The sequence below is a fragment of the Oryx dammah genome, unplaced genomic scaffold (genome assembly GCF_014754425.2).
Source record: "Oryx dammah isolate SB20612 unplaced genomic scaffold, SCBI_Odam_1.1 HiC_scaffold_6, whole genome shotgun sequence".
Lineage (NCBI taxonomy): Eukaryota > Metazoa > Chordata > Mammalia > Artiodactyla > Bovidae > Oryx > Oryx dammah.
This window is the reverse complement of record NW_024070190.1, coordinates 18,277,247-18,420,021: the sequence shown is the minus strand read 5'-3', so window position 1 is coordinate 18,420,021 and position 142,775 is coordinate 18,277,247. Positions and strand designations below refer to the sequence as shown.

The 142,775-nt window shown below is 47.5% G+C and overlaps 3 protein-coding genes, 1 long non-coding RNA gene and 1 other non-coding gene across 7 annotated transcripts; 2 read left to right on the top strand and 3 right to left on the bottom strand.

Annotated features, from left to right (window-relative positions):
- The first annotated feature begins 25,435 nt into the window (after positions 1-25,435).
- NPY4R2 (neuropeptide Y receptor Y4-2) lies at positions 25,436-31,127 on the top strand. Of its 3 annotated transcripts, none has more exons than XM_040242149.1 (2): positions 25,436-25,510; positions 29,473-31,127. In XM_040242149.1, exon 2 carries the CDS (start codon positions 29,513-29,515, stop codon positions 30,644-30,646), a length of 1,134 nt encoding a protein of 377 aa, XP_040098083.1. In that variant the 5' UTR covers positions 25,436-25,510; positions 29,473-29,512; the 3' UTR covers positions 30,647-31,127. The 3 variants fall into 3 exon arrangements, 1 of the variants encoding a protein (XP_040098083.1); XR_005721324.1 differs by lacking the exon at positions 29,473-31,127 and adding an exon at positions 27,720-27,993 and having other exon boundaries at positions 25,437-25,510; XR_005721325.1 differs by lacking the exons at positions 25,436-25,510; positions 29,473-31,127 and adding exons at positions 25,660-25,740; positions 27,720-27,993.
- A 14,952-nt stretch (positions 31,128-46,079) lies between these two features.
- On the top strand, positions 46,080-46,151 carry TRNAA-AGC. Its single transcript has one exon. It is a non-coding gene; the product is annotated as a tRNA-Ala (tRNA).
- Positions 46,152-68,044: 21,893 nt separating this feature from the next.
- LOC120865152 (annexin A8) lies at positions 68,045-84,489 on the bottom strand. The gene is made up of 12 exons (XM_040242148.1): positions 84,292-84,489; positions 79,183-79,273; positions 77,986-78,080; positions 76,574-76,687; positions 75,082-75,172; positions 74,222-74,301; positions 73,714-73,773; positions 73,199-73,292; positions 72,856-72,951; positions 71,142-71,200; positions 69,881-70,003; positions 68,045-68,956 (listed from the first exon to the last, which is right to left on the bottom strand). The coding sequence occupies exons 1-12, from the start codon at positions 84,310-84,312 to the stop codon at positions 68,897-68,899; spliced, it is 984 nt and encodes a 327-aa protein (XP_040098082.1). The 5' UTR covers positions 84,313-84,489; the 3' UTR covers positions 68,045-68,896.
- Positions 84,490-95,686: 11,197 nt separating this feature from the next.
- On the bottom strand, positions 95,687-105,625 carry LOC120865128 (anthrax toxin receptor-like). Its single transcript, XM_040242134.1, has 6 exons — positions 105,611-105,625; positions 105,147-105,359; positions 103,655-103,693; positions 102,442-102,525; positions 101,953-102,030; positions 95,687-96,504 (listed from the first exon to the last, which is right to left on the bottom strand). Exons 1-6 carry the CDS (start codon positions 105,623-105,625, stop codon positions 96,277-96,279), a joined length of 657 nt encoding a protein of 218 aa, XP_040098068.1. The 3' UTR covers positions 95,687-96,276.
- A 654-nt stretch (positions 105,626-106,279) lies between these two features.
- LOC120865151 lies at positions 106,280-117,442 on the bottom strand. The gene is made up of 4 exons (XR_005721323.1): positions 117,313-117,442; positions 109,943-110,038; positions 106,918-106,987; positions 106,280-106,365 (listed from the first exon to the last, which is right to left on the bottom strand). It is a non-coding gene; the product is annotated as an uncharacterized LOC120865151 (long non-coding RNA).
- Positions 117,443-142,775: the final 25,333 nt, after the last annotated feature.

Genomic DNA, 142,775 nt, shown 5'->3' with positions numbered 1-142,775 from the left:
CCCCCAAACAGGCCTGCTCTGTCCCTCCTTCTGCCCAGAAGGACTCGCTCTTCCTAAAGCTGAGCCATGGAGCAGTTCTGCAAAACCTTGTAAAGTAAGAAAGCAAAATGCTTGCTCCCTCCATGGCACCAGGTCCCCAGCATGGGGAACTGCTTCCAGGAAAGGCTGGATGCTAAAGATGAGTATCCTTCCTTGGACATTTTTACAGCTTCTTACCCGAAAAGAACCCATGCCTCATACCCTTTATCTGCCTGACAAACGGGTCATTTGCGAATCTCCTGGAAGTTTTCCGAGGAAAGCTTCTGTGAACCCATCTCTGGTTAGCTGCCCAATCTCTCTGCCATCAACCTTGTGATATTACCTGCTCTAGGGCAGCTTTTATTTTAAAGATTTGCATACAGTTTGGACCTATACAACGAGCCTTGTAGGTAGAGATACTGTTTAGTTTGGACTGTTTCTTAAATAATAGGTCTGATCCTAGTGCTTTCCTCTTTCTTCAAAACTCCATAGTGAGCAAAGAAAATAGAACCCTAGGCAAGGTGGGAAATACCCTGGAGGGCACCTGGTTTATTTCCTGAGAAGGGCAAAGCATTCTCCTCAGCCCAGGACTCATCCTTATTTCTCAGAAATCTATACCAGAGTCCATCAGTGTTTAATTTTGGATATAAAATCAGAATTTAAAGCTTACACTGAGACATAGTAAGGGGATAGGATGACCTAAATGTGTTAGGTCAGAGAAGATTATGTAAGAGGGACTTCCCTGGTGGCCGACTGGTTAAGACTTCGCCTTCCAATGCAGGGGGTTTGGGTTCGATCCCTGGTCTGGGAGCTAAGATCCCACATGCCTCCTGGCCAAAAACTCAAAACATAAAATAGAAGCAATATTGCAATAAATTCAATAAAGACTTTAAAAATATTAAAACCACCTTTAAAAACAAGATTACAAAAAAAAAAAAACACAAGATTACATGAGAGAATCTTTCATATTTTGGGGGCTTGAAGGTAAATCTGGGAGAAGTCACATTCAACATGTTATATCACATTATATTATTGAAATATAACCTGTAAAGTCAGAGATAAAAGAAAGCAATACTATCTTTAATTTTAAAAAATTACAAATAATAAAAAGGAAATTTAAATATAATATAAAAAAATGACTCAGGAGTCCACTAGTCTGCTTAGTTGTGTGTGCATATGTGTGTGTGTATATATATACACATATAAACATTTCTATCTATAATAAAATACTTAAAATGTTTACATAAAATACAGTGATATATAATATATATATATAAACATTTAACATATGCAATCATAGGGTAACTTCTTTAAATTCTTTTGTCTTCACTTAACACTACATCATAAACATCCTAATGTGATTACCAATTATAATTATCACTTAAAATGGCTTTATCATAGTCCACTTAAATGAGTGAACTGTAATTTACACAGCCATTACCTTAGTCTTGGACATTTATGTTACTTAAAACCTGTCTTTGGGAAAAGGCACTTCACAACTAACATTTTTTTTTGTATCTGGAAAGAAACACTTAATTCTACCATTTTCTTTCCAAATGTCTCATTAAGCCTGTCTCATCTATGCTGTCTATAGTTGCGAATGTTGTATGTGACAATTCTAGTATCTGGTTTTCTTTTAAGCCTCTGTGCCTGCCATGTGTCAAACACAGGAAACCCAGTCTCTCTCCCTTGAAGTCTCTGCTTCACCTCTGCCCAGCTCCTCCAAGACACAATGGGATGCTGCCCCAGAGTCCTTACAACTCAAGGATTCAAGTGAGGAGCAAGGGCTGCCCTCAGGGGTGCCCTGACCTCCTGGAACTGTGTGCGCAATTGGCTGTGTGCACTTTTCAGGGAGAGGGTATGGATCTTATATCAGATTTCAAGTGGGCCATGTGACCAGAAAAGGGGAAGAATCCCTGACAGGGGCGCTTTTTAGCATTCTTTATCTCCTTCCGTCCCCTGGCCCTTCTCTGCTTATCAGATAGCCTAAAATTTCCCTCTTCTCATCGCCGGTTGCCACGTACTTCCCACTGCTTGCCTTCCCTTCACTACTGGCCTTCTTGGATGAGTAGTTTTACACCCCCACTCCTGGGTCTCCCATCTTATTTTGCGGACATTGCTTTTCTGAAGATGATTTGTGCCTACTCATTTTCACTCTTCACCTTGTCTTCTCTTTAGCCTAAGGGATCATTCCCCTTGGCCTTATAATATTTCTCCCTGACCATTTAAGTCCCTGCCTCCCCCAGGAACTTTCCTTCTGGGCTCTCTTCTCTTCCGATTTGCCCTTCTTTCCTCTGCTGCCAAACGGAGATTTTCTTCAATTTTCTGTCACCAGGCCCACTGTCCTTCTATATTCTTTTCTTTGGCCATCTCATCCAGACCCATGTATGTGCGGCTGCCACATCTCTTGGAACTAAGATCCGTGTTTATAGACGCTGTCTCCACTGGGGGGCCTGACGGTGCCTGCCCCATGTCCGTGAGGAAGCTCATCCTGTTGTCTGGTAGCGCCTCCTTTTTTTTTTTTTAAATTTTAAACATTACAAAATGTAATGGGGTATAGCCAGTTAACAAACAATGTTGTGATAGTTTCTGCGGAACAGCAAAGGGCCGCAGCCATACATATTCCGCCCCCGCCCCCAGCGCCTCTTAATTTCCCTATTTCTGTGGATGAGACTGCCAATGCTTTATCTTCAGGCACAAAAGCTCTGAGTTACCCTGGGCTCCTCACTCTCCCTTGCTTTCTGTCTCCTCCTGTATCACAAGTGAAGGTTAACTGACTCTCTTTCCACAATGTCTCTGCATACTGCTGCCCCCACTGTTACCTCCTATTACCTGACACCAAGATCGTTGCAGTGGGCTTTAATCTCTTCTTTTGGAGGCCCTTCACCACCACGGATGCCTTTCACCAAACCCTGCCAGATTTACTTCCCTAAGCATGAGTCTGATCACTCCAGAGTGCTGCTCAAGGTTCTTCTGAGTGTTCCTGTATCCACCAAGTTACCTCAAAATTCAAAGCCCTTCAAGTCCTCCAACCCAAACCATTTCCCCAACAATCCCCTAAATATATCCTGCATAGGCACATTAAGCCAAGTCTGGTTTTAGTATATAGCATTAAAGTATATGGATGTATAAATATTTAAGTTCATATGGGTGCTTTTTAAAGCAAAAACCTATTAATAGTATCACATTTATTTATCCAATTTCTTCTTTTCTCTTTTCTTTCCCTTTCTTCTTTTATATTTTCTTGAAGATTTAGGCTTCAGTCCATCATCATTTAATAGAAGTGTTTTGAGCCCCTTATATACTTCAGCCTGATACCTGAAGGAAAATCTGCTCCACCCTCGATATCCTTAAGGTTGAGCCAGGAGCCCCTGGCATCTATGAATGAGGCAAAAGCCTCTTCTTCACCCCTATTTGTAAGCCATGTTGGTCACAGTCTTGACAGGAATCAAATGGTCAACACAAAAGGAAAGACTGAGGATAATTTAATAAAAGGACAATTTGCAAACATGTCAAGGAGGCTGATAAGAAAAGGTCCAGCGGGGTAGCTAGTAGAACTTCGTGAGAGTAGTGTCTGCAGGGCAGGACGCCTGGAATCTGTCCTTCTGTAGAAGAATGTGGTCACTGCCAAACCTACCTGGCAGGCAGAGAGCAGGGAGGAAGCCACCCAACTTCATTCTTCTCCCAGTTTGACCTTTAGCTGCTACCTTTAAAGAGGAAGGTGTCCTGGGGCAGAAGGAAGGGGCTGAAAAGGGTATGGAAATATGAACTGAATTCCACTGCTGGCTCCTGAAGGTCTGTCTCCAGGGAGACAGAGGCTCACCCTGTCGAAACTCCTGGGCTTGCTCAGAAATCTTGGGTCATTCACTGTGTCAAAGGGAGATTTCGACTCTGGAGGGCTCAGGGGTGGGGTGACTGAGACATAACCTCATTCCTTCCTAGGCTCTGCCTGTCTCCACACCAGGAAGCCCTCGTTTCTCATCCCTTTGCCACTTTCTCTTCATTTTGCCAGATGGCTTCAATAAAATTATTGGACAGATAATAAATACTTAGAGGACAAGTTAAATAAGACATGCTGTCCTTAATAGCAGAGAAGGCAATGGCAACCCACTCCAGTACTCTTGCCTGGAAAATCCCATGGACAGAGGAGCCTGGTAGGCTGCAGTCCATGGGGTCTCTAAGAGTCGGGTACGACTGAGCGACTTCACTTTCACTTTTCACTTTCATGCACTGGGGAAGGAAATGGCACCCCACTCCAGTGTTGTTGCCTGGAGAATCCCAGGGACGGGGGAGCCTGGTGGGCTGCCGTCTATGGGGTCGCACAGAGTTGGACACGACTGAAGCGACTTAGCAGCAGCAGCAGCAGTCCTTAATAGCTTGTGTTACAGCTTATCATTTAGAGTAGATGGCATTGCTTGAGTAATAAGAAATTAATAATGAGAAAGTTGACTTTAGAGGGAAATGACAATGAAGTGGCTGGTATGTTTTCTTTACTAGAAAACTCAGAAAGAATACCTAGCGACCTTCTCCTGTGTCCCTGGCCTGAAGCCCTCCAGGAGGAAGGGCTTTGTTGCAGACGCTGCTGATGATCTGGCCCCTTCTCCTCAGTATTTATCTGCCTGTGCTCTCCTTCTCGTGGCCTGCTCTAGACTCACTCCAGACATCCCACATCCCACAGGTTCATCACTGGACCCTGAAGGGCTGGGAAGAACCACTGAGGTGGTCCCTCCCAGTTGGGCTTTGAGCTGTTAATATGATCAGCCTCTTCACAAAGCCCTCATCAGTCAGCTCACCCTCTGCTGATCCCAGCATCCTGCCTAGATCATTTGTTCCTGGGGAGTAGGCAAGTGGAGCTCAGATCTTCCTCTCACGACTCAGACAGTAGGGATTATGATGACCTTGACATCCACGGAATCCAGTCCCATCACTTCATGGCAAATAGATGGGGAAACAATGCAAACAGTGACAGACTGTTTAGTTTTGGGGGCTCCAAAATCATGCAGATAGTGACTGCAGCCATGAAATTAAAAGACGCTTGCTCCTTGGAAGAAAAGCTATGACCAACCTAGACAGCATATAAAAGGCAGGCACATTACTTTGCCAACAAAGGTCTGTCTAGTTAAAGCTATGGTTTTTCCAGCAGTCATGTATGGATGTGAGAGTTGGACTATAAAGAAAGCTGAGCACTGAAGAATTGATGCTTTTGACCTGTGGTGTTAGAGAAGACTCTTGAGAGTCCCTTGGGCTGCAAGGAGATCCAACCAGTCCATCCTAAAGGAGATCAGTCCTGAATATTCATTGGAAGGACTGATGCTGAAGCTGAAACTCCAATACTTTGGCTACCTGATGCGAAGAACTGACTCCTTGGAAAAGACCCTGATGCTGGAAAAGATTGAAGGCAGGAAGAGAAGGGGACGACAGAGGATGAGATGGTTGCATGGCATCACTGACTCGATAGATATGAGTTTGAGCAAGCTCCGGGAGTTGGTGAAGGACAGGGAGGCCTGGCATGCTGCAGTCCGTGGGGTCGCAAAGAGTCGGACACAAGTGAGTGACTGAACTGAACTTGACATCCATGGGCTCCCTTTCCTACTGTCAAACCATCCTCACCTCCTGCCTCCAGATAGCAGGCCTTCTGCCTACCCTGAGTGTACCATACAGGGGTGATGAGTCAGTAGGAATCAGATCCTAGCAAGCATGTTATTCTGGCCTTGTTCAAACCATCCTAATGCCGTCTTTTGAGCACATTTACAGAGAAGTAAATGAAAAAATTGAAATTCAACTAATGTCACTCTTCTCCATTCAAATTTACTGGAATCTGGGAAAGTAAAATTTACCTGAGTAAAGAGAACCATATAGGTCTTGATTAAAAACACAAGGCTCCTGACCGCTAGGGACCTGGCCGCTGAGATGCTGAAGCTCACCAGCCCTTTAACTGCAAGATGAAATTTATCAGAAGATACCAAATCAACTATCCAGGAAGAGAAGAAGGGGACAGCGATGCAGGAACTGGCTGACCCTAATTAAACTGGTGGAAATGATGGTCCCTCATCTCTGAATGGCATCTCTTTTCCACCCTGTTCTCTGTACCCTTTGTCAATATTGTCTCCAAGTTCTAAATGACTTCAAAAAGGGAACAGAGCAACAGAATAATCTATAATGAGCACCATTTAATTCTATTCTGTGAGACAGAATTACAGGAAATACATAAGCACTTTAAAATATTCTATATTTATATCATATATAACTTGTATTTTCTCTGATTATAACATATCTAAGCAAAACAAATGGTTAATTTTTTAAAAAGATATTTTGGCACAACAATTTTAGTACAAATCAAGTAAGTATAGACAAGAAAATAAAAGTAACTATTAGGCTCAGAGAATATAGCTGTCAATATTTTGATGTATTAATTTGCAATATGGTGTGTGTGTGTGTTGAAGAAAGTGACATAGGCAATTATTAGAGACAAAAAATTTGGAATCATAATATACATAGTTTTATATTTTGTAAGGTTTACTTAGCATTGTTCTGTGAAGGATTTTAACAATCTGTTGGAAAATATTTTTACCCTGATGTCAAAAAAAAACAAAAACCAAAAACTAAGGACTCCAGTTAAGCCATCCTTTGAGACAGTATTAAGAAAATAGAACAGGGGGCTTCCCTGGTGGTCCACTGGTTAAGAATCTACCTTACAATTCAGGGGAAACGAGTTTGATCCATGGAGAGGGAACTAAGATACCACATGCCTCAGGGCAACTAAGCCCGAGCACCAACTACTGAGTTTGGGCACTTTGGAGCCTACGCGCCACAACTAGAGAATCCCGTGTGCCGCAAAGAAAAATCCCACGTGCTGCCACTAAGGCCCACTGCAGCTGAATGCTTGGAGTGTACGGGTTCCTTGTGGATACTTCATACACAGCTGATGGTCCAGAGAAGCTCAACATTTTCGAAAGAGTGAGGAGGCTTTGGTAGCTGAAAAAATGGGAACCTCAGTTCAGAGTCAGTACTTACAAATATAAAGTCAAACCCCAAAGGACGCTTTTGTTTGGAGACTATAACCAGCCATCATGGCAGAGCCGTGGGAGCACAGGGGATGGGCTCAGAGAACCCGCTGCGTTCCCCATCACTGCGTCACGTGACCCCTGTGATGAGAAAAACACGCCCTATGATTGGGGCAACTGCCGCTGGAGTTGAGTCTGTTACTTCCTTCAGCCTGGGCACCAGCAAGAGCCTGTCTCAAAGCACTTCAGCCACTACCTGGTCTCCTTGGCCCTACAGGCGACATTCTTATCTCACCCTTTCTTGTCCTGACTTCCCCTGCCTGCAGAGAAATCGTGATCTCTGCCTCCCTATGAGGCCCTGGGAGGACACCCTCTCTACCCTTTAGGTCGAGGATCAGCAGACTTTTCTTATAACGACCTGGGTAGGGCATATTCTAAATTCTGTGGGGGATGTGACCTCTCACAACTGCTACTCAACTCTGCCAGCACAGCAAAAAAGCAGTTGCAGGCAAGCATGTCAGTTCATGGGTCAGTTCATAGAAATAAAGCTTTATTTATAAAGATTGGTGGCAGGCCAGATGGGGCTCCTTGGCCACAGTTTGCTGACCTCTGCTTGAGGTCGTGCTGGGCATGAAGTGGGCAGAACCTGAACCTCAGCTCACTGACATGAGCCCTGAAAGCCACCGAAAGGTGATGCTTCTGGACAAACAGAAGTTAGCAGCCAAGATGGCAATGGTGTGAAATCCCTCCTCCCATCCTACCCTTGACTGTTGAGTTGGGAAGAGGATTAAACTGAGAGGACTGGCCTCACACAATAAGAGAAGGGACTCACTCGGAGCATGGAAGCTTCATTCTACGAGATGCATCTGTCTGGGCATTATGAGCTTGATAAACTCACGTAAGATTCCACAAATCAGATTGGCCTCTCTTCTGCATTTTCCCAGGCTGCATTTCCAAAGGGACACAACCAAAGAGGTGGCCTCAAGAACAGTAACATATTTAAGAATTCATGTCGATTCTATTTCTTCAGGCAATTACACCTAGTTATGCCTGTGTAACCAGGAGCTTTTTTTTTTTTTAAAAGAGTGACTGAAACTCAGGATATCTCAGAGGTGTAAGATCTGGAAGAAACTGACTAGAAGGCTTAGCTCTTCTTGGGGAACAAGAAGCCTGTGTTCTATCCACGCTGGATGCTAGATGCACAGAATCACAAGACCAACTTCTTTCTTCATGACTGAAACGTGTTCAGCTTCCCAGATGACAGCACTACCCACCCAGGGCAGGGATGGTGCTGTGATGCCCTTGCCCAGAGTCCCTACAGGTTAAAGTAACAATTGTCACTGACATCTGAGGAGCAGATATTCCATGCCAGGCACTATCAGAGGGCTTTAAGGCCCTTCTCATTTAACAACCTCAAAACTCGTGCCTTGAGACCCATTATTATCATTACTCCATATTGACAGATAATGTAATGTAACAGGGGCACAAACAGGTCTGAGTAACCTGCCCCAAATCATGCAGCTTCAAGTGTGGAGTTCAGGTGTGGACCCAGGGCTCTCAGCTCCAGAGTCAGTGCCCTTAACTTCTATTTATACTGCTTCTAATGATGCAACCGACACAGGTGGTCAGTAGCTGTCCGGGGTGGGTGACATAGTGCCTTGGAGAGGTGGGGAGCGAAGGAGGAGGCCTGGGTTGAAGCTAAGCCAAACTGTGCTTGACTGCAGGTGAGCTAGCTCACTGCACGGTCTCCTGAGTGGGGAACGCAGGGCTGTCTTGAGGGCTGTGTACCAGAGTCCAGCTCTAAGAGGGTGGTTGCTTCTGGAGGAGCTTCAAGAAGGCATGTCTGCAGCTCATAAAGAAGGCCTTTCTTCAGCCGCCTGAGCCGTAGCGCTGGAAATGTGCCCACAGCTGGCAGCACCATTCTCTCTGACCATCCCAGAGCCTCCCTTCAGGGGACAAGGCAGAGAAAAACAGCCCCAGGGCAGCCCCTCCCCCCACACCTCCTCAAGATCCTGACTCTGGGATTGCAGGGCTCTGACGTTCCAAATTCCTCAGTGACTGTGGTGAAGATGAGGGGCAGCTGAGGAGGACGGGGATGAGGCACTGCCAGGCCGGGGCTAGAGCTGATAGCTTTGGTCATCAGACCACTTGGTTTTCCCTCCCTCAGTACCCAAATTATTTTGATTTTTCTTTTTTCTTGAAATGTTTTTGATTCAGAAACTATTTTAATCTCTATTTTCTTGTATAATATTGGGATTCGGGAATAGGAAGTATAGCCCAGCTACAGTACTGATTGCATCCCATGCAGATGGGGAAGACCACGTGTCTATTGTCTTTTAATACACTCTGTGCTTGGCTTCTGTCTTTCATAAAACAGCTATTGAATAGTTTTTGAGCAACTGGATAACTTTTAATTAGCTTAGCATTTTATACCTCCAAAACCCTTATATCATGTTATGAGAATGTCAAGGGCAATGACATCTGATAGCTTTTTTATAAGAATATTTTTCAAACAGACCCTATATGTCTTTGTAAAAGATCTCTATATTCTTGAAATATATTTTACCCTCCATTAAAAATTTTTTTTCTTGAAAATTCTGTTAAATCACTCCTAATGAAGTGTAGAACAGAGCTGTTTCATTTATGCTGCTGATCAAACATTTAATTTACTGATCACTGCTTTCTTTGTCTAACACATTTTGATAATAGTGTGCAAAGATTCTGTATGTGTCTTTATTTCCCAGAGTCAGAGAACTTGTTCTCAGATCCTGGTTTATCTTTAATCTGCTGCATCACTTTGCCCAAATCACTTGATATCTCTAGACCTACGTTTCCCTTTTTTATAACACATGGAGTTAAAACTTTCAAAACTGTCTTTTGACAATATCATTAGATATTAGACAGCCATCAGTGAGGCTTTACCACCAGGGCCATCTTCCCCTTTCCTTTTTGTTCCAAGGAAACACTTTTAACCGGATTTCACCTGATGTAGGAAAGGAAGGAAAGATCATAAAGATTCTGAGAATCACTACACTGTCTTTGGAAGGAAAAGAAATTCCTTGTTCTGCCTAGACACACACACACACACACACACACACGCACACACACGATATGTACCTGAATATGAACTTTTCAATAATTAATTGTAATGTACCAATGAGAAAATTTTTATTCTGAGCAACCAGCAAGTATTGGTAAAGGGATTTTTTCTTTTACTTAATGACCAATATCAAAAGGTTACAAGCCTAGAGGGACCCCTGCCACCTATATCTCCCTAGTCTTGGAAAAGATACAATGGAACAATCACAGAGAAATGCCAGCCTCAGAGCGAATAAACTTATAATTTTCAACTTCCACAGCCTGGCTATCACTGCAGTATACTGATCAGATTTCACTCAAGTGAAAGACCAGGAAAGACCCAAATACCTGCTAGGATCAAGGTTCATCAGACATTTGAAAATCAACTACTCCTTCATGGATTAAGTATGTCAGAACCAAATAACATGGAATGGCTTCAGCAAATAACACACCTCTACTAGGAAAACATCCAAGAACAATTGCTAAATGTACATACAATGTGCAAGAAAAATGAGAGCACTCCCTGGATTGGGAGTGCTGGGCCAGCCACACCAGGAATTCCAACTGAAATCTTTGACTTCAGGCCCTCTGAGGTCACCAGCATGTCAGAGCATGAGCCTTGAAAGCGGTGCTCTGGCCCATCCAGAGCCAACAAAACTACAGTTGGCATTTCAACCACTAAGCTGGGAACAACAGTTCAACACTCTCTCTTCAGTTTAGAGGGCCTCTCCAAAGAGTTCTTTACGTGCAGCCAAAAGTGACCAGTCTGTTGGTCAGGGCAGGGGCGGGGAGAAACTGGGTGCTTCCCCTGAGCCCACCAACAGCTGAATTTAAAATGTGGCGAGAGATACAAAGCTGAAGAGGAAGTGGTGCCAAAGGGCCCTGGGAGATGGTGAAGGTTTCCTGGGTTGGAACTTTCCCCTGGAAAACATACGTGACAAACAACAACAAAAGACCCACTGCTGAGCCTTTACCCAGGTCATTTCCCTTTCCTGGACTGAAATGTTCTCTTTTCCAAATAGGAAAATCCTGTTTGAAACACATGTTCCTTCTCTATAACACCTTGCCGTCCAACCCACAAAAACCGCTCCATTCTCTAAACTCAGCCGCTGTCTTGTTTCCCTCTAATGATGCTCTTGCTGTCTTCTGGCATCTCACATCCTTGTTCTGTGACATCATGGAATTATTCTGTTGCAGAAACCAGTAATGCAGAAACCAAGCACCACGCTTGAAGAGTTGGAGAACTACGGTTTATGACGCCAGCCGGCCCAGAGGAGTTAACACTCCAAGCTCTGAGCCCCGAACAAAGGGGTTACAGAGTTGTTATAGGCAGACTACAGTGGGCAACACTACCTGCTAATAGGCTGGTTTAAACTAAGCGGTTTCATGATGGGGAGGGGGATGCCTGACCTTTACACGGACAGGCATGATTAAGCAGGTTTGCAGGGGCTGGGCAATTGCAAAGAGCAGGACAAGGGTGAGTGAGATAAGCTCCAGTTCCTAGTATCGTAAATACCCACTTTCTGAGACTACGTGACCTACGTGATCCAGACTTTGCAAGGAGCAAGCTGAGTTACAGAGGCAGAATGAGCAGGAGGTTATGTAAAATTCTAACTTTTTCTCTTCAATTTCACTATTATTCAGCTTTTCACATAATATACTTCAATCTCTAAATTTGATTTTAACCTTCCTTCTTGAAAGTGAAGTCCATAATCATATTAGCTTTTTTTCTCTAAGGCAACTGTTGGATATATGCTAACTGATAAAGGAAGAAAGGAGCAGGGGTAGGTGACACAGTGCAAAAACGTTTGCTAGTACTTGTCATGACAGAAAGGGCACCAAAGTTTCCCGCAAACTATGAACAGCACCCGGCAGACCCCAGAACACATCTGTTCAATGGAAGGAAGGAAGGGAAGAAAAAAATGAGAGGAAATGATAAAGGGAAGAGAGAAAGGGAGGGAAAGAAAAAGAGGAAAGGGTGGAGGGAGCAAGGAGGGAAGGGGGAGAGAAGAATGGAAGAAAGGCTGGAAAGATGGACAAAGGGGTAGAAGGAAGGAGGAAGGGTGGAAGGAAAAGGGGAAAGAAAGGGATGGAGAATGTCTTATCCTTGACCTTCTGGGTCTTTCATGTCTACACTTGTTCCCTTTCTATTTACAAAATATCTCTTGGGGCCTTATGATACTGAGCAGGACCCTGTGGGATTCCTGGGCAAAAAAGCCTTTCTGGGGCCTCCGTTTTTTGATTACAGAAAATAGGCTTCATTCAACCTTTAAGACCCTCCCTGAGTTCCAAGAAACAGGTTCAAACCTTTGCTAACTGGGGAAGGGAGGGGGATGCAGAGATAGAGCTAAGGCAGGGACAGAAGCAACAGTGTAGCCTTGGGGAAGTGCTGTGTTCCCCTCAAAGGAGGCACAAGACAGTAGCTTTGAGCTTTTGCCCCACCAGTGGGAGAAATTAACATCACAGAGAGCTCAGACCAGTGGGAACCTCAGGTTGATAATGCTGACTCCCACCTCAGTTCAGTTCAGTTGCTCAGTCGTATCCGGCTCTTTGCGACCCCATGGACTGGAGCATGCCAGGCTTCCCTGTCCATCACCAACTCCCGGAGCTTACTCAAACTCATCTCCTACCTACCAACCAATTAGAATGATGTCTATCAGTTGATCACACCAGCTTTCAACCATTACAACTCTTCACTACCGCTCCAGGACACACAGTTTTGAGGGCATGTTGTGACCTCCTCTCCCTGGCAAAGCAATAAAGCTATCTTTTTTACTTCACCCAAAACACCATCTCCAAAATTTAATTTGGTGTCGGGGTACAGAGGGCAGATTCAGCTTCACTTACAGGGCACCCAGCAGCTAGTTCCAGTTTGCCTGATGTACCCGCATAAAGATCTGCATGAACCGCTTCCAAAGCCAAGATGATTCATCGGTCAGTACCCACCATCTCATTCAAGTGCCCCTGGCCCAGAGTCACTGGCCCCTGCAAAGCTATGCCTCATGGCCTGGACTTGGACCTCTGGAGGACGTCTGGGCATAACTGACCCTCCAGCAGGAGTGCAGCTGGAGGGCATATCCTCTTACTGGCATCATATGGCACATTCTGCCCACTGGCTTCCAGCGCCACCCATTAGGGAATCAGGGCACCCGGGCTCTGAGGAGCGAGGGATGGAGTGCCTGAGGTCACTCACTGGTGTGAATGCAACGCCTCCCTCACAGCCAATCACCTGGCTCCAGGGCCCTCCTGCACCTCCTCCTCCTCCATACAGTACCACAGCCCTGGTGGGTGGGAGCCAGGAGGGGGATTAGAGCCTTAAAGCCTATGAGCAGCCTTCAAGGGGAGGGAGGAATGGCATCTTTCTAACAGTACTTCTTAGGGATCAGCTTGAAACCAAGTAGGAACCTGTGGGCCCCCCTGGGACACAAAGCTTGTGTCCCTGTTTCTTGTTTCTAGAAAATAAGACTTCATTCAGCCTACATGACCTTTCTGGAGTTCCAAAGGCCAGGTTTAAACATTGCTGATAAGGGAACGGGGAGCTTCACAAACAAGATAGGGGAGGTCAAGAAACAATGGAGCAATCTTGGGGCAGGGTCTTGGTTCCTCCTTAGGGAATATACAAATCTTTGAGTATATACAGTATCTTTGAGCTCTTCAAGGGACCATTGAGCCTATGAATGAGTTTTGAACCCATGGGTCAGTTTTATTCATTTATTTTATTTTATTTTTATTTTTAATAGTTTTCCTCCTGTAATTAAGATCTAATCTTAATGCATTATGGTCAGAAAAGATGCTTGGAATGATTTCGATTTTTTTGAATTTATCAAGGTTATATTTATGGCCCAGGATGTGATCTATCCTGGAGACGTGGGTCAGTTTTAAGCTGGAGAGCCCAGTCAGTTCAGTTCGGTTCAGCAGTTCTGTCACATCCGACCCTGCAACCCCAAGAACCGCAGCACGCCAGGCCTCCCTGTCCATCACCAACTCCCTCCCAGAGTTTACTCAAACTCGTGCTGATGCCATCCAACCATCATCCTCTGCCGTCCCCTTCTCCTCCTGCCTTCAATCTTTTCCAGCATCAGGATCTTTTCCAAGGAGTCAGTTCTTCACATCAGGTGGCCAAAGTATAGGAGTTTCAGCTTCAGCAGCAGTCCTTCCAATGAATATTCAGGACTGATTTCCTCTAGGATGGACTGGTTGGATCTCCTTGCAGTCCAAGAGACTCTCAAGAGTCTTCTCCAACATCACAGTTTAAAAGCATCAATTTTTCAGTGCTCAGCTTTCTTTATAGTCCAACTCTCACATCCATACATGACTTACTGGAAAAACCATAGCTTTGACTAGATGGACGTTTGTTGGCAAAGTAATGTGTCTGCCTTTTAATATGCTGTCTAGGTTGGTCATAGCTTTTCTTCCAAGGAGCAAGCATCTTTTAATTTCATGGCAGCAGTCACCATCTGCAGTGGTTTTGGAGCCCAAAAATAAACAGTCTGTCACTGTTTGCATTGTTTCCCCATCTATTTGCCATGAAGTGAGTAAGATCATGGCATCTGGTCCCATCACTTCATGGCAAATAGATGGGGAAACAGTGGAAACAGTGGCTGACTTTATTTTTCTGGGCTCCAAAATCACTGTAGATGGTGATTGCAGCCATGAAATGAAAAGATGCTTACTCCTTGGAAGACAAGTTATGACCAACCTAGACAGCATATTGAAAAGCAGAGACATTACTTTGTCAACAAAGATCCGTCTAGTCAAGGCTATGGTTTTTCCAGTGGTCAAGTATGGATGTGAGAGTTGGTCTATAAAGAAAGCTACGCACAGAACAATTGATGCTTTTGAACTGTGGTGTTGGAGAAGACTCTTGCGAGTCCCTTGGAATGCAAGGCGATCCAACCAGCCCATTCTAAAGGAGATCAGTCCTGAATATTCATTGGAAGGACAGATGCTGAAACTGAAACTCCAATACTTTAGCCACCTGATGCGAAGAGCTGACTTATTTGAAAAGACCCTGATGCTGGGGAAGATTGAGGGCAGGAGGAGAAGGGGATGACAGAGGATGAGATGGTTGGATGGCATCACCGACTCAATGGACATGGGTTTGGGTGAACTCTGGGAGTTGGTGATGGACAGGGAGGCCTGGTATGCTGCAGTTCATGGGGTTGCAAAGAGTCAGACACGACTGAGCGACTGACCTGAACTGATGGGACCAGATGCCATGATCTTAGTTTTCTGAATGTTGAGTTTTAAGACCCCCTTTTCACTCTCCTCTTTCACTTTCATCAAGAGGCTCTTTAGTTTTTCTTCGCTTTCTGCCATAAAAGGAGAAGTTCTTGGAGAGCCCAAGATGCAATTAAACACTACTGGAACCTACCCTAAGGATGGGCGGGGGGATGGTGAGGAGGCCGAGTCCCACTTCGGCGGGCCCTGCCCGGGGCACCGCGTCACCTCCGCCCACCCCCACTTCTCCTCCCTCCGGAGGTGGGTCCTGAGACTCCAGCAGGGATCCTGTGCCGCCTGCTCCCCGTTCCCAGCAGGAGGCACAGCTTGGCTCTCTCGCGACTCCCGCCAGCCCCAGCGAGCCAGGTGGAGGGCAGGAGCTAGAGGACTGACCAAAGTTCCGCTGCCCCCAGCTCTTCCTAAACAGCGAGAGCGGCTCCAACCGAACGCGAACCCGTGGTGTGGGATTCAAAAGTTGATTTCCCGCGGGAGCCGGAGGACGCAGGGCTGGGTCCGCTCCCACGTAACCTGGCCGCCCTGAGGGCTGACCCGGCTTGCCCGGCGAGGTCCGGCCCGAATGCAGCTACGGTGCGGCCCGTGGGCGAAGTCGAGGGTCCCGCTGCCCTCCCCTCGGGCTCCGGGGCAACTCAGTGGAGACACCGAGCCTCGAGTTCATCCACTCCTGGCGGTGGGGGCGTCTGCTCCGCCCTAAGTCATTAGGGGAGGGAGCCGGCAGCTGCGCAACGCGGCTCAGCCCAGAGCTTCCTCCCAATAAAACCTGTGGGCCGCGCCGCCCACGTGCTGTGAGCTCCTGCGCTTGGTCGTGGGGGCTCGGAGGAGGGCGGGACCCGGAGCGGAGTGAGCCGTCTGGTCCAGGCCGGCCCCGCTGAGGGTCGCAGCTCGGGTCCCCGCCCGGTTGGCGCTCTACTTGGGCTCCTGGGGTCATGCCACCCTGGGGAGCTCCTCTCCACTTCGGGGTAAAGCAGGCATAACCGGAAGAGGTAGGAGTAGTGCTTCTTTTCTCAAACATTCCAGGAGACTTTCTGGATAGATGCTCAACTGCCACCCACAACGGTGAGAATGGCGCTCGCTTCTGCATCCCGAACCTGCGAGAGCTCCTGGCGCATGATAGGAGTCTGGTAATGACTGCTCGCTGAATGAGCGCATGGATAAACGAATGGACGACGAGGCTGGTTTTCCATCCCACGATGTCTTCCGAAATACATCCGCTTCACAAATAAGCAGAAAATAAATGTTTGCCAAGCACTAGCGTTTAAACATCGGTATAAACAGGCTATCTTATGTAAGGTGTAACCACTGCCATATATTATGAAGCACTTAAGAAAGGAAGTGTGGCTTTCCTGTTCCAGACTGGTTAGAAGTCGAATTCTGACAAATGAGCACTGGAGGTGTATGCTGTGCACTGCGTCTGATTGTTTCTGTAACAGTAGATAAATTAGACAGCTACAATAATCCAAGAGCATTATCCCACATCTGGGAACGGAGCCAGCTGCCAAGCGCAGGAACACACAGAACTGAAGGAGGCCTGCTGGAGTTTTTAAAAGTCTCTGCTTCCAGCATAAGAGTCACTTTATTTATTTATTTACATTTTATCTTTAAAAATTTATTAATTTTATTTTTAATCATTTATTTATGAAATCGTTCTCTTTCGTCAAATATATATTGGTATGGAAAACATATAATAGTTATCTACCAAAAACATCATTTCTGACTGTTGTATTCCCTCAATACTATATACATTGACACAGGTTCAAGGATGTTATATTCCCCAAATGTTTTATATTCAGAATTAAATTTTAAAGGACCGTGTTTTCCATAGTTTTAGCCTGGTGAGCAGGTTAATAAAAATATCCATTAAAATGGCACAAGTCAGAATAAGTACCAGCTATCAGAATAGTGCCAACTGTAGGAAAAAGGCAACAACTATCAGAATGATTGCCATACTGTTTATTTTAAAACAGCTTGCCCAGCAAAGCAGACCTTGCTTGTCCTCCTGATGCCCAAGGGTTTGCTTCTGACTCCTCTGCCCAAGTCCTCTTTTTATGAATGATTGTATATAACTATCCCCAACCCTTGGCTTCCCAAGCTTCTCTGCATTCAAGCTGGCATTGTGAGCTGGGCTAGGTTTCTCAGACTTTGTGGCTATAATCAACAGTAAGAAATATAAATTACTGTGTGGCTCAGGGCACACGCACGCGTGCGTGCACACACAAACACACACACACTGGTATATTTTCTTCTATTATATTTATTTTCATTAAAAACATGCTGACCCCTGGATATTTCCTGGTGGTCCCTGGTGGTTAGGACTCTGTGCTTTCACTGCCGAGGGCTCAGATTCAATCCCTGGGCGGGGAACTAAGATCTTGCAAGCCATGCAGCACAGTCAAAACAAACAAACAAAAAGGAAAGAAAGAAAAAAACCCATGTTTATCCCTGATGGATTTCACACGCAGGGCAGGAGCAGAAGGGGGTGAAAGAGGATAAGATGGTTGGATGGCATCACCAGCTCAATGGACATGAGTTTGAGCAAACTCCGAGAGACAGTAAAGGACAAGGAAGGCTGGCGTGCTGCAATCCATGGGGTCACAAAGAGTCAGACACCACTTAGCAACTGAACAAGTGGGTTGCAACCTGCAGAGCTGGGATATTGGCAGAAAGTTTTAAAGAAACTAACTGTGCTGGGCCCTTACCTGCTGCCGGCCTGGCTGCCCAGGCATTATAGTGGGAGCCACCCCTTGGGTGCTACCTTCTCTGAGCAGCAATGTGGTCACCAAGACATGAAGACCTCTGCTTTTGGCCAGCTTGCACCTTCCAGATACCACCTCCCTGACTGATCATCACAGGCCACACACAGACCAGATGCTGTGTGTAGAATGGACATTATGAAAGGCATTAGCAGAATAAGGAGGACCTGAGAGAGATGGGGAGGGAAAGATGGAGACACAGACAGACTGAAGAAGATGAAAGATGGAGGATGACCAAGTTGTCCCGGTTTTCCTGCTTTTAGCCTCAATATCCATATCCTGGAGAACCCCGCAGGCTCAGGAAAAGCAGAGATGTTGGTCACCCTACAAAAGAGGGACAAGGAGAGAGGAGCAGAAAGCACAGACCCTGAGAGATGATGCGTTCATTTCCTGGGGCTGCTGCAACCAAGCACCGCAGACTTAAACAACAGACATGCGTTGTCTTTTGGTTGTGCAGGTCAGGGTCCAAGACTAAGGTATTGGCTGGGTTGGTTCATTCTGGGAAAGATCTGTTCCAGGCTTCTCTACCTGGCTAGTAATAGATGGCTGTCTCTTTCCTGTGTCCTCACGTCATCTTCCCTCTGTGCACGTCTGTCTCTGTGTCCAAATTTCCCCTTTTTGTAAGGACACGAGTCACATTGGATTAGGGTCCATCCTAATGACCTCGCTTTAACTTGACTTTCTCCGTAAAGACCCCATCTTCAAATAAAGTCACATCCTGAGGTCCTGAGGGTTAAAACTTCACAGATGAGTTTGAGGGGAACACAGTTCAGCTTGTAACAGATGGGAAGTCAGAGAGAGACACCCAGGGGCCAGGGACAGTGTCCCAGGTCTGACCTTTTGGTCTTTCTGACCACTACCTGACCTGCTCCTGGCTGACCAGGAACTCTGCCCCAGCCTTCCCTGGGCAACTTCTCCCGCCATAAATCGAGCCTTCTGCTCCCAGTGTAGCCCTCCTCACTTGCCTGGGCTTTTATACCTGTTAGCTCACCAGCCTGTACATCTGGCTGGCACAGTTGGTAAAGAATCCGCCTGCCAGAGCAGGAGATGCAAGAGACTTGGTTTCGATTCCTGAGTCGGGAAGATACCCTGGAGTAGGATATGGCAACCCACTCCAGTAATCTTGCCTGGAAAATTCCATAGATACAAAGGAATCTGATGGGCTACAGACCATGGGGTCGCCGAGTTGTTCGCCACTGAGCACACATGTATATATAAGGCTAATGACTGGCACATCCAGACCATGCTCCTCTCTTCACCCTCCCAGCCTTCACTACCTCCAGGTAACAAAAAAGATGCTCCATGCCAGCTCAGCAAGAACCCTAAATCCAAGATGGGCTTTCAAACAAGACCCAGCACACATTTGTGGAAAAAAAAAAATTACAATTGAATAAAGACATCCAGGAAACAGAGAATCCTCCCAGACAATGGAGTGAACCTGTTCTAGTGGAAGGGAAATTTTGAGCTTTTTTTTTTTTTCATTAGAAAATGCAATGGGTTTTTTCATAGATGGAAGATCTAAAATTATTTGTAGGAAAAAAGAATTGGACTGGATAATGAAGATTGGGGGGAGATTTTGTATTTTGATTTAATGTGATAGAAGCAAATGTTGGTTCCTTTAGTATTTCTAAAACTATATTATTATCCATGATTGGCTGTTGTTCAAACTTATTTTACTCCCCCCAACCCCAGTTTGGATTAGTTTCTGGACCTATTATGTGGGGTGTGGCCTTGTGACTTGATTTTGCCTTAGGGTGGTTGCAGGATGATTCCTTGCCCCTTGACTTTGTGCTCAGCCATGTAGCTTGCTTTGGCCAATAGACGTTAGCAGTTGTGACTCAAGTAGGACTGGAAATTAGCCTCTATAGCTGGATTTGTCCTCTTGTATCTGTGCCATCTTAATGAGTAGGACTTCTTTTGAACTGCCCTTTCAGCCTGGGCCCACAATGAGTGCAGGTGGAGGAATTTAAACCTTGGTGAGGAGCTAGTCCAGTTGAGCCCATAGCTCAAAGAAGAGCTGCCCCCTCGAGCACAGCCTAGCTCAGCTAACTACCAGTTGACCTGAAATTATGTTTGTTTGTCACTGAGACTTTGAGTTGTTTGTTACTCTGTGATAGCTGACCCATACATTATTGTATCAGGTGAGCTTGGAAGGACAGCACAGCTGAGCACAATCTGAGATGGGGAGTAGCCTGGAGTAAATTCTTCATCCCCAGAGAGATGTTGTGGGGAGGGGGGAGGGAGGGGGGCTCATGTTTGGGAACGCATGTACACCTGTGGTGGATTCATGTCAATCTATGCCAAAACCAATACAGAATTGTAAAGTAAAAATTAAAAATAAATAAATAAATTTAATTAAAAAAAAAGAAAGAAAAAAAAATAAAACAAACATGAATAAAACAAAACAAAACAAAACATGCTGTAATCTGGTGGGTATTTTACTTAATATTTCATTTGCATCCATTTTGGAATTCCTGGATCAAAACTTCTTTTAGAACATGTCTTGAGGAACTGAACTCCATCCACTGTCTAACACATAGCACATACAGATGATTTAAAATTTTGTTAAATGACTGTGGACATTTTGAATGGATCCAGGAAGGTCCCAGGAGGCAGGAACAGGAGTTAGGGACGTGAATACAAAACATACAGGCTGAACTACTTTGCTATTTCTCCCTGTCCCCCACAAAGGGATAGCTGATGCACTGGGGGCTAGTGACTCCACTGGGTTAGCAGAGGATTAACCTGGAGACTGTGGGCTTTTGGGGAAATGATATCTCTCTGTCCTTGTCTTTCTCTTATTCTCTATTTAGTAGGAAAAATGCTATTTTGAGATGATCAGCTTCATCTGATCATCTGCGCCCTCTTCCTCCATTCTTTCTGGTGGCAGACATGTTCTGCACTGTCCTTCCTTAAAATGGAATAGAGAAGGAGGGAAACACCAGTAAGGAGGGGCTGGGAAAAGGCAATGGGAAGTCCAGCTTTACCCTGGAGAAAGGCAGGGTGGGGAGCCAGGGCCATGCCACCTGTCTGGAGTCAGGCAGGAAAAGGGTAGGTCACTTAGCTGAAATCCCTTACCTTTTTCGCCTGTGATCAGAGTAAGTTATTTAACAGCCCAGCCTCTTTATGGCTTCAACAGGAAGAAAAGGCAAACAAAGAGCATGTGATCTCCCTGCATCTGGGAGCCACCTTCCCCAGCAGGTGCATCCTCTTCAGCAGACCTGCCTACCACTTAGAGGCTCTGTTTCCTGGAAGACCAGACCCATGTCTGCTGCCTGATCCTGAAGTCCTGGCGTCCCTTCCTCATGTCTCCCTTCCAGGTGTCTTTGAAAGACTTTGAAGTTTTCAAAGGATTATTCTTTAATCCTTTGCATCCTCACCTTGTCATGAACCTAAACCAGTCTTGGCTCCATTTTACAGATGATGAAACTGAGGCTAGAATGATTGTTATTAAGCTTTATACTCTGCGCTATGAGATATCATTTAATTTCTTTTATTATTTTTATTTTTTATTTTTTAAATATAAATTTATTTATTTTAATTGGAGGTTAATTACTTTACAATATTGTATTGGTTTTGCCATACATCAACATGAATCTGCCAGAGGTATACACGTGGTCCCCATCCTGAACCCCCCTCCCTCTTTTATTCTTTCTAAAAATAAAATTATAATTATGAATTTTTCTTTAACAGAGAGAAGGAAACAAATGGTCTATATTCCTATTACTCACATAACTGATGTTAACATTCTTTCTGGCCCAACAATTCTATTTTTAGATGTTACTGCTTTCAGTTTCTATTTCTGTTTTATTCCATGAAGGTTAAAAAAACTTGATATTTAAAAATATATATATATATTTAAAAATATCAAAGGTTTCAGTTCAGTTCAGTTCAGTCACTCAGTTGTGTCCGACCCCATGAATTGCAGCACGCCAGGCCTCCCTGTCCATCACCAACTCCCGGAGTTCACTCAGACTCACGTCCATCGAGGCAGTGATGCCATCCAGCCATCTCATCCTCAGTCATCCCCTTCTCCTCCTGCCCCCAATCCCTCCCAGCATCAGAGTCTTTTCCAGTGAGTCAACTCTTCGCAGGAGGTGGCCAAAGTACTGGAGTTTAAGCTTTAGCATCATTCCCTCCAAAGAAATCCCAGGGCTGATCTCCTTTAGAATGGACTGGTTGGATCTCCTTTCAGTCCAAGGGACTCTCAAGAGTCTTCTCCAACACCACAGCTCAAAAGCATCAATTCTTTGGCGCTCAGCCTTCTTCAAAAGTTTACATATATATAAATGCAAACAATTTTGGGCTTATGAAAAACTACAAGTGGGGATAAACAGTATTTTTTCTGAGCCATTTGAGTAAGCTGCCAACAAGAAGCCCCTCTTTTCCAAATACTAATTTTATTGTCTATTTCTTACAGAAAAGGACCTTCTCCTGCTCTTCCAAAACACAACCATCATGATTCAGGCAGTTAGCATTGAGACATAACTACCCTCTCAACCCCAGGTTCCATTCAAGTTTCATCACTTGTTCCAAGATGCTTGTCCCCCAGATACTGTGGAATGCAGTCTGCCCCTTGGTAGGATCTCCCAGACTGGGGTCCTGGCCTCCTATAACAGCGAGTAGGGAAGTACAGCTCCAGATTTCTTGCTCATGGGCTGTTTTCTCAGGGAGCTTTAGATATTCTTGCTCCGCTCTCTTCAGGGCTCGGCTGCCACCAGGGGTTGCTGTCTCCTTCCTGTCAGCAAAAGCTCTGACAGCCAGCTCTTGCTATGTTGCTTAACTAAGAACCGTCTACTTATCCCCTCTCAGGGGTATTTGGACGCTGGAGACAGAGCTTGGATTCTGGGTTCAAACCCCAACCCCGCTATCTACAATTTGGATTGAAGGGGACAAGACAGTCCAGTTCCCCCAACCTCAGCTTTCTCACCCGTGATATGGGATGATCATACCCTATGAGGTGGGCGTAAGAGAAAGTACTTTTGTCTGGCACAGGATCTGGTCACTATTTTCACTGCCCCATCAGCTGCTCTCTGTTCTACATGGGCTTGAGCTAAGGCCTAGGAGCTCTGGGAAGTTGTTTAAAAGGCTCACCAGTAAGACCTCAACCCATGGCCCCACATAGCTGCCCCATGAGGAGGAGATGTCAGTGTCTGAGTTCTTGCCCACACAGAGAGCTGTTGTCTATAAGTGAGTGGTTTCTAAACAGGAAAGACTCTTCACTTTAGACTTCTGGAAGCCATCATTATGATTGTTGTTGTTCAGTTGCCAAGTTGTGTCCAGCTCTTCATGATCCCGTGGACTGCAGCACGCCAGGCTTAACCTGTCCCTCACCAACTCTCAGAGTTTGCCCGTTTGTGTCCTTTGCATCAGTGATGCCATCCAACCATCTCATTCTCTCGCCCTCTTCTCCTTCTGCCTTCAATCTGTCCCAGCATCAGGGTCTTTTCCAATGAGTCATTATAATTAAGTTCTGCTAAGTGCATTCTTTCCTTCCTTTGTCACATGCTGTCACTGTGTGTGGACCCGTAATGGGCTCTTAGGGCAGAGGCAGGAGCCGTGCCCTGGACACGGGAGTATGTTGTATGAACATACACACAGGCTGTGCCACCTGCTTCTGCAGCAAGCACACATCATGGCACGGGGACACTGGAGCTGGGCTGAGAAGGAGGAGCAGCAGTTTCCCAGGGAGTCAAGGTAGGGAGGAGAGTGATCCTGAAAGGAGATATGGCAGGTGCAAACCTGGGCAGCCAGCCGGCAGAGGCTTGGGTGTTTGATGGGCAGGATCTGACCATTCAGTTTCTTAGCTGAGTGATTTTGGGGAAGTTGCTCAATCTTTGAGTCTCACTTGGTTTCATCAGTAAAACAGAAATAAAAATGCTCACCCTCAGAGCTGTTCTGATGATCCAATAGGGTATTGTCTGCAGAGCCCGCTTGCACCGTAAATGACAGCTGTACTTCTAGAAGGGGCCACTGCCCACCACTCTGGAACCATTTCCATAGTCAGCACTATGGATGGTACATCTGGGGTTACTTGGTGTGTGTGGGGGGGTGGCTGGGAGATCTGGGCCGTGTCCTGTGGGTCATGGGGAGCCGTGGAAGTTTGTTTTTCCCCCAGATTTATTGAGATATAATTGACATATAACATTATGTACACTCAAGGTTTACAATGAGTTGATCTGATACACTTACATATGGCAAAACAATAACCACCAAAGCATTAGATAATATCTCCACCCTTTCACATAATTACCATTTCTTTTTTTATGATAAGAGAATTTAAGATGTACTCTCTTGGCAACTTTTGAGTATATAATACAGTGTTATAAGCTATACTCACCCTTCTGTACATTAGATCCCCAGAACTTGTTAATCTTATAACTGGAAGTTTGGACCCTTTGACCAGTATCTCCTCCCCATTTCCCCAAACCCGTGGCCCCTGGTAACCACTGCTTTACTTGATTTCTGTGAGTGGGAGCGATGGAAGGTTTTATAGATGAGTTGTGCATGTCTGACGCTCAGGAAGTGTCCCAGAAGCAGAGTCTACTCTGAAGAGGTCTTCCAGGTACAAACGGTGATTGTACCATGTGGCCTCCTGGAGGAAATGATAAGGCAGTATATTCAGAATTGGAGCTCCTTTGTAATACACACTGTGCCATTTCAGGCAAGTCCTAAGTCACCTGGGCTCCACTGGAGAAGAGCTTTCTTACTTGACTCTTGTTGCAGCAACCTTGGAGGCCTTTCCAGAATCTCTGAGGGCCTCTCTGACTCTTCCCGAATGCCCCTCTGAAAGCCCCGACGTTCTCCAGCCACACTGCTCTCCCGTGATCTCCAGTGACCAGATACCTCCAGCCTCAGCGCCTTTGCCTTTACTGTGCCCGCTCCCTGGACCATCTGTCTATAGCTGACCATTTCCCCACAGCATCTCATTCTCTGCAGTAACTGATTTACTTGCCCCTGGCCTGCCTTCCCCCCTGGGCTGGGAACTCCAGTATGACCCGAGGACGGGACACCTGTTTTGTCCAGCTCTGTGTCTGTCGGGAGAGTCAGGCTCACAGCGGCCTGCAATTCATGTCTGTGCATGAGTTTATGAAAGGCAGGTCTTCTTATGCCCGTTTCATGGATGAGGGCACTGAAGCTCAGAGAGAACAGTTCCAGCCCGCTGGCCTGGGCGGGGGTGGGCGTGGAGAAGGCAGGTTTGTCTGGCTGCAGCTGCGGGCAGATGGGAAGGCTCGCGGGCGCGGCCCCGGGGCAGGCGCCCGGGTCCCCCGCGGCGGCTGGAGCGTCCTCGTGGGCGGCGCGGGGCGGCAGACTGGGCGGGGGCTGGCGGCGGCGGCGGCGCGGGAGGGAGCCGGGCGTGCGGGTGAACTGGCAGGGCGGCTCCGCTCCGCAAGCAGAGAGAGCGCCGGGTTGCCGGAGCAGGTGAGGCCGGCACGGGCCCGTGGATGCGCTCCGTGGGTTCCGAGGGAGGAAGGGGCCGGGGTCGGAGGGGCCCCCGGGAAGCCGCGCGCTGCCTCCGCCAGGCGCCCGGTGGGCTTTACAGAGCCCGAGGCTCGGAGCGCAGCAGTCGGCGCTGGTGCGGGAACCCTGCCTCTGGCGCGGATTTGGGCTCCCACAGCCTCGGTGTTCTCTGCGCGCTGCAGGCAAAGGAGGTAAGGGGTGCGTGGCAAGTGTGGGCGCCGCGGGCTTCAGGAGACAGGAGCTGTTTGCTGAAATTTCAGGAAACAAAGCAGACATCCTTGTCTCCATTCTTACCTCCTGAGAAGATTATATTATTTGTCTTTTCCATTAGTTTTCATCTGACGGCTGGGAAGGCAGGCTGCATTCTGGGAGGGCTCCCCTGGGGGTTGCAGGTGGTCCCCCCTTATCATGAGAGCTGCCTGGGAACTAAGTCTGGAGACACTATTCCACTGATTTTGCGTTATAGTCCACCCCACCCCTCCCAGAATCACCACCCTCTGGGCACCTGGAAGACCTGAGGCCTCCTGGTCCTCACTGGGCATCTCCGAGGAATGCATTGGGAAGTGAGAGACAGTCTTGGTGTGCGGTCCTTTGGGGGAATTCTAAACCACCCAGGAAGTCTTGAAGTGGTCAATGTGGTCGCAACTCAGCAGCCCTGGTGATTACTGGGTGTGATTACCTCATGGTGATCCAGGTGAAAAGCCGCATTGAGGGCCACTCGCTTGGTGATAGCCCTGCAAGCCCACTTCTCGCCCCTGGAAGCTTCTGCTCCTGTGTTTGCCCTCAGGAGGGGCCTCTGAGGTTCCAAACTGCATTGGGAAGGAGACAGCTGTATCTGAGAGTGTCATTCCACTAGGAACTCCAAGCCTGGGTCTGTTTGGGAAGGATGAGGGGCTGGAGAGGCTGGGATAGCCTTGGAGCGGCTGGGGAGGTGGAGGGGTCTGAGCCAATGTGCTGGGGCCCAAGGCCAGGGGACCCTGGGCAATGCCACCCCAGCTGGGGCATCTTGTCGGTTTGCTGAGCCATACCTTGGCACTGCGGGGTGCTCACCTGGTCAGGCTTTGCTGGGGACCTTGGATGTCTGTCTCCAACTCTGCCTCTGCCATTTCTCCTGCCCCACATCAGCTCACCTCCTACTTTAGCACAGACTTCCCTTCCTCCTTTCTAAAAAATCTGTCTGGCATGGCCTGGTGCCAAGCCTTCAGAATCAGACTAGCCAAGGCTCTAGTTCAGCTTTGTCACTCACACACTCTGGGGACCTCGGGCAGCTTCCTTGCATCTAACTGGGCCTCAGTGTCCTCTTTAAAATGGAGCTGTATAAAATCCAGCCATATGGTTTTGCTGTCTTTGCAGGTTGAAAATAGTTGGATACTGGCGATTTCATATGGTTCAGCCTAATAGAGCCTTTCTCCCATGGCTAGGGTTTGGATTAATGCTCAGGGAGATGTCTTGAGCCCAAAGCTGAGTGAAGGTTAATGTCTGTCCCTTCTGCCCTGTCTCCCAGCAATGGGTGTGCCCTCCACAGTAAGGCAAGACCACCCACTGCTCTTTGGGCTCTTTCCAAGATTGGTTCCTGCCTTCTCTCTCCTGCTTGTCTTTCCAAATTCCCCTTTCTGCTCCTCTGGGCGTGGCAGGTTCAGTTTCCCATTCTCTCCCCAGGTCCCATCCAGGTACCACCCTTGAGGCTACTTGGGTCTTCCAGGTGTCTGCAGGACCAAACTTAGACCAGAATTGCCTCTGCATGCCCACTGCCTTCTCCCTACTGCCTCTGTGCACTTTCTGCAGAAGGAATCTAACTTGCGTGCTGACCTGGGGCTCAGGGTTTGAATGATTGCTGCCCCGCCCCTGGAGTCCGCTTCTGGAAATCCTCGGTTCCTGTGCACAGAGGGCCTTTCTAGGGTGGGCTCTTATGGAGTAGTTTCCTTCCAGTGTCTGCAGCTCTGGAGAAAGATGCAAGGGCCATCTGGTAATTCTGCTCCTTTCTTGGTTCCCCAAAGGTCTCCTTCCCATGTTGTTGCTTTCCCAGCCCTAGCACTTCCCTCCTCTGCCCCAGTCCTAGTTGTTGTGCAGAAGGGTTGATTTAGGTCCAGGCATCCACGTGGTCTAGTCAGCAGGGACTGGTGTGGAGTTTCCTGGCTCACTGGTGACCATCCCTTGTGTTACTCTTTAGAGATTCTTCGAGAAGGGGGCTGCAAGCCAAGCGGATCTTCACTGCTGCCTTCAGTGCCCCCATTCTAGATCCCACAGCTGCAATGAAGATCAAAGATCCCATGTGCCACAGCTAAGACCTAGCACAGCCAAATGAGTAAATATTAAAAAACAGTTTAAAAGAACCAGAAGAAAAATTCTCTTGTCTCTGGGATTGGGTAACTGAAATAACTAAACTATAAACTGTCTTTGAATTCATGACAATCTTTCCATGGCCAAATGTGATTCATCTTTCTAAGTCAAATTAAATTTATAGTAAGTGACATTTATGACAGCTGACAGATATTATAGGTATTACTGACCTTTGGTTAATTTTGGTTATACCCTGTAAAAACTGCCTCTAACTTAGCACTTGATCATGAAGAACATTTATATGTAAACAGTTCATAGATAGACACAATCATTATAAAGGCCCTAAAGAATATCTGAATAGAGCCCTTTCTAAACAGTGATTATTGAAATGGGGTCCAAGGACCATGTGATCAGAATCATATGGTTCACTTGTTAAAGTACACATTCTTTTGCCCCATCCTGAACTCACTTAACTGCATTTCCTGGTGAGGGACTCTGGAATCTGTGCTTTTGATCTGCTCCTGGAGTGATTCTGATCTCCTTAAGGCTGAGAACTGCTTGTGGAATTAGTGATGACTAGAGAAGTCATGAGGAAGGGAACTCTGATGGCGTGTGGTGATACGATGGCACACCATATCGAAATATCTGTTGTTGGCTTTACCACTTGGAGGTTCTGGGGTCCAAATTCCAATTAGATCTTGGCAGAGAGTCCTTTGTGTTGAGGCACCAGAGGAAAAGGACCAGGCCGACATGGAAATGTGGACCAGGCCAGTTTCTGGGAGCTACAAGCTGTGGCTTAAGCGTAGGCATGGAGGGGACCCATAGGGTAGTTAGTGGGCAGCCCTTGACCTCGGCCTGATGTGTATGTACTGGGTCAGGAGGAGCGAGCTGGTGTACTGAAGACCTAGTCTTCGGCATACCTGGCGGTCTTCAGTATTGCCATATGTCACTGAGAAACAAGGCTGGCAGAGTAGGTAGGGGCTGAGACCAGGAAGGCACACTTCATGTCAAGTCCTGAGGTTCTGGATCTGTCCTAAAGGGAATGTGGGGACGTCCCTGGTGGTCGGATGCCTAAGACTCCATGCTCTCAATACAGGAGGCTTGAATTTGATCCCTGGTCAGTGAACTAGATCCCACATGCCTCAGCTAAGCGTTCACATGCCACGGCGAATATCAAAGATCCCTTGTGCTGCAACTGTGACCCAGCACAGCCTTTTTTTAAAGGGCATAGGGTGCCATGGAAGGACCTGAGCACATGGAAGAATGTATTGCTATTTCTGTTTGCGTACAGTGTGATAAGGGGATTTCTACCCGTGCTCCCTAAATAATTCTGTCCCCGAATTCTGCATACTAAATTTCAATTTCTTCGTCATCAAAACAGCCTCGAACCCTGAGGTCAGAGGGAGTCTGTGGAACAGGTTCTGATGTCAGACAGACCTGGGTTTGTATCTGGGCCCCATTGCTTATTAGCTGTGTGGGCTAATTAACTTTGGGCAAGTTGCTTTACGTCTCTGAATCTCAGGTTCTCCAGGTCTCAGCCTTGGAAAGGAAGCAGCCATGAAGCTCTCTACCTAGCCCCCACTCTCCCCTGGATCCCACACAGGGGGCGGTATCCCTAAGTGCCATTTGTCTTTGCTTTGCAGGCATCATCCTTGAATCTCCTGAAATCTTCTCCTGTCCACCATGAACACCTCTCACTTCTTGGCCTTGCTGTTCCTAGGATCCCCACAGGGTCAAAACAAGAGCAAGCCAGCTTCACTGTACACTCCATACAACTTCTCTGACCACTGCCAGGATTCCGTAGACCCCATGGTCTTCATTGTCACCTCCTACAGCATCGAGACCATTGTGGGGGTCCTGGGCAACCTCTGCCTGGTATGTGTGACTATTAGGCAGAAGGAGAAGGCCAATGTGACCAACCTGCTCATTGCCAACCTGGCCTTCTCCGACTTCCTCATGTGCCTCATCTGCCAGCCACTCACGGCTATCTACACCATCATGGACTACTGGGTCTTTGGCGAGGTCCTTTGCAAGATATCCACCTTTATCCAGTGTATGTCAGTGACAGTTTCCATCCTCTCCCTTGTCCTTGTGGCTCTGGAGAGGCATCAGCTCATCATCAATCCAACAGGCTGGAAACCCAGTGTCACCCAGGCCTACCTGGGGATTGTGGTCATCTGGCTCATTGCTTGCTTCCTCTCCCTGCCATTCCTGGCCAACAGCATCTTAGAGAATGTCTTGCATAAGAACCACTCCAAGGCTGTGGAGTTTCTGGCAGATAAAGTGGTCTGTACTGAGTCTTGGCCCCTGGACCGCCACCGCCTCATCTACACCACCTTCCTGCTGCTCTTCCAGTACTGCATCCCACTGGCCTTCATCCTGGTCTGCTATGTCCGCATCTACCAGCGCCTGCGGAATCAGGGGCGGGTATTCCGCAAGGGCACCTATAGCTCGCGGGCTTGGCAGGTGAAGCGGATCAATGGGACCCTTGTGGCGATGGTGGCTGCCTTTGCTGTGCTTTGGCTGCCCCTGCATGTGTTCAATAGCCTGGAAGACTGGTACCATGAGGCCATCCCCATTTGTCATGGCAACCTCATCTTTTTGGTGTGCCACCTGCTTGCCATGGCCTCCACCTGTGTCAACCCTTTTATCTATGGCTTTCTCAACACCAACTTCAAGAAGGAGATCAAGGCCCTGGTGCTGACTTGCCAGCAGAGTGTCCCTGTGGAAGAGTCTGAGCATCTGCCTCTATCCACAGTGCACACGGAAGTCTCCAAAGGGTCTCTGAGGCTTAGTGGCAGGTCCAAGCCAATCTAGCCAGGTCTAGGGCTTCTTCTTGCTATGTTCATTGCCAGGCTCTTTCACCTAGCTAAGTGGGCACATTTCAACCTGGGGGTGGCCTTCTATCATTACTGGCTTTGTGGGGCCTAGATAGGGTTAGCAAGGGCCCGTTTCTGTATCCAGTTGCCTTGTGAAGCCTGGCATTCATATGGTTCAGCTATTGTTCCTGGAAGAATTCTGAGTCTGGATTCTGCAGGTCCTGTACAGTATGTCTTGCAGCCTGAGCAGATGCCAGAGCTGGAGATGGTCTGATTATTGCAGGCAGAGTTCATCCTGGTCACTCAGCAAAGTGTGCCCCGCCCGGAAACCCAGGGGTTTTATCTCCAGCAGTGAGACTGTGAAGACGCAAGTGAAAAGCTTGTGGAGTCTGAGTTCTGGACCTTGGTCAACTCCTAACATTTTGCGGAGACAATATTTGTGGATGGGCTTTGTACACAGTAAAGAGTTCTATGTTAGCAGACAGTGGGATTACTCTGTATCATTAGCACACCCAGCTGCAGAGAAGGGACCTTGGCAGCCTGCACACACTCCTTTGTGGTAGGCAAATTAGCCCTGAGCAGCAGGAATTCCGGGGTTCACATTTTTCTCCATCATTTTTCTCTTTCTTTGCATCTGCCACCTTGAATGAAAGCGCTGAGCCCTAACAACTGGGCTGCCAGGGAAGGAACATGTCTTTCTCTCTATTAGAACTCTGGAGAGGATTTGTTTGTTTGTTTGTTTGTTTTTTAAAGTTCTGCACTGCCTTGGTTATACCACATGTCATGTAGTTCTCCGACCAGGGATTGAACACAGGCCCACTGCACTGAAAGTGCAGAATCTTAGCCGCTGAATCTCCAGGGAGGTCCTCTGGGGAGGACTCTGATAGCTCAGTCCTTAACCACTGACAGTGGCCAAGTAGCTGGAATACTTTCTGTGCCCAGGCCTGTGTCCCTTGACCACTGCTAGATCAGAATGGTGGGGTCAACCTTATTAGAATCACATGGATAAGCAGGATTATTATATCAGGGGATAGAGGTAGTCCCCCAAAGCAGAAGTAGTTTTGAAGAGGAGAGAATGAATTGGAAAGATTTTTGGGTGTCAGATAAGATGACTTGGATGTGGAAGAGAGAAGGAAGAGTCCCAGGTTCCAGACTTGGGAAAGTTGATATATGTCTGGTCCGTTTAGTGCAATGGAGAGGGGTTTTGGTTTTTTGGTTTATCTGTGTGCATTCTGTGTTTGAGGCCCTGTTGGGTGTGCAGATGGATAGTCAGATGCTTGAGTCTGGAGCCCTAGAGAGAGCTTTGGCCAAGGCCTGACCAAGCCATGCTGAGGGGTGGGGCTGAGATGTGACTAGATGGGATGTGGACTGATCTGGAGCTGGATGTGGGCCAAAGGAATTCCAGGTTCCCAGAGCTGAATCTGGCGATGGGACAGTGAGGTCAGCAAACAAGGTGGGGTCCTGGGATACGGGGTGGGGTGGTGCTCAGCAGGAGGCTCTGCTGGACAGGGCGGAGATGCTATTTTCCCAGAGACGATACCAGGTAAGTTGCCCTTCATCTCTTTTCTGTGGTCTTTCTTCTTTAGAGAATCAAGGACTGCTTCAAGGTCAAGCTTCTTGACTAGAAGATGGGAGTTGTTGCTGTGATTTACTGCTTTGTAGGGATGCCTGAGAAAATCCTGAAAAGCCTGCAAGTTCTTCAGAGAAGAAATTTTTGCTTCCTACACTCTGTTGAGAGATGGTCTGGTGATGGAGTGAGCACAGCTGTCATTTCTGTCTTAAAGTGGGTCATGCTAACTTAGATAGACATCCTTTAGTGACAAGTTCCTTGCCCTGGCCTGGACTGGTGATAAGACTTCCCCAGAGTGTCTCTTTAAGGTTCTGATACACCTTACAATGGCTGCAAATATATGGACATAGACAAGACTGGGGCTTCTGGGTCCTGAGAATACACTGGGAAAGGATTTGCAGAGCATATTCAGATGCCTGCTTAGCTGAGAACAGCCAGGAACTTCCTACTTCGGGCAGCTGAGAAGGCTTCTGCAGGGTGAACTTGCCAACGAACCATCAAACAGGAGGGTGCTTATGAATTGGGCTGTGTAATCATGGCCCTTGAGGTTTCCAGTTGTTTAAATGTCACCCTTTATTTGAAACTGATTCTTGTCAGATTTTTAAAACAGTTTGTCGGTGCAATTGTGTACCAGTATGGAGCTCCCTTAAAGTACATTTCCTTTCATTCTTGAAGCTATTAATGGGCATTCAATTAGTCGCTCAATCAACTGCCAAGGAAACCACACTGAAAATAGGGTATGTATTCAGAACAAAGAACTTCAACGCATTGCAATAGTCATATCTCCTTAAAGGGTAGAGTGCTTTGCGATGGCCAGCAACCTGTTGCCACCTTGTAAATGTAATTTGCAGCCCCTGACTTTAAGGTGTGGGGGTGGATCTACAAAGGATTTCTTAAAGAGGGACCTCCTTTTAAAGGCCCACATGCCTGAAGCAAGTGGGAGACGTGTGCAGTATCTGGGCAGGTGTGAGCATCAACCTTTTTCCTGAGCCCCAGGGCACTGTCAGGGTGTGCTGCCAATTGGCAGTGGGGCCTCAGTCACATCGAGGTGGAGGGAATACTGAGGTTCTCATCAGAATATTTAACTCTTCAGAGGAGATGGCAGGTGTCACCTTTCATCCAGTATTTAGCTTTGAAACAGGTAAAGATCACTTGATTTATATAAGATAGAGAGTGTTTCAGCATCTGTGAGATCTGGAATCTATGGCTATGGGCAGGGCAGAAGGGCCTGGAGCCTGATCTCTGGGTTGGACGCAGCTGCTGACCTTCATCCCGATTCACTGACACCTTCTCTGCAGATGGCATGACTGAGAGCTCTCCAGGTTGGGCAGGTATGAAAACAACTACCTAGTGTAATGACAGAAGTGATCATGGAGTTCAGGAGGAGGAGCCAGACATTCTCCACGAGGGCGTCTGGGGTGATGCGTCTGCGAGTTTACAGGGCCAGCAGGATGGGACAAGGCTCGCGTCACTGGAGCCACGGAGGCGGCAGATCCAGTGCATTTGGAGATGGGGGTGCTGAGGGTGAGCCTGGACAGAAAGGTGAGATCTGGGGTAGGAAGCCTCATGTGCCAGGCTGAGCAGTTTGACTCTATCGTGCTGGTGAGGGCAGATGCTAAGTGGCCTTAGCAGAGGGTGCTGTGGTTAAGTTTAAGATTAGGAAAGCTGCCTTTGACAGGAAGAAGGAATTGGGGAAGTGAGAACTAATGTATTCAGCTGGTTCCTAGTTTAGCTATTCTCGGTAGGCTGGCTTCAGAGATGCTGGTCTCCTGCAGAGCTCCAAGAAGCTGGCTCCATTTGAATGCTGAAGACGTTCAATCTTAGCAGATCACTGCCATGTCATAGGCTGGAACCCCAACCCTGGGCTGTCCCCAACTCTGAATGCTAAGCTGGAAGAGTAGGGCAGACGACCAGAGTTCTGCCAAGCCAGGAGAGGTGTTGGTGTTTCTTTAATCATAAAAGCCCAAGGCTGGGGTCCCTCTGCTGGAGTCCAACCACAGCCCAGCTAGATCCCCATGCTCAGCCCTGGAACAGGTCCACCCGCTGTCCTGGAGCTTATCTCTATGGGTTTACTTCACTGACCCCTGCTCCAGTAGGCAGCGTGTAGACCGCCAGGTACGTTTTCCTTGTTTGCTCAGGAGCTTGGGGCCCTAATGCCATGTCCGCAGCCTTTTGATTCAGCTGGTTAAGGAGAGGCCCCTCTCAGTCACAAGCACAGAGTCCTGATGACTGAGGGCACTTTGTGCAGGGCACCTTGATGATGGGGCCTTTACTGCTGTGCCCACCCATGTCCTCCTCAGCCTCCCCTCCACTGTCCAGGCTTCTTCCCTGGACATTACGTGGGCCCACCCTCCAGCCCAGAAGTTAGAGGGCTCTGTGTTCAGTTACATCCAAACCCGCCAGGGTCTGGGTTGTTGTCCAAAAGGCGTGACCGAATGTCCTAGAAGCCTTGTCATGCCATGGTAGCCGCCTTTGCATTGGTCAATGGATTCCGTGTCACTCGCTCATTGAGAAAGTTTTGGAAATTGTTAACTCTGAGCCTTATTTCCGTATTAGTCAAATGGAGGTGGGAATTGGATTAGAATATGTTCAGGATTCTGTGCTCTTTTAGGAGAGTTCATGATTTCTTTATCCTTGTAGGAAGCAGAGTAATTTTATTTTATAGCCCTCCCATCTTCCCATCGGAGAAGGCAATGGCACCCCACTCCAATACTCTTGCCTGGAAACTCCCATGGGCAGAGGAGCCTGGTGGGCTGCAGTCCATGGGGTCGCACAGAGTCGGACACGACTGAAGAGACTCAGCAGCAGCAACAGCATCTTCCCGTCGAATGAAGTAGAGGTATAGTCGCTATGGAGAACAGAATGGAGGCTCCTTAAAAACTAAGACGAGAATGGCCATATGATTCAGTAATTCCATCCCTGGGCATATATCTGGGGAAGATGAAAACTCTAATTAAAAAAGATACATGTACCTCAATTCTCCAAGCAGCGCTGTTTATAAGAGCCAAGACATGGAAGCAAATGGTATATCGGCTGATAGATGAGTGGACAAAGAAGATGTAGCTGATATATACAATGGAATACTGCTCAGCCATCAAAAGAACGGAATGATGCCATTAGTAGTAACATGGGTGGACCTAAGTAAAGTAAGCCAGACAAAGGCAGATATCATGATACAGACTATATGTGTGATCCAAAAAACAGCACAGATGAATTTATTTGCAAAACAGAAATAGACTCACAGAAATAGAAAACAAACTTATGGTTACCAAAGGGGAAGGGGTGGAAGGGATAAATTATGAGTTGGATTAACAGATACTCACTAATACATATATATAATAGATAAATATCAAGGACTTACTGTACAGTACAGGGAACTATATTCACTATCTTGCAATAACCTGTAATGGAAAAGAATCTGAAAAAGAATATATATAAATATATGTACATTAATATAATAATTTAAAATTCACTGTCCAAAACCACAATTAGGTTGCACCGACCTAATAATAATAACTGGGCTTCCCTGATAGCTCAGTTGGTAAAGAATCCACCTGAAGTGCAGGAGATCCTGGTTCGATTCCTGGGTCGGGAAGATCTGCTGGAGAAGGGATAGGCTACCCGCTGCAGTTTTCTTGGGCTTCCTTTGTGGCTCAGCTGGTAAAGAATCTGCCCTCCATGCAGGAGACCTGGGTTCCATCCCTGGGTTGGGTAGATCCCTTGGAGAAGGGAAAGGCTACCCACTCCAGTATTCTGGCCTGGAGAATTCACAGAGTCAGATATGACTGAGTGACTTTCACTTCACTTCAACCTAATAATATATATCAATATTTTAAATATATATATATATATATATATCTTACTTTGCTATATACTTAAAACTAACACAACATTGTAAATCAGCTATACTTCAATTAAAAAGAAGGGGAATGGAGCAGAGGCCCTTGCTGGCAGAGCGAGTTATCTGGACCAGTGGGAAGAATTCCCGGTACATGGCGGGAGTCGCTTGACTCTTGTTAAATTCATAGTCTAATTTTCATGAGGGTTGTGCTGATTTTTCTGGCCTGGCATACTCAGGCCAGAGCTTGATTCTGTGGCTGGGTTAGTTAATTTAGTCATTTAGTTAACTTTAGCCATGTCAGAGCAGTGCAATTGGCTATTTAAAGACAGCCAACAGCCTCATCAGTCTGAATTATAACTGCACCAGCAGGACACATGGTGCTAGATTACGCACCATAAATGTCCAAAATGTTGAGAAAAAATGTGAGATGAGTGGGGTCAGAGGCTCACAGCATACAGTTGCCAGCTTGCCACGCAGCTTCAGAACTCGGGCCTGTGTCCAGCACTGCATTCCCGACACGGCTTGACTCAGGATGTCAGCGTTTGAGCCTCAACAGGCAGCTTCTCCATGGGGCCCTGAGCCTCTTCCTCCCTTTTGCCTCGCCTACACTAGCCTGCAGCTCAGAACTGGGGAATGTCAAAGTATCTGAGCCTGTGCTTGGGCGCTCAGTCATGTCCGACTCTTTGCGACCCCGTGGACTGTAACCCTCCACGCTTCTCTGTCCATGGGATTTTCCAGGCAAGAGTACTGGAGTGGGTTGCCATTTCCTACTCAAGGGTATTTTCCTGAGCCAGTGATGTCTTGCCTCTCGTGTATTGGCAGGCGGATTCTTTACCACTACTGCCACTTTAGGAAGCCGATCTGAGCCTGTGGAAGGTGACTCCTTTTGGGAGTGTTCATACCATAATTAATGACATCACAATTTTCTCCTCTCCCAGTTTGGCACTGTCAAAGTCACCTTATGACAAACTCATTGACTCTTTACCTCTACAGGCTCCGGCATCACAACCTACAAACTTAGTGAAACTCCACCTTGGAGAAACACATCCCATGACTTTGCCAGCCCCTCTTTTGAGCCTTCTCTTTCAGAAAGCCACCACCTTTTCTCCTTCTCTTTGCTTCTTGGTTGAGGGTGTTTTGATAGCCCCCACTGCTGAGGTTGCTGTCTGTAAAGTCACAGATGGCATGCTCATTGCCACGAGGTTTGGGTCTGCACCTTACCTGATCATTGCAGAATTCCATTTTGACATTCTTGTCCCCGAATTCCCCTCCTCTGTTGGCTTCCATGACATGACTCCAGTTTGATTCTTTTAATACTGGCTGCTCCTTCCCAGCTCCTCTGTCCCTCACATGCCAGGCTTTTCTGCTTTGATGTTTGTGTTCCACCCATCACACTTCCCATGAGCAATTTTACTCTGCTCCTGTGGCTTCAGCTGTCACTTACAAGTTGATAGTTCCCAAATGGACACCACCTCAAAGTTCATCTACTTGCTGCTGGACACTGCCACATGAGTATCCCACACACAACTGAAGTGCGAGTCCAAAGCAAAATGGGAGCCCTTCCCTTGGATTCTCACTGGACTTTTCACCATAGTTACTCCTATTAGTAACCATTTGATTGCCTAATTCAGAGCGTCTGATTCATTCCTGTCTCTTTGGACTGTTGCAAGAATATCCTCATTCTTATTTCTGCTTCCAGTCTTGCTGTCCTGTGATTCCTTTTCTACTGCAGTCATAGATTTGACCTTGAGCCTCCCATTTGGCTGTTCCTAGCATCTACAAGGGGCTTCCCTGATAGATCAAATGGTAACGAGTCTGCCTGCAGTGCAGGAGACCTGAGTTCGATCCCTGGGCTGGGAAGATCCCCTGGAGAAGGGAATGGCTACCCACTCCAGTTTTCTTGCCTGGAGAATTCCATGGACAGAGGAAACTGGTAGGTTGTAGACCATGAAGTCCCAAAGAGTCAGACACGACTGAGCGACTCACACACACACACACACACACACACACACACACACACACATGCCATCTGCATGGTGTGGTCCTAGTGCTGTTATATGGCTTCCAGGCCATTTCTAGTCCACCTGTGGTTGGCCCTCCCATCATCTATTCTAACCCCATCTGCATCCCCCATCCTGCTCCAGTCGCCAGACTCATTTTCTGTTCCTCAAACAAACCATGTTTTGCCCATATTGATGTCTATTGACTTCCTGTGCACTTTCCAGGTTTACCTCCTCTGAAATCTTTCCCTGGCTCCCTTGTCTCTTTGTCTGCACATCCAGAGCTCTTTGCAATGTCCCCGTTGGGCACTTAGGGTGTCTTAGACCTGGGAAAAAAGAAAGGGCGTCTCTCTCTTTCCTCGTGTCTGTAGCTCTTCACGGGAAAGAACTGAGCCTTCATCTCCTGAGCTGCCAGCACAACACCTGGCCTGAGTAAGTGCCCCATGAAAGGATGGTTTGCTGGGGGCCACCGAGAAGAACAGAAAATGAATTTGAAAGCTTAGAGGTGAGCAGCAACGAGACCAGGAGAAGTTCTGGTCTGAAACACAGACCAGGTCTGAAACACAGAGCTAGGCTCTGAAACACAGACCAGGAAGAGTTGAGCCAGCAGCCTCTTCTTCCTACAGTGCAGCTAATTGAAGTTTTAGCATCTCCAGCAACAGCATACACAGAGCAACTCTTCCTGTGGAGCCTTTAAGCCCTGGGGCCTAAGAGAATGTAACCTGTTTTTTTTTTTTTTTTTTTTGTATTTAAGAAATCAGGGCAATATAATATAGATTAAGAGAGACTAAGAGGGAGAAACCAAGGCAGGGTACTGTCCTCTGTAAGTTCCATGGCCTGATGGAGACAAGCTCTCTATTTCGACCTCAGTACTTTATTACCTAGTCATACTTCCTCCACTTTTCCCCAGGCAGGACTATTGACACAGAAAACTACATTTGTATATATCAATGCAGAAACCGTGAACAAACTCTGTGTTCCTGTGCAAATATGCAGACAGGGGTTGGCAGATATTTGGCTCTGAAATATTTAATGGATGGAGGTCCAGACAAGGAGCTGGCCGCTGCACCCTCTTCCGGGCAGCCCATGCCTGGACCCACCTGTTTTCATCTGTCTACCTGCTGTGCTCTGAGCATTCCTGTGGTCACTGTCCTTAGCTTCCCGGAAGTTAACATGTTCTTTAGCAAGTACGTGTCAGATCTAGGTACTCTCTCTCTTAACAACGTGAGGGGGTAGGTTATATGCCAGTCATCAGTGAATGAGGGTAATTCAGTCAACATCATCAGATGCCTAGGCATATGCTAGGCTCTGAAACACAGAAGGCAGGACTATAGGTGTGCGTGAGGCAACGTGGAGCAGCTCAGTGATTATAAGTGAGACCTGTATTTGATGCTAAGATTTAAGTACAAAAAGGCCTTTCTCTGTGTTGTATTATATAGTGAAATACAGGAAACAAGCAAATGTCCTATAATCAGAGAAAGCTAAATAGCATGGTGCGACAGACTCTGTGTGTGTGTGCGTGTGTGCACACGTGTGTGCACATGCATTGATGCTCAGTCATATCTGATTCTTTGCGACCCCACGGACTGTATGTAGCCCGCCAGGCACCTAAGTCCATCGATTTTCCAGGCAAGTATACTGGAGTGGGTTGCTATTTCTTCCTTCAGGGGATCTTCTGGACCCAGGGATAGAACCCTGGTTTCTTGCCTTTTCTGCTTTGGCAGGTGGATTCTTTACCATTGCACCACCTGAGAAGCCCGTATGACAGGCTGCTGGGCTGCTATTTTAGCAGTATTGGGATTGCTTGTGATCTGCTAAATATTTTTAAATCAAGATGTTAACCCATGGAGTATATGCTCCACTATTTGTAAGTACACTTCTACAAATAGAAAACCATACCAATACCCCTGGAGGAAATGCACAAGTGACTGTGGGACTGGAGTGGTATTTATTTGTTTGTTCTCTTTATTTTTTCACATTTCCCAAGTTTTCTACAATAAGCAGACGTTGCACTTATAATCAGAAAAAAGATATTAGAAAAAAAACTCTTCATGCCTAGGTGGAAAAGAGTGTCCATGGAGGTCTTTAGGGTTCCCTGGGTTCTGCTCTGCTGTCAGAGAAACTTGGCTCTAAGAATTCCTATAAGAGAGCTACCTAAGAGCAAAATTAAAGGGAAACAGGATGTACACGTTTCCAAGCTTCTGATACATCTTGCAAAGCCACTTTGAGTGGGGTTGTGCTGATTGACTTCCTCTTCCAACGTGCCATGTGAGAGGAGCGGACACCTAAGTCCTAAGGGGACAGGCATTCTGGTGACATTCAGTGGCAGAGTCACTTTCCTCCCGCAGAACACTTGCTGATCTAGTCACCAAAGCTCCTACTTATGTCCCGTCTTATCTCTAAACACCCAGGCCTGGTTAAGAGTTCAGAAGTACATGGATTTTGACAGATGACCTCCAAGTGCTGTCTCCAGGCAAATGAGTCCTGTTGTTGCTATGGACCTTTCTCTGTCCTGGTCGGGAGCCTTGGAGTCTGTCTGAATGAGCTGTTATCTCCAAAGCACTGACATGACGTTTGCTGGAGGCTGACTCTGTCAAACTTAGTGTTACCAAAGGAGAAAGCAGAAGGCAGTCGGGGAGGAGGTAACAAATTGAGAGTTTGGGATTAACAGGTACACAGTAGTATATATAAAATAAATAAACAACAAGGACCTATTGTATAGCACAGGAAACTATATTCAATATCTTATAATAACCTATAAAGGAAAATAATCTGAAAAAGGATATGTATAACATATAAGCATATAATATATATATGGCTTAATCACTCTGCTATTTACTTGAAACATTGTAAATCAACTGTATTTCAATAAAAAAAACAAAGACACTCTTTCCAAATAAGGTCACATTTGCAGGTTAGGATGTGAGCACATCTTTTGCAAGGGGAGGGCAAGGCATAATCCAACCCACTACAGAATTTTATGAATAATTATACCAGGACAAAAGATGTGGCACCGGGACTGTCCCCAGCAAAGTAGGGCATATGGTCACCCAGACTGAAAACCCTGGATTTAACCTTATATAGAGGGACTACTCTTTTCTTCCGTAACATGGGGCAGAAGCACCCTCCTTATACCATGCTTCCCTGTACTAGGCCAGACTCTGGTACACCTGGCCTTCCAGTCCTGAAGATTCCTCTTATAGAGGCAGAACCTCAGTCATTTGCTCTGCATGCTACTGAGAGGCAAGGAGAGAAAGAATTGTGATCCCTTTTGTGCCTCTCACCAAAAGCTTCCCATGCTCTTACAACAAGCCCGCCATGTGCTTCAAGAATCTGTGTGCTTCCTGACCTGTGCGAGAGGTGTTACCTTGATTTTCCATAGAAAATGGATGTGGGTGGATCCGGTCCTCCTGAGGTTTGCTTCTCTTCCCAGAACTCAAGGGAGGGGTAGGAGTGGGGGAGGGCTGGGAAATAAGTCCATCTGAAGGTAGAACAGGGCGTACAGTTTTCAGAGGGAAAACAGAGAGAGGTTCTAAGGTTTTTTTTAAAAAAATTAATTTATTTTTTAATTGAAGGATATTTGCTTTACAGAATTTTGTTGTTTTCTGCCAAGCCTCAACAGGAGTCAGTCATAGGAATACATATATCCCCTCCCTTTTGAACCTCCGTCCCATCTCCCTCCCCATCCACCCCTCTCGGTTGATACAGAGCCCCTGTTTGAGTTTCCTGAGACATACAACAAATTCCCATTGGCTATCTCTTTTATACTACCAGAGAAAGGTTCTAGGTTTGGTCTTTCGTAGGAGACAGGGAAGCCTGGGTGGGCAGCTGGCCTAGGAGACCTGGGAGGAAGGGGACAGGGTAGAGGGCTGGAGTGAAATCTGGGCATCTGGGGGCAGGGGCTGCAAAAGGGGACCTTGTAAACTCCAGAGGCACATTTCTCTCTCGCCTGGATGCTGGTTATGTGGCCCCTTGCATGGCATTGCAGGGACTTCTAGTACGGTTTTACCTCTATGGGATCCGGCTTTAAGAAAGACTCCTTCTTACAATGTTCTATGATTCTGTGAGGGTGATAATAGAGGGATTCCTCTTCTCAGCCATAGGGAGGGTCAGATGACACATGCTGGACAGTCAGAGCATCTCATAGCATTCGACATGCGTATTAGCTCAGGGGCTGGCATGTGACAGGCAGGGCCAACCAGGGCCCACTTTTTCAGGGCCCGAGGATGGATGCTGGTGAGGAGTGCTTTCTCCGTCTGTGTGTACTGTGAGGGTTGGATGGGAGGTGTCTTCTGCACATCCTCCTGTTGCATCACGGAGAGAATGTGTCTGAAGCCAAAGCCAAGTGGAGGCCTGTAGTGTCTAGAGGTGACTGGGGAAAGTCAAGGACCTTATCGGAACTCCTGGGCCCAGCTGCACAGAGTCCTGGTTGTGGGCTTTCTAGGGAGGTAAGCCTCTAAGTTTGCTCTGAGTAGTGCGTCTTTTTAGAAGAATAAGATCACCACAAAATCTTTGGCAGAGCTCTCCTGGAGAGGTAGGGTGGACTCCAGATTGTTGGCTAAACCAGAGGACTGTGGGTAAGAAGAGGGCACCAAGGAGCCCCACCACTGGGGATGGGTGTATGGTGGGGACAGAGAGCAGAGGTGGACTCTGAGGAACTGGAGGAGGAGAGGCTTGTTACATATGATTTCATTTCATACTCACTCATCCCTACTCCTATCCCAACAGAACAGCAAAGCTGCAGAAAGCGAAGGCCAAGGCCAGCCTGTAAGCAAGCAGCAGATTTGGGGTCCACACTCACCCCTCCCCGAGTCCATTTTCCTGATAATGAGGCAGTGATTGCTGAGCTCTCACTGTCTGCCCCACTCCAACTGCCCTCTGAATTATCCTGCTGCACTGGCCTCATTACCACCAGAGAAGGGCTCCAGCCTCACTGCCCACCTCAGCGCTAATGAGCACCATAATTTGATTGGCTCCAAATGAATGTGACGCAAAATTAAAAGATGCCAGAAGACACTGCCATGAATCGAATGAGTTGGCTTCAATTTATTATGTTTTGAATTCAATTAGATTTTTCCTCCAATCCTCTCTGAATATTCATCCCTCTGATGGCTATAGAGTAATACCTGGAAGGGGCTATTATCACTGAATTCCAGCCTCAGCCATTCCGCTTGGGTTCAGGTGACAGGGCTGGACAGAAGACCTCAGCCTGGGCACGGGAAGGTCAAGAAAGTTCAAGACCAGCTGCCAAGCCTCCTGCCAGCGAGCCTGCATATTTCCTGTTGGGGAAGGGATTTAAAGCAATGTACCCGATTAAAATGGCTTTAAATTATTTTTACTGCACAAACACTTCAAGAGGCTACGTAGCAGGCAGTGTTGGAGTCACGGACTTTGTCGTGTGATAGACAGCAAGGGACGTGGTGACCTGAGGTCTGGGCTCAGCCTGGCCAGAAACTCCCTATGTGACCGAGGTAAATCTCCAACCTCTCCTAGCCCTGATTTCCTCAGTTTCAAACTGTGAGAGTTGGACTCCAAAGAAAATTCAGAAAGCCCTAGATTCTGTGCTGCCCACTTGCCCACGCCTCCCCCTGGTCTTCCCTTCTGCTGTGATTCTCTGGCCAGTTTGCCCTGGGAACCTGACCTCTTCAGGCTGCCTCTCCAGGGTTTTCCTGATTCCATAGATTGGATTCAGCCAGTTGGAGGCTCTGCTTGGAGGGTCAAATGTTAAGAAGGGAGGGGTCAGGCTACCCTCTCTATACTCACAGACAACATCCTGTCAAGATTCCACTCCTGTCGATAGCCCCTTCTTGATGTCTCCAGCTTTTTCTAATGGTGACACCATTTCTTCTTGGCCTGTTTAGCCCTCTGGGTCGTAACAGCATCTGAGAGTTACTGTCTTCCTTCTCCTCAACATCCCTTGTCTGTTCTCTGCACCCTGCTCACACTTCCGAGTGGAATATTGTCATTAAAGTCTCATTAACTGAACCATCTGGGATGCATTCCATTTCCTGCCGTGACTAAATAATCCAGATGCTAATTCTGCTTTTTGATTGAGGCTCCCTACGGAGGGTCCCCCAAGAAAAGGAACTGCAGCTGGGAGAAAGAAAAGTGGCTGCTGGGTTTGGAGACTGGCATGAAGCCAGGGAGGTCTGGGAGCTTCCAAGCAGAGCACGGGAGAGGGCGTCCCCAGAGGCGCTGTGGATCCTCAGGTGGAGAACCCTGAAGGGAGTGGGAGGCAGAGAATGCAGAGGGCTCTGAAGTGGGAGCTGGGGAGCGGCTCTCTCGGTCCTTGGAAAGCAGATGATGCCACAGAGGGGCAAGGAAAGAGAAAAAGCCTTCCCACCCCTGCTTCATCCTTTACCCAGCTGGATGTGGAGAATGAGAAGGCTCTGACTGAAGGCAAAGCGCGTGTGTCCTCAGAGAGCCTTGAGGGGGAGGGAGCCCTGCTTGGAGCGTTTGTTTGCTTTGGAATAGGGCTCCCAGGAGTCTAGTAAAAGGACTTGGAGTGAGCCGTGGAGGAAGAACCAGAAGGAGAGGAGCTCCAGAGCAGGATGGAGGGAGAGAGCGGGGGGTGGCGAGAGCCATGGGCTTGCTCTGGGATACTGACTGGAGATTACAGAAGCGGGGTCAATTAGGGTTGTTTATGACTCCCGATTTATATCTCCCAGCTTTGGTGTGAGTAAATGACCTGGAGCCTGGAGGAGAGTGGGGAACTCCTCTCTGAATGTCTGGTCTGTGACCCTGTGTAAGTGAGCTGGGACTTGGAGAAGAGCTGGAGGTCAGCGTCAGGCCGGGGTTGCAAAGCATCAGCAGCCTTAGGGCCACGGCCTGGCTGCTTCCGGGCCAGCTAGCGGTGCAGGCTGGGCTCTGCCACAGCGGCTCCCACATCATGGTCCTGGTGCTGCCTGGGCTCGTAGGGGCTGGTCAGTGACTACTGACTTGGCTGGAGAAGGAGCAGCTACTAGCGAGGAATGGGGTCCCTGTCAGTTCAGGCGATTCAGATGGCCTGGAAAGTCCGGGACTGATAAAAACAAAAAAGGAATTCTGATGACCTCAGGGACCTTCTCAAACTTGGACTCCTGGGGGGCTTTAATGTCTAAGTCGATAGAAAATTCGGGTGTGAATAAGCCAGGCCTGGATTCTGGGCAGCCAGAAATGGATATCTATGCCAAGAGTCTAAGAATCATGTCAGGCCCTGAGAAAGCAAAGGTGAATGGAATGCTGGCTAGCTGCTCTCAGCAGCTTCCATTCACCCATCAGGGCCAGAGCTGGCAGGAGCAGAGGGGTGAACATGTTGTGGTCAGTGTTCTGGACAGACACCAGACACAGATGAGCCATATGTCTGTGAAACAGATAAAGGGCAGAGGGGCAGTTCTTCTTGTGAAAACTAAGGCATCTCCTATAGAAAGAGGGCTGACAAGAGGTCCATCCATTCATCCTTTCATCTATTTGTAATTGCTTTTTCTGTTGTTCAAGTTGATGAGTTTGTTTGTTTTTTAAACCTTGGGACATCTATCTTTTATTGAAACTTAGTAGGTCAAACTCTTAGAGGTTCAGCCTAACAGATAAAAAAAAACCAAGCAGTTTACTTCTTAAAAAGTGTAGCCTAAATGCTAATAAAGATGATCTTAAACCATCTTCTTCATCTGTATTTGACCCTAAAGTTTCATCTCAAATGGAGTCACAATGCTAGGTATTGATCATTACTCCTTTTCAAAGCTTAGGGCATTCATATAAATGTTTAAAGATTTTCATGATCACCATATATCTTGTTATCAAGGTAATGTATACAAACAGGAACAAGTCAAACAGGACAGAAGAGTTTATGATGAAAGGAAACAGTTGCCAGCCTCGCTGCTCCTCAGCCCTGGTCTCATTCTCTAGAAGCAAACTTCTTTTAAACATTTCCATTTTTAGTTCTTCTGGTATACCACCATGACTCTAAATAGCATGCATATGTACTCTTATTCCTTAATCCATTATTTGTAGAAAATTTATTGACCCCCTATAATGGAAAGTAGGGGGTGTAGCTCAGTGGTAAAGCACGTGCTTAGCATGCACAAGGCCCCAGGTTCAATTCCTGGCACCTCCAGTTAGGACTTGGCTTCTTGTGCGGCAATTCTTCAGTGGCTCAGACAGTAAAGCGTCTGCATACAATGCAGAAGACCTGGGTTCAATCCCTGGGTTGGGAAGGTCCTCTGGAGAAGGAAATGGCAATCCACTCCAGTACTCTTGCCTGGAAAATCCCATGGATGGAGGAGCGTGGTAGGCTACAGTCCATGGGGTCGCTAAGAGTCAGACACGACTGAGCGACTTCACTCACTCACTACAATGGAAAAAAAAGAAATTGCTTCATGAATATGCCTCTCCGTCCTCCCTCAGTTTCCCCAAGTTGTATGGTTTTCCCCTAATGACTTTTAGTTCTTCCGTTATTTAACTGAACCTGCATTTCCTCAGCTTCAGTCAGGGGAATGGACTGTGGCAGCCAGTTTTGGTCTCTTCCTATACTTCCCACCCCTCTTTCTCTTGGGAAGGAATCTTTCTCTCCTGAGGCTGTGCTGGAAAGTGCTTCTGGCTGGCCGATCAATGCGCTCCATCTCCTTAGCCATGGCAATGGCCTCAACACTGGGCATGTTCCCCAACCCAGGCCATTAGAGCATCCTCCCCAGGCCTTTTACTACTAAGGCTTCTCTCTTTTTCTCTGGGATTGCTTCTAGAAGGGAAATGGAACATTTCCTCTTGTAATGTCCTTCTAGGCCACCATGTGGAGAGATCTTGCTTGAGAAAAACAACCCAGAGGCTGACAGTGGTGAGAGGGGGAACTAATGGGAGAGAACCTGAGTTCTGATGATGGGAGAGATGGCTGGATCTAGCTCACCAGCAGCCTAGTTCACCTCTTGACCTTCACTGCTACCTAAGCCCGAACATTTCATCATTAGTCTCAGCCCGCTGTATTAGCAAATTCTGATTCAGTTCAGTTCAGTTCAGTTCAGTCACTCAGTTGTGTCTGACTATTTGCAACCCCATGGACTGCAACATGTCAGGCTTCCCTGTCCATCACCAGCTCCTGTAGCTTACTCAAACTCATGTCCATCAAGTCGGTGATGCCATCCAACCATCTCAACTTTGTCCTCTCCTTCTCCTCCCGACTTCTATATTTCCCAGTATCAGGGTCTTTTCCAATGAGTCAGTTCTTCGCACCAGGTGGCCAAAGTATTGTGTTTCAGCTTCAGCATCAGTCCTTCCAATGATAACCCAGGACTGATTTCCTTTAGGATGGACTGATTGGATCTCCTTGCAGTCCAAGGGACTTTCAAGAGTCTTCTCCAACTCCACAGTCAAAAGCATCAATTCTTTGGTGCTCAGCTTTCTTTATAGACCAGCTCTCACATCCATACATGACTACTGGAAAAACCACAGCTTTTACTAGACCAAACTTTGTTGGCAAAGTAATATCTCTGCTTTTTAATATGCTGCCTAGGTTGCTCATAACTTTTCTTTCAGGGAGCAAGCATCTTTTAATTTCATGGCTGCAATCACCATCTGCAGTGATTTTGGAGCCCCCCAAAATAAAGTCAGCCACTGTTTCCATTGTTTCCCCATCTATTTGCCATGAAGTGATGGGACCACATGCCATGATCTTAGTTTTCTGAATGTTGAGTTTTAAGTCAACTTTTTCACTTTCCTCTTTTACTTTCATCAAGAAGGTTTTTAGTTCTTCTTTGCTTTCTGTCATAACGGTGGTATCATCTGCATATCTGAGGTTATTGATATTTCTCCCGGCAATCTTGATTCCAGCTTGTGCTTCATCCAGCCCAGCATTTTGCACGATGTACTCTGCATAGAAGTTAAATAAGCAGGGTGACAATATATAGCCTTGACATACTCCTTTCCCGATTTGGAACCAGTCTGTTGTTCCATGTCCAGTTTTAACTGTTGCTTCCTGACCTGCATACAGGTTTCTCAAGAGGCAGGTCAGGTGGTCTGGTATTCCCATCTCTTTCAGAATTTTCCACAGTTTATTGTGATCCACACAGTCAAAGGCTTTGGCATAGTCAATAAAGCAGAAGTAGATGTTTTTCTGGAACTCTCTTGCTTTTTCAATGATCCAGCAGATGTTGGCAATTTGATCTCTGGTTCCTCTACCTTTTCTAAATCCAGCTTGAACATCTGAAAGTTCATGGTTCACGTACTGTTGAAGCCTGGCTTGGAGAATTTTGAGCATTACTTGACTAGCATGTGAGATGAGTGCAATTGTGCGGTAGTTTGAGCATTCTTTGTCATTGCCTTTCTTTGGGATTGGAATGAAAACTGACCTTTTCCAGTCCTGTGGCCACTGCTGAGATTTCCAAATTTGCTGGCATATTGAGTGCAGCACGTTCACAGCATCATCTATTAAGATTTGAAATAGCTCAACTGGAATTCCATCACTTCCACTAGCTTTGTTCGTAGTGATGCTTCCTAAGGCCCGCTTGACCTTGCATTCCAGGATGTCTGGTTCTAGGTGAGTTACCACACCATCGTGGTTATCTGGGTCATGAAGATCTTTTTTGTATAGTTCTTCTGTGTATTCTTGCCACTTCTTCTTAATACCTTCTGCTTCTGTTAGGTGCATACCATTTCTGTCCTTTATTGTGCCCATCTTTGCATGAAATCTTCCCTTAGTATCTCTAATTTTCTTGAAGAGATCTCTAGTCTTTCCCATTTTATTGTTTTCCTCTCTTTCTTTGCATTGATCTCTGAGGAAGGCTTTCTTATCTCTCCTTGCTCTTTTCTGGAACTCTGCATTCAGATGGATATATCTTTCCTTTTCTCCTTTGCTTCTCTCCTTTTCTCAGCTATTTATAAGGCCTCCTGGGACAACCATTTTGCCTTTTTGCATTTCTTTTTCTTGTGGATGGTCTTGATCACTGCCTCCTGTACAATGTCACGAACCTCTGTCCATAGTTCTTCAGGCACTCTGTCTATCAGATCTAATCCCTTGAACCATGAGCCTTGCTGTGTAGGGCCACCCAAGATGGACGGGTCATGGTGGAGAGTTCTGAGAAAATGTGGTCCACTGGAGAAAGGAATGGCAAACCATTTCAGTATTCTTGCCTTGAGAACCATGAATGTATGAAAAAGCAAAAAGATAGGACACTGAAAGAGGAACTCCCCAGGTTGGTAGGTGCCCAATATGCTACTGGAGATCAGAGGAGAAATAGCTCAAGAAAGAATGAAGAGATGGAGCCAAAGCAGAAACACCACCCAGCTGTGGATGTGACTGGTGATGGAAACAAAGTCCAGTGCTGTAAAGAGCAATACTGCATAGGCACCTGGAATGTTGGGTCCATGAATCAAGGCAAATTGGAAGTGGTCAAACAGGAGACGGCAAGAGTGAACATCGACATTTTAGCAATCAGTGAACTAAAATGGGCTGGAATGGGTGAATTTAACTCAGATGACCATTATATCTACTACTGTGGGCAAGAGTCCCTCAGAAGAAATGGAGTAGCCGTCATAGTCAACCAAAGAGTCTGAAATGCAGTACTTGGATGCAATCTCAAAAACAACAGAATGATCTCTGTTCGTTTCCAAGACAAACCATTCAATATCATGGTAATCGAAGTCTATGCCCTGACCAGTAATGCTGAAGAAGCTGAAGTTGAAGGTTCTATGAAGACCTAGAAGACCTTCTAGAACTAACACCCAAAAAAGATCCCTTTTCATCATAGGGGACTGGAGTAACAGGCAAAATTGGCCTTGGAGCACAGAATGAAGCAGGGCAAAGACTATAATAGAGTTTTGCCAAGAGAACGCACTGGTCATAGCAAACACCTTCTTCCAACAACACAAAAGAAAACTCTACACATGGACATCACCAGATGGTCAATACTGAAATCAGATTGATTATATTCTTTGTAGCCAAAGATGGAGAAGCTCTACGCAGTCAGCAAAAAAAAGACTGGGAGCTGACTGTGGCTCGGGTCATGAACTCCTTGGTGCCAAATTCAGACTTAAATTGAAGAAAGTAGGATTTCTGGTTAATATAGAGCTAATCACGGCATAGGGCTCCCCTGGAGGCTCAGTGGTGAAGAATTGGCCTGCAATGCAGGAGGTGGAGGTTCTACCCCCAGGTTGGGAAGATCTCCTGGAAAAGGGAATGGCAACCTACTCCAGTATTCTTCCCTGGGAAATCCCACGGACAAAGGAGCTTGGCAGGCTACAGTCCCTGGGGTCACAAGAGTCAGACACGACTTAGCAGCTAAACCACCACCAGCAATCATGGCATATTGAACACCCCATGGCATATAAGATGAGAATTACCAACTATGCTTTCTGTATTATTTTCCTACCACTGCTGTAGCAAATTATCACAAATTTAGTGGCTTAAAACATTACACATTTTATAGTTCTAAGGACAGATGTCTGAAATTGGTCTCACCGGTCTAAAGTGTCTGCAAGACGATGTCCTTTCTGCAGGCTCTACTGGAAACTGTTTTTTTTTTTTTTGCCAATTCCAGCTTCTAGAGACTGTCTGCCTTCTTTGACTTTGTACCTCCTCTCCACCTCCATCACTAGAAGGAGTGGGTTGAGTCCTCACATGACATCACTGTGACTTCCTCTGCTGCCTCTGTCTTCCCTATTTAAGGACCGTTGGGATCACACTGGACAATCCAGTATGCTGTTTTTCTGAGTTCCCTTTGCCACTGTGATCTTTCTGACACTGCTTCTGACCCTCAGTGTGTGGTATTTTTTCCAGCACTAATCAATTCTCCAGTCTCCAAAAACAACACCAAGTCTCTGGTTCTCTGACACATCTCAGTGTCCTATGATTAACTTCGATTCTGCCTCTAACTACCCAAAGTTAGCATAGAGCCCAGTTTTAAGGGTTCAGTCCCTCAGACTGACCTCGGTTCAGAGGCCAGTCACAGGTACTGTGTCTCCCGATGACCCGCACTTCTGTCCAGCTGCTACAAATTTGGAGGCGTGCGAAGTTCCCGCCTATAATTTTGGACTTGTGTGTCTCCTTCAGCCACATCAGTTTTTGCTTCATGTATTCTGAGCCTCTGCTGTTTGATGTGCACACATGTAGGATTGTTATGTCTTCCTCCTGAACTGATCTTTTTATTATTTTATAGCATCCCTTTCTGTTCCTAGTCATTTTCTTATTCTGAAGTTCCCTTTGCCAGATGTTAATATACAGCCACACCTAGTTTTAAGATTCATTTTTGCATTGTTTTTTCCCCATCACTTTGTTTAATCTACCTTTGTCGTTGAATTTAAAGTGAGATTTTTTTTTAATTAAAAGAAATATTTACAATGTTGTGCTGGTTTCGCCATACAACAGTGCAAATCAGCCATAATTATACAGCCATCCCCTCTCTCTGTAGCCTCCCTCCCCTCCCCTCATCCATCCCGCCAGAGCACCAGACTGGGCTCTCTGTGCACAGCAGCTTCTGAAGTGAGAATTTTATTGAATTTTTTTGTTGTGAAGTGAGAATTTTATTGTTGAATTGTTGTTTTTCATTTTAAATCCATTTTGCTTATTTCTGTCATCTTGATGCATTTAGACCGTGTAATTTAAGGTAATTATCAAGATGTTTGAGATTAATCTACCATTTTATTATTTGTTTTATGTTTGTTTTCTGTGGTTCTTGTTCCTCTTGTCTTCCCTTCTTATGGGTTACTTGAACACTTTTTAGGATTCAATATTGGCTTATTTATTAGGTTTAAGAATATAATCTTTGTATAGTTCTTGCTCTGGGCATTACAACACAACGCGCATGTAAGTCTTATCAAAGTCTATAGTATCCGCATTTTACCACTTTGAACGAAATGTTGAAACAGTTCCTGTTTGCAACCTGTCATGCCTGTTAAGTGTGTGAAGAGAAACTCTCCCACCTCTCCTGGAATCCTCAAATACTCTTGACACTGCAGAGACCCCTACTCTATTCCTTCTCTCCACACTTCTATGAACCTCTGGCTTCCAGAAATGTACTGGACTCCTTCATTCATTACTGGCTCTCCCTTCTTTCTGCTTCTGCCTTATGGGCTTTATTCATTTTAAACGTACAAGATTAAATTTCAGGCTGTCTTCAGAAGAACAGGAGATGAAGGAATAAAGGAACAGAAAAGTCAAAGGCCTTTTGAGAGGCATGCAGTGGTGGGTCCTGGACTTTGGGCAGACCTATGCCTGGAGAGTTAGCATTACTCACTCTCCCCCTACGGGGCCTGAGCGAGTGCTTGATCACAGCAAGCCACAGTGTCCTCTCAGCAGCTCGCAGCACTGCTGTGACGGCACGTGAGAGGGTTCTGGTTCCGTGCCTGGCGCAGAGAGGTGCCCTATTCGCGGCTCTTGTCATTTTTAGATCTGCACCACGGTCCAAAGCTGAGTGCTGGGAGGAGGCAGCACATCGCTGTGGGGTGACCACAAGCCTCTTTCGCTGACTCCTGAAGCAGTCTGACTAAACCACCTTTGGTGCCAAAGAATGTCCCAGGAAAGGAGGTGTGTCCCCCTTGGAGGGGACCACTTCCTGATGGCTCAGCTGAGTAAGGAAGGGGGTTGGGGCCATTTTAAGAAAGTCTCTGCCCAATATACTCCATCTCTTGGGGGCTCCACCCACCCTATGTCAAACAATAAAACTACCATCCACCACCATTAAATGCAGTTTATATATAACCACATGAGTTATATATAACTACTATAAAATGACAAGATCATAGTTGACATGATGTTACATATTGTAGGCATTTAACTAATTGTAGACGTGTGATTAAAATGCTTACATATTTCATCAAAAGATGTTTTTTATAACTTTCAAGAGTTTTGGAGCTCCCAATGGTTTCTATGTCTCAAACATTTTTACAGGCTCTGAAAAAACTCAAAGGGCCTGCATCCTTGGCTCGGAATAAATGAAATAGCTGTGGGCAGCATTCTCAGGAGGATGATGGGGACCAGGCTCTCTGAGGGAGGGTCAGCTGGGTAGCTACTACCCTGGTGTCAGGGCATCGTGCCACAGTGATCAGTTTGCTCAACACACCAACACCAGGACCGATCCCACAGAACCCACAGTGAGTAGGCTACAGCAGGCTACAGCCTGTGGGGTATCAGTGGGGTGAAATCCTGGCTTTGTTGCCTTCTGGCTGTGTGACTTTATTCAAGTTACTTGCCCACTCTGATCCTCAAAGGCTCTAAAGTCTTTTACCCTTTTGAACCTTTAGGACCAGCATGGCTTTGAGGCTCTGGTTTGTTGGTTGCTGCCCCTTATTTAACTCCTCAAATATGGGCAATTAATTTGGCTTAAAGTAGGGCATTTCTGGGCACTCTCCTCACTCTGACTTGGAGGCTGTTAGGAAAATAACTGCGCAGAAAGAATGGGGCAGGGGGGAACTTGTGGCTGGAGCTGTCTTTGTCTTATTGGCAAAGGGAAGGGGAGATCAAGCACTTGACTTACAGAGAAGAGGATCACACACATTTTCTTAGATTGAAGCCATTCCTGAGCTTCTATCTGCACTGTTGCAACTCCTACGGAACTGTGAAAGTCTTATCCCTGCAGGTTGGCCTGACATGTTGTCTCCATGCTAATGGGGGTGAGTGAGCCTGAGCTGTAAAAGTGAGGCCACCTGAGACCCGCCCAGCCTCTCACTGTGGGAACTGACAAGACTGGGCACTGTCGGTGAGTGCTTCCCGAGACCCAGCAGGGCAGCGGGGGACGTATGGGCACTTCTGCCTGCTTGGTTCTGGACTGACCCAGTCTGGGCTTGGAAGGGCCATGTCCAGGAGGGCTGCACCCTGGCTGGGAACACGCCCAGTCTGCCAGCACACGACCTAGGGGAGAGGCCAGGCTGGCACAGGAGGGCAAGGTCACAGGGTGCCCGTGATCTGGGTGCCCTAGAATGTGAGTCCAAGCCAAGGTCTTTTCCTCTTCTGAAAGTAAGGTCCAGGTATGGGGGTACTGTTGTTATAGCTGTTTTATTATCGCTAATATTGGAAATACCTACTGGGCAATGTTGTCGGCATCAGAGATTAAATATGGATGAGGTAAATTCCTCTCTTATGAGGCTCATATTTCAGGGGAGGAGACAGATATCCTTCCCTCTAATTAACAGACAATGGGTACAAGATATAGTAACTTCCCTGAAGGGGAAGGGACAGAAAGTAATGCTTTTGGGGTGGGTTAGACTTTAGGAAGGGAAATAAGCAATGGTTTCTGTGAAACAGTGAAGGGGAGAAAGTTACCCCAAGGTGACCACTGGGAATGGCAGAGTTAGCGGACTGTTGCTCTCTACTTTGTCCTGCTTGTTATGCCAACCTATTGGGACCAGAGTCTGAACTGAGCAGACACTATGGCACTTTAGGTGTGTGGCCCCAGAGGACAAGGTTAAGGGGCCCCATGCAGGCCAGAACTTGAGCATTCTGTGTTCAGCCTTCAGAGGAATAACTCAAGAGTCCTGCATCCTGTCCTTTTCCAACTCTGCAGGCTTTTCCTGCTCTGTCCTGGTGGGCTCAGGAGTTAAGACCTGTCCTTTGCAAAATAATGACTGAGAAGTCAGATTTTAAAGGAGAACTTGGAGACCGCCACCCCTTATCTTATGAAGGAAAAACGTGTCCAAAGAGGAGAGTTATTTGTCTACGATCACACAGCTGACCTGGAGTTGTCTCCTAAGGGATCCTTCTGTGTTCTCTCCACTGATGTGGTGATATTCCTTTCTGGGCAACTTGCATGGACCCAGAAGAATGCATCACTAATGGCGTAATTCCATGGAAGGTGGGAATGAGGGATAGATGTGTGTGGTGTTGGCTACATCATGCTAATGGCGTGATGTGAAGTTAGCACACACTTGGCACATGGTAAGCCTTCACGGAGGGATGTTCCCCTCCTCTTCCATCACCTGACTGCGGACACGATGTCTGAGTTTGGGGCCTTGCATTTTGTTGGTACTCTACTGAATTTTGCTAGTTTCCTATGTGAATGCTGAGGTGTGGGGATGTGTCTCTTCCTACTTTCTCATCCTGAAATAGCACTCCTTATACACTCAGGGTGGGGGAGGTCTAGAGGAAGTCAACTCTCACCTATTCATGCTAATTATATGATCCAGCATGCATACATGTGTGTACACACACACACCCACACACACCCATACACCTACCCACCCCTCACTTCTCAAACTTTTGGAGCCAGCGAAAAATGTAGCCAGGCCTAAGACAATATTTGCTGACCTCTTTTTTCCTGTGTTTTAACAGAAGAAGGCAGTCCTCCGAGCCCACATCTGCAGAGATCTCTTGGGCACTGCTCGGTCTTTAATCACGTTCTGGAGGACAGGATGATCCGTGGCTCAGGAATCTGCTTGGTTGATAACTCAATTCTGCCGCTGGGCCGCATTTGTGAGCAATGATAGCACACCCCACGGAAATCTAGAATCCAATTAGGGCTAAGGGTTGCATCATTTCTCATCTCTTACTCTGCTTTCCACGGCCCCGGACCATCCGTCTTGCTTGGCTGAGGGCTCCCTGAGGTCTGCAGGACAAACTTCTGACCTTCCCACTGGGGGCTGGGCTGCTCTCCTGATGCTCATAGCAGTCACAGGTGTTGGAGTCAAAGCATGTGGGGACAGGCTTTTCTTGGTCCCTGGGACTGGGGCACACAGGACAATTCTGGAAAAACTGTTAGAAAATCAGACATTAGGATTTTAATAATATAGAAAGCAGATGCTAAAAAGATGTAATTCACTTTCTTCATACAAAAATGCAAATGTGCCATTAGATAAGGGCTCCATGGCTTTACATCAGGCCACAAGATCAAAAGTTTCTGAATTTTTCTGATATTCATATTCACTTCCCAATTTTTATGACTATTAAGATTTGTCCCCCCTGGAAATATCTGATGGACTACATTTGTCTGAAGGGCTCAGCCTTGTCATTTTATGAACTATTAATATTTAGATAAGGAACAGCAAATGTCTTTCAATTTGCCTCTCGGGTCCAATAGGTTGGTGGTGGCTGCTCTAAAAATTGGGTCTGGAAAGATTCTGAGTCCTAATCGGGTACAAAAGGGAAAGAATGCCATTTCAATTAGCAAAATCTTTCCTGCCTACTGGAGTGTGAGAGGGGGCACATAGTCACATATTTGCTATGTTCCCACTGAACCATTCTAAAGTCTGAAAGGGGCTTTAAAGTTAGATAAATAGATGCAGCCCTCAAGTTGTTCTCAGGCTGGCAGGGCTGATAAGTGGCAAGTGTTCCCAGTCAATGAACAATGCCCTGGTTGGGTCAGATGCAAGCATCAGTGTGCATACTAGCCAAGTGTATGGACTTTGGACGAAGACTACTGATACTTAACTGCTGGGTGGCAGTGAGCTAGTCAGCTCTATGCTCTGAGCCACTTTATCTTCATCTGTAAAAAGAAGAAAATACCTATCTCACAGGGTAGTTGAGGTCACTAAATGACATCCAATTTTGAAGCATTAGATGCTTACCTTATAATTATCATTTTTGTATAAACACAGACGGGCCTCTAAACTTTGCCTTGGGTACAGAGATGGTTCCACAAAAGAGGCCCTGTTTTGAATTGCAAGTGGTACACAGGCAGCCCTCAGTAAAAGAAGACAGAGACCATTCAACGCAGAGGAGGACATTCTCTCCCCCTTGGTTAGGGAAATCTGAACTAGGTATTAGAAAATATTAGGATCAACATTCAAAGCAACTTTCCTGAAATAAAGGAAGACTTGAATGTATTGACTGAAAGGAAAATTAATACAGAGCGCTCAACACTGAGATGGAGCCTGATAAATGAATGTTTGACTTTAAATAACAAAAATTCTAAGGGCATCCAGTGAAAAACTATCCCTTTAAGAGCTGGGTTTAAAAAATCCCCAAAACAAATGAAAAATCACATAAAAATTCAAACTGACAGAAGCACTTCCAGAATAGCCAAATAAGACCTCTGAAAATCTGCTCCTCCATTAAAGCGATGAAGGTGCTGGAAAAAATTGTTGAAATCAATTTCTTCAGAGCTCTGGAAATAACCAAAAGTGTTCAGCATTTTGGTATCATTTCCTGAAGAGAAATGGCTCAATCATGATAAGAATAGCAAGTTTTATGGTGTTTTCACTTGCCTTATTCTCATCCTCCTCTCAAGCTCCAAGATAGATTTGAAAACCAAAGCCCTCACAAGCCTGGTGTCTTTAAAAATCAGCAGCCTGGCCAACACTGAAGAAGACATAGTGGTTTTAAGCTTTCCAAAAAACCCCATCCCCAAAGAATTGTCATTCTTTAATCTGACAGCTCCCTGAAAAATCTCTCTTCTTAGGGATTACTTTCATTTGACATGGTTCAGAGGTCACTCTGTGCAAATAGCCCTAATCTGAGGACATTTGTCAAAAATAATTAGCAGCCTGGGATGGCAATACCAGTTGGGGCTAACAAGAAACTGATCAAAATATTTAAAAGGAAAACTGAGGAATGAGGTATTCATAGGGCCTTGGAAAAAGCTTTGGCATATACTCAGAATTCCTGAAAAGTGAAAGTGGTTCAGTCATGTTTGACTCTTTGCAACCCCATGGACTGTAGTCCAACTTTCCCCTTCTTCAGGGGATCTTCCCAACCCGGGGATCAAACCCAGGTCTCTCGCATTGCAGACGGATTCTTTACCAGCTGAGCCACAAGGGAAGCCCAAGAATACTGAAGTGGGTAGCCTATCCCTCCTCCAGCAGATCTTCCTAACCCAGCAGTCAAACCAGGGTCTCCTGCATTGCAGGCAGATTCTTTACCAAGTGAGCTATCAGGGAAGCCCAAGATTTCCTGAAAGCCTTAAGCAAGTACTGAATTGTATGCATGCCCAAGACCTGCATAGTGTTTAACCTCCTATTGATCTTGAGGTGCTGAGAAAGCAGGAAGTAAAGACTGAGGCAGACTGTTAAGTGCGAGACTTGTATACTGAAAACCACAAAATGCCATTAAAAGAAATTATGTAAGACCTAAATAAATAGAAAGATAACCTGTGTTCATGAATTTTGATGGTTAAGATGATAATATTGTTAAGATGGTAATACTTCCCAGTTGGTGTAAAGATTCAGTGTAATCTCAGTAAAAATCTCACCTGCCCTTTTCTCAGAAATTTGCAAGCTAATTCTAAAATTCATATGGAAATGCAAGTGACCCAGAATAGCTGATATAATCTTCAAAGTGAAAAATAAGGTTGCAAACTTGCTTTTGCTGATTTCAAAACTTATCACAAAGCTATAATAATAAAGACAGTAGGGTACTGGAAGTGGAATAGAATTGGGCATCCAGAAACAAAACTCTCACATTTGCTGTTAATTGATTTTTAACAAGGGTGTCAAGATAATTCAATGAAGAAAAGAAGTTTAATAAATAATACTGGGACAACTGGATGTCCACATGCAAAAGAATGAAGCTGAACCATTACCTTACACTAATACAAAAATTAGCTCAAAATTGATCCATCTAAATGTAAGAACTAAAACTGTAAAGCTATTAGAAGAAATTTTAGGGGTAAATTTTCATGACTTTGAACTTGGCAAAGGATTCTTACATATGGCACCTAATACAAGAGCAAAAGAGAAAAGCTAAGTAGACTGGATATGATCAAAATTAAAACTTTTGCTATTCAAAGGATATTATCAAGAAAGTCAAAAGATAGTTCACAGAATTGGAAACAATATTTGCAAACCATAAATCTAAGGGACTTGCTTATGGAATATATAAGCAACTTTACAACTCACCAACAAATGACAAATAACCTAATGAAAATATGTGCAGAAGATCTGAATAAACATTTGTCCAAAGAAGATATACACATGGCCAAAAACATGTGCAAAAATGTTCAGCGTTATTAGTCAGTAGTTAAATGCAGATCAGAACCACAATAAGATACCACTAACTCACTCACTAGGATGGTTATAATAAGAAAGACAGACAATACTAAATGTTTGTGATGATATGGAGAAACTGGAAACCTTATACATTTCCAATGGGAGTACAGAATGGTTCATTCACTTTGGAAGACAGTTTATCAGTTCCTCAAAAAGTGGAATGAAGAATAATGTGTGTGTGTGTGTGTGTGTGTGTGTGTGTGCACTCAGTCGCTTCAGTGGTGTCTGACCCTTTGTGACCCCGTGGACTGTAGCCCTCCAGGCTTTTTTGTCCATGGAATTCTCCAGGCAATACTACCGGAGTGGGTTGCCCTGCCTCTCTCCAGGGGGTCTTCCTGACCCAGGGATCGAACTCGAACCTCCTGAACTGCAGGTGAGTTCTTTACCATTGAGCCACCAGAGAAGCCCGAAGAATTACTGTAGTTAGTTGTAGTTTGTCGCTCAGTCGTGTCCGACTCTTTGTGACCCCATGGACTGTAGCCTACCAGGCTCCTCCTTCCATGGGATTCTCCAGGCAAGAGTACTGGAGTGGGTTGCCATTTCCTTCTCCAATTCCATTCCTAGTTACATACCCAAGAATTTGAAAATATATGCCCACACAAAAATCTTTTATTGGTGTATTCATAACAGCATTACTCATAATAAGCAGAAAGTAGAAACAGCCCAAATGTTCATCAACTGATGAGTCAATAAACAACTGCGGTATTACATTCTGGTAATGGGAGAGAGAATTAATTACGGAAGCGTGGCCGAGTCACTAAACTCACTAAAAGGAAGAAAGGACGTGAGCTGAAAATTCATAGGAAACAAGTACAAAAAGCTCTTTATACACAAGAAGCATCCCCAAAACCACTTGTAGGAAGACAAATTAAAATGTCAATTTGTTACTTTAGGCAACAGATTAGCAATGATCAAATTTTTAAAGTTAACTGTGTTAGTGAGAGGGTTAGGAAACTGGTACTTTGCCTCTTTATTGATAAGAATGTCAGTTTGGGGGCAATTTAGCAAAATTTATCTCAAATACAATTTTACATGCCCTTTGATCCATGCAGTATATTTTAGGAGTCTATCCTGTACTGTATGAAGTCGTACAAGGATGTTTATTACAGCATATTTTCAACAACAACCCTAAACCTCCTAAATGTCCTTGATTTGCATTTATCACATTACCCAACAATTACATTCCTGGAAATTTATTAGAGAAAATTTAGGTCAACACAAACTTCATTCCAATGTTCATAACAGCTTTATTTATAATATAATATTTATACTGATGAATAATTCATATACAATGAAATGCACCAATCTTAAATTTTGTAATTCATTACATTTGGGTTAACGGATGCTCTCTTGTGACCCGCTCTTTATAAGATTTAAAACGTTTCTAACATCTCAGAAAGTTCCTTTGTTCTTCTTCTAGTTAATCTCTGCTACATCATTCCATCCCCAACTCCCAGGGGATTTAGTAGTCTGAGTTCTTGCACCGTAGATTAGTTTTGTATAAATGGAATCACGCTCTGTCTGCTCCTTTACGTCTGGCTTCTTTGGGTCCAGATCCTTTTGTATTGTAATATGCATCAGTAGTTCATTTCCTTTCTATTGCCTGTTAGTGTTGCCTGGAGATTCCCAGGGACGAGGGAGCCTGGTGGGCTGCCATCTAGGGGGCTGCACAGAGTCGGACACGACTGAAGCGACTTAGCAGCAGCAGCAGCAGCAGCAGCAGTGTTCCATAGGATGGGTACACTGCAATTTGTTTATTTATTCCCCTGTGGATAGGTGTTTGAATTGTTTTCTTGTTTTTATGTTTTATGAATAAGGTTTCTATACACATTGCCTATTTATTGGAGATGAGTTTTCATTTCTTTTGGATAAAAACCTAAAAATGGAATTGCTGGATGATTTAATAAGGTTTATATTTAAATTTATAAGAAGTGACCAACTATTTTCAAAAGTCTTTGTACCATTTACTTTTTCACTAGCAAACAGATGGACCTTTTGAAATTTCTAACAGCCATGCAGTTTTTATGTTCATATTGGCCACTTGTACATATTCCTTTGTGTTTTCTCAGGACTTTGCATGCTTCTAAATTGGGCTTTTTACTATTGAGTTGTAGAAATTCTTGTTTTTTTCCAGCTTTGTGGATATAATTGACATATAACATGTGTAAGCTGAAAGCAAACAATATGTTGATTTGCTGCAGTTATACATTATAAAAGGATCACCACCAGAGTGGTAGCTAACACCTGTATCATATCTCAAAATTACTATTTGTTTTATTTTGGAAACACTAAGATCTCTTATCACCTTTCAAGTATATTGTTCAGTCACCCAGTTGTGTCCGACTCTTTGTGGCCCCATGGACTGCAACACGCCAAGCTTCCCTGTCCTTCACCATCTCCCAGAGCTTGCTCAAACTCATGTCCATTGAGTCGGTGATGCCATCCAACCATTTCGTTCTCTGTCATCCCCTTCTTCTCCTGCCTCTGATCTTTCCCAGCATCAGAGTCTTTTCTAATGAGTCAACTCTTTACATCAGGTGACCAAAGTATTGGAGTTTCAGCTTCAGCAACAGTCCTTCCAATGAATATTCAGGATTTATTTCCTTTAGGATGGACTCCTTGCTGTCCAAGGGACTCTCAAGAATCTTCTCTAACACCATAGTTCAAAAGCATCAGTTCTTCACCATTTAGCTTTCCTTATGGTCCAACTCTCACATCTATACATGACTACTGGAAAAACCATAGCTTTGACTAGACGGACCTTTGTTGGCAAAGTGATATCTCTGCTTTTTAATATAATATGCTGTTCTAAAAGAGCAAGTGTCTTTTAATTTCTTGGCTGAGGTTACCATCTGCAGTGATTTTGGAGCCCAAGAAAATGAAATACATAGTATAGCATAAAGACTGAGATCACTATGCTGAATATCAGATCTCCAGAGTTTATTCATCTTATAATTGGAAGTTTATACACTTTGACTAAGAGTTGCAGTAATTCTTAGATATTATGGGATCAAATTCCTTGTTTGGTATGTTTTATGAATATTTTCTCCCAGTTTAACTTGTCTTTTAATTTCCTTACTGACAAAGTTTAAAATTTTGATAAGGTCCAATTTATCAGAGTTTTCCATTGTAGTTACTCATTTGTGTGTCTTGTCTAAGACATATTTTCTTATCGTAAGGTAAGAAGATATTCTGCCTATTCTAGAAGGTTTTAAGTCTATGTCTATGATTTATCTCTATTTTTTACCAGTGCACATTACATTTAATATTTAACAAGTAATTAATTAAAACTAATAAGACTTGCTATGTAGCATAGGGAACTCTACTCAGTACTCTGTATAGGAGAAAAGAAAAAAAAAAACCAGTGGATATATGTATATATAACTAATTCACTTTGCTGTACACCTGAAACTAACGCAAGTATAAAAAACTAAATCAAGTGTACTTCAATATATATATATATACTTGAAGTATACTTCAAGTATACTTCAATCAAGTATACTTCAATAAAAATTTTTAAAAAAATCTGATTAAAGAAAAACCGGGAAGGAGGGAGGCTTAAGACGGGGATATATATGTATGTATATATTTAAATAATTATGACTGATTTGCTTTGTTGAATAGCAAAAACCAACAACACTGAAAAGCAATTATCCTCTAATTTAAAAATTAAAAAAAAAAAAGAAAAACATATAGAAGTCAGTGAGAACATCAGCAGCCTTGAAGTTCAAGGTGTATCCTGATTGTGTCCAGCTAAGTAGCCTTGGACATTTCCCTCCCCAGGGAACAAAGTGGGGCAAGGTGGTAACTGCAGCTGTGACTGAGGGTCAGTTCAGTTGAGTGTTTTAGAAATCTAACTGGAGAAGCTTACTGCTTAGCAGTGAGGAGACTTCAGAAAGCTGATATCCAAGAAAACTGGAAACTTCCCGTCCTCAGTGCTGATGAAGGGCAGGGATCCTCCGCCACAGCCCCTCATCCCTCCTGCCTGGGCACCTCAGAGTAGTGAGTGCCCACTCCCACTCTGACATTTCGACTTTCTGCTAATCCGAGTAAGCCACAAGAGGGCACCGTGAGAATGAGTTTCTAAGCCAGCTTGGTGCTCCCGGCTGCTCCATGAAGTGCTGGGCTCTGCCTGCTTGTGTGAAGGTGGTTTTGGCTCTTGAGGGCCAGAGGAGGCCTTACAAGTCACATGTGGTCACACGGGGCGGCAGGGAAGAGGGTGGAGACGTGACTTCCCCCAGGGTGTGAAAGGGTCTGCCCCTCAGAACACAGACCTGGAAATGGGTCTGTCAGGGGAACCAGGAGGGGAGGAGGGGCTGAAAGCAAGGGCAACAGGGACCAGCAGGTCCCAGTCAGCCTGGTACAGGGAGACCCGGGAATATGGCAGTCTGGTGTCTGTGGGGGGTCAGTTCATCTTAGGTTAGGAGATGATGGCCCATGTCCCACCAGACCAGGGGCAGAGCTGAGATGAATGACTTTTGTTTTAATTAGGATCAATTTATGGCAGAGTGGGATGGAGGTGAGGGAGAGGGAATTATCTGTGAGAAGCTATAGATGGCAGACACAGGGGCTGTGGGGCAGGGCAGTCACGGTTCACCCGTGGCTACACTGGTCACTCTGGCAGCAAGGCATCCCAGGGTTAGGAGAAATACTGAGTTATGGAGAGAAAGGCTTGGCTACAAAGTAGGGCTCTTGGTCAGAGCTGACTGGCCCAGACAGAGCGAGGTGAATGCGTCCAGTTAAGCTGAGTGTCAGGCATCTCTGGAGTTCAGGTCAGAGAGATGCTGATAGGAGCCTAGCTCCAGGACACATAACAGAGATGGTACAAGCCCTAATCTCCAAGCTGGTAGCCCCAGAATTCCATCAGAGCTCAGCCCCAGGGCCAGGCCCAGAGCCAGGAATAGACTGGCAGGGGAACGAAGGTAGGCAGAGGACACAAAGACATCAGACAGGTCCACTCTGGCCCAATCCTACACGGGAACTTGGATATCTACGTGGGATCACAGAGGTCCCCAGAACCCCACACTCAGGCTCAGGGCTCACAGAGTTACTTCAGAAGCTACAGGCTGATGATGAGAGCTGTGGAAATCAGCACCTGCTCCTCACTATGGAGACAGAGATACAGTGGCCTGGGGCTCCATCACAACTGCATAGAAAGATTTCACTTCCCAGGATCAGCACAGAGAGAATCCAGACTCAGCCTCTTTCTCAAGAATTCTCTCCAGGACCAGAAACCGCTGGACTGGAAAGGTGGAGGCCATCACTGTCGGTAGTTGCAAAAGCTTCACTCTTGGCTCTGAGACTCCAGAATCATGCAGGCATGCTCACCTTCTGTACTACTGATGGAAATCTTACTAAGATTCATCCCTGATACCCCTTTCCTGACGCTGAAAGGCCTCCATTTCCCTGGAAATAGTTTGAACCTCTCAGCCTGTTAGCTCAAGCCCTCCCTGACTTGACCCTTGACATTTTTATCTTTGGACCTTCCCACCTCCACTGGCATGAACATATCATTCCTGTTGTCTGATAGAGACCAGACTTCTTGGATGATTGCATTCCTCTCTCTGCCTGGAATGTTCTTCCTGCCCTGTCTAACTGATAAGCAGTGAGTCATTCTTGAGACCCTGCTCAAGCATTGCATTCTTTAGGCTTACCTGGCCAGCTCCAAACTGGTTACAGGCAGACTGCTTGGTGACAGACAATGTGGGATGTTTCCTCCAGATCTATTCCTCCTATTGTGTCTTACCAAGAGAATCCTGATTTTGTCCAAGTAGTCAACCTCAGCCGAGTGACCTGGTGCTCAAGGAGACACGTGAAAGAGGCCAGGCCTGGCATACCGGCCCTATTCCTCTGGCAGTAAGAAGTTAGCTCTGGGGGGCACGTGTGGGCATGTGCCTGGTTCTGGCCATTGCCCGCATTTCCATGGGTTAGTGGTCGGAGGTGGTGAGCTCTTATAAAAGGGCTCAATCAAGGGCTGATTGTGCTGGGCTTGTTTGTCACTGCAGGGTCAGAATCTGAAACAGGGCCTGGTGCCAAATAGGTGCCAAGAGAGTTGCGAGAAGGTGACTTTCCCATTAAATCCTTTTCAGGACTGTTTTCACTGGGTTGGCTGAGTAGGCTTCCCTCCTCGGGGGAGTCCAAAGGGTCCAGAGAATCTTCTCAGAATTAGAGATGATGAAGGACTAGCTCAGGCTTGATGGCCGTTGGGTCTTCTGTCCCCTCAAAATCCATACTCTTGCTTGTTGTTATTTGTTCAAAATTATTCACAGAATGTCTGCTATATGCCGGCCACTGCGTGTTCATAAATGAACAAAACCAAGTTTCTGCCCTAAAGGAGCACACAGCTTTTTGGAAGGAGACACAAAGTCAGATAATTATCCTCTGATGCTATAAGGGCAGTGAATCTATGTAATAGAGAGATTTCTTGGTTGCTAACAAAATCATCCTCTCTGGATGGTACAAGCAGAAGAATTTATGAAAGTCCACTGGACATCTCACAGAATCCTGTGCCCAGTGAAAACGATGTCTCAGATCGTGTGGAGAACACACTGAACTCGGCTTCTGATCTTCCCCACCCTTGCAGTGGAAGAGAATGAATGCGGCTTCAGAGACTGAGAGACCCTGGGTCTGTGGATAACGAGAAAGTTCACGTGTATATTGAGTGTGCTGTGCTGCTCATGCTCTAAGTCATGTCTGATTCCTTGTGACCCCACGGACTGTATCCCGCTAGGCTTCCCTGTCCCTGGGATTTTCCCGGCAAGAGTGCTGGTGTGGGTTGCCATGCCCTCCTCCAGGGCATCTTCCTGACCCAGGAATCGAACGTGTGTCTCTTGCACTTGCTGCATTGGCAGGTGGAGTCTTTACCACTGAGCCACCTAGGAACCCCTCCTAATGTATTGTAGAGAGTTAGAAAACAAAACAACACTTTTCATTACAGAGCCATGAGCAGGGCACACACACCCTGCCATTTCCTGCTTTACTGAAGTCAAACTGATTACGCTCTCAATTATCTTGAAGAACATAGATGTGTTAAAATAAAAACAAAAAACAAGACTATACCGAAGAGCTATTGCAAAAGTACCTTAGGAATGTGTTCGTTTTATCAGAAGTATTCAAAAAGAAGTATTTTAGTATTCAGCAGTATTTTATCAGAAGTATTTGCTGTTGTCCAGCAAAAATGATTTGGAGATATAGAGGAAACTACCAGCGTCCTGGCCAGGTCCCTTTACCAGCCGTTGCCCTCTGCCCCAGGAACCACGAGAGTCAGCTGGTCCCTTCTCCGGAGAATGCCCTCGGCTACATGGGAGCCACATCGCAGGGAGGCCGCATGACCCCTGGCTGCTCTAACTGTGACCCCAGGAGGAGAGAGCACCCCTCTAGTCTGAAGAGTCCTGCTGCTTCCTCCCTGTGGTGACGCGGAGTCCTCCATTCTGCTCCATCGGGAGTGATGGGGGAAACGCACGGTTCTGCTAAACAGATGGCCTTGCTGGGCACGCAGTTGGGCACCACTGTGTATCCTAGGCCATCTTCTTGACTGCAGCCTTTCTTGAAGCTTCTGTTTGGACCTGTCAGGCTGGTTTTAGGGAGGGCCCCAAGGGACTCCTCTACCCAGAGGACTAGCCTTCCAACGGGTTGCAGGGTGGAGGGATCCTGTGTCCTTTCTAAAGGGCTTTGGCCAAAAGTGACTCAGTGACTCAGCACTGGAAGAAAGTCCAGGGGAGGGCTTGAGTCAAAAATAGAAAACAAGAATCATCGCCACCCAGAGCCTTGCCTGGGACCTGACCGAGAGCCCCGAAACCCAGCAGTAGGGATTGAGACTTGACCCTTCAGGGGCCCCTTAGACCCCGATCCAGCCCTGCAGACAGCAGCCATGCACAAAGGGCCGCATGAGGGGATCAATATTTAAGCCACTTGTTCAGGGTTTAAGGAATTGGCCACCAAATTCTTTGATATTTGCCCGTTGACAGATGGGGACTGTTTTTCCTTACTTTGAAGATGGGCTGGCTCATGATGACTTTGACCAACAGGACACCATGGAAGTGATCTGTGTGAGGTTATGTCACAGAAGGTGATACAGCCCTGAGCCAGCTTGGACGTGCTCCCACTCCCCTGGAGCCCCATCCTGGTGAAGCTGCAGGTAGGATCCCAGCCTTCCAGCCATCTCATTGGCACCCAACTTGTGAGTAAAGACGTCTCCAGATGATTCCAGTACCTGCCCTAGTGTTCTCCTGACTTTGGGGTCTTCCCAACACTGTCCTCAGTTTTGCTGAAGCAGAGACAAGTTACCCGTACTGTGCTCCAGTTGAATTCCTGGCCTATAGAACCCAGGAGCATCATAAAATGCTGGTTTTCTAGCACTCGCTTTGGGGTGACTTGGAAGCAGTGCTTACAACTGAGTCTCCACCTGCAGGAAAAGCTAAGGAATCTCAGGCTTTCTCTCTCTCACACACACTTGCACATGTGAAGTGATGGTCAGAGTCGTAGAGCTAGTGCAATGCACAGCCAGAATCTACCTCTCCTCTCTGTGAACTTAAAACCCCCACTGATTTGCCTCACTCTTCACTCCCCGGTATCTCCTTGCCAAAGCTGTGTAATGATCTGCCCTTTAACAAAGCATTATTGTGATGTGATGACCTGCACGAGGAAAGCCTGGTCCTGCCCTATGGATCCCTGGCAGGCATTCTGACAAGATGCCTGTAAATGGATTGAAACCCCTCCAGGGCGGCATGAACCTGGACCTGACATGGCCACATATAATCTTATTGTCTATCCCTGAAAAAAAACCAACCAACCAATAAACAAACCCAGTTCCTTGGGACTGTACTCTAAAAGGGAGTGTGCAAGCTAGAGCATGTTCAGAGGACTTGGCTGCAAACTGGGCCTTAGGAGGGATAGTTGAAGGGATCAGGGACATTTGGCTTTGACAGAAGAAATCTTGGCAGAATATGTGGGCTGTATTCAGAGATCAGAAATGGTGTTAATGGAAAAAGATAAGCTTTGTGGCCCTAGATGGCATAATCAGGAGAGTAGGCTCAATGGGGTAGAGCCTAATTGGCTAATTCAAGCGGTCCTACTTTGGTCACTGCTAAAAGTCCAAAGACACGTATATTCCGTTGTAAAAATCTTTATTATTCTGAAAAGCTCAACACAGGCATCTCAGTTTCCCCTGTAATCAGTTGCCATTGCCACTGGTTAGCATTAGAGATTCTCCATGCTCTGTCATGAAAGGAAGGAGGGCCTGGTTTTGTCAAGAGTTAGAGAAGCTCAAGCCTCTTAGAACACAGTGTCCTTGTCAGGACATTAGCTTTCAGCTTGCTCTGCTGGGAGGATGATGAGAGAACTTCTCTTCTACCTACAGCCTAGTGTCTTTAGATGAAGCTGGTGAATGAATGTTGGGCAGCCCAGCTGGCCTGGATGTATGTGTTCCTTTCTTAGCTGCCCATGAGTACGTGCTCTGAAACGGATAGGTTCTCACAGCCTTCTCTCGTTGTCTGAAAGAGAAGCATATCAGCTGAGACACTTATTAAAATGCCATATTCTCCGGTCCTTTCTCTGCAGATCTAGATTAGTAGATGGGGTTGTAGCTGAGTCTTTGTGTAAGTTGTGCCTAGGGGGCTCTGATCAGGCAGGCTTGGGAAGCGCTTGTGTAGGGAGAAAGAAACGATTACGAGGTCTTGCAGACTCCTTCACATCAAGGTATTTGTTAGACCAGGCACAGTATATCCTAAGGTTGGCAATGTGCTCACATCTGGAATTGACTTGGAAAGACAGTAGAGGTACGAGTCCCAGGCTGATCCTTCTTTCTGGATCAGAGAAACCGGGTGGAAAGTGCTAGAAGCTGGGAGATATAAGACTGAAAGGTGCTCTGTGGCTTCCCCCACCCCCATCCGTGGCCAAGGCTCAGCAAGCAGGGCCTAGTGACTCCGCCTTCTTAGCCTTTGCTCTTGTCCTTCTGAGGCTTCAGAGGTCGCTGCCCACCAGGTTCAGCAGGGCATTCTTGTAGTCACCACTTGTGTCTTCCTGAGGACAGGAGGGACATGAGATTTAGAAGGGAGTTTGGTTAGAAGGACATTGACCTGGCTTGGAGTTGTCCCCGTCAAGAGCTCTTGTTACTAGGAGCTGTGCTGCTTGGGGGGAGTCCTGGCACATGCTTGTACTGGTTCCTATGCCACTGCCCCCCATCTTTCCTTGTTTTCCACTTCAGGCTGTCCCTACTGCCACCACGCACCCCTCACCCCTCACCCTGGCCACCTATTGCTGCATTCTGAAATTTCTGAAAGGGAAAATGTCTTTTTAACATCTCATAAGCCATGTGTTTCTTGAAAAGTATAGTGAACAATAGGCATTTGTAGAATAACTAGAGACTTGACTAGTAGCCAGTGAAGACTTAGGGATATATTTCTCATGACTTGACTTTCATTAATGAAACTGTCAAGGCCTCAATTGACATTAACTGCTAGAAGAGCTATTTCTCTTGAAGTTATAGCAGTGTGATAATTGCTCTGCGTTTTCTCAACTCTAGAACGTTCACTAATGGGAATCATGTTAGGCAACCCACTGAAGCTCATATGATTTATCTCCTTTAAATGTTGCTGCCAGGATTACTTAAATCTCTATTTGAATGCTACTCCTCAGTTCCTACTAAACTATATACTCTCATTGACTCTTCAGATATGGTTCCTTCTGCAAGGATTTGGTGTGTCATTTTCAAAGGGGTAACTATAACGCAAAGGCAAAGCTAACTTTCTGGGTGAAGAGGGACCTCCACTAGGCACGCTGACCTCCTTGCTGATCCCTGTACGTACCACACAGCAATGAATGCAAGTGTGATGCTCCCTGGGAAGGGATGGACACGTGTGACTGATGACGTTGGTCACAGCATTCAGGCTTCCCAGCAAGGTCTCTGCTCCAAACTGGTGTTAGACTTGGGAGCTCATAACTCACCATGATCATGCTGCTGAGGGTCTTGCCGTACATCTTCTTGAACTGATTCTTGATAAGATTCAAGTCAATCTCACTCCTGGAAACGATGTTTCTTATCAGGGTCCCATCCAGAGTCCCTGCTCCCTGGATAAAACACAGCAATCAACCATCACTTCCTGCCTTCCTGGTCCATCTTTGTGACAATAACAAATCTCTGTTGGGTCCAGGGGGCTTTTGTGGGGGATGGGGAAACAGGAAGGACAGTGAAGCTTAGAAGGATGCACTAGGGGGTCCCTTGACCCATCCTTGCTCACTGCTCATATTGCTTCTTATTACTAGCCAAGTGCCTCAGGCTGCAGTGTGTGTTTGATTTGATTCTGGACACAAAATTCTCTTTGCTTCAGGAATAAGACCTCTTCCTAGGGCAGCAACATCATGAGCTCTGCTTAACTGGAAAATTCACAAACAGGACCCTCCCTCTCACTTTCACCCTTGAATACTCTTCTGTCAGAAGGAGCCATGTGGCCACAGGGATCCCACATCCTTTTTCATTTCCCTGGCCAGATGTAGCCAGAGGGCTTGGGGTTCTTGCTTCAGGCGATGTTAACCACCATCAGTTGGAAAAGGTGGGCACCTTTACCTCACCTTAACCTTCGGGAATTATTTTGACTATCTATCTTCCAATGTGGTTCCAGATACCACAACCTGCACCTAATATGAGCATTTGAACAGCTGTCTGAGTGACCAGTGCAGGCTTTTGGACGATAGGCAAACCCAGATCGGCACTCTGGCACACGCAGGAAAGTTGAATGTGTCCATTCAAAGGGTGCCTTGATCTCCTGGCAATCCTGTGCTTTCTCAAGGAAGCCACTTGGACAGTAATGAATAAATAAAAGAAATTAAAAAGGACAATTGCACTGACTTGGGTTCAAATCAAGGCTTTGCCATGTATCAGCTCTGTGACCTTGACCACGGTTTCGTCACCTCTGGGAGGGCAGGTGGGAGGGTGGATTGCACCATGAAGTGTCCCAGGGCTGTGGTGAAAGTTCAGGGCCATGAACACCTGCGAGCGCATCTGCTCAAATCCAGCCTTCAGGAGATGCAGCTTCCCTTTCCTAGCCTGACTTGCCCACTGAGAACTAAAACCAGCCTGAGCCACAAGAGGGTGGAATAAGAGGAGACCCAAGTGTGGAAGAACTGGGTGGTGGCTCTGAGCTCCTTGGCTTTGTGACTGGTGCCATGTAGGACTGAGGGTCAGGCACACAGAAAACAAAGCAGTTACCTTCATGGCAAAGTAAAGGCGCTCCGCGAAGTAGCTGTGGAGGTTCCGGGTGCACTTCACTGGCAAACAGGAAAGTTCTGTTAGCAACCAGGGGCTGTGGGCAGCATTGTACACATGTTCATTTACTTTATCTTGCTTTGAGTCCTAAGGGTTGTGCACATCTTGGCCTATTTATTGGTGCCCTGCCTAGTCCTGAAGGGCTTCGTGTCAGGAAGGGTGGGGCAGGGAGGGAAGCCCAGGGCTCTGGGCACAGGTGCAAAGGCCCAGAGCAGGCAGACAAAGGGGCAGGATGTGAAATGCACTGGGGCCCACAGGGTTGGTCTGGCCCATCGGACCACAGCTCCACCAAGGGAGTCCCGGGGCTCTTACATTCCAGAGACAGCTTCACTGAGAGTCCATCCACACAGCTCCGAGGAGGAGCCACCATTATGGTGAGCAGTGGCCTCTGAGTGTCACTTGTCAGAGGACCCCTCAGATTGAATTCCCCTGTGACAGATGGGGCTTGGCTCCAGAGCACCTGGCCCCACACCCTCTTTCATAGATGCTGCTTTAGAGACTGAGTGTCTGGGTGGGGAGGTTGGCGTTTTGACCCAAGGCAGCAGAAAGAGGAGGGCTCTGAGGGAGACAGGCATGAGTTTGAACTCTGCCTGACGGCGCTGTGTGTTAGTGACTTGATCTCCCTGCCTTGCCCTGTCCACATGTGAAGACAGTGATGTGAGTCTTCAGGAGTAATCAGCAGGAAGTGCCCAGAAGGGCACTGTACAGTCTTGATTTTCCTTGCCTGTTGATTTTATTTAGGAGTTGTTTAAAGGCAGGGGCCGCCCATGGAAGCTGAGATTGGAGTAGGGGTCATGTTTGGAGGCTCTGGCATAGATTAGGTGGATCACAGCACTCAAAGGTGGCTGGGGAGTGTCAGATGGCCCAGTCAACTTTTAGGGACCAGGACATACTGTGACGCTCCCAGGCTACTTGGCAACCAGTGGGGACAACCTGGTGTGGAGGTGACCTTGGCTCTATCACGGGAGGGAGGAGGGAAGCCCCTCTGCTCTGGGCCTCAGTTCTTCATTCCGCAATGACTCTTCTGCCTGTCACTTTGGCTCTGGACCCCAGGATGCGCCCTGGAATGGGTCCTCCTACATGAATCTGACCTCATGCTTGGGGGAAGGCTCTCAGGGTTCCCCTAGCGTCAGACGACTCATCACTCAGTTTGGACTCCAACTACACTTCATATTTCTTCAGTCAGCAACTGAGGCAGGGAACAGACCCCTGGCTGAGGTCCTGCTAGTTGGCTTTTTTGGACCTTCACAATCAAAGCCAGAATGTTCTCTGTGTGGCTGCTGTGGGTGAGCATATCCCTTGGGTCTTGCACAATCCTGCAAATGTGTACATATACATATATTCACGTACTCAGACACCTTCACACACATACCCAACGACATACACAGTGCTGGGAACTACATGAGCAGCAGGGAACCATCTCGGGCAGGACAGAGCACACTGAGGACTCTGGGTCTTCCCTAGAAGCCCCAGTGTCCTAGGTGGATGGTACATGCTGAGTGGGGGCTGATATGAAGGTTTACCTTGATTGGGGTGAGCACAGGTCCCCAGCACTTGCCATTGAGCTCTGGGCCCTTTGCCCTTTGATGCTGCCCCTCCCCGGGGCCCCAGGGCTGGGAAACACATGTGTACCTGAGCATGGAGCTCCGTCTCTTACCTACTGTAAGCATGGCCTCCTCCAGAGACCCATGGGTCTCACTCTTGATGCTGTCCTCAATGCTCTTGTTGGCAATTTTCTCATATTCCTCAAACACTGTGGAGAGAGCCTTCTCTTAGCCGACATGTGCACTCAGCCTGACATCCCCCAACATCTTACATCAGAGATTACACATCAGTTCACCACCCCTGACTTCCACTTGGTTGCTGGGCAAAGGGTCCCGGGATCCTCAGCCCCCTCCCCAACTCCGTGTCCTGACATGGTTACACACTGAGTACTCAGTATGAAGGGAGAGGCACCCACCCCTCACGGTCCTGACGTTGCCTCCCTGCCTCCCCCGTACCTCTCAGCAGGTGTGTGGCGCTGCGTGTGCACAGGATAGTGATGAACTTCATCTCATCTGTCCCACAGATCTTCTCACCCGCTGCGTACAGATCCTGGCATTGGGACACCCATGACAACCAGTGAAGGTGAGCAAGGGGGTGAAGGACCACCCTCGGTCCACCCTGCCAGCTCGGCATTCTCCTCTGCTTGATCATCTTTTTGACGGGGAGCCTGCTGTTCCCATGGTTAAATTCTCTTCTTCGGGCTGCTCTAGGAGCTGCCCCGCCTCGCCCTGGGCTTCACCCCGACTCTAGGCAGTTCTAAGTGCTCTGCCAGCAGGCGGATCTATAGAGACCTGAAAGTACACATCTGGGCCTCGGAGGCCCAGCATCTCCAGAGTCGAGAGCTGAGCTGGGTCTCAGCCTAGCGTCATCAGAAAACCCCCTCTTCCCCCACTGCCCCGCTTGGAGTCTAGATGGCAGAGGGTGAGGCCAGGTGGCCAGGAAGGCAGAAGCTGCTGAGGGGTAGCCTCACCTGGGCATCTTGCAGGGCCAGTCCTGGGTCCACATAACCACTCAAGTCATCTCTGCTGCCCTAGGAACAGGAGAGGTGACTCTGTAAGTTAGGCTGGCTGAGCAGAGCAGCCTGGGCAGAGGGGGTCGCTGGGCAGGCAGGTGGACAGTTATCCTCTCTGGGCCTTGGCTCTCTCAACTGTAAAATGAGAGTTGTAAGAAATGCCCTGAGGGGGATGGGGAATTCATTGAGCAAAAGTAAGCTCTATGCCTGGCATGGGCCTGGTGGTCAGGACCTGCCCAGTGATGTGCCCTCTTCTTTGGCTTCCTGGAGAAGTGCAGGGTTCTGCAATGAGGACCTTCCAGCCATGCTGGGATGAAGCCAGTGAGCCCAGGCCCCAGTGGTTGTACTGCACCCTTGCCCCCACCTCACCCAACCCCAGCAGCTCTGGCCAAGAGCCGCTCTCTGGGAGTGGGGATTGGTTGGGATCCCCCAGACCAGGGGTTCTCAGGGTCCAGGGCTGGGATACCTGCAGGAGGCACACCAGAATCCTCTCCAGGTAGCCGCTGGTGTCTCCTTTGATGTCTTCTTCCAGGTTGGATCCATAGTCTGCAGGGGATCAGGACCATGAAACTTAGGCCTGCTCTTCTCCTCTCAGCCCCCTTTCCCATACTTCCCCTGACTAAAGCCTTCTAGGAAGGATGAGTCTTTGGTACAGACTCTGTACTGTGCAAGTGTCTGAGTGGCAGAGGCTCCCCACTGGTTGTCATTCAGAGCAAGGAAGCGACATGGGTTGCTGGCCAGGCTCAAAACACAGAGATGGGCCAGTCCAGAAAGCCTGATCAAGCTCCAGTTCATTATGTGGCTCATCAAAGCCAGAACCTTCAGACAGACTCGTCACGAGGCAGACCTTGAGGAATAGGGGCTCTGCCTTGCATACCACGGACTCCATGAATAGCTAGCTTGGGCTCCATATCCCTCACTGCTGAAACTGGGTCCTGCATGGTCCCTGAGGTCAGCCCATGCCCAGCCAGGAAGGTACCAGCGCCACCACCCACTGCTGAAAAATTCTGTGGCCCGCAGCACTGCCATGCTCTCAAGGGGCAGAGTTTAGTGTCTGCATGCCCTTCCCTCCAGCAAACAGCCTGTGAGTTTAGGGAGCTTAGCGGCTAAGCCTGAGCCATACCTGACCTCACTATCAGGCATGGGATTTGGGACACAGTGGGTGCTCAGCACCCATGTGTGGAAAAGCCTAGAAAGAGTCCTTTCCAACGTGGCCCAGTACACTTCCTGTTTCTTATTCCTTGCTACACTGCCAAAGCTCGTGGCCATTCCCAAGCTGGCCTTTAACGCAGGGCCCACATCTTCTCTTCTTGACAGGCCCCTTACCTTCCTCATATGCCTTCATTATCTCCCGCAGCTGGTTCTTGGTCCGAGAAGCCAGAATTTCGATGATGACACCCTCCTTGGTTCCTATGCCCTGTGGATAAAAATCTCTGCTTACCAGAGAGGAACATTTGCATCCTCCTGCTGTCAAGAGGCACAAGGAAGGCCCTAGGAAGAACTCGCCATCGCTCTGCTGGGAGACCTCTGCTGGAGGATGTCACTGCAGGAGGAGACACCTGCATTTGTCTCCAGTGGTGGCTGTTATGGGCAAATGATGTGATGGGAAAAGTGTGTCTCAGCTTGCCCCTCCATAGCTGGGTGGTCCCAAACAGGTGGCTCGACCTCCCTGAGCCTAAGGATCCTCATCAGGACACAGAGATAATAAATCACCCCCGCCCGGGGGTGGAGGTAATAGATGGAAAATGCCCAGCAGGTCCGTGTACACAGTAAGTGACCTTTCGTTGGAGATGATTATTGTTCCTTGGTCCTGACCCCTGAATTACCTTCAAATGCAAAAGGAGCAATGGAAGTAAAGTGAAACTGGAGAGCCAGGCACAAGCCGGCAGAGGCTGGTCCCTCATTCCTGCACACCTGGTCTAGTGGTGTCCCGAGAAGGACTGACTTTGGCTTTATCAAGACCAGGTGATGCAGGAGGTCAGTCTGTTTGGTGGCAGTCTGAGTAACAGGAACAGAGTAAAGGGACAAAGTAGGTGATTAAATAGTTAATCCCCCTAGGGGATGGTCAACAGAGAAAAAAGTATGGGAGACCCCTGTAAGTTAATGATCACTCAGGAAAACAGGTTTGCTTAACCATAAAACCAAGCAGCCTCGATGAGCAACAAAACTATGCAACAGAAACGCGAGACATTCCCCCAACAATGAAACAATGGTGGAATGAGACCCACATCCTGCCCAGTGGGCTCGGTAAGTTAATGATTCCTAGGACAGGCTCTTCTGCCTGCACTAAAAACAAAACTCAAGGAAAAGGAGACCTTATATTGAAAACTGAGATGATTTACCATATTTTAGTATATGTTACAGCCTTTTTGCTCATTTCCACTGTTTCATGATGGTCCCGGTTTGACTATTTAGGGACAAGAAAATCCCCCACCCATCGTGGAGGAGGAAAGATGATTGAAGTTTGATGTCCTGCCAAGAATGAGGAAGAAGGTGGTCTTCTCCCCCTCCCCACTTTTCCTTTGATTATAAAACTGTAGCCCACTTAACCTCACAAGCTTTCTATTCTAATAAATCCCTTATCTGTCACTTGGCCTCTCACCAACTTCTTTCTGCTCTGAGACAGGAGAACCTATGTTCTACTAAGTCCTGAAATGTGTTCTACAGTCTCCTGAGCAGCAAGCTCCCAGCTTGCTGAGCTCATTCCAAACGGTGGCTCAAGGAGAGCTTGGAGCTCCCTGTGCCAAGCTCTCTGGGGAAAGGAGTCCATTCAGTCCCTGTAAGTGATTCTGCCCCTCCCCCCAACTTGCTTGGTTACCTTCATGGCGTCGTATAGCTCCTTGGCTTCATATCTGTACGGAGGGTACATGAGGGCTATGATGAGCCTCTCGAACTTGCCACTCAGCTCCGACTTCAAGGTCTCGATGAGATCCTACGGCAGGAAGAGGGGACGATGATATTCTGGGTGCTGCACCCACCGGAGTGCTGGCAAGGATGGTGGTGGGCCCCAGGGGCTCTGGCGAGATTCCCAAGTAGGCTCTGCCATGTGCTGGTGCTGGCTGGGGTTTCTTGGGCCAGCAACTCAGCCCCTCTGAGTATCATTATCCTTTCCTGTGGAATAGACACCATGGCGTCCCTGCTTCATGCCATTGCTTAGGGGATTGGCAGACAGATGTCAAGCCCCTTTTCAGTGCAGTGTTGGACACACCATAATCCCGAAATACAAGTTTGTTATTACTCGCTATCGAGTCCCTGTCATGTAGCCCGTAGACACTCGACGTATGAGTGACATGAATTAAGGAATCTATTTTATGCATGTCTCTTTCTAAGGTTTGCAAGAAGCCACAAGGCCACACACAGCTGATCTCCTCGCAGCTAAAGGACCAAGGGCCTTTTCAGATCTAGATTTCAAACCCATCCTTGTTTCATACAGGCTCTGGAGACTTGGACAACAGTCTCTACCTCTCAGAACATCAGTTTCCTCTAACATCAAATGCAGAGAATAATACATAGCTGTGAAGGTTAAGAGAGAGAAATTATTTTTTAGAAGAGCATATTGGTTTCTCATATGCTGTGTCTGGGTTTTGCCAATTGTCTTTCTGGGTTAAATGTCCACATTATTGATGTGCGCTGATGGAGGCTTCCAGCTACCACGATTCTGCATGCATTTATTACTCTCTTTATTTGGCACACCAATGTCTGGCTCTGTCCTGGGGGCAGTGGGAGGAGGGACAAAGCCAGACTGTGTGCTCCCTGCCCTTGGATTTCCCCCACGGCAAGAGGGAAAGTGTATGTGAATGGCAGCTCCAATGTGAGGAGAAAACCCCATCACACAGCACAGGGCTGAGTCTGCCCTGCATCCCTGGCATGTGGGAAAGAAAAGGGCCTTCCAGGCTCAGGAAATTGGGCAAGCAAAGTGTAGAGGCAGGGAAATACTCAGGGATGAAACCCTGGAGCGAATGTAAGGGAGCAAGTGAGAGAGAGGCTGGGAAACGTGGGGTGGAGAGCCATCTGTAAGTAAGTTTTCTAGGTAAAACACAGGATGACGAGTTAAATCTGATTTTCAGAGATAAAATGCACCGTATTTTTAGCGTATGTCCCAAATGCCCGTGTCACCAATGGGCGGGGCTCTTGGTCAGCTGGAGCTCACACAGCATGGTGCTGCCTCCCAGGTTGTCTCTGGCAGCAGCAGTCTCCACAGCCCACCTGTGCACACCTGCCCGCCTTTACCTTGCCAAACTGAGCCTTGAAGGACTTGGCAATCTGCTGCCGCTGTGCGTTGCTTCTCTTCGTGAGCACGTCGATGATGGCCTGCTCGTTGGTTCCTGCAGGGGGCGTGGCATGAGCACCCCCATTTCCCCCAGGGGCCGATGGGGGCTGGGGAGGAGGGAGAACAGCTGCATGGTGGCCAAGCAGTGGGGACGCACCACCTGGACAGCTCCCCAGCCTGATGATTTTCATGGTGTAGACAAGACAGACAGAAAATCTACCTGTCCACCCCTGGCCCACACAATGTGGGTGCAGCCAGGCTCAGCCTCACAGTGACGGACTCTGAGGCCCCTCTGGTCATCTGATCTGCTCTGGACACCGCCCAGGGCCTTTGGAGCTCACTTCCTGCCCTGTCCTCCCTTGTGATGGTGACTTGGGGGGATGGTCAGGACAGAGGATCCAGAAAACCAGATCTGATTCCCGGCCCAGTGACTGGGTGGACAGGAAGCTTCACCTCTCCAAGGCACTGCATTTTTTCTTTGGGAAATGGAGATAATAATAAAGATTTCACAGGAAGCTGAGAACAGAAAATTCCTTCTCAGTTTGTCTGCGAATGGCAGTTTTGGTTAATGCCCCAGTTCACCAGCTGGAGCCAGTGAGAGGGTAAATCCTGCCTAGGGTGACGACATGAGGGCTGTCTGGGCCGGGTCATCCTAATCCCAGCGGGCCTCCGGCCAGCCATCAGGAAAGCAGACGCTGGAGGCAGGATGGAGCCGGCCCTGTGGCCAGCCTAAGCAGGGTGGGGGGAGGTGCTGCAGAGTGCATGGCTGAAGGCCCCCTGGGACTAGGTCAGCCCCCCACAATTCCCAGTATTGTCCCATCTGAAACTCACAGTGACACACAGGGCCCAGAGTTCCTGGGGCAATTTTACGAGTGTGAAAGCTCAGGCTGAGTGAGAGCAGGTCCCTGCACAAGGACGTGCAGGAATGCATGGCAGATGGCCTCCTGCTTCCCACACCCGGCACTCATATCCGCCCTCCCACCGCCAGCCTTCAGGCCTGTGCAGACCTGTGCTGGGGAAGGTGGGCCCTGTGTGATTCTCTGGGTGCCAGTAGATGCTTGGGAGACCCTGACTCCCAAGGGTGTGAGCAGAGGGGTCTTGAGCAGAATGGGCAGAGCCCCAGAGACTCACTGAATTCCCGAATCAAGGCCACTCACCAATCCCCTTCATGGCTTTGTAGAGGGTCTCTGCATCAGGGTCTGGGTTGAAGTGGGGGCTGCCCTTCACTGAGACGCCCTCTTGTTCAACCTGCAAGAGAATCCAGCCCTGCTTAGCTCAGGAGGTGGGGAAAGCAGTGCACCTTGTCGCTGCCTCTGCGGGGTGGGCACCAGCTCGGCCCCTGCCGACCAGCGGCTGAGCCTCCATCCATCCTGGACCTGCCTGTCCTCCCAGGGCGAGTGGAGGCTGCAGCTTCTGGATATGCTAGTTTTAGGCAGACTGTGCTGAGGAAGGGGCACCTTTGTCCACTTGGCATCAAGTTGCCATACGGCCCCCTCATGTCAGGGCTGCAGAGGCCCCATGTGCCTGTTAGCGCCTTGGTCAAGGGAGGCCTGGAAGGAGGGGCTTCAGGCTGGAAGGAGGGGCCTTCTGAGGAGGAGTGGGTCAGTGCCACCCTAAGAGATGGAATCCCAGCTCTCAGCCCCAGTGCCAGCCCTGGGGAGTTGGGGCTTGTAGGCTCAGACAGTGTAGGGGAAGACCTCACAGGTAGCTGGCACTGTGGCCACTTCCAGAGCCACCGTGTTGATTGTGGGACAGCAAGAAGAGGGTCTAGAGACTGGACTCCAGCCTTCAGCTCTCCCATGCCCAGCTGCTCCGTGGGGACCATGCCTCCAGCCCTTCTGCACACCCCAGTCCTGTGCCATGTCTCCTTTCTAGCTCTGGGTCCTTAGATCCTCAGGCAGACAATTGTTTCCTCCTTACTTGCACTTTCTGGGTTTTTGTGATGGTCAATGACTTTAAGGAAAAAAAAAGACAAAAAATTTGGGAGGATAGAGTTAGGGTAGGGGACTTGGCCTGAAAAAGAATCAGCAGGGCCTTGAGGTGGGTGGTGCTGAAGAGGGAGCACCCCTTAGAGGCCAGTGGCGGTTTCACTGGGGCAACAGGGCTCAACCATGGAATCTCTTAGATCTGTGAGGCCGAATGACCCAGGGGTTGGTCACTCCAGGGCATTAGTTGTGTAGGGAAGGGTACCCCAGAGACCGTGGCCTGACTGAGGGGCTGCTGGTTTCCCTGGGGGCTCTGTGGGACTGCCTTGTCTCCTCTGCAGAAAGGCCCCTTGTTTGCAGAAAGGCTCCTTGTTTTAACAGGCTGGCGCCAGCCGGAGCCACAAAACCGCTCCCATCCCTGCCCCTGTGCTGGGGCGTGGGCTCTGAATCAGGCTGTGTCTCCCTTAGGCAGTGCCATCTGAGGCAGGCAGCAGGCCCAGCCACCCCCGGGTCCTTCTAGCACCACTGGCAGGCAACAGGAAGGGACAACCCTGCTCAAAGCTGCAAGGACAATGATCAAGTAAGGAAAGGCTTCATGGAGCTGAACATGCTGTCTGGAAAGCGTGTGGATGAGGCAGGGAAGCCAGACTGAGCTCAATCTGCCCTCTTCTTGAGAAGTGGGCGCTTATAAGAAAGCAGAGGGCCAGGCCACCCAATGAACATCCTGACAGCTCAGGGCCTTTCCAAGTCCTCAGGCTCAAAAGGGCAGAGGGTTAGCTTTAGAAAAAACAACCTGATGTTCTGAAAGTTGTGAAATAAATCAGATAACCGAAGTCCCTAGGCCCTTGATTTCCAAGTCCCTAATCCAAGTCTTGCCTGAGGGCTCCTGAGACTTGTGCTCTGCAGAATTTCTAAGGTGCAAATGAACGATCCCTCTTAAGTGTGTGTTTGGGGAGATGGGCACTTAAGGAGTGGAGGGAGATTGGAGATGGGGACTGAGTGTGAAGGAGACTCAGAGACCCTTCAAATGGAAGGGAATTGAGTCCCATTGTATTTGGTCTCCCACTCGCCTGTTCAGCTACTCCTCCTAGCCACCCTTCATCCACTCATCTACTCTTCCACTTACCCAGCCACCATCCACTCATTCATTCACTACCCAGATGTCCCACTACCACGTCATTCCATTCATCCATCCACCCATCCAGTCACCACATTCATCCATCCATCCTTCCTCCCTTCCTTTGCCCTCCCTTTCCCCCTCCTGTTTTTCCTTCCTTCCTTCCTGGCTCTAGCCACTTCCTGAAAATGCAGAGCAGCTTCCCATCCATGCTATATCTGTAAAGATATTTCTTTTGAGTAAAAGGTAAGAAGTCTTTCTATATCCTTTGCTTGAATTTCAAATATCTAGTGACAGATTTTCCTACTTTAATTCTTTAGCACCAAGTTTCATAGAAGAAATTATTAGAAGTAATTCCTTGTGGCAATTTGATCCAGAGAGCCTGTGTGGTCCCAGATGTTGCCCAGCTGGGCACACGTATAGATCACAATCCTTGTTTGTGGAGTCACAAGCATCTGTTACTACTGTTAAAGATTTGAGCAGGTCCTATGTGCCAGGCTTTGTGTTTTAGAGGCTTTAAGTACTTTAGATGTAATGCTCTTCTTGACATCTCTGCCAGTTGCATTAGGTAGTTATGAATGCCCCATTTTACAGACTGGGCTTGGAGAACTTGGCAAGGCTAGATAGCTAGTAAATGATGATGCTGGACTTAACCCACAGCCTGGCTCAGAAGCTCAGCTGTCTGCCGCCCCCCTGCTATCAATGACTCAACCTTTTCCAGACACTGAGGTTTCCCAGAACTCTTCCCTGAAGGAAACCTTGCCCACAGGAATGCAGGTTGTTAGTGAGTGTTGGGTCATCTCAGATCTCAGTGCTAAGCTCTGGGGGCCACCCAGGAGGAGCTTTCCCCCTGCCTCTTGCCCCAGGCTGGCACTCAGGGGCTGTGCATCAGTGACACACCAGGCCGCGTATACTAGTCGCCATGGAGTGACGGATTCAGCCGGTCTGAGGTTGCGCTCCAGAGGCAGTGTTGGTAAAGAGCTCTCCGGGGCTTGTGATTTCACCGCAGTGAGAAGCCTCAGCCTCATTTTCCACACAAAGGTTTTACAGGTGAAAAAGACAATTTCCTAGGAATCAGGCCCCTGGAGGTGAGCATGGGGTGTTGGAGCTCCACATATTCTATTCAGGACCAGCCCACCCCCCACCACGTTGGAGGAAAGGTCTGTCTAGGTCCTTCCTGGGCCTTGTGCAGAGCGGGCCAGTCCACACAGGAGCATTTGCACTGAAAAGATGACTCATTCTGGCCTGTGACTCTCCATCTGTTCTGTGTCTGTGAAGGTCTCAGGTGAATTGCCACACCCTTGCCTTCTCCTGTCACAAGGCTGCTGGGGAGAACTTCAGAGACAAAACTTCATCTCCTTAAGAGAGGCATGGACAGGTTCCCTCGAGCTGATCTTCACATCCCTCGGGTCCAGTCCTGGTCTCGTTAGAGGCTCAGAGGTCATCTGTCCCTCACTGGAAGCTCAGCCAGTCTCACCTGGGGTCCACCTGGGATCTTGATGCCCTTGGCCTGTGGGTTGCCAGGCCCCACAGAGTTTGAGCTCTGGTGTCAGACTGCTCAGAGTCTAACCCAGACTCTAGCATTTCCTACTGTGGCGACCTTGGACGCCATCTTATCCTCCTTGTGCCTCCGTTTCCTTATCTGTCAGTAAGGATACGGGCATTTCTATGGCAGAGATGTCTTGAGGCCCAAGTGAGAGGTTGACACAAGAATGTCCAGGGCACAGTACATACTCAGGAAGCCTCATTGTCCTTCCTCCAGGTTGGCCAGGTCCCTACAAGGAGGCTTTTGCCTGCCTGGCTGGGTGGGCCACAGGGATGGGCCTTTACCCTGCCCCTGATTTTGGGAGCAAGGCTCAGAATCAGGCCGCAGCTGACTTTGGGAAGTGCCCAGCGCTAGGTTCTCCCTGACACATCTGCCTCCTCAAAGGCCAGTTTCCCATCAGCCAGGATGAAGCTGGAGGCCAGCCTGGCTCTCGAGCTGTCCTGGCTGCCTCACCAGGGCCAGACAGTCACCCTACCTTGCCGCGGGCCTCCTCTCTGTCCCTCCTGTCCCAGCCTAGCATGTCTGAATCTGAGAGCTCCTGGGAAGTGATCTTTGTGACAAAGAGATTTCCTGAACTGGGGTAAGCCCAGGTCGCCCACTGAGACGCACAGAGAGCCTGGGGCGGGGACAGAGAGAGACCCCAGTTCACACTAGACCCCTGCCTGCTAGCTGTGGGACTGAGCAAGTAGCTAGATGTTGCTGAGCCTCGGTTTCCTCCTCTGTCGAGTGGAAAGAGCAGCCTTTCTACCCCAGGGCTGCCTGGGGATGAATGGAAGGTGTGCAGAGTCCCCTCATTGAGTGGGGGTTGCCACCCGCTCCTCATCTTCCTTCCTTTTGTGTTCTCACCTCCTTAGCTGAGACAGACTTGGACTCAAACCCAGATGAAGCACTCCTGAGAATCAGTGCATTCATCTGGACACAGGAGACTTAGGGGCAAAATGTGTCATCCCTCCCAACTCAGCCATCTGTCACTGCAAATTTCACTCACAGATTTCAACTGTACAAAACCTCTGTGGGCCGGGCTGTCCTCCTATCCCCTGAGGGGTGGACATTGATGAGGCCTCCAACATCAGCTTATTCAATCAGGATGCTCTCTAGCTCAGGTTCCTTCAGTGACTCCCCATTGCTCTTAAGATAGAGCCCAAGCTCCTTTGCCTGCCATGGGTGGCTCTGTAGGACCCAGCCCTGTCCTGCTTCTCTAGGTAGATCTCCCCTGATCCTCTACCCTCCCATCCAGGACCGTCAGGCCTATTTCTCTTTAAAACCAAGCTTCCCACTCTTCTGAGCCTTTGTATATTCTGTTCTCTCTCAAAGGAAACGTTTGCCTGGTTCTCTGTAAACCTGTACACATGCCACACACACAGACACACAAACACACGCATCACTTAACCGTGATTTCCCCTTGCTTCCAGCAGCCTGACCCCTCCATTCGGGTTCTCTCAGCCCCTCAGCTTTCCCAGCTGCATTTTGAAGTTCCTTTTATCTGTCCGTCTCCCCTGTTTCCATTGTTTCCAGCCATGGGCATCCATGGGGCTGGGGCAGTCTCTCCTTGTCTTCCTCCCCAGTGGGCAGCCCAGTCCAGTGCCTGGCCTGGCAGGCAGCAGATGTTGCCTGAGCTGACTTCTCTCTAGACCAACAGTGTGTGGGAACCCTCCCTCTTTGCTTGTTCTGCACTTACCCAAGCTTTCCACCAGGCCATGTCGTCCACCTCGCCGGCACCTTTCCCCAGGGAGACGAAGATACACTGGTCAGCCCTCCCTCCACTCAGAGGCTCTGCACACTCACCCCGCTGCACTCAGAAGAGCAGGCGGCTTGGGGTGGGGTGTGGTAGCACCAGCAGGCAGGCCCCAGGCCCCACCCAGTACCACCCCTACTCTGACCCCACCCCCTGGGCTAGGCCTAGCTCTGGGCTCCTCTTGTGGCTTTCAGGCCCCACCTAGCACCAGCCCAGACCTGCCCTTGGAAATCCATTACTTGCTGCCAAATGTTTGAGCTGTGGCTGTTACACAGACTGGAAATTCTGAGTTCCAACCTTTGAAAGCCACACTTAGTAAGTAAATAGGGCTGTTTATTCACTCTTTGCTAGACCTGATTTATATAAAAAAGGGGCCTATTTATTGCAAGGCATCTCCACAATAAACAATGCAGTGGGGAGCTCTGCAAAAGACATAAAGTAATAGCATCCTCCACATACTGGGGTGTCTTTGTGCCTAGATACCTCTTTAATCACTGTGTAACCTGTCCCTTTCAAGCTTTGCCACAACCCTAAGAAGCAGGTAGGTGTTCCATGTAGTATAGTAAGAAATGGAAACTCCCAAGTTAAGATAATTTGCGTGAATCACACTTCTTGGGGGTAGAAGCCACAGGATCCACCAGGCCCCTTTGACTTGCCTGCTCTGCCCTCGGCCCTGGAGTATGAACTGGCTGCCAAGGGAGGGAGGAACCTCCCAGAAAGAGATTAACATTTTCCTTTCTGGAGTTTACTCTCCCTGGGGCCCCTGCCTAGAATGCTTCAACTTTCCACCTCTTAACCCCTCCTTCCTAAAAGTAAAGATTTTGCCTCAGTGACTGCTCAGTAGCCCCTCCATCCTAGGGAGGTTCCCCAGCACTTCCAGAACCCCCATCGCTCCTAGAGCCCCAGAGAAAAGGAATCCCACTGTGGTGTGACTCACGTTCAGTGAAATCTTCCATAGTGTGGATGGAAAATGAATCATCCGATCTAAGAAAGAAACGGGAAATTTTATTTGAGCCAAATTTGAAGATTGTGACCGGAGAAGAGCATCTCAGAAAGCTCTGAGAGCTGTTCTGCCCATTAGAAACCAAGGACAGTTATATAAGTTTTTTGAGGCAGAAGGCTGTACATTAAATGACGTGCTTTATGAACACTTTACACAATCCAGATCTAAGTGCCTTGTGACCCCTTACAAGATCAAGAAAGAATGTTATCTGTTAAAAAGTTGTCTGGCTGGTGCTAGGAGAATGTTGCATTTCATGGTTGAGTAATTGTTTCTGTGGATCGGGAGGTTTGGTCGATGCACAATGCAGACTTATTAATACAATGCATGGCTGGGGGAGAGAGGAGACCAAAGGGCAGAGAAAAATTTTATGTTTAAATTTTCTATGTCTTGCCATAAAATATGAATTTTATTTCTTAAGGGTAACAGGTAAGAACTGCCCCCTCTGTTTGTGTTCCTGACCTTGGCTCAGGTGCTTGTTTCTTTATTCACACCAAGTCCCCAGCTGCTCCTTCCTGAAGTGTGGGTTGGAGAGGGGGGGGGGGGGGGCAGCTGGGCCAAGTTACAGAAGATTGGGTATTTAGCTGGGCTGGGGCGAGCAGCTGTTGCCCAGGACTGCTGTGAGAACCGGGGGTGGGTCACCACACAGGGCTGCAAGAAGCCATCGCTAGAGGAAGCTTGGGGTCCACCTCAGGTCACACAGATTGAGAAAGGGCCTTCTCTGGGCCCCAGACTCTGCACCCTGCTTGGGAGCCCCCGGGGCCAAAACCATGGTGTCCTCCCTGGTGAGGCTTTCTCAGGACCTCAGCTGCTCATGGAGGCCGTGCCCACGTCACCTCATGAGGGTCAGGGTCTGGGGACTGGATACCCTTCAGGGGGGTCTGGCCAAAGTCAGTTATGAGGATGACCCTAGCTAGGTCATCAGTGTGGTGGCCCTGGGCCACGCTCAGAAAGAAATGCTGGACTCTTGGACAAAGACAGGCCACAGAACTTGGTGCAGAGAGGATGTCAGACAGGGCCTGCCCTCTGAGGGCCCGTAGTCCAGTGACTCAGTGAGGTTGCAGAAGGCCGGCCCTCCGAGACCCACTCCCACCAGCACTGTGCCCTCTTCTCAGGCTCCGCCCTGACTCGCTTCTGCAGTCAAGACCTCACCTTCTTTCTGAAGTGCTGGGCTTGGCTTCTGGGATGCCCAGCACCCCTGGCCATTCTTTTTCATCTCTTTTCTGCAAGCAAACTATCCTTCGGGACTCCTCCCTGGGACTCTGTTCTTTCCCCTTCATGTCAGTTATTCTGAGGCTTCGCTGCCCCTTGGGCTCAGCCAGGTACATCTCATATCAGAGACAAGAGCCCCAAGGTCTCCACCTCTCTTTTGGGTCCCCTGGACTCAGCATACCCATCTCAGAGTCACCCATTAACATCATGTCACTGAGGGCCTCTTACATCTTGTGTCTTCCTCATGTCTCTTCTGGAACTTCTCACCCATCCTCTTGTACTCATAGCCTGTGTGCCTATTTCTTCCTCCTGAATAGTCTTTCCTCACTCTTGGGTAGTCGTGGGCAGCTTGCTGGCCTGGGCTGTGTGCCTCTGCCCCGAGGAGTGATCCTCTTCCCCCGGATTACCTGGCTGGGGATGGCCATGTGATGTCACAGAGTCAGGCAGAAAGAGGGTGGCTGACACCACAGGGCTCCCTGAGCCCTACTGAGTGAGCCCTGGCCTAGGCATCTGGCAGAGTTGGGTCCAGCTAGTTGCACCCCACGGTGAGCCTCTGAGCACTCAGTGTGGGGTCTGTATGGGTGGAATCTTAGTGACCTGACCTTCCCACTACTCAGACAGGCACTGTAAAGAACACTCGTGGCAATGAGCTGGCAGAAGCTGGCATGGTGTCGGGGAGGGGCTCAGGGTATAGCCAGGCCAAGCTAGAGCTCTTGTCGGATGTTAGGTTCTTTCTTCAGTTCAGTCGCTCAGTTGTCTGACTCTTTGACACCACATGGGCTGCAGCACGCCAGTCTTCCCTGTTCATCACGAACTCCTGGAGCTTGCTCAAACTCATGTCCATCAAGTCGGTGATGCCATCCAACCATTTCATCTTCTGTCATCCCCTTCTCTTCCTGCCTTCAATCTTTCCCAGCATCAGGGTCTTTTCCAATGAGTCAGTTATTCGCCTCAGGTGGCCAAAGTATCGGAGTTTCAGCTTCATCATCAGACATTCCAATGAACATTCAGGACTGATTTCCTTTAGGATGGACTGATTGGATCTCCTTGCTGTCCAAGGGACTCTCAAGATTCTTCTCCAACATCACAGTTCAAACGCATTAATTCTTCAGCGCTCAACTTTCTTTATGGTCCAGCTCTCACATCCATACATGACCATTGGAAAAAACATAGCTTTGACTAGGTGGACCTTTGTCAGCAAAGTGATGTCTCTGCTTTTGAATATGCTGTCCAGGTTAGGCATAGCTTTTCTTCCAAGGAGAAAGCATCTTTTAATTTCATGGCTGCAGTCACCATCTACAGTGATTTTGGAGCCCAAGAAAATAAAGTCTCTCACTCTTTGCATTGTTTCCCCATCTATTTGTCATGAAGTGATGGGACCAGATGCCATGATCTTAGTTTTTTGAATGTTGAGTTTTAAGCCAGCTTTTCCACTCTCCTCTTTCACTTTCATCAAGAGGCTTTTTAGTTCCTCTTTGCTTTCTGTGTAAGGGTGGTGTCATCTGCATATATGAAGTTATTGATATTTCTCCCAGCAATCTTGATTCCAGCTTGTGCTTCAACCAGTCCAGCATTTTGCATAATGTACTCTGTATATAGGTTAAATAAGCAAGGCGACAATATATAGCCTTGACATACTCCTTGCCCAATTTGGTACCAGTCCGTTGTTCCATGTCCGGTTCTAACCGTTGCTTCTTGATCTGCATACAGATTTCTCAGGAGGTAGTCAAGGTGGTCTGGTATTCCCATCTCTGAGAATTTTCCACAGTTAGTTGTGATCCACACAGTCAAAGGCTTTGGCATAGTCAATAAAGCAGAAGTAGATGTTTTTCTGGAACTCTCTTGCTTTTTCTATGACCTAACAGATGTTGGCAATTTGATCTCTGATTCCTCTGCCTTTTCTAAGTCCAGCTTAAACATATGGAGGTTCTTAGTTCATGTACTGTTGAAGACTTGCTTGGAGAATTTTGAGCATTACTTTGCTAGCATGTGAGATGCGTGCAATTTTGTAGTAGTTTGAGCATTCTTTGTCATTGCCTTTCTTTGAGATTGGAATGAAAACTGACCTTTTCCAGTCCTGTGGCCACTGCTGAGATTTCCAAATTTGCTGGCATATTGAGTGCAGCACTTTCACAGCATGATCTTTTAGGACTTGAAACAGCACAGCTGGAATTCCATCACCTCCACTAGCTTTGTTCGTAGTGATGCTTCCTAAGGCCCACCTGACTCTGGACTCCAGAATGTCTAGCTCTAGGTGAGTGATCACACCATTGTGATTATCTGGATCATTAAGATATTTTTTGTATAGTTATTCTGTGTATTCTTGCCACCTCTTCTTAATATCTTCTGCTTCTGTTAGGTCCATACTGATTCTGTCCTTTATTGTGTCTGTCTTTGCATGAAATGTTTCCTTGGTATCTTTAATTTTCCTGAAGAGATCTCTAGTTTTTTCCATTCCATTGTTTTCCTCTATTTCTTTGCATTGATCGTTGAGGAAAGCTTTCTTATCTCTCCTTGCTATTCTTTGGAACTCTGCATACAGATGGGTGTATCTTTCCTTTTCTCCTTTGCCTTTCGCTTCTCTTCTTTTATCAGCTATTTGTAAGGCTTCCTGAGACAACCATTTTGCCTTTTTGCATTTCTTTTTCTTGAGGATGATCTTGATCATTGCCTGTTGTACAATGGCATGAACCTCCGTCCATAGTTCTTCAGGCAGTTCTATCAGATCTAATCCTTTGAATCTATTTCTTACTTCCACTGTATAAACATAAGTGATTTGATTTAGGTCATACCTGAATGGTCTAGTGGTTTTCCCTACTTTCTTCAATTTAAGTCTGAATTTGGCAAGAAGGAGTTCATGATCTCAGCCACAGTCAGCTTCTGGTCTTCTTTTTGCTGACTGTATAGAGCTTCTCCATCTTCAACTGCAAAGAATGCAATCAATCTGATTTTGGTATTGACCACCTGGCGATGTTCATGTGTAGAGTCGTCTCTTGTGTTTTTGGAAGAGGGTGCTTGCTATGACCAGTGTGTTCTCCTGGCAAAATTCTGTTAGCCTTTGCTCTGCTTCTTAAGGCCAAACTTGCCTGTTACTGCAGGTATCTCTTGACTTCCTACTTTTGCATTGCAGTCCCCTATGATGAAAATGACATCTTTTTCGGGTATTAATTCTAGAAGTTCTTGTAGGTCCTCATAGAACCATTCAGCTTCAGCTTCTTCGGCATTAGTGGTTGGGACATACACTTGGATTACGCTGATATTTAATGGTTTGTCTTGGAAGTGAAAAGAGCTCATTCTGTCAGTTTTGAGATTGCACCTAAATACTGCATTTTGGAGTCTTGCTCACTATGAGGGCTACTCCATTTCTTCTAAGGGATTCTTGCCCACAGCAGTAGATATAATGGTCACCTGAGTTAAATTAACCCATTCTGGTCCATTTTAATTCACTGATTCCTAAAATGTCGATGTTCACTCTTGCCATCTCCTGTTTGACCACTTCCAATTTGCCTTGATTCATGGGCCTGACATTCCAGGTTCCTGTGCAGTATTGCTCTTTACAGCATCGGACCTTGCTTCCGTCACCCGTCACACCCACGACTGTGCCTTGTTTTTGCCTTGGCGCCGTCTCTTCCTTCTTTCTGGAGTTATTTCTCCACTCTTCTCCAGTAGCATGTTGGGCACCTACCAACACTGGGGAGTTCATCTTTCAGTGTCCTATCTTTTTGCCTTTTTACACTGTTCATGGTGTTCTCAAGGCAAGAACACTGAAGTGGTTTGCCATTCCCTTCTCCAGAGGACCACGTTTTGTCCAAACTCTTCACCATGACCTGTCCGTCTTGGGTGGCCCCACATGGCGTGGCTCGTAGTCTCATTGGGTGGCACAAGGCTGTGGTCAATGTGATCAATTTGGTTAGTTTTTTGTGATTGTGGTTTTCATTCTGTCTGCCCTCTGATGAATAAGGATAAGAGGTTTATGGAAGCTTCCTGATGGGAGAGACTGACTCTGGGGGAAACTGGGTCTTGTTCTGACGGGTGGGGCCATACTCAGTAAATCTTTAATATAATTTTCTGTTGAAGTGCAGGGCTGTGTTCCATCTCTGTTGTTTTGCCTAAGGCCAAACTGTCGAGCCTCCACCAGAGATTCCTGGACACTCACAGGCAAGTCTGTTCAGTCTCCCGATGACTTCCAAAGTCAAATTCCCTGGGGGCTCTCAGTCCCTTTGCTCAATCCCCAGGTTGGGAAATCTGTTGTGGGTCCTAGAACTTTCTTAACAGCGTGAGAATTTCTTTGGTCTAATTGTTCTGCAGTTTGTGGATTGTCTGGGGCTAATGGTGACCTCCTCCAGAGGGCTTATGCCACACACTGGGTGACCCAGGTCTGCTGCAGCCAGAGACGCTGTCCCCACAGCCAGAGACCCTGTCCCCCCACAGACCCTGTCCTCACTGCTGGCCTGTGTCTCCACAGGAGGCACTCACACACTCATAGTCAGGCCTGGCTCAGTCTCTGCAGGGCTTCTGGGTCCTGGTGCACACAAGGTTTTTTTGAGCCCTCCGAGCTTCTCTGGTGGGTATGGGGTTTGAGTCTAAAAACAATGTTGGCCCTCCTACTGTCTTGTAGCGTCTTCTTTGCTCTTGGACGTGGGATATCTTTTTTAGTAGGATCCAACATTCTCCTGTGAATGGTTGTTTAGCAGCGAGTTGCAATTTTGGAGTTCTTGCAGGAGAAGATGAGTGCAACTCACCTCCGTGGGCAGGTCAACCTGAGTGCTCCTTCTAGGGGGTCCCAAGACCTCTAGTCTCACATTTCACTCGTGGCACAAACAGCAATGGTTGCTGCTGTGTTTCAGTACTCAGCCTAGTGTGGGCAGTGCTGAGCCTGCAGCCCTGGCTCAAGGGGAGCATGGATTATCCAGAGTCCCGTAAGCTGCGGGTGAGTGAGAGAGAGGAAGGCAGAGGATGCTGTGGAAACAGCCGGCAGAGCAAGGGCTCAGGTCTTGTCTGGTCTCCCGTGCTGGGAGGCTGCTCTGAGGGGCGATGCTTCACTGATGAATGGTCGCAGTTAACCCCAGAAAGGGGCCACGAGTAGGGTAGCAGACAGGCAAAATGGAGGTGAGAGGTGCCCCTGGCTTGGTGCTCGTGTCCAGATTGGGTGTAAGTGCACGGGGCTAACTGCCCGCTAGAACGAGGGAGGGACACTGGGAAGGTGTGGTCTGTTCAGGTAGAGAACAGGCTTCAGAGTCACGAGGAAAAGTAGCAGCTGAGGCTGGGAATGCAGAGCAGCCTTGCAGGCCATGGAATGGGTTTCCGCTTAGCTGAGCATGCTGAGGCAGCATGGATGGTGCCCGAAGAACAGCACGATTGGACCCAGATTCCAGAACCTGCAGCTGTGTGGATCCAGTTGCGGGGAGCGGGAGGGAGCACAGGAGACCAGGGACGTGAGGAGGAGAGGAGATGGGCTGCAGACAGACAGGGGCGAGAGGGAAACGGTGACAGGATACGGGATGGGTGTGAGGAACAGACACGGCTCACAGTGCAGGGAGTTAGAGGCCAAGAGGTCAAGGACCAAGAGGTCCTCGTGTCGGATGGGTCACCCTGTAGATATTGACGTTTCCCAGGATGGATTTTGGGCTGCCAGGGAATGTCAGCCAGGTGCCCAAGCTTGTAGAGGATGACCGTGGGAGGAAGGGCGGAGGATGGCAGAGTGGAATGGCCGGGCTCTTCCGTGGGTCCCTGACAGCACGCAGGGCCCTTACACTAGGCCCACCTGGGCTCTGGCAGAGGGGCTGGGACTGGCCCACTGGCACAGATGTAGCCACAGCGGAGCCTGCTGTTCACCACGGAAAGCTGCACATTTGGTGGGATGCCGGTGGGTGGGACAAGGGCATGCTGGGCTTAGGGCAGGTCCTCCCTCACATCTGCCCCCCTCCATTTCTCCAGGTTTTAAAGAAATATCTCCAGTCTTCAGAAAGAGGAAACAGCTCTCACCATTGACAGTGTGATAGAAGGGGCCGCATAATGGGTATGAAAGGCCGAGGTAAAAGATCTCAGGAGAAACAAAAGTCGCCAGTGTGTTTTTTTCCCATGACTCTATTAACACGTTTTGAAACTGATTTTTAAATTGGGCTAGTAACCAAACGCAATCTCTGAGCGCCATCTCCTGGAACGATTTACCACATCACACCAGCCTGCCGTCATCCTGGCCTCAACAAGGCTCTGGGCACCACTGCCTGAAGCTACAGGACAGGAAGGCCCCTGGGGGGCAGGCAATGCCTATTAGCCCGCTGTGCCTTCTGTCTCCAGGTGAGGCTGCTGCTGGTTTAGGGCCAGCCTATTTCTGCGTCAGCCCCCAGCTCTGCCCTACCCAGGGGGGCCGCTTCTAGCATCCCCCCCGCCCTTTTTGGCCTCCTGCCTGCATGATGACCACTTCCTGTGACTGGCTATCTGCTCTTTGAGCCAGAGTTTGCTTCATCTTGGTCTTCTAGCCTCTAGAACTACAATAAGATAGATTTCAGTTGTTTAAGCCGCTCAGTCTGTGGTACTTTATAATGGCAGCCCAAACAAACGAATACAATGGCTTTGCTGTTAACTGAATCCAGACTGCACCCCTACCCGTTTCTTGAACATAAGGGACTCCCTTCTGTCTCTGCTGCCCAAGTCAAGACCTGTTCTCCGACCACGGATCAAACCCATGTCCCCTGCGCTGGGAAACCACTGGATTGCCAGGCAAGTCCTTCAGGAGCTTCATTCAGTCTTTTATTTCCCTTTATATATATATATATATTTAAATGTGGACCATGTTTTAAAGTCCTTATTGAACTTGTTGCAATCTTGTTGCTGTTTTATGTTTTGGTTCTTTGGCTGGAAGATACATGGGATCTTAGCTCTCCAACCGGGGATGTTACCTGAATCCCTGCATTTGGAAGGCGAAGTGTGAGCCACTGGACCTCCAAGGATGTCCCAGGAGCTGCAGTCTTGACACAGGATGGAAAAAAGGTTGACTTTGGCCACTTTCTCCCCCACTGAAAGCAAGCAGGCAAACTGCAAAGCCTGGCTAGGAACGCGAAAAGGAGAGCGCACAGAAAGAGAGCGCGACATTGAGTGGACTCGCGGGCAGCCAGCACAGCGCAGCGGCCCTGGCGGGGCGGAGCGCCTGTCCGACAGCCCTACCTCCTCTGTCTGCATCCTGGGTGCATGAGGCGCCCTGGGGCGCAGAAAGAGGATGGGAGGCCTGCTGTTAAGGCCATAGCCTTGCCAGGGATGCATGCTCCCTCATGGGTGCTCGTGCTTCTGCTTGGGTGTTTGTGGAGGAGGTCTGCGGCTGGCCCTGGTCGGGTCTAGGGAGGCTTCCAGCTTCCAGAAGCTCAAGGCTTTGGTCCAAGCCTGGAGGTCCATCTGAATCTACAGGGGTTGCTTTACACGAAACCAAGGGACATTCAGAAAATGTGGATATTTGGACTTTACTGGTGGTCCAGTGATTGAGACTCTGTGCTTCTAATGCAGGGGGTATGAGTTTAACTCTTGGTTGGGGAACCATACACCATGTGGTGTGGCCAAAATAAATATAGTAAAATGAAACCTAATTAAAAAAAGAGAAAGTGTGCGTTTTGTTGTCCTAGTCTAAACTAAGGGGGAAGCATTGCCAGTATATTTCTCTGGGTATAGGTCTCAGCTTGAGACAGCTCAGATATGAGGCCACTTTTCTAAAAATATCCTGCTTTCCTGGTGTCCCAGGGAGGAGGGGCACCGGGGACAAAAGGCTGCCCACCTACAAGTCAGGTATCAGTTAAGGGCTGCACCTCCTTTCTTCTTCACTAGGGTGAGGCACCTCTGGTTGATGCGAAACCAAAAAGATCCGATGAGATAGAATGAGAGAAGGGAGGGGGACAGAGAGGGCCCAGGGAGAGATGCCAAGGAAACTCCCGTTTCCTGCTGCCTCTTATTACCACAGAAGGAAGTGTGGCCAGGGTTGGCGGGTGTGGGTGGTAAGCTGTGGGCTCATGCCCCTCCCAGATCTCTCCTGATCTAATGATCCAAAGTTATGACCACCTCCTTCTTCTGTTCATGGGTGAGGCAGGAGTGATGGGCTGAAAATGAGAAGGCTCTCAACAACCGCTGGTAAACAGACATGCTGATTTCAGCCAGGGTCACATTGGGCTCTTTATTAAATTACAGATACATTTCTCTGTGTAGAGTCACAGAGTCTCAGAGATGGGCATGTATTATATTACAGTTATACACAAACACATAGATATAATATAGGAGCACAGAGCCAGTTTCAGAAATGTGTCCCTGACACTCTCAGGCCAGGACAATGCTCTCACCACTTAGAAACAATCCAAAATATTCCACTTTTAAGGAAGAGATAAAATCTCTCTACAGGATTTCACATTATTTAAATCTCCTTTCTGTCTAATAAAAAAAAACTTCACACACTTGGTATTGTGAGTATATTTTCTTTCCTTCTTTTCTTTTTTTTTTAACCTACAGTTGTCATACAGATATTCAACTAAAAGGCACAAATATAACATTCAAGGAGATGGGAGTGAGGATGGAAAGTATTTAACGTACTATCAATACGGATTAGAGACAACTAGTTGTGGTACCTCTAGGGTACTCCTTCTGAAGTGCTTCCGTACTCCCGTGGGGTGTGTGCATGACCTTGGAACATCAGACAGCCTGGGTGGTGGGGAGGACGCTGAATGCTAAAACATCTCTGTTGGGAGCACCATTACTTCTGTTTGGCAGATGGTGAATAACGGAATTGAACTTCTCTAGGGAAATGGAGAGGCTTCATACTCACACACATGTTCTCTAAAATTTCCCTTGGCCTAGGGCTTTCCTTGTAGCTCAGCTGATAAAGAATCTGCCTGCAGTGCCGGAGACCTGGGTTTGACCCCTGGGTTGGGAAGATTCCCCTGGAGAAGGGAATGGATACCCACTCCAGTGTTCTGGCATGGAGAATTTCATGGACTGTATAGGCCAGGGGGTCACAAAGAGTCGGACACAACAGAGACTTTCATTATTCAGGGACCTCTGACTTAGGGACAGAGGATGAGATGGCTGGATGACATCACCAACTCAATGGACATGAGTGTGAGAATGCTCCGGGAGCATTGGTGATGGACACAGCCTGGCGTGCTGCAGTCCGTGGGGTCACAAAGAGTCGGACACGGCTGAGCGACTGAACTGAACTGAAATGAGGGACCTGTTGATTTATCCGGGAAGAAAAGGTGCACTTCCAGCTCGTGAACTGTAGAGGGCCTCATCTCTTTCTGAGACATGATTGGAACGTAAGCAACCAAAAGATGGAAACCAGGAGCAAGGAGTGAAGAAGATGAGAAATTCAAGTAGTCCTCTCTGTGCCAGCTTAGGGAATGAGACACAGGATTGTATTCATATTTTAAAGATCTTTTGGGCTTTGTTCAAATAGCAGAATTTGACTAAAACCCCATCCCAGACCTTGGTGACAGATGAGGATCAGGTTTTGGGGACTGGGACTCACCATGTGTAATCCTCAGGGCATCAGGGTGCTATGTCCTCACAGAACCAGTATAGATACTGCTCATACAGTGGGGCAGTGCTCACCATGTAGCAAACTCTGACTAGCAACAGATTCCAACGCATTTTGACCGTAAACCAAGACTCAATATATATGTCTAATTCAGCAAGCAAAGGGCTCTTAATAATCTTGGGGTTTTGGTGCTTTAGAGCTTGGGCTATGGGGGTTGGAGTGACAAAGTGGCTCTGTTGGCTGTCCGGGCAGGGGTGGAGATGAACGGCTGCATTCTGGAGGGGGGCCTGGAGCACATGGATGGGGAGTGCTGGAACTGTGAGCAGCAGTTGTTGATGGTGAAGCACTCCCGGCTGGGCTGAACGCAGGCCTTAGGGCTGCAGTGCAGTGCCCCACAGCGCGGCCTCATTAGGGCAAAGTTGACGCACTTTCCCTGCGGGCGACAGAACAGAGAGAAGGTCACTAGAAGCCACGGGACTTGGAAGCAGAAGGCTGCAGTTTCCCTGGGGCTTGCCTTCTCTGACTCAGGTCCACCCTTCTCCTGCTGCCCAGAGTCCCCTGACTCCCCTGCTGGGCCTGTCTGGGCCTGTCGGTCCCTATAGGTGCTCCTAATGCAGTACAGACTTCAGGCTTTGGTGGGCCTGCCAGTCAATGTGAAATGTTACCTTGAGCACCTGTGAGGCCCAGCCTTGGGAGCCACTGTGCCCAGACCTTGTCCTGAGCCACACGTGTCTCCAGCTGCCCATCCGTTCTCACATTCCTCTGCACCTGCAGCCGGTCTAAGCCCTCAGCTCCTTTCCCAGGCTGCCTCAAGCACCTCCTCTCCCCTGGTCGCCTGGCTCCACTTCCCGTCAATCCAGGCCCTCATGGAATCATCCTCCTCAAGCTTCCTCTTCCTCAGCTCACACCTTCAGTTGTGCTTCCTCACTGCCTGGAAGACCAGCCCGGTGCTCAGCCTGGTGCCTTAGGCTATCAAGTCCGCAGGCTCCTGGCCTGTCACCAGCACGGCCAGAGGCACAGGAAGTACTCCTGGGCTCCAGCTGCACTCTCCATGCTCCTCTGCTTCAGGCTTGTCCTCTCCGGCCTCTCCATTTCCCATATCCAGACTACCAACCTCTGAGGCTGCCTCTGTTTTCCCCTCAAGCCAGTCTGGGAGTGCCAGAGGCACTGTGGCTGGTTCCCTCTTCTCTCAAGCCCATGGTAGGGTCTCCATCGACAGCAGGATTCTGTTCCTTCCTACCCTAGGATTGCATCCCAAATTCCTGAACTAAACAGGAATTTTACAATCACCTTAGAATCATTTAGGTCAAATTCCCTAAAAATATTCATTACAATTTTCACTAAAGCAGCATTAAACCCATAAATTTTGGGGGGAAAAGTTGGCATTGTGGTCTAGGTTTTTGCATTTTCAAGACTTCTGTCATAGCGAAAGAGTAAAGTTCTGTGGTTTCTGTACATTATAGGTCAGCACACATTGTCACACACATGTGTGGGTATGTTCTTTTATTGCTACTCTGAACAGATTGAGATCTTCTATCTTTATTTCTAAGCTCCCATATTTCTATTTACTCTAGAACATGAACAGATCATTCCAGACCTAGTATCTTCTGCCTGTGGGATCCCTTTCACTTTCTCAAAGCAAGACTGCAGGGCACCTTGGCTGAGGCCTGGAGGCCTGGCTCCTTTCCCTTAGCCACAGCCTGTCACTGGGAGCTGCAGGGGTCAGGGATGTGCATATGGGTTGAGGGAGAGAAGTGAGGGGCTCCAGACAGTGGTGGAGGCCCCCGGGTCATGGCAGAGCACCCGAGTCTGTTGTGTGATCATAAGGGGGTGAGGGAGGCGACTGGGGGCTGAGGGGAGTGTCCTTCTCCTCTGGTTTTCTATTAATGAAGAGATCTAAGCTGGTGACCAATCACTTCCTATATTAACTCAGCTGCTCCACAGTGAAGGAATGTTTCTTGAAGCGATTGGCAAATGGTTGGTGGAAACTTAATCTCCAGTGCTTTGGAGCTTTGGCTCCATTTCTGGATTTCCTGTTTATTACAGAGGGAAGTGTGTGTGTGCGTGCACGTGTGTGTGTGAGAGAGAGTCTATGGGTCTGTGTGTGTGCATATGCACATGTGCATGTGAGTGTGTGAGAGAGTCTGCGTGTGTGTGAGAGAGAGGAGTTGGGAGGCGATGAGGGTTGTTGAGCACGGGGAAGCAGGCTGCCAACACTGTCCCAAAGTTATGATCTGAGACTTTCATAAAGGTCACAGTCTTGAACAACTTTCAAGTTGGGCCTTCCTGGAGGGCAGAAGTGCTGGCCCAGCTCTATCACACACGTGTTTTGATGTTCCCTCTGTGAGTGGCGTCAAAACATAGGAACTCAGGAACTCCTTGGCCATGAATGCATCTGACAGCCTCTCTGTAGCTCTAATCATTCCCAGGACAACTGTTTCCAGTATATATTTATGTGTTCATATTTAGAGGAGGTTTGCAAGCAGTATAGTGTGAAAATAAGACATTAACGTTCACAATTGTTTACACGTCTAACACACTGCACAGAGGAAGGAGGTCCTTTCTAGTTCTGTCCCGTTCACTGTGGCAGCAGGTTACAGGAGCTGTGGCCTGGACTTGAAGGTGAGTCTCCCTAGGGTCGTTAACAGCCTTGCTGCAGCCTTACACAACCTTGTCATGTTGAGCCCATCACAAAGCACCAGAACCTTGGTTTCTTTAGCTTCAAAATGCAGAGCAGTGATCACCGGGCTGAACAGAGAGGCAGCCAAGCATGGGTGAGGTCTGGGCCTTGGGTTGTGGATACTGGTTTCATGGCTGTGCAGCTGGGCAGGTGTACAGGGGGTCAGCTTCCTCCCCGGTAGAGTGTTGGGAGGATGAAAAGACTGAGCTTGTATGAAGTACTCACTGGCAATCCCTACTCTGCATAAATGGCCGCTGTTGTGGGAATGAATGAGACCCTTGTGTAAAAGGTCTTGAGTGAGTCACACTCTCTGTAGACAGTTACGTCACTGCCGGCATCACATTCAGTGAGAGTGGAAGGTTTCCTATTTTCACTCGATTTTGCTGATGTGTCTAGCAGAACTGATTTCCGTGAACGGAATGGGTGGACCTGGGCAAGTCAAGGAACAAAGAGAATCAGGACCTCCGGTGTGGGTTTGACTCAAGACTAAGGAAGTAAATGGAACCTTGCTGCATCATCCCGCTATGGTCTGGGAGGGACCGTTATCAGATTTCCTCTGGGGATAGGAGGCAGTGGGGCAGAGAATCATGGTCATTTCACAGAAGGTTACAATCAACAAGAGCGATTGCTTCTGTTACAAAAACGCTGAATGTTTTGGTAAACTGAGCCTTGGAGAATTTTCTGCATTGTATTATGCTGAAGGCAGACACATCTAAGTCACCAAAACAAGCAGCTGGCTGAGGTTTTAGAAGGCAGCAGCTCCTACAAGGTCATCCCCAGACTCCACTGTTCTCTCTCTGAGCATGCTCACATACACAGGCCTGACTGCATTTCCAGTCCAGGTGGAGGAGTTTGGAAACAACCTCCCCATGGTTCAGGAACTGGATGGAGGAGAGAGAGGTTACACGTTTGTGCTGCTGGGAACTGACTCCCCTGAGGCTTGTTTTTCAGCACAGCCTGGTGAAGAGGGCCTGGGCGAGGTTCTGTCTGAGCAGAGCTCCTGGGAGGGGGTACAGGGCACATGGGGTTGTCAGCAGTGAGAGGACGAAAGGCTTATGTCTGTCCTTGGAAGGACATCTGGTTGATGCTCCCAATCCCCTGCCCGGGCTGAGCTAGGGCAGGCTGAGAGCTCCCAAGCGCAGTCTTGACATGTTCCCACTGAGGCATGCCCTTTGCTCCAGCTCCAGAACTCCTCTCACTGAGGGGACCTATGGTTCAGGTAGGAAAAACATGAGGCCACTCCTGCATAATATGCCCCTGAATAGGGTGTCTCCTGTTATACATTTAGGGTGGGGACTGGGAGCTGACACTGGCCTGCAGAGACGGTAGGCTCCCAGGTGACACTCCATCATTAGACTATGATTCACTTTAAGGCCTGGGACCAGAACACAGAAGGCTTCAAGAAAGGAATCAGGACTCCTGCACCCACCAGAATACTGGACGTGTCCACAGATATCCTTAACACTCAGGACCCCAGGCTTACGGTTGGGAGGGATAAGGTCAAATGGGAGGGGGGCAAGGAATTGGGGGGGGTCACATCCACCAGGCACAGTCACGGGCTCCCAGCCCCTCTCAGGATGAGCAGGTTGGTTTCAGCCAGCTCTGGCTGCTGTCACTTACTCTCTGGGTGGCCTTGGCAGCTTCCCTGATCTCTCAGGCCTCCGTTTTGCCTCCAGGAAGCACACAGATCACTGTGAACCCAGAGAGACTAATGGGCAGACTGGAGAGCTGGTGTTGCAGGGGCCGAACAGAGCCCTGGTGGATACAAGTTCCCTAATCCATCACTCTGCCATCCCAGCATGAGCTCCACAGAGCAGCCCTGGGCCTGTGACCATTTCAGAGCCCTGTGCTCTGGGCAGGAAGGCTGCTTCTGGGGTTTCCCATCTGGGTCTTATCTCTGTCTTGCTCTGTCCTTCCTGCTCCTGACTGAGCATCTCTGGGTGGTTGTCTCTACTGTTTGAGGCATAATGCTGGCATGGCGCTCTTGTGAGCATAATGAGGCTGTGGTTCTGGGGAGAGGTTCCAGGAGAATCAGGTGGAGAATGGGGCTTCCAGGCAAGCAAACTGGGGACTGAGAGCCGTAGGAACGCTGGCACTCTGGCACCAGAGAACGTCTCTGCTGGGTGTGAGCAGTGCCTCCGATGTGTCAGTATCGGTGTCCAGAGGCTTTCTGGCCTGAGTACAGTTTCCAAACGCCCAAGTCCGCAGTCTCCAAGAGCCTGTGTTTGATTCAGGGCAGGTGACCAATGCAGCCCTCATTAAAGACTCGGGGTCCGCAATGTCCTCCAGGCCCCTGGTCTGGTCTGTAGAAAGGGTCTGAGTTTGGAACGGCCAGGCAAATGATTTCCAGGCAAACCATTGCCCTCCTTGGGCCCCAGGGAGCTGGGTAGGGCAACCTCTGGTGGTTTGTGGGTAAGCACCATGAGATCATGAGTACTGACCCCACATGGGGGACAAAGCAGTGAGAAGGGTAGAGCCAGGCTCAGAATCCAAGTCTAACTGTGCTCCTCCCAGCCTTTGTGACTTAGTCAAGTCACTCAGCCTCTCTGTGGGATAATAGTAGTATCTACCTGTAATTATTGGGAGGATTAAAGCAGTGAAGACATGTAAAGGTTTTAGCTGAGCAACTGACCCACAGAAAGAGCACAGTAGAATTACCCAGCGTTATTGCTACATTCCAAGGATGACAGCTGGAACGATTTGGCTTCTCCCCATTGTCACAGGCAATGACACGGGAGGTCGTTCTGCTACCTGCTAAATGCAGTCAGTGTTGACCAGACAACATTGGGGAGGGGTGTCACCATGTCCCACCATTGCTGGCACTTGAGTGGCCAGTTCAGGAAGATCTCATGGGTGGGGTGCAGCTAGCAGTCCCCCGGGGGAGGGGGAGTTGTGGAGAGGGATGATTGATGGGAGGCAGATAGGCCTCTCCAGACCTTTTTACTCAGGACTGGAAGTTCTAGTCATGGTTCTGAGAAGAACGGTCCTGACATCCTTGAGATGAGGACACAGAGGAAATGCATGTATGCCGTGCGGAGAACTGTCTGGAGGCGCGTGAGCTCCAGGTCTGCACTTCTTGGGCATTCTTCCTGGCAGATACCCAGACAGGACAGGGTTCTCTGACCCACAGTCTCCGGGGGCAACGATGAAGGGCAAAACCAAGACCCCAACCCATGGGGAGCATCCCTGTGCCCTGCTTACCATGTCTCTGGTTGGACACCACATTACTGACATCTGATTGCAGCGCTGAACAAATTCACACAAGCTATCCAGTTTTCCCTGAAAAGCAGATGTGTTTGTGAGGACGCTACAGGCCTAGATGCTGCCCCTAGAGGGACAGTGTCTCCTCTCACTTGAAATTGCCTGTCAGGGCTCCATCCCACCAATTCCCTGAAACAACACTGAACTGCCCTTTGGGGGCCCCAACAACATCCAGAGCTTGGGCCCATCCCAAGGGGGAAACGCTGGCAGTGATGGGAACGTGAGCCCTTGTACTTTCGGCTTCCCCTGAGCAACTAGGTTTGGGGTGTTTTGGCTTTTCTCTAGCAGCAAGTGAACAGAGTCCGGTGCCCACAGCTCGTTTCTGCTCAAGCCATGCCTACTGGAGCCAGACTTGGGCATGAACCAGCTGTCCTCACCTCCTGCTCCCTAGCCGTGGACTCAGTACTCCTTCCCGAGGGCCCTTCTCACCTCCATTCGTTTCATTCCCCCTCCTTGGCACCCACAAGGGACAATCACTGTGGGGCACGGCATTTGGCACGTCTCCTCCGGCTCCTAGGGAGAGAAAACACCATGTTCTTGTCTGGCAGCTCCTGGGTGCAGACACATGACATCCGTTGCCCTGGCAGCTGTCAAGTACCGGCCACTCAGCAAATGTTTGTGGGAGAATCAAGGACAGATGAGCAGCTCCCGGCACAGGAAGAGAGTGGCCTCCATGTGAAAACACACCAGCTCCATTTGGCTTACAAAGACAGCTCCTCTCCAAAGATCAGCAAAGTCTACCCTGTCCCCTTGGTTCCCAGAGGCGCCCCTGCAGGAGAGGCTGGGTGCGAGGCTGCGCCATGTGACGGCGGCTGTCAGGGGTGCAGCAGCAGCAGGGGCAGGGCTGCACTCACCCGCCTCGGGCAGATGCAGCCCCCAGGCCCCACTGCAGCCAGTGCTATGCCAGCCCTGCAGAGACCCTGTTTGCCGCTGTATCTCAGACCCAGGCCCCCCGTCTTGGGACACGGTGCTCCTGCTCTAACTGCCTCTTATGGGCCCTGGTCTGGGTCCCCACTCTGGTGGGTCAGCCACAGCCTCCGCACCTGACTTTGGCACCTGTGCTCACCTTGACTCACCTCTCTCACAGCTCGATGCCAGATAAGACTCCCTCCTCCCTCTTCAGTCCCCCAGAGGCCAACCCCACCAAGGCCCTCACCCTGAAATGAGCCAGGGATGAAGAACAAGGAAACGGAGGCCCAACATGCAGCAGAGCTCAGGGAGGAGGTCCAGGTCCCTGAAACCTGAGGATCTTTTACCAAAAACTCACCTGGGTGCTGAAAGGACCATTCTACAAACAGTCCTTTGGGAACTGACAAAAAGCCCATTGGTTCCAGGAAGGATCATAGCTGTTCCTGAGACAGGCTACCCCACCTGCTGACCCAGTACTAAAGGCCCTGGATCAGACCATGTTGGGGGCTGGGGAGTGGCGTTCTCTGGCTGACATTTTGCGAGTCTGCTTCTCCATCAGCATCCCTGCCTTCCCTCTGCCATCCTCTCTTTCTACCAGTTCTCTCTGCCCAGATAGGTGAGAGCTGGAGAGGTGGGGGAGGACATCTCCCCATGTGCCTCTGGGGGCCTCTCTGTGCAGGGGATTGTGTGCAATGGGCATGCTCTCAACACCAGGACCAAGCACGTCACTCACCCTTTCTGGATTCAGCACTGGTGGTGGCTCCTTGACGGTCTGCAATGGAAGTGATCAAGATGGAAGTTGTCAAGTTTAGTGCCCGTAAAGCTTATCTCTGCTGAACTGACACGTTCTGGGGTAAGACCTTGCACCGTGAATTGGCTTCCCTCAAGTTTCACACCCCAGCCTGGGTGTCACAACCCCCTCCTTAATGACTTTTCACCTCCATCCATCTTTTCCTGCTTACCTGGTACTCACAACAAGGGACACTCACTGTGGTTAAAATCATGGGTTCAAAGGCATGTGGAGGGCTCTGGCTCAGCTACGCAGATAGAAGGGGACGCTGCTCAATAGCAGTAGGGAGGCAGAAAATGGGTTTTGGGGTGTCAACCTTGGTGTCTGCTGTCTGTAGGTCTATAACCAACAGGCTCCGCCTCTCTGGGCCTCAGGCTTCTCAGTTATCAACGGGGAATCAAGGCCTCCATGTATGGTTAAGTGGGAGACAGACAGACTAAGGTTCCTGGTCCCTGGTAGAGGCTGCACATGGGAGTTTCCATCAGCAGCCCTGACAGCATATTGAGACAAGAGAGCGCTCCCCACACCCTTCCCAGCTCCCCTCTCCCACTCCCTGCAGCCCTCCCTGCCTCCCAGCCCTCGGGGATGACTGTCCACCTCCCTCTCCCCATGCTTTCTCTTCTCACTTCCTGCCCTCTGCAGAAACCTGACCCGCTGGCTTCTAGGCTGCTTTGCTTGTCCTTCCTCAGTTCTGCTTTCCCTCTTCTTCACCCAGTGCCGTCCTGTGCCCTTGCAAACCTGGCTGGCCACTCCCTCTCCCTCCCCTCCGTCCCCAGGGCCAGTCTCTACTCTCTTCATTTTCAGGGCACCTGCCACACCCTCTGAAGGTGACATTTACCTTCAATGCCCCCCAGGGGCCTACACCAGACCAGACACTAGACAATGAGCTCTTATGGGCAAAGGTGGCGGGTACTTCATTCCTGCCCCTCTGTGCCCAGCATAGGGTCCTGCACATCCCGGTGACTTTGTGTGACTGATGAAGGAGTGACTAAGGTACCAGAGATGGGCAGGGATCCATGCTGCTTTCAAAGGCACAGCTGCCTCTGAGGTTAGCCCTCTCCAGGCCAGCATCCTTCTCCCTTTGGGCCATCAGTGCCCATGCAGACCCCTCTTCTTCCCCCAACAGCAGAGACGTCTGGGGCTTTGATCTACCTGAGTCTTTCTGCTGTAGGGCAGTGGGGTTCTCAGGGCATCTGGGGTCTCTTCAGGGGCCAGACGACCCATGGGCCACCTCTATGTGAAGGTGGAAGCCTGAGGCAGGTAGCCCCCCAGAAGCCCTGACTGTCTATGCCCAGGAGGGGAGGACAGAGTCTGGGCCTTGTTTGCTGGAGCTGATGGGAACCTGCCCACAGGCAGGACCTGAAGCAGGCCCATGCTCGGTCCCTCAGGGGCTGGTGAGGGCTGGACACAGGCTGTGTAGGCAGGGCTCACTCACTCTCCTGTGGCATAGCCACCAGACGCAGCAGAACATCAGGGACAATAGGAGCAGGGCTGGGATGAGTGCAAAGAGGTAGAGCGGGTTGACATAGGGGATGACTTGTGCGGGGGGCGCGGGCGGCGCAGGCGGTGCGGGCGATGTCTCTGGAGGCGGCTGGGCAGCTGCTGAGGGAGCTGGTGGGGCAGTCGTCTCTTTAGCTGGCCCCCCTGCCTACAGAAAAAACACATGGCAGAGTCCTGGTATGGACCAGGTGCCTGCCACTTGGATCCCACCCCAGTCCCCCCTTACCCCTTTCTGCTTGTTTACCCCATTTGAGAACAGATTCTAGGAGATCACAGCTGGTACCCTGTGGAGCCCTGGGCCACAGATCCCACTGCTGGCCCTGTTCAGAGGCTCTCTCCAGAGACCTGTTAAGGAAGTCCAGTCCTCCAAGGAGTGATGGCGCAGCCCTCACTGCCTGCGTTGGCTGAGAGCATGGGGATCACAGACAACTGTGACACCCAGATGGGAGAGAGGTGGGGGTGTGAGAGCAGAGGCAGGGCACCCTGAACACCTCTCCATAGCCTCACTCCCCTGCTTTCTGGCTCTGCGGCCTCAGGCCAAGCTAGCTGGGATGGCCACAGCCGCTGCACCTCCAGAGCCACATGCCTGGAACCCAGATTTGGAGAGCTTGGGGGTCCCAGAGGTCCTGGACTCTGTCTCCTACTCCACAGGGTTCCAACTCTCCCACTCACCCCAGTTGGAATCCTGGATGGAGCCTTGAGGTCCCCACCACAAGGCCCAGCCCAGGGAAGGTGGCAAGGTAGGTTCAGGCTGGGCAGAGCCTCAGTATCATTTCTGGAGTCTGCTTATTGGGCCCTTCCATGTGCCTTCAATGACACTTGGTTCACAGAGAGAGCAAAGGTTTGCAAGGCTTGGACGATAAGGCATACCCCAGGTGCTCTTTTCAGTAGCCTTCCTATGGCACTGCCCAAGCCTGATGGGAGTTCAGCAGACAGATGTAGGGTTAAGGGCTCTGAGCTGCCTGCGAGATGATGCTTAAAGTGCATCAGGCTATCTGCTGGCCCTTCACTTGCCTCCCCAGGGTTCAGGGTGTCAGGACAGCCTTGGCTGCCAGAGCCTTACCCTGGTACTCGCACAGTCCTTGCTGGTGAGGCTAACATCATTGTTGATGAAGCTGATACCATTGTTCAGGCTAATTTCCAGGGAGAAAGCCCTAAAGCACAGAGAGGGTAGACAGTGACAACCAGGTCAGACAGACATAGTTCTTATACTTGGCTCAAACTGTAGCTCATAATCTCCTCACTGTAATGACTTTGAACATCAGGCATTCAGGGATATCACAGAGCAGACAGCATGGGTAAGGAGAGTTCACCCCAAAGTATTACGAGGTCATCTTCTGCAATGAAGTCTGACCAGGCAGTGAGGATCCCTGGATGAAGTCAGATGTCCTCATGGCCGTGAGCTAAGTGACCAGGGATGGTGGTATGGTGTCACCATTCCAACTCCTCTGTACAGTACGGCAGTTTAGCTCCAAAAGGCTGCCCAGAGCATAGGTGCCATCCATCCCCGGGGCACAGCATCTCCTGCATCCTGCTCTCCTCAGCAGAGCCTGGGTTGCAGCAGATCATTGAGCGCCTCAAGGGACTGTCAGCCAGGGCAGGTGTGGAGGATGCATGCAGTCCCCCAGGAAACATGATTGTGTTGCCCCAGTAGAGGTGGATTCTCAAATTCTTTACACCTCATGGTGGCAGAATTGGGCACTTACTCATCTGGACTCTCTATCTTTATTCCTGGGCATATCACACCGGTATCTTTCACAGAGCTGGCTTTTTCATCTGAAACACAATCCAATCGCATGAGAAGAATGTCAATGGACTTATCCATCCACCCACCCACCCCTCCCCTTCTGCCTGCCCTTGGCAAGCGGAGCCACCACTCCCTGGCAGAAGCAGCTTCTCTTCTCTGCCTTTTCCTGACACCTACCATGCACCAGGCACTCACTGTTCAGGACTTGGGCTCTGGTGTTTAGTGGGAACAAGGCAGGCAGAAGTCTTGCTCTCAAGGGCCTGACATTTGTGGAACTGGAGAGGGAGTCAGACAATAAAGTAACAAACAATGGACAAAACGAATGCCAGAGTGAAAAGTGCCATGAAGTCAGAAAACAAGGGGAGGGGCAGGGAAGGGGCTGCTGCAAAGACTCAGCACAGCCAGAACTAAAGAAATGAAATGGTAATCAAGGTAAAGGTTTCCCTTTGCATTCCTGATTTGTTAATGTTTTTATAGCCTCCTATTAACTTAGGGACATTTTTTTTTTTAAATGAACTGATGAAGAAGAACGATTCATGAAGAGCATGTCTCATGAAGGAGCATGTCTCATGAAGAATCATCTCTGTGACTCTCAATACTTTGTCCAATTCCACTTCAGCTTTTCTTCTGTCATTCAGAAAAATTAGATTTACTAAGCTGTATTTGAGATGTTACAGGTACTTGTCTATGTTGGGATCAGGGGTAAAGTTTTATTTTTTACTTTTTCATATTTTCCTGTTTTCTACCATGTAGCATTGTTATAATTAGCAATTTCTAATGTATTTTTATTGTTTTTATTTTTTTTTGCCACAGGTCAGGGTTCTTCCCTAAAGAATGGTTCATTTCCACGTGGAAAACTTTTTGGACTTAACTCAACTGTCAGATTAGCTATGAACTTCAGACAGTGCGAGTCCTTCATTGGGACTGCAAATAAAAGCTAACTGCCCAGTATGGTTAGGGGAAATAATTTGCATCTGAAGGACAGGATGGTTGGGATTACTGTGAGTGATTTGTTCTCCATAGGCTGTTCACAATCCTGAACAGGGAGAGGGGGTGACGGCAGGCACTCCACATACTGAGAGCGCAGAAAAGCATGGCTGATTGTAAAGCAGGTTTCAGCCCAATAGTAACTGGTTAGCTAAATACTCGCCACATCTAGAGAACTTTTTGAAGCATAAAAACTTTACATACTAGTGACAGGCAATGTAAAACTTAAAGAAACCTTAGTTAATTTTTTCTTTTTTACATTTCTTTATATTTTCTAAACTTTTGTCTTATGTTTTAATCAGAGGCAAACATAATTAAAAGGAAGCAAGTCAATCCTCATCAGTGCATCAGGGCTCCTGGCAGTAAACAGCATGGTGCAGCCACTTATCAGCCTCGACTCTATGCAGTGAGGTGGTCAGGGGAGGAGCCCAGGACTGCAGGATGGGCTGTCCTGTGGGAGAACCTGGTCCTGGTCCATCCCAGAGAGGTGGCGTCTAGAAGGGAAAGCAATATAGCCATGGACCACAGAGGAACATCTGAACACACTTCCTGAAAGATAGGTTGTGTCCCACCTTCCTCGAGAAAGGTCATCTCAGTGAGGTGGAAGGCCCAGAGGAGGCAATTACAAGAACCAGCTTGTGACCTTGGGCACGCTCTTGAATTGACCCTGACTCTGGTTTCAGATCTATACAAGGGAATAACAATAGGTGTATTTTGAGAATTAATTGGGATAGTGCATGTAAGACCCTGAGCACATTAGCCAATGTGCTCAATAAAAAGTTCTCCATGCAAATAATTTACTGATGTGGCTCAGACGGTAAAGCGTCTGTCTACAATACAGGAGACCCGGGTTCGATCCCTGGGTCGGGAAGTTCCCCTGGAGAAGGAAATGGCAGCCCACTCCAGTACTCTTGCCTGGAAAATCCCATGGATGGAGGAGCCCGGTAGGCTACCGTCCATGGGGTCACAAAGTCACGGACACGACTGAGCGACTTCACAGTCACTCCCAAGAAACTACAAACCATGGGAAATCTAACTCCCTGAGACCATCTACACATTTTGTGGTGTGAGCAGTTAGCAATGGAAGAACCCTGCCTATCCCATGCACCCATGGAAGAAGAAGAGATGGCCCAGAAGTGCTGAGGGAGAGGACTTGCTCTGGGTTTACCAGATGGCCCTGGAATGAGAAGTCATTGAACATAATGTATCAAATCAATGTATCAGTGGGATAACTTGGAGACCTGAGGAGGAAGAGGAAGTCTAACTGTCCCCAGGCACTCTCTGGGGGAGATGAGACCCTCTTCAGTGATGAGGGCGTATCTCCTGCCCCATCTGTGTGCTTCCTCAGGCCACTCGCCCATTGTGGAGGAACGCCTAGTGCCTGAATATTTCCAAATAGTAGCTTATGTACACGATAGGGCTTAGTTGTGCACCTACCATACGAATGGCCCCATTGTATAGTACAGATAATAGAGACTGAGAACAGAACACTCATTAGGTCAAGATCACACATGTAAAGTGGGCCTGAGCCAGAATTCCAGGGTCCAGGCCTGGCGATTGGCATCTGCTCTCATTACCACCCTCCTGGGAGAGCTCAGTGCACCTGGCCCAGATTCAGGGCCCTGGGGGTGCCATCACTTCCCACCAGAAGAGTTGTGAGATTCAAGTACTTGTCTCTCAAGGGAAGTGAGGGCCAAGGAAAGTGTGGGGGCAGTGCAGCCGTAAGGGCAGACCCAGCATCTCAAGCCCAGCCTCTGCAAGGGCAAGCTCTGAGCCAAGATGGTCTTGATGTGCTGGAGCTGACACCTTCCAGGCTGAGATGAAGGGCAAGGTGGCCAGTCTTACCAGCCAGGTCGCTCTTTCCATTGTCCATGTTGCCTCCACCCTCACAGTGTCTGCAGTGAATGGTCAGCAAAGGCTTTGACGGCTTAGCTGGCTAAGGGACTGCAGTGTGCTGTGGGAAGCGTGTCACTTGGTGGCACCGAGGGGCTACTTACCCATTAGCTTGTCTTTGAATTTAAATCTACAAATAACTTCATCCTCATTCTTTGCATTATTAAAACCTTTTCCAGAAATCATCAATTCATATTCATCTGCAAGGGCGACACCCAAAGGTCTGTTATTAGGAGAGTGCTGACTTCCTTCTGATCTTACAGTTATGACAGGCCACATTATAACTGAATTCCCAGGGATTCCAATAAGCAAGCAGCTATGTCTCAACCAATATATGGGCACACACTGGGTCTTACCTGGGATCACAAAGCTGAGATGCCTGGGCCTTGAGCACTTGTGGGCCTCTCACTGCCGCCTTTGGTTCATCAAGCTCATTGAAGGCACCCTGTCTGCTACCCTCCATGGGGCAAACCCAGCCACAGGTTTCTGACTTTGAAGTCCCAAGGTCTTCCCTAAGAGGTGCAGGCAGTGTTCCTTACCAGGCCTTCCCTTACATTAATGACCCAGAAACAAGATAATGCAGGCTGAAGACATTCCTGACCCTTGTCTGAGCTGAGCACACAAGACTAAGTGCTTGTGGGCCTTTCTCACACTCAGGGGTCTGTTCCTCCTCACTGTGATTCTCTATGCCAATGGCAGGCTGGATACCCCAGGTACAGGGCCAGGACCTGGGTAAAGCAGGGCCAAGAAAGGAGGTGAGGACCCTGCACAGGAGAATCACCCATGGAGGGTGGAATCCTGTCTTAGCTGTGGTTCTGAAGTCTGCAATGACTGCTCTTCACCTCCCTCTTCCTGCTGCTTCATGTACCTCACACAATGCCCCCAGGGATTCACCAAGCATTTCCTTCTGTTAGGGTGGGAGACTTTGATTTGCTAAGGTGTCGTTCTGGGCCATCGGAGAAGGCAATGGCAACCCAATTCAGTCCTCTTGCCTGGAAAATCCCATGGACGGAGGAGCCTGGTAGGCTGCAGTCCATGGGGTTGCAAAGAGACTGAGTGACTTCATTTTCACTTTTCACTTTCATGCATTGGAGAAGGAAATGGCAACCCACTCCAGTGTTCTTGCCTGGAGAATCCTGGGGACGGGGGAGCCTGGTGGGCTGCCGTCTCTGGGGTCGCACAGAGTCGGACACAACTGACGTGACTCAGCAGCAGCAGCAGCTCTGAGCCATAGCCCTAGCCAGGCTGCTCGGTCCCCACTGGCGCTTCCTGGCAACTGAAATACTAACGGGTGCAGAGAAGGCAGCCAGTGGGCCTGGCTCCTGGGGAGTGAACCAGGATAAATGCAGGTCTTCCAGCTACAAGCCCAAGGTCAATAGCCTCCACCCCTGTTCTCCTAGTTAAGATCATGGATTGCCCAAGATCAATTAGCTGGAGGAATAATCCTCAGAAATGTCAGCACAGCTTTGGATCTGATTCCCCCTCCTTCAAGTCTTCCTGTAGTCCCTGTCAGACCAAGGTGAAGTTTGTAAACTCTCTGTTTTGAGGAAATTAGCTTCTTGGGCTGTGGGCTGAAGCTGTCCTGCTGACATGTTTTTATAGGCTTTCAAGTGTTTTCAAGAAAATGGGAGTCCATGTTTAAAATCGGAACATTTTCTCTACTAATCCGGATTCCTAGTATTCTTGGAAAATGGGAATATTTGGCATGTGTGGGTTTGTATTTCTGCATGTCAACCACTGACTGGGCCAGAGGCCACTGACCTCTCAGAAAGGGAAGCTCTCCAGTGGCCAAGTGCTTGCCCCTAACACTATTGACCATCATCCTTGGCTTGGCCTTGGTCCACTCCTCTTTCTCTTGGTACTTGCCTGGTCTAAGAGGGTACCTGTTGCATTGACCTGTCCTTGGAAGAGCTTTAGCAACACAGAAGCATGGAGAGAGCACTGAAGCTTTGATAAAGTACAGGGAAGGTGAACTGATTGCCTTGTGCTAAGAAATTAGAGCTTTTGTGGCCCATTCAGGTCAACACTGAGGTCCCTTAGTGACATCCCCTCCCACGCCCAGTAGCCAACAAACCAATGCTGCTTCTGAACCCAAATCTGCCAGGTTGCTCCCTCATTGTTCACACTTCCTAAGAGCCCTGCCTATCATGACATAAGGATCTGTATTTGTCCAGGAAGAAGCAGCTGGAACTGTGTCCTGCAAACATGCCTTTACCAGCACAACTTGGTCCAGCCTGAGCAAGGTGACTGGGCCTTAATCTCATGGAAGTATATTTCATAATTCATATTCCAGGATTATTTATTGCAAAGAATGGTTTCCTTGCAAAGCAGAACCATAAACCAATGAAACATATTTTAAGTAAAGATATAGGCAGAGAAGAGAAACTTTAGCTATTGAATATGGGGAAATCGGGGTCTAGATGAGGCCAAAAAAAAGCCAGTAGAAGCTTTTCTGCCATAAACAAAAAGCCAAAAGGAATCAGAAATGAGAAAATAAGTGCCATGCCAAAGCTTACAACTCCTGTGTTTATCCAAATGTTGTTTCCCACTAATGAGCACCTACTATACACCGATCTTTATACTTTCTCCCTTAAAGCTCCCAACAGCCCCATGAACTTAGGCATGAGCTAGGCAAGATTTACTACTCAATTTTACACAGAGGGAAACTGTGACTTAGGGCCGGTCACTTCCTCCGACCCAAGGCAGGTATAGGAATCTGACCTCAAGTGCCCAATTCAGGACACACATCACGTCTGCTCCTGTCTTAATTCCAAACATCTATCACTCTGCTCTCTGGGGACATGCCCTTTCTGACCTGAGTCTTCGGCTCACAGGGCTCTGAGTTGAAACCAGAAAGCCCCCATAGGGGACCTGGTGGTCCCTGCCGCATGGTGGAGATCGGGCCCAGCCTCCTCCATGTGGGTGACTGGAGGGAGGGCGGCAGCGGAGGGCAGGGCTGGACGGCAGCCCAGAGCACAGACCACACTGGCATCCTCAGGAGCAGTGCGCGCTGCCCGCTGCCTGGGCACCTTCCTTCCTCCTCGGGCCTCCTGCTGCCTCCAGCTCCGCTCAGGTGCTGCTTCACCTCTGCAGCGGAGGCCCTCTGTCCCAGGCAGTGCTGCTCTCAAAGGGGGGCTGCTGAACTCTGGCAAGTCTCCAAAGTGGAAGGCAGGGCGGTGGTTTCAATATTTCAGCAAGAGAGACTTCCGGGTAAAGAACTTTTGCTTTGCCCAGAAAGCTTTCCCTCTTGCTTTCCAAATTCCTCTCCTCATACCCCAATTCCTCCAACAGTATCAGCCACAGGAAGAAAATAAAGTCACAGGAAGGACTGAAATTGGCTTCCAGGGCTGTATTTGCTACACATCCCACACGGGTCCACTGCCTACAAGCCCTCAGGTGCTGGAAGGGAGACTGAGTCTCTCTGGAACAGAGAACTTTCTCTCTGGAAGAAAAGTTGTACATCAAGTTGTCTGGGAGCTCTAGAGAGAGGCGCTGAGGAGGTAGGCTTGTCTGAGAAGGCTGGTGGAGCTGAGCGTGAAGAGGGCCTCTAAGCTGCTTGAGCTGAGCATGAGGAGGGCGTCTAAGCTGTTTGGGGCTGACAGGGGCGCACAGGTGGGAGTGGCTGGCCCTGGGGAGAGGAGGCGGGGGCCCCACATGCGGTGAGGCACAGCCACTTTGAGAGAGACTGGACGTTGCCAACCGTGAGCTGGGCTTCCCCTTAAGGCAGCAATTGTGTTTTGGTCTTGATTGCAGGGAATTCCTTTCCCAAGCTCACAGAGAGGTAGGCGTCAGGATGGTCCTACAATATGACTTCTAACCTCAACCTATTAGGAACAATCTGAATATTGTCTCCCCAGGACCAGTGAAATAAATTGGCCCATCCATGCAATGGCATATTATGTAGAAGGTTGGAGACTACTATGTACTCCGTGATCCTATTGATGTAAAATATCCCTGTAAAGTATATTTAGATAGGAATTTACGTATCAAAGTTGAACTCTGCGGTTGTTAACTGGGGAGACCATGGGATGGGACAAGGGGGGACCTCATCGTGGTGGAGGGACAGCCTCTGCCCAGGCTGGTTGCAGGGGTCCCCACACTGCTCTGCAAGATATGCCCTGCCAACACCCCTGCCCGACACAGCCTGCCCTAGCCACCCTCACAGAGGGCCTCCAGCCACGACGCAGAGCTGGACACCAGAGCTCAGGGGGAAGACCTGCTTGCCCCATGCCCTACTGTGGCCTCCACTGGGCCCCACCTGCTGGGCTTCTTGCAGACACTCACTCTGGTCTGGTCACATACAGGAAAATGAGGGACCAGGTGCCACCTCCAGCCGTAAATAAAGCCCGAATAAACCTTCCTGCCTGGGTTTATTCGGGCTTTATTTATGGGTCAAGCCTGAATAAACCCAGCAACGCACAGGAGGGATGAATCCCCAAACCACAGTGCCCAGTGCCCCAGGCCAAACCTCTCACTCATCCTCTGTGAGTCACCGGAGAGAAGTTCTAAAGCAGCAAAATAGCCGGTGGAGGAAGAAAGCAGAGAGTAGCTGCCTCTAGGGGGTGGGGGCAGGGATTTCCTGGGAAGAGAGCTGAGGCAACATTCTGGGGACACCTCTGATGTTCTTAGCAGCAGCAGCTGATGTTCTGAGCCTTTATGTGCGCATTTTTCAGAACTCATCAAATGATACACTGAAGTCTGCTGCATTTGAAAAAAAAAAAAAACTCAATGAAAAGTGTTCCGCAGGTAAAGATATGCAAGATAAAGGGTCTGTGGGTGTGGTAGTCAGATCAGCATAAGTTATTTTGAAAGGCATCAAGAAATAAGATGGATTGATGAAGAGAGAGAGATAAGAAAGAGAGAGGAGTTAGAGAAATATGTGACCAGGGATATATGGTTAGATATTAATTGCAAGTCCAGTGGAGAGAGGAATGTTCATTATATGTTCATTTCCGTTTTTGCTATATGTTTGAAATCTTCTGTAATAAAGGGTTGGAATAAAAACAATGAAGTGGATGATAAAAAGAAATAATGCTGTGGACACAGCCAAGCAGAAGTTATGGTTCTTACTGAGTGATGAGCGACTATGAGAGACCAAGGGCTGTGAGAAGCCTGGGGGCCCAGCTGACCAGGAAAGGCTGCGAATGGAGGCGCTCTGAGAGTGAAGTCTCAAGGGCCGGGTGGGCTGGACACTGTAAAGCTGGCCAAAGTTTTGCAGGAAACCCAATACTGCCACCCCCAGCCTCTGCAGCAGATGGGCAGACTTAGAGTAGAGGCTGGACATTGAAAGGCCCAGTTGTCTGGCTTGGGGGCCTCAGCCTCCAGAAGGTTACAGAAGTAGCCTTCTCTGCCCTTCGGGTCCTATGTAGAGGATGGGCTGGAGCAAAGGCCTAGAGGCAGGGAGGCCAGCAGAAGCCTCTGCCTATTCCTAGAGGTAGCCCAAGGTGCTGAAGCAGCCGTGTGCCTCATGCTCACACCCTCCTGGCTTTCCCTCACTCGGCTCACTGACTTATTCAGAATGACAGCTTCTACTTTATTTGGGGTCCAGGTTCCTGCCTTGAGCTTTCCCTCCCAGTGACAGTCATGCTGTGTGGCAGCTTTTGACAAGATGACAGCAATTGTAAAGGTCAGAGCAGCACCGCTGGGCCTCACTGGCAGAGGCTGTGCAGCAAGCACCTGTCACCCCAGCTAGGCCAGCACAGGGCGTGAATGACAACAGGCATCCTCCCCGGAGGCCTGCAGGCCCGTGTGTGTCCTGGGGACCTATCAGAGAATGGAGGCTCTCAGGTTGCTGCGAGCTGGGGTGTGCAAGGAAAGACCCGGCACGTGTGTGGCGTCTCCTGCCATGGCCACACCTTGCACAGGCCATGGGGTCAGAGGCAGGAGGGGTCGAGAGCTTCCACCCACAGAGGGCTCAGCGGGAGATGCTTTCACCCTGGGTGTTCTTTAACCACTTCCCTCCCCAGCCTGAGCTCAGTGTGAGGGTGGAGGCAGAGTCAGGGGTCAGTGATGGAAGTCTTAGTACCAGCTCCTGTAGGTGAGGGCCACCAGCTTTCAGATCCCGTGCCAGTCACCGTGAATTCTACTGCTTCTATGTCCCACTGCAGATCTGATAGAGGGTATTGTTATTTCTACTTCTTGGAGATGAAAACTGGAGTTGGTAGATGATATTCAACAATTTGCCTCGGTTTCATGTCCTTGAGCAGCAGAGCTCAGATGTGAACGCTGCTCTGTCTGACCCCACAGCCTTCTGCACTGTGGTCTTGCAGCTCCGAGCACCACAGCCAGGACCAGCTTCCTGGCTATGCATCCAGCTGCATCCAACTGGATGCTGTTATTGGGAGCGTGTGCTTATCCACCCACCTCAGCTCTACAAATCCCAGTGACACGGATGCTTGAGCTGGTACACACAGAGCTCAGTTCAGAGAGAGAGCTTCTATCAGCTACGCGCTACACAGGATCCTCCCCAGTCTGATGCAGGGACCATCCCAGGGGAGGGACAGCGTCGCCACCAGGTTCCAGATCTCGGGGAGAGGCTGTCCCCACTGAACCGCTGGGTGTAACGATCGCTGTGAATATTTGTTGGATGCCTTTGGCAGGATCTGTTACTAGCTTGACATTGGCCGTGAACTATGTCCAGTTCTTTTCTTCATCCACTGAAACAGTCATGTTTCTCTTCATTTTTCTGATGAGGAAAATCACACTGATATTTTATGTATTGAATCAGCTTGGCATTTCGGGGGTGAACCCTAATCAGTCTTGAAGCATTTGTCCTTTTTTATGCTGTTGGCTTCTGTGTGTTAGTGTTTTGTTGAGGGTTTTTAGACTAAAGTTTTTCTTATTTCTTAGTTAAATTTCAAGTTTTGAGCTAAAAAAAATGTAGGCTTGTAATCAGTTAGCAATATTTTTGTGTCAGGTCATTTTGTGGCATATATTAAACACACAGAGCTGTTTGTCAGTTATATCCTAGTAAAGCTAGAAAGTGAAAGCAAAAGTCGTTTAGTCACGTCCGACTCTTTGCGACCCCATGGACTATACAGTCCATGGAATTCTCCAGGCCAGAATACTGGGGTGGGTAGCTGTTCCCTTCTCCAGGGGATCTTCCCAACCCAGGGACTGAACCCAGGTACCCCGCATTGCAGGCGGATTCTTCACCAGCTGAGCCACCAAGGAGGCCCAATAACTGGAAGAAAGAAGTAGTTGTACAAACACACAGACACACACCACAACCCCCCACGTGCACACCTCATATACACACTCCCTTATGGGCCCAGTGTAGCCTAATGCCCCCAGATTTGTGTGCAATCACCGCACACACTCAGACACCACACTTACACATACAGCTCACACTTCACACCCAAACCACATACACTGAAACCATGTGCTCAGAGCACACTCACAATGCACACTGGATGCACTGACAACTCACACAAACACACACCACTGCATTTACAAAGGCAACTCCAGCTCTTACCTCCTACACAGATATCGGAAGGCTCCACAGAAGTAATTTCAATACAGGACTTAGTTTCGAGCTAAAATAGGGAGATGAGGGGCAGGAGCAGGGCATGTGAATGGCAGGAACTTGTGGAGAACCCACCTCTTCCCGCTTCTCAAGTCCAGCCCTCACTCACTGGATCAACGATGTCTTTAAGAGCCTTGAATCCTTGGCTCACTGCAAACACGTGATACGGGCTGTCTGCAATTTCCATTAACTACAGTGGAGAGGAGATGGTTGGCACACAGCCAGAGGCTGGAAACACAGTAGATCCTATCCCAGGAAAAGGACTCTTGCCTGCTGCCATGTTGGATTCCAAAGGCCACTCTCTGGCGTCTGTCAGCAGCCCACCCTCAGGGAGTGGAAAGCTCCTCCACCCGCACCTCTGGCGTGTAGGTTTACACCACACTTGCTGTTCACCTGCCAAGACTACCTGTTGTCCAAACACTTGGACCGGGGTAAAGGGACATCCACTGGGTGACGCTGGGACAGCTGTCTCTGAACGCTGTCACCAGCTGGGCTCAAAAGTGGCACGTGGTTCCCTGTTCACAGTTACCTGATGTTCCTCAAAGTTTTTCACACCCACGCAGTATACTGTCGCTCCCATTTGCCGAGCCTTGTCAGCCTACGAGAAAAAAAGCGTTGAGTATAATTGGTCAGACAAGTGGAACCCAAAGCTGGTGATGATGGTCTGGACTCACTTCTTTCACAGTTTCTTTTAGTGTCAGTTCCTTCAGAGTCCCATCAGTCAGACAGATAATCATGGAATGAACCTTGTTTTCTGCAGAAAAAATAGGGTGAGCCTGGTGAGCAAGGCACCTGGAGTGACCTGCCTCAGGCTGGCAGGCCAGCAGCTCTGCTCCCACACCTCCTCCTCCTGGGGAGGGGCCACCCTGACCCCAGAACTGCCACCCAGAGCACCCCGAAAGAGAAGGTGCCTTAGCCCAGGACCCACTTGACAGGTGAGGAGCCTGAGACTGGCTCAGGGCGCTTCCTAGCGGACCCTCACTAGGGCAAGGTGGCACAGCCTTTGTCCTGAATGGCAACTGCAGCTACTTCTCTGGTGAGGACAAGCCTCCCAGCTGAGCTCAGGGAGGAGCGGTCACACTGACTGCCAGAGGCTTGGGCAGCGGCCCCGCCCAGCTCCCTGCCTTTCCCAGCAGCCTGTGCTTCCTTCCTGATGAGGCTGCAGCCCTGTAGTCTACATGCCGATGGTTCTGGGCTGAGCACAGCCTTTCCCACTGTTGGAAACATGGTCACAGAACGAGAGTCAACCACAGGGGAGAGGCTGAAGGGAAAGGGCAGAGCCAGGGCTGTGGTGGACAGAGTGTGGGCAGTCAGGGGACATCAAGGCCTCTGCTCCCTAAACTGAACTCCATCTGCTCACTGTCCCTAGAGTTTCTCTTTTCTTTTTCATGCAGCTCAACTATAGGTCAAGTACTTGATATCTAGTAAGAACCAGGAATGTAATGCATGATCCCATATGGTTTTCAGGAACATCCCTGGGGGAGCTTTTCATCCTCTGCAGGGAGGAGAAACCTGCAGCACAGAGAAGGCAAGGAGCTTGCTCCATGAGTCAGCGCTAGGAGCTGGCCGAGGAGGGTCTGCACCAGCCCTCGCTGAGGCCTGGGCCTGGCTCTGTCCCCACTGAACACAGTGACATCAACAGGCAACTTACCTTCTGAGTGAGCTTGCTCAATTTGCTCAATTGCCTGCAACAAATTGAAGGAAAGTTGGGGGAGGTGAGAAGTGAGAAGACCCAATAATTCTTTAAGAATGTGACAAAGCAGAATAAATTCTCAGGGCTGTAGGAGCTGTACCTTTTTAAATCCTTCCTGCATGTATGTGTCTCCTGTAGGCACTATATTCTGAAGTCTGATAAGACCATCATGAACTTCATTTCTGAAAAATCAGTAAAGGGGACTGAGGAGGAATGAAGGTTGACTGTTACAAAATAGACCAGCTGCCTGGCGCCATTCTGCTCTGTGGAGGCCTGCCTGGACCAGAGGACACAGCGGCCCTGTTGTGACCCCTCTGTCCGTGTCTAACGCTTACTCGTCCACCACCCAGTGAGCATGGAGCATGCTGCTTTTCCGTCCCATAAGCAGGACCTGGCTTTCGATGTGCTCATCCCTGTCTCAGCAGGCAGACCTCAGGGGACTCAGCAAGCGGTGAGTCCGTGGTGAGAGGGGAGCACCCACAGATGTGCACCTGTGCATCCGGCACCCCCAACATGACTGGAGGTACTGCTGGCACCCAGGGGCCCCTGGTGAGGGCACATTATCCTCCAACAAGCAAGGCTGAGTTTGGAGAAGTCACTCTGCTGATAACTCTGCCCTGCCCACCATCCTCTCCCACAGGCCCCCTCTAATAGACTTGGTCCTTCCAAACCACTTCCCTCACTGGATTGGTGCTAAAGAAAGTAGTCAAGCTGCTCCATTAGAGTCTAGGGCTCTTGGGCTTCACGTGCTCTTGAAGAAATAGATAGTAAACGGGGAAGAGGCCCGAGAAATGTCCATGTGGGCCAAAGAGTAGTGACCCCAGGCTGCCACAGGGATCTCTGTTGGCCTCTGTTACAGCAGACACTGAGGGATGGGACTGGGACATGCCAGGGGGTGGGGCTTAGGTTCAAGCTTATCTGCTGTGATGGCTGAGCCTTCACAGGAAGTCTTAGAGAATGTGATGCCGAAGGCTGGCTCTTGCCTCAGGCAGAAGGGATTCTGCCGTGAGCTGAGAACTGAGAGCCCCTGGTCCTGCCCTGCCTGACCCAGCATGGGAACTGAGGAGGCCTGGGACCCGGGCCAGTGGCCCTGCCCACCCACGCAAAACCAACCAAACAAAAACCCCTCCCCTCTTCCTGTCACTCTTGGGAAGATTTGTTTTGTTGCTGCTGCTGCAGCCCAGATGTGCTGGAACCCGCAGCCCTCCTTAGCTTCCAGCCCAGGACTGAGCTTATCCAGACCTCACTCTGGCCTTTTTCTTGGCTGGCCTGCCACCCCATCCTCATTCCCAACTCCATGCATGGAGGGAATACTAGCCTGCTTATGCTCTCATGAAGTCCTTCACTTCTTACAACTCTACCCCACTTTCTCCCTCCCCTCATTCTCACTCCTCTTCTGACACTTTCCCTTGAGGGTGGCATTTTCTTTTTTTAAAAATTTTAATTTCTACTTTATTTTACTTTACAATACTGTATTGGTTTTGCCGTACATTGACGTGAACCTGCCACGGGTGTACATGAATTCCTAATCCTGAACGCCCCTCCCACCTCCCACCCCATATCATCTCTCTGGATCATCCCTGTGCACCAGCCCCAAGCATCCTGTATCCTGTATCGAACATAGACCGGCGATTCGTTTCTTACATGATAGTATACATGTTTCAGTGCCATTCTCACAAATCATCCCACCCTCTCCCTCTCCCTCAGAGTCCAAAAGTCCGCTCTACACATCTGTGTCTCTTTTGCTGTCTCGCATACAGGGTTATCCTTACCATCTTTCTAAATTCCATATATATGTGTTAGTATACTGTATTGGTGTTTTCCTTTCTGGCTTACTTCACTCTGTATAATTGGCTCCAGTTTCATCCACCTCATTAGAACTGATTCAAATGTATTCTTTTTAATGGCTGACATCTCCACTCTCCAGAGAGGACTGGGAGCCCCTCAGGAGACTCCCGCACAGCTCCCTTGGTTCAAGTTCTGAACTCTTGGTTAGAGGAGTCAGCGGTCCTCCTCTCCCCCACGGACAGCTCCTCTACCAGAGGCCCCCAGCTCTCTTTCTGCCACCAGCCTGACAACTCCCCACTCACTTGCTTTCTTCCACCTCACACTCACTCAGAGTCTTTCTCTGCAAAATGCAGACCACAGGGACACATAAAACCATGCCTTCCCCAGCTCACTGAACAGGAAGCCCCGGTCCCTGCTTCTCCTGGGAGCCAGGCCTGGGGAGTGCTGTCTCCACGCACTGGCACCCCCACACTCTCTGGGTTTCAGTCATTTGCATCATGAGTATTTTAAACTCCTGGACACTCATGAGCTCCCTATCTTCCATCTCCAAGCCTTTGGGCACACCTAGGATGCTGCTGTGTCATGCTTTCTTCCTACACCCAGCCCAGCCTGGTATTTGGAACCACACTCATGGGCTCCCTTGTCTCAGAGCCACCAAGGGACCAAGCTCCCGTCCAGTGAACTCCATTCCTTCAGCAGGCCCATCCCTGTCTCCCGATTCTGACTCTGCCTGCCCTCTTCCCCCGTGGCCCAGAGCAGAGACCGACACACCGGGCAGGTGCCCAACACAGGCCAGTGTTCACAAAGGGCCCACGCATCTGCTCCTCCAGGTCCCAGGAGTCCTCACAGTGAGCCAGTTCTAAGGCAAGTGAAGAGGGCTGAGAGGACAGGACAGGTGGAGGGCGGGGTCTGGGGAAGTGGAGATGGTCCAGCAGCACAGAGTATACCAGTGCCAGCACAGTCAGGGCTTGGGAGCAACCAGGGAGCTGGGACTGGGGTCAGAGTGAGCCCTCAGCGGAGCCCAGGCTGGCCCAGTCTGCACCCAGTGGAACCCTCAGCTCCTAGGAGTCTCCCTGGCCCTCATTCACCAGGACTGCCTTGGGAGATTAAAGCAGCCCTTACCTGTCTGAAGTAAGCTTCATGACGGTGTGACCCTCTGTGGAGAAGGTGATGAAGGACATCCGCAGGTTAGGGCTGGGGAGGAAGCACGTGCTCGTGAGAAGCTCCATATGACACAGGCTCACAGGGAAGCCAGTGTGCCGCCAGGAAGAGGGGGCATGCCAGTTTCTCTTCTCCCCACCCCAGTGCATCTGCTTTTGGGTTCATTTCCTAAACCTGGAAGTTTCTCTAACTTTAATGAAGGATTGTAGGTACCTAGTGAAGGAAGCCTGTGGAGACATGCTGCCTTCTTGGAACAATGTACCAGGACGACATCCTGATCCAACCTTATACCCCTCACCCCTCTAAAGTGTCTCTCTCTCTCTTAAACACACATACACATATGCGTACACACACGTGTACACACACACCGCACACATCAGATACCTATGCATTCTCTCACGAGGGCCTCCTAACTGGTTTCTCTTCTTCTATAAAATTCTTTGTACCTTTACTCCTCTTCCTTCATTTACATCCTTCTCTGCTTTATTCCCACTCATCTCAGAGAAATCAATCTCCTTCTTAGCAGCTCTTCATATACATCCCTCCATTTCCTTTCCCTGGACTCTATCTTTTGGTCCATTGACCCTTATCATTGTTTAGGTAAATTGCTACAGTAGGTTCTTAGATAAGCTCCCTACTGCTCCTGGGTCTTGTTTCAACACATTTTACTCACAATATCAGACTTTCCTTTTTGGGGCATAACCTTGATCACGTCAGACCCCTTCCCAAGAATCATCTGTAGACCCCTATTTTTTACAGCAGGAAATCCAAGTCCCTTGGCCTGGCATTATGTGCCCTGAAGGCTTTGGTCCAAATCTGTCCTGCGCAGCCTCATCTCCCAACCTTCTTCTGCATTAACCCTACTCTCCAGCTGAACAGACCACTCACTGCACGAGAGGTCTCCTTAATAGTTTCTGTTGCCCTCTCTTCCCCATCCTTCAAGACCTAGTTCAAAATTCCACATCCTCTAGGAAACCATCCTTGACTTTTTCCCTGATAATTCTTGCTTTTCCCTTTAATTTGCCTTATAAGACCTCTGCCTTTTTCTTTTGGCTCTTGACACCATTTAACCTCGTGTTCAGTTATCATGTTACAGGTTTGCCTGTGTCCTCATCTATACGGCCCTTCAGGGTAGACTGTGTCCCCTACAATTATGACCTGCCTTCCAAGTAGGAGGCAAGAAAGCTGCTGAGACCCAGTGGAATCTGCATGACCTGCTCTTTTCTGCTTCAGAACATCCCCCTGGGCTCTGTGCTCCTGACTCTAGGGGCTCCCATGCCCCCTGAGTCTCAACAGCTGTGTACTCTGCCTGGCGGGAAACACTCGGCAATTTTGAGAAGCCATACTTTTCAAACTTCTTGACCAAATCCTCCACAAAGGAATAAATGTTCATCCAGTTGTTGTTCACACTGCCTGACCTGAAAATGAAGAAGACTTGAGTTAGAGGCATGAGGTGTATCCATTATGTAGGCAGAATTTCTGCCTCCTCAGTTTCTAGTAGACCCTTTAGCAACTCCTTCCTCCCACTCCGTGTGGCTGAAGGCTGCTACACACCCTCAGCAATCTCAGGGGGTCATCCTGGTGGGGAATTCATAAGTTTTGGGTGTGGGAAGGGTGACCAATCAGACCTGTGTGCTGGGGAGTCAGGAACTTTTAAGGGACGAGGAACTTCTGCTAACAAACCAGGATGGTTGTGCAGCTATCACATTGGAAGTGATGTAGGATGTATCGGTTGGAAAAGCCTCCAGTGATTTTGATATGACTCTTCTGGTCCCTCAATTTCCCTTGAGCATAAACCATTCCCAGGTGTCTGCTCCTCTCTTGTCCCTTCAAAGTGTGTGTTTGGGTGCGGGTCAGGGCTCTTTGGCACAATGTTCCAACAAAAGTCTCTTAGTTGGTCCTGTCTACCATTCCTTCTGCATTTTCTAGGCTGCAACTAAATCTCTCAACAAATAGTGATGACACTAAGAATAGATTCTTTTACCATTATCAAGATTATCATTCATTGAGATGTGTGTACCAGGTACTTCATGTTACATGTTTTCCAATTCCAGAACAACCCCATGATATCAGCGTTATTTTCATTTTTCAGATAAGAAAGCTGAAGCTCTCACAAGTCATGGAATTTTCCACAATTTCCATATAGCTGTTATGGAACTGAACTCATTTCTAGCCTTAAAACCCACGCTCTACCCATTGCATTGAGAAGATGCATGTGACATGGCTATGTCCAACAATTGTTGTTGTTTGGTCTCTAAGTCATGTCTGGCTTATAACCCCATGGACTGTAGCCCACCAGGCCCCTCTGTCTGTGGAATTTCCCAGGCAAGTATACTGGAGTGGGTTGCCATTTCCTTCTCAAAAGGATCTTCCTGACCTAGGGGTCAAACCTAGGTCTCCTGCATTGGTGGGTGGATTCCTTACCACTGAGCCCCAGGAAAGCCCATGTCCAATAATTACTGAGTAGAAAACACCAGACTCTGACAACTGACCCACAAAATAGACTTTCTATCAGAAGCGTCCATACTAAAGTGCAAGACAAATCCTTTCTTAACTAATGGTAACACTTGAAATGAACATAATATCGTTTAAGTCAACTATACTTCAATTAGAAAGTAAAACCTTTGTACCTTATGTACTCAAATCACAAAAAGAGAACACATTAGAAGAACTACATCCAAATGAAATTTATCCTTGGAATGTGAGCATGCTTCAACATATGCAAATTAAAAAATGGGATAAACAACATCAATAGATGAAAGCTAACAATCACAAGATCAACCCAGTAGATTCAGGAAAAGCATTTGACATATTAGAACAATATTTCATGATAAAAAACCTCAAACATTTGAGTATAGAAGGAACATATCACAAAATAATTGAGGCCATACACAATGAACCCACAGTTAACATTATACTCAGTGGTGGAAAGTTGAAAGCTCTGTTTCTAAGATCAGGCCTGAGCCAAGGATTCCCACTTTTATCACTCTTCTGCTAGAGCTAATTGGCACAACAAAGAAACAAAAGGCATTCAAATTGGAAAGGAAGAAGTATGCTTGTCATTATTTGCAGATTATTTGATTTTGTATATAAAGAATTCCAAACACTCAAAGACCTGTTGGAATTAAACAATGAATTCAGTGAATTTTCAAGATATAAATATCAACATACAGAAATCAGTTGCATTTCCAGTAATGAAACATTGAAAGATAAATAAAGAAAACAATCCTATTGGGAGTAACATCAAAAATAATAAAACACCTAGGAATAAATTTAACTAAAGAAGTGAGAATCTGTGCAATAAAAACTATGTCACAAATTAATGAAGAGACACCCCATATCCTGCATTGGAATAAACAATATTGTAAAAATATCCATATTACTGAAAGCCATATAGCTTCAATGCAATCCTTGTCAAAATTCCAATGCATTCATAGGAATAGAAAAATATAGTCCTAAAATTTGTGTGAAGCCACAAAAAACTCCAAATAATCAAAGTATTCCTGAGAAAGAAGAACAAATCTGGAGGCATCATACTTCCTGACTTCAAACTCTACTTCCTGATTTCAAAGCGATAGTGATTAAAACCATATAGTAATAGCATAAAAATAGAAACACAGACAAATGGAACAGAATAGAGAGCCCAGAATCAATGCCACATATAGTTAACAAATATTTGAACAAGGGAGCTAAGAGCACCCATGGGGAAAAGATAATATCTTCAACAAATGGTACTGAAAAAATAAAGCACAGGCAGAAAAATGGAAATGAACCTGTATATTACACGACTCCCCAAAACTAACTTTAAGTCATAAGACCTGATACCATGAAACTCCTAGAAGGAAATATAGAGAGAAATTCTTTAAAATTAATCTTGCCAATAACTTTTGGGGATATAACAACAAAATCACAAACAACAAAAGCCAAAATCAACATCAAGCATAAAACTTCTGCAAAGCAAAAGCAACAACAACAAAAAAATGAAAAGGCAATCAATAGAATGGGACAAAATATTTACAATCACATATTGGATAAAGGGTTAATATCTAAAATATATAAAGGGCATATACAACTCAATGAAAAATACCCAAATAATCTGATTTAAAAGTGGGTAGAGAAATAGATACTTTTTTCAAAGGAGACATCCAAATGGACGGCAAGTACACGAAAAGATGCTCCATGTCACTAACTATCAAAGGAATGCAAATCAAAAACCACAGTGAGATGCATCTCTGTTAGAATGGCTATCATCAAGAAGACAAGAGATAACAAGCATTGGTGAGAATGTACAGAAAAGGGAAGCTGTTACAGTGTTGATGGGAATATAAATGGCTTTAGCCACTATGGAAAACAATATGGAGGTTCCTGAGAAAATTTAAAATAGAATTACCACACCAGCCAGCAATCCCACTGCTGGGTGGGGAAGTGAATGGGGAATGAATACAGAATATTGAAGGGACATACACAGTTCCACGTTTATTGCAGCATTATTCACAATAGTGAAGGTAACAGAAACAACCTAAGTGCCCACGAACAGATGAGCAGATAAAGAACACGTTGTACATACATGCAGTGGAATATAATTCAGCCATAGAAAGAAGGCTATCCTGCCATTGTGTCAATAGTGATGGATCTTTTGCTAAGTAAGATAAGTCAGACAGAGAAAGACAAATACTGTATGTTATCATTATATGTGAAATCGAAAATAGCCAAACTCTTCTAAACGGTACGGTGGTGGTTACCAGGGTCTTGGGGGAGTAAGCAGTGCTGTTTAAGGGTACAAGCTTGCAGCTAGTTGACAAATAAATCTCAGGTAGCTAATGCACAGTTTAGTGAACAAACAACAATATTTTATTATAATCATTAAAATTTCTAAGTCACTAGGTCTTAATTATTCCCACCACGAAAAAGGTAATAGTCATGTGATGTGATAAACATGCTATCTAAATATACTTGATATATGTCAACTATATTTGAAGGAAAATAAGGATTTTTAAAAAGGAAGAAAAAAAGAAAATCAGAAAAATTATATGTATATATTGTGTATGAAAATATTGATTTGTAACCATTAATGCCCATGTAGCCATAAAGGAAATATCTCTAATAGATACTGAACATATTTTCACACAAAGGAAGTAAAAAGGGAACCAAAACCTTTTACTTTAAAGAAAAAAAAATCAACTAAACACAAAAGAAGGCAGAAATGGAGAAAATTAGGGAGAAAAAAAAGCAAAAAGGCATACAGAAAACAAAGAGCAAAAGTCCTTTCCTATCAGTAATTACTTTAAATATGCATGGATTAAACTCTCCAATCAAAGCGTACAAATTGCCATAATGGATAAAAAACGATGCAGCCATATGACGACTACAAGAGACTCACTTCTGATGTTAAGACACCAGGAGGTTAAAAAAATGAAAGGATGAGAAGAGATACTTCAAACAAGATAAATCCAAAGAGAGCTGGGATGACTATTAGACTTTACATAAGTAATTGTTTTGAAAGACAAAGAAAGACGTTATATAATTAAGGGAGCATTACTTCACCGAGAAGACCAAAAAATTACACATGGATATGCACCAAATATCAGAGAAGCAAAATTTAAGAAGCAAACAGATGTAAGGGAGATGCAAACAGGTCTACAATAATAGTCAGACACTCCAATACCTCACTTTCAGTAACAGAACGATCAAACAGACTATAAGAAAGTAGAGAAATAAGGGACTAACGGATGTGAACATCATCACAAGCCAATAGAACACTCTTCTCCTAAACAGCAGAATACACATTTTTCTCCAGGATAGATTACAAGACATTTCTTTAAAATTCTTTTTAAAAATATTTATTCATTTATCTATTTTATTTTTGGCTGTGCTAGGTCTTCATTACTGTGTGAGGGCTTTCTCTAGTTGCAGCAAGTTAAGTCAATAGCATAAAAGAATCTGGAAATTCACAAATATGTGGAAATTGTTTAAACAATACCCTTTTAATCAGCAAATGGGTCACAAGAGAAATTAGAATATAGGAGACAAATGAAAAAGGAACCATGGCATACCAAAAAGTGGAGAGGGAGATTTGTAGTTGTAAACAGTTTCATTAAAAAGGAAGAAAAATCTCAAATCTATAAACTAACTTTATAGCTTATGGAACTAGAAAAAGAAATGAAAATTAACCCAAACTAGCCTAAGGGAGGAAATAAAAAAGATTATAACAGAAATAGAAAAAACATAGAATAGAAAAATAAATACCAGTGAAATAAAAAAATTGGTACATTGAAAAGATCAGCAAAATCTACAAACCTTTATATCCAGTGACTTAAATAAAAGAGGAGTGACTCAAATTACTGAAATAAGAAAATGAAGTGGGACACTACTACTGATTTTATACAAATAAAAAAGATTATAAGAGAGCACTGAAATTTGCAAACCAACAAAATAGATAACCTAGAGGAAATGAGAGAGCTCCAAGAAACACACTTAACTACCAAAACTGAATCATGAATAAACAAAAGCTTGATTCAGGAATCAATAATCTCCCAACAGAGAAAAGTCCAGGACCAGATGGCATCACAGGTTAGCTCCACTACTTATTTAAAGAAGAATTAACAGTAATCCTTCCCAAAATCTGTGAAAAAATTTGCAGATTAAGGAACACTTTCAAACTTATTTTATGAGGCTTGCGTTACCCTGATACCAAAGCTAGACAAACACTACAAGAAGAATACAGACTAATATTTCATATGGATAAAAGTACAACTATCTTCAATTAAAAAACCTAGCAGCATCTGAAAAGGTGGGATTTATTTCTATAATATAAAAAAGGTTCAACATACAAAAATTAAACAATGTAATTAATAAAATTAGTATATTGGAAAACTACATAATCATTTCAACTGAGGTAGAAGAATCCCTTGATAAAATCTAAAATCCCTTCCTAAAAACACTCAAATTGGGAACAGAGAAAAGTTCTCTGAAAAACACGATAAAGGCTAATACATGAAGAACCTACGGCTAATGTAACAATGGTGAAAGACCAAAAGCTTCTCCCCAAAGATCAAAAGTAGTGCAAGGATGGCCACTTTAATCCCTTCTGTTAACATAAAATTGGAAGTTACAGCCAGAGCAACTAGGCAAAAAAGAGAAATAAAGGCATTCAAATTGGAAAAAAAAGATATAGCATCCCTGTACTTGGATAATATAATCTTATATGTAAAACCCCCTGAAGATTTCACAAAAACATTTGATTTAATAAAGCAATTCAGCAAAGTTATAGGATATAAAATTGACATATAAAAATCAGTTATATTTCTATATACTAATAATGTATATTGGAACTCTGCATTAAAATGGGTATATCTTTCCTTTTCTCCTTTGCCTTTTACCTCTCTTCTTTTCACAGCTATTTGTAAGGCCTCCTCAGACAACCATTTTGTCTTTTTGCATTTATTTCTCTTGGGGATGGTCTTGATCCCTGCCTCCTGTACAATGTCATGAACCTCTGTCCATAGTTCTTCAGGCACTGTGTCTGATTTAATCCCTTAAATCTATTTCTCACTTCCACTGTATAATTGTAAGGGATTTAATTTAGGTCATACCTGAATGGTCTAGTGGTTTTCCCGACTTTCTTCAATTCAAGTCTGAATTTGGCAATAAGGACTTAATGATCTGAGCCACAGTCAGCTCCTGGTCTTGTTTTTGCTGACTGTATAGAACTTCTCCATCTTTGGGTGCAAAGAATATAATCAATCTGATTTTGGTGTTGACCAACTGGTGATGCCCATGTGTAGAGTATTTTCTTGTGTTGGTGGAAGAGGGTGCTTGCTATGACCAGTGAGTTCTTTTAGCAAAACTTCGTGAGCCTTTGCCCTACATCATTCTGTACTCCAAGGCCAAATTTGCCTGCTACTCCATGTATTTCTTGATTTCCTAATTTTGCATTCCAGTCCCCTATAATGAAAAGGACATCTTTTTTGGGTGTTAGTTCTAGAAGGTCTTCTAGGTCATCATAGAACCATTCAACTTCAGCTTCTTCAACATTACTGGTTGGGGCATAGATTTGGATTACTGTGATATAATGGTTTGCCTTGGAAACGAACAGAGATCATTCTGTCGTTTTTGAGAGTGCATCCAAGTACTGCATTTTGGACTCTCTTGTTGACTATGATGGCTACTCCATTTCTTCTAAGGGATTCTTGCCCACAGTAATAGATATAATGGTCATCTGAGTTAAATTCACCCATTCTAGTCCATTTTAGTTCACTGATTCCTAAAATGTCGATGTTCACTCTTGCCGTCTCCTGCTTGACCACTTCCAACGTGCCTAGATTCATGGACCTGACATTCCCGGCTCCTATGCAATATTACTCTTTACAGTATTGGACTTTACTTCTATCACAGTCACATCCACAGCTGGGTGTTGTTTTGCTTTGGCTTCATCTCTTCATTATTTCTGGAGTTATTTCTCCAGGTAGCTGTGAAAAGAAGAGAAGTGAAAGGCAAAGGAGAAAAGGAAAGATATACCCATTTGAATGCAGAGTTCCAAAGAATAGCAAGGAGAGATAAGAAAGCCTTCCTCAGTGATCAATGCAAAGAGACAGAGGAAAACAATAAAATGGGAAAGACTAGAGATCTCTTCTGGAGAAGGAAAGGGTAACCCACTCCAGTACTCTTGCCTGGAGAATTCCGTGGACAGAGGAGCCTAGTGGGCTGCTGTCCATGGAGTTGCACAGAGTGGAACACAACTGAAGCGACTTATCATGAATGCATGCATGGGAGAAGGAAATGGCAACCCACTCCAGTGTTCTTGCCTGGAGAATCCCAGGGACAGAGGAGCCTGGTGGGCTGCCATCTATGGGGGTTGCACAGAGTCGGACACGACTGAAGCGATTTAGCAGCAGCAGCAGCAGAGATCTCTTCAAGAAAATTAGAGATACCAAAGGAACATTTCATGCAAAGATGGGCACAATAAAGGACAGAAATGGTATGGACCTAACAGAAGCATAAGATATTAACAAGAGGTGGCAAGAATACACAGAACTATACAAAAAAGATCTTCATAACCCAGATAAACACGATGGTATGATCACTCAGCTAGAGCTAGACATCCTGGAGTGCGAAGTTGAGTGGGCCTTAGGAAGCATCGCTATTAACAAAGCTAGTGGAGGCTATGGAATTCCAGTTGAGCTCTTTCAAATCCTAAAAATTGCTGCTGTGAACGTGCTGCACTCAATATGCCAGCAAATTTGGAAAACTCAGCAGTGGCCACAGGGCTGGAAAAGGTCAGTTTTCATTTCAACCCCCCCCAAAAGGCAATGCCAAAGAATGCTCAAACTACCACACGATTGCCTTCATGTCACAAGCTAGCAAAGTAACGCTTAAAATTCTCCAAGCCGGGCTTCAACAGTACATGAACTGTGAACTTTCAGATGTTCAAGCTGGTTTTAGAAAAGACAGAAGAACCAGAGATCAAATTGCAAACATTTGTTGAATCATTGAAAAAGCAAGAGAAAATCGCCTACTTCTGCCTTATTGACTATGCCAAAGTCTTTGACTGTGTGGATCACAACAAACTGTGGAAAATTCTTAAAGAGGTGAGAATACCAGGCCACCTGTTCTGCCTCCTGAGAAACCTTTATGCAGGTCAGGAAGCAGCAGTTAGAACTGGACATGGAAAAACAGACTGGTTCCAAATAGGAAAAGGAGTGCATCAAGGCTGTATACTGTCACCCTGCTTATTTAACCTATATGCAGAGTACATCATGAGAAACGCTGGACTGGAAGAAGCACAAGCGGGAATCAAGATTGCTGGGAGAAATATCAATAACCTCAGATATGCAGATGATACCACCCTTATGGCAGACACTGAAGAGGAACTAAAAAGCCTCTTGATGAAAGGGAAAGAGGAGAGTGAAAAAGTTGGCTTAAAGCTCAACATTCAGAAAACTAAGATTATGGCATCTGGCCCCATCACTTCATGGCAAGAGATGGGGAAACAGTGGAAACAGTAACAGAATTTACTGTTTTGGGGCTCCCAAATCACTACAGCTGGTGACTGCAGCAATAAAATTAAAAGACGCTTACTCCTTGGAAGAAAAGTTATTACCAATCTAGACAGCATATTAAAAAGCAGAGATATTGCTTTGCCAACAAAGGCTTAGGCTTCCCTGGTGGCTCAGAGGTTAAAGTGTCTGCCTGCAATGCAGGAGACCTGGGTTCGATCCCTGGGTCGAGAAGATCCCCTGGAGAAGAAAATGGCAACCCACACCAGTATTCTTGCCTGGAGAATCCCACGGACAGAGGAGCCTGGTGGGCTACAGTCCACGGGGTCGCAAAGAGTCGGACACGACTGAGCGACTTCACTTTCAACTTTTCATGGTTTTTCCAGTGGTCATGTATGGATATGAGAGTTGGACTATAAAGAAAGCTGAGCACTGAAGAATTGATGCTTTTGAACTGTGGTGCTGGAGAAGACTCTTGAGAGTAGATCCAACCAGTCCATCCTAAAGGAAATCAGTCCTGAGTATTCAGTGGAAGGACTGATGCTGAAGCTGAAACTCCAATACTTTGGCCATCTGATGCGAAGAACGGACTCTTTGGAAAAGACCCTGTTGCTGGGAAAGACTGAGGGCAGGAGGAGAAGGGGACGACAGAGGATGAGATGGTTGGATGGCATCAGTGACTCGATGCACATGAGTTTGAGCAAGCTCCAGGAGTTGGTGATGGACAGGGAAGCCTGGCGTGCTGCAGTCCATGTGGTTGCAAAGAGTCGGCCACTACTGAGTGACTGAATAACAATACTAATAATGAGCATTCTAAGAAGGGGATTAAGAAAACAGCTCCATTTACATTATCAAACAGAATAAAATCCCTAAGAATTAATTTAATCAGGGAGACAAAGTGAAATGAAGTGAGGGATTCCCTGGTGGTTGAGATGGTAAAGCGTCTGCCCACAGTGCGGGAGACCCGGCTTTGATCCCTGGCTTGGGAACATCCCCCGGAGAAGGAAACGGCAATCCACTCCAGTGAAATTCTGTAAATATGTAAATCATTGTAAAAACATGATAAGGAAAATCATGATTTTTTCTATGGTAAGACAACCAAGCTAAGTCAAAACTAAAACATGCAGTACGTGCCCCCATTTGTGATGGACTGTTCCCAAATACTCATTGTGCACCAACCATATCCCCTCAAGATAGGAGGATATAAGCAACCTTTGAGGATAATGGTCCCTTTCTTCTGATGCCAGTATTGTAAATTTTAAGATCATTTTTTTCTTCTCATCCTGGCAGGGGATCATTGACTTGAAAACTTATTCTTTATATGCATACCTGGCTAAAATCTCTGATGAGCTTTACATATAATGTTAACCTGTCAGTGTGGTATATGATTCTTTGTCTCAAAATATATAAAACTGCATCTATAGCTCCTGGTAAGTGGAACAGTTCTCAGAGATTCTGAGACTCTGTCTCTTAGGTTATAATCCACTATTTGGCTTAAATAAAATTCTCTACTTTTTCTTCTTTGCCTAGTTGTTAATTGACTTTTTGTCAGCAAACATTACATATTCATGGATTAACAACCTTAAAATTGTTAGATTGGCAATACTAACTAAGGGTATCTACAAATTCAATGCAGTGTCTATTAAAGTCTCGACAGCTTTTTTTTTTTTTTTTTGTAGAAATTGAGCAATCCACCCCAATTGATCTCAGGAAACTCAAATAGCTATAAGCAAAACCTTGAATAAGAACAAAGTTGGTAGATTCACATTTGCTGGTTTCAAAATTTATTACAAAACTACAATAATCAAAACAGTGTGACTCTGGCATAAGGACAGACATATAGAAAAATGGAATTAAACTGGACAGCCCAAAAATAAACCCTCTTATATCTGTTTAATTGTGTTTTTTTTTACAAGGATACCAAGACCATCCAAAGTGAGAAATGACAGTATTTTCAACAAATGATGCTAAAAACAGAATGTCTACACGCAAAAGAAGGCAGTTAGATTCTTACCTTACACCTACATGGTATATACAAAAGTTAATTCAAAATGGATCAGGGACCTAAAAGTGAAGGCAAAAACTAATAACCTTATAAGAAGACATAGGGGGAAAGTGTCACGATATTGGATTTTGTAATGGTTTTTAGATATGACACCAAAAACACAGGCAACAGAAGAAAAAAGCAGATAAATCAAACTTCATCAAAAGTAAAAACTTTTGTGCAAAAGATACCATAAAAAATGAAAAGATAACCTACAGAATGAAAGAACAGTTGCAAATCATATATCTGATGAGAAACTGATATCCAGAATGCATAAGAACTGCTACAATTCAACAACCAAAACCAAACAACCCAATTAAAAAATGGGTAATGGACTTAAATATACATTTCTACAAAGAGGATATACAAACGGACATTAAGCACATAAAAGGATGCTCAGCATCACTAGACACTAAGGAAATGTAATCCAAAATCACAGCAATGGCTAAAAACCAAATCAAACAAACAAACAAACAACTTGGAAAGTAATGTCTCAGAGAGAATGTAGAGAAACCGAAACTCTTGTACACTGCTTGTGTGAATATAAAATAGGGCGGCCACTGTGGGAAATAGTTCAACACAGAATTAAAAGCATAGAATGAGTCAGTAATTCCTAGGTATATGCCCCAAAGAAGTGAAAACAGGGACTCAAACAGATCCATGTACACAAATGTTTGCAGCACTGTTCACAGTAGCTCCAAAATGGAAACAATCCAAGTGCTTCAGTTCAGTTCAGTTCAGCCGCTCAGTTGTGTCCGACTCTTCGCGACCCCATGGACCGCAGCCTGCCAGGCCTCCCTGTCCATCATCAACTCCCGAAGTTCACCCAAACCCATGCCCATTGAGTCGGTGATGCTATTCAACCATCTCATCTTCTGTCATCCCCTTCTCCTCCTGCTCTCAATCCCTCCCAGCATCAGGGTCTTTTCCAATGAGTCAGCTGTTCGCATCAGGTGGCCAAAATATTGGAGTTTCAGCTTCAACATCAGTCCTACCAATGAACACTCAGGATTGATCTCCTTTAGGATGGACTGGTTGGATTTCCTTGCAGTCCAAGAGACTCTCAAGAGTCTTCTCCAACACCACAGTTCAAAAGCATCAATTCTTTGGTGCTCAAATTTCTTCATAGTCCAACTCTCACATCCATACATGACTACTGGAAAAACCAGTCTTGACTAGATGGACATTTACTGACAAAATAATGTCTCTGCTTTTCAATATGCTGTCTAGAGTGCTTATCAACAGATAAAAAGATAAAGGAAATGTGGTATATATACATTAAATGGAATATTATGCAGCCATAAAAGGAATGAAAATTTGACATATGCTGCAACATGGATGAACTTTGAAAAGCATTTTGCTAAGTGAAATAAGTCAGACTCATAAGGCCAACTAGTGTGTGATTCCACTTGTATGAGGTACCTAGATTAGGTAAATTCAAATTCACAGATACAGAGAATAGGATAGAGGTTACCACCGTTGGGAGAGATGAATGGGAGTTACTGTTTATTAGGTACAGGTTTCAACGTCCTCTGCTGACCAAAGCACATAAACCATATATAGCCTTTCCAGAGCACCCTTCTAGAACAGCCCCTCCCTCAGCACTTCTCATCCTCCTGTCCTAATTTTCCCTTTGGTGTTTATCCCCATCTAATACACTATTTCCTCTTTGATTTATTTCTTGCCTCCTAAACTGAAAGCTCTAAGAGGACAAGGACTTTTCAAGTTTTGTTTGCTGCCTTATCCCCACTGCCCAAAACAGTGACTGGGGTACTGATGTTTTCCAGTAATCATTTCAGGGAGTGGATGAGCAAGGGAAACAGGGAGTGAGTAAGACTGCTCACCAGGGGATGAAAGATCCAGAGAGCCTGGGAAGTGTCTGAGGAGGTGTCTGACCTGCACCCCTCTTCCCTACGAAGGGCACGTGGGAGAGAGTGAGCCAGGGAGTCAGGGCTGGATCAGGGGCCCCTGCAGTGCCGGAGAGTTCCCAGGGAGCGTGACTCTGCCTTCCCTGGCAGTTTATTTTATGCTCATCCTCCATGACTTCATCTGACACATGCTAGGAAAACCACATAAACTCCCATTCATCCTCATCACAACCTGGTGAGGTAGGTATGAAGATCCCATTGTACAGATGGGGAAGCTGAGGCAGAGAGAGGAGGCGACTTGCCCAAGCCGCATGACTGATGAGTGGAATCTGCCTGACTGCAAAGCTGGGGCTGCCTCCTCAGTGGTCATTATTCCCCTCTCCCCAAGAGTATCAGGAAGCAGCCACAGGAGGAAGCCTGTCCTCATACTCTGGGAAAATCTTGTCAAGCCTGTTTTCTGCAGCTGGAATGAATGAGCACAATTTCCAGGGAGTGGTGTTCTTTCCCTGGGGCTGAAGGAGTATGCTGTGCTTTCAGAGAAGCCTGGCCAGGCCTCTATGGCCAAGCTGTAAGCCTACTCCTCCCTGATGGCCTAGAAGGGCCCTTTCTTGGATGCCCCCACATCCCCTTCCCATTTGCAAAACCCAGTAGGATTCAGTCCTGGCCAGCCTTAAAGGCAAGTGTCATGACTGACGGTAAAGGGGAGGGTCTGAGGAGCAGCTTCCATACTGGAGCCTGAGTGTGGGTGGAGGGGACTTAAGTTGCTCCCTCCTGCTTTCCCAGCCTCTTGGGAAGGCCCGTACCCTTCACAGTGAATTATGTAGCTACACCAGCTATGCTCAGAGGGACCTGTGCTGCCTCCAGCATTTAAGACGCTAAAGGAGGCAAAAGGTAGTGGAAGGGGCAGGTGAGAGGGGTGGAAAGTGGGGACAACCTGGTTCAAGCAGCCATTTCTCTGGTGCTTTTTTTAGTCCCCCTACTTTACACCTTCCTTGGAAGAGAAGAAAGGGCAACATCTCCCCACTGCTTAATGCTTTGCAGCAAACTAACTTTGACTGACATTGAGTAAACCATTTAATACTCTCATCCTGTTTCATAACCTTAAGGTAGAAAAATAGAACATTGTCCCACAAGCTGTTGGGTGTTTAATGTTCAGCACATCTTGGAACCTAATAAGTGCCCAATTATTATTATTTCATGTGACCCACCTGTGTCCAGAGCCCTTCCCCATCCATCTTGGAGCTGTGTTGTGCCCACACTGGGCTTGACTGCAGAGAGCAGGGGTGTGGTCAGGGACACTGTGACAGAATGGTAGCTGAAAGGAGCCTTTGGGCTCACTGCCACTCTCTGGAAAGATTGACCCAAAGAAGCTGTCTTCCCCCTACAATGTCCAACCATCTCCAACCCCAAAGCCCAGAAGGGAAATTACTACCACACTCTGGGCAATCAGACAAGACATGCCCCAGGGTGTCTTAGCAGTCCCTCCACTGGGCTGTGAGGAGGAAACTTCTCTTCCCACCTCTGCTGCCTTTGCGCAGAAGCTGGTGAGCTGGGCACACGTCCCCCCTCAATCATCAGTCTCCATGGAGACTAAGAAGAATCAGAGGATGTGCAACCTGGGATGCTGGAAGTAGGGCAACACAAGAAGTCTGAGTCCTGTCACCCCCACCAGCCTCGGGGCTACTTCACCCAACCTTGGGGGGCTTGCACACTTTCCAGAAGACTGAATATGTAAATACTTTCCCTGCTTTATATTCCAGGATTGTTTTGAGGATGGCAGATGGACAGTAAAAGATTTAAAGAACCATAAAGTGCTTTTCTTGGTACTGGGAGTCATACCATTGTTAATACTAAATAAATAAAATTTATCCTCAGCCCCACAGAGGAGTTGAAAATGGAACCAAGGCAGTCTCTCCAGTCTGAGGATCCATCCTTTGATTTCCTTCCTTGAGGGTCAGAAGGTACTTAATGAGAGGCCTGGGTTTCCCAAGGACACATGTTGACAGACCAAACTGCTCAGAGATTGCACACAAACTGTAATGTGGGTCTCTAAATTGCTCAAAGAAAGAAGCGAAACATTTAGGACCAGCAAAGCGAAGAACTTTCTAAGCACTGACTCTATGAGGATGTCTCACAGATGACACAGCAATCTCTCTGGGGCCCAGTAAAATAGAGGTTATTTGGTTAAAAACAAAACAAAAACACAAACACAACCCCAAACCCTAAGTGATCTCCCACATGCTGAGAAGACAGCTCTTAGCACTCACCTGTCCCTGCAGCTGTTTAAGGGGCATGCAGGTCACAGATCCAGGCCAAGCTGATAGCCATCCAGAAACCTACAGTGGCCTTTTTAATTTCCCAAAGAAAAAGTCCCAGGAAACAAAGGCCTAGGGCATTCCTTCTGATTCAGGACAAGGAGGCCACAGAGGTCTGTTACTTGGGTCTGATCAAGGCTACTCTGCCCTCTCCCCCCAGAGAAGCTGGCATCCATTTAAGCCAAGTCGTGCCCATATTGACATCAGAGACAACACTACCCAATGGCACTGTCAAGGGCAGGAGGGCCACTCACATGTCCAAGATGAAGTAGAGGTCAAATGAGCTGTGGCAGGAATTCTTGTCTTCTCTTGACCGGCTCTTCCGGTGCCAGGTTCTGGGGCCCTGGCGGTGCTGGAAGCTTTCCGAGTTCTGGATGAGGTGGCGAAAGAGCTTCCCCCAGTCCAGACTGAGGTGGTGGAGGTCTTTCCAGCCTGGACCACTGTGCTGGAAGCTCCCCAAGCTCAGCAGCGGAGGTGGCAACACCAGTAGCAGGAAGAGGGTGGGCCCCGGCATGCCAGGCCCCCAGCTCTCCATTTATTTCGGCTGCCCCTGCGGCCTTACTGGATGCCAGCAACTCAAGGCCACCCCAGACGGCAGCCTCCGCTGCCTCTGTGCGTTCCCAGGGCCTTTGGCCCCTCCAGCCCTTTCACCAAAGTGCCGTGTGAGTCTTGTCTGGTACCTGCCCTGAGGGTGAAGAGGTGAAGATGACTGGCCTTGGGGGATGGCCCTTCCCCCGCCCCTGGGGGCAGAATTCCCTGTGATGACCCTGATGAGGGACAGGAAGGTTGGCATGGTGACTTTGTGACCTGCAGCTCTGCTCAGCGTCCTGCCTGTGGACAATCCCGGGGGGAGTCAGGGGATCTTTGGAGGGGCAGTAAGATGAGGCTTCCATTTGTCCCTCATCCTCACTTGGAGCCATTAAAATCCTGGAGATATCCTGCCTTTTTTATCAACTGAAAAAGGGCAGAGCAGAGGTGGGTTAGACAAGGACATCACCATCATGATACCTTCTAGGAACTGGGAGTGTAGGGTGTTACAGGGGTCATTCACGTGACCCAGTAGATGGAATGAGATAGACGGGAAATAAAGTCCCGCAAGGATGTCAAAGTCCCTTGTAAATGAGGGACATGCCAGTTATCCATTTTGTATAAAAACCACCACCAGCTGAATGACAAAACAAAACCTATTTTGTTATGCTCACAGTTCTGTGGACCAGAAATTCAGAAAGGGCTGAGCGAGGATGGCTTGTCTCTGCTCCATGGAAAAACAGGCAAAAACTGTAATGGGGTGGGCTTTGGCTCACATCCACTAGTGTGTGACCATCAGAATGAGACCCTTAGTCAGCTGCCCAGAGGCCTGTAAGACAGAGAGTTCAGTGAGAAGTGGATCGTGGCCCTCTCCTTGGGCCCTCCAGGCCCAAGTGAGTGAGCTGGGGGCCTGGCAATAGGCTGGGAGCTGTGTGCTGCAGAGTTCCTGAGACCTCATCACAGCCGCCCACTGACCAGACCCTGGCTTCGAAGCAGCGGCCGTCCCCGCCCCATCCCACCTCCGCGGCCTAGTGGAGGCAACAGCATCCGTGGGCCGCAGTCCCCGTGTGGGCGGCCCTGGGAGCCTGAGGGCCAGCAGGGCCTGGGTTCCAGGCTCCCTCAGTGATGACAGCTGGTCAGGGACTGGAGACTTGGGTCTGAGGGCATCACTAGCTGAGATCTGCTTCCTCAGCCAGACCTGGACACCGGCGGGAGGATCCAGACTGGGTGCTAGACGAATATCCCGGCAGGGTAACTAGCCCAGGCACAGACACCCTCCTCTTAGCCAGGGCTTGGACCTCAGAGGACGAATATCGAGCCTTGAGACCTTTAACAGGTAAAATGAGGGGTAATGATGTCGCTTTGCTTATGGGATTTGATAAGTATTAAAAGTTAAAAGGAGGCAGAATTATATGCCTCCCCTTCCCTTTCTTGTCAGAATGGAGAAGGACATTTATTTTGATGAGGTTTACAGTCACATTGTGACCTGACTGTGACCTGACCTTAGGAACAAAAGATCAGACACCAAGGGGTTTGCAACAACTCACCACACTCCTGCCTCATCTTTTCTATCAAAGGGTTTTTGCTGAAAGCTTTCGAGGAGTTTGAGGTTTTTAAGGCATGAGTCACCTGTCTCCTTGCAATAAACATTTCTTTGCTCTAAACTCTGGCATTTTGGTAGTGTTTGGTTTCACTGTGTGTAAGGCATGGAGACTTTAGATAACAAAACCATTCACTCAAGTAAATTTTAGAAATAGAACATGTCTTCCTTCTCCCCCAAACCCTCTAATTTTTTATTGCAGTGACTGCAAATATTTTGAGGGATTTGAATCTGTGGTCTGGACTCCTATCAGTGAAGAAGGCAATGTCTTCATTTATTTGGGCTGTTTTTAGTAACTTCCCTATAAATTTCCCTATGAATGTTTTGACCTTTTTCGTCAAGTGCCTTCCTGACATGTACTATATTTTTGATACTACTGGAATGACATTTTACATATAGTTTTTAAACTATCGCTATCCTGAAGAAATTTGCTTATTTACTGATCTACTCATCCAGTTTTTTTTTTTTTTTTAGTTTGACCTTTTATTTCACCTCATTTATGTTAAAAAACAAGAGTCATTTTTGTACAATTTTTCCATATTTTAAATTTGGTTGTTTCATTATAGCCTCATCATAACTTTTTATTCTATTGTAAATTTCTTATCAGCTAGTGGTTAGAGTGTGAAGCTTGGTGAGATTCAGGTTAACTGTTGTTGATTTTATTCCTCTTGCATCACACCAGGAGACACATGATACTTGATAGTTGTATTTTTACTGATACTGAGATTGGTCAATGGGATGAAGTTTTTCTGTCTGTTCCCACAATTAAATTTCTCTCAACAATGTTTTGATCGATGGTTAAATCCCCCAATAACATTCCAGCTAATGGCTTAAATGTCGCCTGATGATAAGTATTTATTTTATTTCATTAAGGGTTTCAAAATGGTGACTTCTTTTTAAAAAATTTTTATTGGAGTATAGTCGATTTAAAATGTTGTGTTAATTTCAGATGCACAACAAAGTGCAACAGCTATACATGTATATAGATCCATTTGTTTTTTTAGATTCTTTTCCAGGGTAGAGTATTACAGAGTATTGAGTAGAGTCCTCGTGCTATACAGCAGGTAAAATGCTAATTTTATTATTCATTTTGTATTTATTAGTTGAGATTCTTTCCCCCCTAGTTCTATTGAGCTATAAATAACATACACATTATAAGGAGAAGGCAATGGCACCCCACTCCAGTACTCTTGTCTGGAAAACCTCATGGATGGAGGACCCTGATGGGCTGCCGTCTATGGGGTCGCACAGAGTTGGCCACGACTGAGTTGACTTAGCAGCAGCAGCAGTGGCATACATTATAAACGTTTAAAATATGCAGCATCGTGGTTTGACTTACATACATTGTGAAATGCTTACTATAGTAAGGCTGGTTAACATACATCATCTCATCCAGATACAAAAAGTAGAAAGAGTATTTTTTTCTGTTGTCTTAACAAAATTTAAATATGCCATATAGTAGTGTTAACTATGGTTATCATGTAACAAATTATATCCCAAGTACTATTTTATCTTGTAACTGAAAAATTGCATCTTTTGAACAACTTCTTTCAATTCCTCCCCTACCAACTCCTCACTTCCAGTAACCACAAATATAATCTCATTTTAGGAGGTTTTATTTTTTTTAAGATCCCACACACAAGTGAGATCACACAATATTTATCTTTTTCTGTTTTTTTTATTTCACTTAGCAAAATGCCATCCATTTTTATTATAGCTTGTAGTATAGTCCAAAGTCAGAGCACATAACTCTTTCAGCTCTATTCTTTCTCAAGGTTGTTTTGGCTAGTTGTAGTCTTTTATGTTTCCAAAAGTTTTAAAATTACTTTTTCTCATTCTTTGAAAAATGCTATTGGTATTTGATAACTATTGCACTGAGTCTGTAGATTTCCTTGGGCAGTATGGTATTTTTCATAGGATTAATTCCTCTAATGGGCTTCCCAGGTGGTGCTAGGATAAAGAACCTGCTTGGCAATGCAAGAGATGTGAGAGATGCCAGTTCGATCCCTGGGTCTGGAAGATTCTCTGGAGGAGGGTATGGCAACTCACTCCAGTATTCTTGCCTAGAGAACCCAATGGACAGAGGAACCTGCCAGGCTGCCTAGGGTCCATAGGGTTGCAAAGAGTTGGATATGACTGAAGTGACTTGGCACACACGCATGAAACTCCTCCAGTTCGTGAACGCGTGCATCTTTCTATCTGTTTGTATTACCTTCAGTTTCTTTCATCAGTGTCTCATACTTTTCTGAGTACAGGGCTTTCACCGCCAGGGGCAGATGTATTTCTAGGCATTTCATTCGTTTTTATGCAATTATAATGGGATTATGTCCTTAATTTCTCTTGCAGTTTGCTGTTAGTTTGTAGAAACGCAACGTTCTGTATTTTTATATCCTGCAGCTTTACTGACTTCACTGATGATG

Bases quoted from the DNA above. Each gene is read 5' to 3' on its own strand.
- LOC120865128 (XM_040242134.1), bottom strand. The intron at 103,694-105,146 runs GTGAGTGAGCCC...CTTCCATTGCAG, and splicing joins GGTGGCTATGCCACAGGAGA to ACCGTCAAGGAGCCACCACC. The intron at 102,526-103,654 runs GTGAGTGACGTG...TTCTCTCCCTAG, and splicing joins CAGTGCTGAATCCAGAAAGG to GAGCCGGAGGAGACGTGCCA.
- LOC120865152 (XM_040242148.1), bottom strand. From the start codon at position 84,312: ATGGCCTGGTGGAAAGCTTGG. The intron at 75,173-76,573 runs GTAACCAAGCAA...TTTTATCCACAG, and splicing joins AGCTATACGACGCCATGAAG to GGCATAGGAACCAAGGAGGG. The intron at 73,293-73,713 runs GTGAGGCTACCC...TCCCAATGCCAG, and splicing joins TGGCCCTGCAAGATGCCCAG to GATCTGTACGCAGCGGGTGA.
- NPY4R2 (XM_040242149.1), top strand. From the start codon at position 29,513: ATGAACACCTCTCACTTCTTGGCCTTGCTGTTCCTAGGATCCCCACAG.